This window comes from Megalops cyprinoides, chromosome 23 (genome assembly GCF_013368585.1).
Source record: "Megalops cyprinoides isolate fMegCyp1 chromosome 23, fMegCyp1.pri, whole genome shotgun sequence".
NCBI classification, from domain to species: domain Eukaryota; kingdom Metazoa; phylum Chordata; class Actinopteri; order Elopiformes; family Megalopidae; genus Megalops; species Megalops cyprinoides.
Genome location: NC_050605.1, coordinates 13,459,167 through 13,601,852, shown reverse-complemented (window position 1 = coordinate 13,601,852; position 142,686 = coordinate 13,459,167). Strand labels below are relative to the sequence as shown.

General features: G+C 41.3%; 2 protein-coding genes across 2 annotated transcripts; both read left to right on the top strand.

Moving 5' to 3' along the window:
- The first annotated feature begins 993 nt into the window (after window positions 1-993).
- Window positions 994-8,798, top strand: LOC118770314 (twinfilin-1-like). The gene is made up of 9 exons (XM_036517915.1): window positions 994-1,073; window positions 2,225-2,302; window positions 2,596-2,774; window positions 3,680-3,775; window positions 4,407-4,511; window positions 6,307-6,432; window positions 6,766-6,916; window positions 7,214-7,335; window positions 7,674-8,798. Exons 1-9 carry the CDS (start codon window positions 1,049-1,051, stop codon window positions 7,839-7,841), a joined length of 1,050 nt encoding a protein of 349 aa, XP_036373808.1. The 5' UTR covers window positions 994-1,048; the 3' UTR covers window positions 7,842-8,798.
- Window positions 8,799-43,488: 34,690 nt separating this feature from the next.
- Window positions 43,489-120,353, top strand: LOC118770247 (A disintegrin and metalloproteinase with thrombospondin motifs 20-like). The gene is made up of 39 exons (XM_036517797.1): window positions 43,489-43,579; window positions 43,901-44,259; window positions 48,375-48,540; window positions 60,203-60,456; window positions 62,836-62,919; window positions 63,015-63,139; window positions 63,390-63,430; window positions 63,687-63,792; window positions 67,262-67,408; window positions 70,682-70,823; window positions 71,529-71,633; window positions 80,704-80,849; window positions 81,706-81,887; window positions 82,969-83,105; window positions 83,356-83,473; window positions 85,706-85,801; window positions 87,066-87,232; window positions 87,560-87,689; window positions 88,534-88,660; window positions 88,760-88,970; window positions 89,557-89,721; window positions 90,077-90,241; window positions 90,888-91,007; window positions 91,432-91,539; window positions 92,557-92,721; window positions 92,848-93,126; window positions 93,450-93,611; window positions 94,173-94,349; window positions 109,524-109,691; window positions 113,060-113,233; window positions 115,064-115,234; window positions 115,971-116,171; window positions 116,319-116,448; window positions 117,585-117,679; window positions 117,779-117,873; window positions 118,002-118,135; window positions 119,421-119,512; window positions 119,716-119,820; window positions 120,178-120,353. The coding sequence occupies exons 1-39, from the start codon at window positions 43,489-43,491 to the stop codon at window positions 120,265-120,267; spliced, it is 5,730 nt and encodes a 1,909-aa protein (XP_036373690.1). The 3' UTR covers window positions 120,268-120,353.
- Window positions 120,354-142,686: the final 22,333 nt, after the last annotated feature.

Sequence of the window (142,686 nt, the reverse complement as noted above, 5' to 3'; positions counted from 1 at the left end):
ACTGATTTTCATAACGCTGTGATTTTTTCTCTCATAATGTACCACACAATGCTGCCACATTGTATTGAAACAAACACTTGAGTTCCTGTTGTAGCCAAGTTCCCCATCTTCCACTGCTGGCATTTTTTTTCCATTTTCAATATCAGGTGTCATCAGGTGTACAGGTGACATTACACAATACTGTGTAAATGCTGTGCAAATTCACAGATCTTCACAGTATGCAGATTGGTGGTGAGCAAGATGACCAATCCAGGTGAATAAAAGTAGGGTGACTATACGTCGTCTTTTAACCGGACATGTCCTCATTTTGGGACCTAAAACATGCGTCTCTAAACGGGGACATGACCGGGAAAAAGAGGATGTATGGTCACCCTAATAAAAAGATCAGTGGATTTATGCAGCAGTGATGTTGTAAAGGAAACAGCCTTACAAATAACAATTTAAAAATCCAATCACATTTAAAATGTGATTCCACCTTGGAATTTTGTAAAGCTAACTTGATTCAGCATCAGCACCACCAAATTCTATGTATTTTAATCATTTGAAGACCACTTAAAATAGCTATTGCTGATAAATGTGACAAACCTAGACATAACAGGTGTGGCCAAGGACCTAAACATTAAAAGTATTTTAATGAAATACGACCAACACTTCATAAATGTGACAATGTTGTCAAGAGCTATGAGGGGAAGAATAACAGATTGAAATGGGAACACATGACGGAAACGTTTAACTTTCAGGAATGAAAGCCTAAATATATTCACTTGAACAACACATGGCAGGTACGGGTAAAGATATTCACCCAATTCAACAATATTAGCTTTCATTGGCTGAGCGTATACACTCACTGCCATCCGGCGAGTAACACATTTCACCCTACTCGTGAACACAGACGTGCTCGTGACCGTGAGCTCGGCTACGTCACGTGATATGAGTGCTGCAGCGTGATGACGCTACACCAGAGTCAGGTCAAGTTACTGTAGTTCAGTTTGCTTCTTCCTTGTTCTTTTGCTTCCAAATAACCGGTCGACTTCAGGGAACAAGTACAATGTCCCATCAAACGGGAATACAAGGTAAATAATTTTATGTTTGTAGCCAGTGTTGTATCTCCGCTGAACACACCCGTTAAAGGAAATGGATGTTATTTTTTGATTCGATCGGCTTTTTGATAGAACACAAATATGCTGTTATGAAAAACCTGTTGTATCAGTCAGACTGCACTAACGTTATACAGTAACCTGTGCACTTCCAGATAAGGAAAAGATTTCAGTGTACGCGATTTATTGTTCTAATGTGATCATGCAAATCGGAGATTACTGGCACCACTGCATTAGTAGCTAGCCAACGTTACAAAGAGCTTATGCAAAGAGAAATATCAGATAGCTAGCTAGCTTGTGAGATTAGACGAAAGTAAGACAACGCCTAGGCTAGAAGCAGATACAAGGTCTAATTTTCGTAGAATGCAGGTAGCTAAATAACATTCAATCATGTAATTTAGCTAGTTAGGTAAGTGCCTGTAACTACGGATTATGATGATTGTCGGACAAAATGTCTGAGTCAAAATTGATTGGTCGTCCAGTGAGCTATCTTTGAATCCTGTGTGCTGCAAGACTGCACAATCGGGTCATCAAATTTAAGTTAATTAGCAACAATTGGTAGCTTGAAAGCTAGCAATAAATCAACCCGGCACAGTGTTTACGACACTTTCCATGTAGTTTTACACATCGTGGAAAAGAGTGTGTTGTGAGACATTGCTCTCGTAAAAGGATAGCTCTTGTTATCCATTTTTGTGCTAAAACCACCGCAAAGTTCTGAATTCATCCATTATGGCCATTTGGCCTTTCCGTCAGTGGGCAGTTGCACTGTCTCTAGTTAGCTACTGTGACTTAGCAACAGTAAATACTGCACGGAAGCCTTGTTTGTGCATGCTGCTCTTAATTGATAAACGTCGAAAGAATATGTCAGTGATGAAAATTGGCATTTGCGTTTGAGAAGACGTGACTAATAGCTTTTAAAAGCTCAAAATGTGTTACATTTTCTACTCGAATTAAGAATGGCACGATGAAAGAAACGTGAATTCGTGCTGTAATGAGCCATTCTAGCAATGCACGAATGGGTGACAGTCATGTTTACTCGAGTTATCTGAACATGTGGATACGTACATTTAAACCCTTTAACAGGTGATTTCCGTGCTGTAAAGTCATCCTAAGCAATGTCTTAACAGCTGCTGGGGAAGTGAAGGACATTTTTGCAAAGGCGAGGAATGGGGACTATCGACTCTTGAAGATTGTGATCAAGGATGGTAAGTAACGGAACTTTATATTCTACCAGAGGTTGTGAGGAATAAGACCTGATTTTTATCCGGAAGAGAAGCCTTTATGGTCATATTTTGCCGTGGAACTGAATGGAATTGTGGGTAGTCAAAATGTGCAGCAGTCATGTTTGAGACATTGTATATCTATTATGAAAGCCTGATTGTCCCTTTGTGGGGGGGATGGTTTGATGAGTGAGGTAAATGTGTACTGCTGAATGTGTAAAAAGCTGTTTTGAATTCTGTGACCTTGCAGTAAGGTGCAGCCTCTCTCTCTGTTCCAGAGCAACTAGTGGTGGGTGGTTCTAAGCATGCTGCAAAGACATGGGAGCAGGAGTATGACTCCTGTGTTCTTCCTGTACTGGAGGACGACCAGCCATCTTACATCCTGTACCGGCTGGACTCCACCAATAATCAGGGATATGAGTGGATCTTCCTGGCCTGGTCACCTGACCATTCGCCTGTAAGTTGTGTATCGTTAGTCAGATGTTACATGTTGTGATTCATCGAGCAGTCAGCAATGTCACCTTACTTGAAACTCAGCTTTGAGCATTAAGAATAAATGAATTAAGGGCGCTGTGAATATGCCACGTTGCCAACTTTGTCCTTGCTAAATTCATGGTTGTCAGCAAATTTATTTTATTTAATTGAGGGATCATTGAGGGATCAGGCACTGTAATGTGCTGTCTGCAGACACCTTCAGTTCGGTTCAGTTCATGTTATTGGGAAGCAAAAGAACACATAAACCCCGTTTCCCATGTGTGATCCCAAATGAATGACTCTTTAGAGAGATCTAAGAGGAATTCACATTCAGGGGCTTTGTAACAAATGGTGGCCTTGGCGAAATAGATCCATGCACTGGCGGTACATGACTTGTAAATGCCTGTGAATACGCAACCCACCACAGGAAAATCCCATGGTAATCAGTACACAGACAGGGCTGAACATTCCTGTCCACAATCCAGGCACGTGAGCAGATTTCTCTTTTGGAAAACTGGAAAATATAACAGTGAATATTGCTGATGATGTGAGTTTGGAATATTTAAAGCAATGTTTTGTTCTGATTTATAAAACATTATATAGGCAAAAAATGGAGAGTGGAAAAATGTTGTGCCCCTCTTAGAGAATTTGCAATGTACAGTTCAGTATTTCTAAATGCACTACTAACCCCCCCCCCCCCCCCCCCCAAGTCACTGCTAATGAGAAGTATAAAAATTACTTTAATTCCCCACTTCTCATTCAAATCTTCAGCCAAATATGTTTTACTGACCGCTTTTCTGTATTGGTTGCATGAAATTCATTTGAAAGAAATGTATCTACAATACAACTAGTTTTGCACACTAATTATTATTTTTTGACGTTGAACAGGTGCGACAGAAAATGCTATATGCTGCTACAAGAGCTACACTGAAAAAGGAATTCGGAGGAGGACACATTAAAGATGAGATTTTTGGCACCACAAAGGTTTGTTGTAAATTGAAGGAACAACAGCAACTAATAGTTAGACTGGTGTAAAAAAATATGCAGCTAAGATAACACCAAAGTAAGCCAAGGCACCAATGAATGAATTCAAATATTTAAAAAATGCATAACATGGGAGGAGGTGGATATAGTTAAATAAAGGGTTGTAAATACATCACATGAATGAATCAGCCTGCCTTCAGTGGAAAGAATGGAGGAAAAATGTGTGGCAGAGGCCAGGAATCCACATGCTGTTCACTCTAAGTCACTTTAAGTTGGCAGACAATACTTCCCCAGCAATATTTTTGTCAGCTGTAATCACTGTAGCTCAGGCTTGTGAGATGAGACATAGTCCAGCAAGTACAATACTTGAAGTAAACTGCACCGGATCTCTAGATGTAGCTAAAAGCTAAAAGCTAAACATAATGGAGACTGATCTGTGATGCTATACACAAACAGAAGTATGTATTCATTCATAATCAAATGGTGCAAAGGCAGTTTGGTTAGTGACTTGTTTTGTACAAGTGTAAGCCTCGGTTTTGGAGCTAATGAGATTGTATCAGGCCTCAACACATGTTGAGAATGGAATATTAGTGCACCAGTTTACCTCTGAAAACCTTTTGGCTCCTTCCAGGATGATGTGTCTCTAAGCGGGTATAAGAAGTACCTGACCTCCCAATCGGCTCCTCTCCCACTGACTGCCGCAGAAGAGGAGCTCAGACAGATCAAACTCAGTGAGGTAGTGCAGACAAGCGCACACACACACACACACACACACACACACACACACACACACACACACACACACACACACACACACACACACACACACACACCTACCTCCATGTTTCCTGCTTGTTCATGTTAATGATCTCTCTTCTGCTAGGCCCATTCAGCTGCAGTTGCAGTCTAGCTACATGTGTGGAGCATAGTTTCGTTTCTTTTCATTATATACCTGATTCAGAGAAAAAATGCCTTGTAAGTATGAAAGTAGTAAGAAAAGTAAGCATTACTATTTTTTTATGAAATACCCCCAAAAAATCATAAGGTTAAATACAAGTTTTAAAAACTATGGTATGGTATGGGGAGAGATGCTCACTGATTGCAGGACTTCTATAGTGCAACAGTTTCATTAAAGCAGGATCTCATAATCATTTAATGTTGGTTGTCTCACAACTACAAAACTTGTATTTTACTTAACTTTTTTTAATCTCATAGTTTTGACCATGGCAGCAAATCACAGCAATATATCTGGACACTTTTGTAATGTTTAGAATGTAATTAAGCTGTAAATGGAGACAGAAAAATATTAATCAAGTTTGTTCCAATGGGTTGGAGCTTTGCCTGCAAGCAAACACAAAGTCAGCATTACACTTCTGCATATGCTGGCATCACGTAATCAATCACTGTAAAAATGCTGAGGCTTGCAGAAGGAACACCAGGGCGGTGACAGAGATGAATACATGACATTGTTAGACCTGTGAGGAAAGAAGGAAATATAAACACCCAGTTTTGGTCCTGTAAACAATAAGGGCAGTGGGTTTAGACTGATATTTTAGAGGACTTTTTTTTTTTTCTCTCTGGACTGAGGAACCTAGAGGGAAGCGTTCCCCAAATCAGACACCCGATGGGGCACCTTTAAAAGTTGATGATGAATGATTATTCAATACAGTGTATTGATTCTGCTGAAGTCAACTGCAAGGTCGCTATCGCACAGTGGCAGACCTCAGTGGCTGTTGCTCATCTATTGTGTGTCAGACCTGTCTGTTTGGGTTAATTTGACCATTTAAGATCTTTGTCATTGATTGTGGGAGTTCTGTAAGATCTGTCTGTATATGTTGGCTAAATGGTTAATGGTGAAGGCAACTTCCCCAAGACAACCGCCAGACTTTTTTTTTTTTTTCTTGTTTTTGGTTTCCTTTAGAATAAAGCCAAACACACAAAATTGCTGTATGTACTGCTAGTAATAATAGTATGTATCTTATTTCATTCACACCATAAAAAGAGATACTATAGCAAAAGCTAACCACTGGTTCACTTCTAAAAGATGGCCTGCAAATGTTAAAAGAAGAAAAGAAAAAAAAAAAAACGAAGCCGTGTCACGTTTCTCCCCCCGATCAACAGCTGTAGAAGGAAGATAATACAGCATTAATCTGGATGTGCCAGTGGGAGAAAAGAGGCTTTGAAATATTTATTATTCATTTGCAGAGAGACGCTTTTGCTCAGCAGATGGATAAAACCATTATCCTTTTGCTACATGAAGGGGAAAAAAAAACAGCAGCGGCAACCACCCTCAATCATGTGTACATGTCGTGTCAGTGTTTGACGGAGGATGTACAAATGGATAACCTCCTGTCGTTGTCCTCCTCTGCCAGTCTTGCAAACACACAAAATGCTCATATTATATCATAAATATAAGCCTTGTGAAACTTACGACCCACTTACTTTCAGTCTCACAGTAGAATTCCAATACAGGGAGCACTGAGCTCTGTGGTAACCACAAGCTGAGACTCCTTGTGCTGTTGGCTCTTCAGGTGCAGACTGATATAAGTTTGAACACCCAGCATCAGACTCTCCAGGGTGTGGCCTTTCCCATGCACCGAGATGCCATCCAGGCCCTGGAACAGTTCAGGGAGAAGAAGATCAATTATGTTCAGCTCGTAAGTACACCTCACTGCAAAACAGGCATCCTTATGAAAAGGAACATTGGGAATGGGTTGCTCTCATTGCTCAATTTACGATACAGGAAATTAAAAAGTGATATAGATTTTAGCACTTCACAACTTGTAGTAATATTCCAGTTTAAGTAATTTTAGTTGATGTTCAGGCATGTTGTCAGCCATGTGGCTTTGAAAAAATTTGCAAATCATTAATCCCTTGCTGACAGAGGTGAGTTCATGCATGTGGGAATAATTTTAAGGTTCATCAGCATTTTGCATATACAAATGGCAGAATATGAAATTCATATTTATAAAATGTGTTTTCATCAACAGGAAATAGATTTTCAGAATGAGATTATTAAATTGTCCAGCACTGCTCCCACGGAAGTCAAAGATTTGCCAAAACGGATCCCGAAAGATGCTGCTCGTTACCACTTCTTTCTCTACAAGCACTCCCATGAGGGCGACTACCTGGAATCTACAGGTACATCTGAAAGCTAGAAACTATCAGGGTAGCCTGGTTAGACTGACTGTTTAGTGGGTGTCCAGTTAGACAGGCGGTGTTTAGTGGGGTCAGGTGTTAGTGTGCTTAGCATGTTTCCAGTTAGTCGCATACTGTTTAGAAGTTGTGAGGCTAGTCAGACTCAGAACCATCTCAGGTTACTCATTCGTAATGCTGCTGCTCATAGTTCATTCTGCTCTCCAGATGGGCTCGTCATGTGATTTATCTAGTCCAGTTTTAATGGATGCTTTTTTTTATTTTATTTTATTAAATGTACAGTCTTCATCTACTCTATGCCTGGATATAAATGCAGTATCCGGGAAAGAATGTTGTACTCCAGCTGCAAAAACCCCCTGATTGACACAGTTGAAAACCATCTTCACATTGACATTTTGAAAAAGGTAAGGGAACATTGGAATCTCTTATTTTACTAAAATAAGAAGGCTTCACCTTCACCATTCTAAAATACCTTTAATTCTAAAATAGCAGTGCATAGTAATGTACAATAGGATTCATGCTGGAATTTGTAATGGTTTTTGGAACAATTTAGAAATTATCAATAATTTAGCTTATAATTACTTAGCTTAATAATTACTTAGCTCAACACAGTGGAGGGTATTTTAGAAAATGTATCACTTAAGGCTTTGTTCTTCTCTTGGAATGATCTTGTTTATTGTACAGTGATATTTTCCTTCGTACATTGATGTGTGTAATTGGTAACCTCTGTTGTCATGCTCAGCTGGAGATTGACAATGGGGACGAGCTGACCAACGATTTCCTGTATGAAGAGGTCCACCCGAAGCAGCACGCGCACAAACAGGCATTCGCCAAACCGAAGGGTCCCGCAGGGAAGAGAGGGGGCCGCAGGATGATCCGAGCGCCTGGGGATGGCGAGGAGGATGATTAAATACCCCCCCTCCATTTTTGGTCTATAATGGAACATTCCACTTAGTAATAATCAGAAGCCAGCTTCCAAATGATTCCCGTAAACCCTTCTGAAACACGTTAAATCCCATCCACCCCTCACTGCCTAGAATGGACTGTTCACGTAGAGGAAACACTAAGCCAAGACCCGAACATGTAGAAATGCATTTGTAGCTTGCTGCACAGTATGCTCGTGAAGTTAGATACCCAAGAATGTATTTGCAAAGTGTCAGACATGTAAGATTTTTGCATAGTTAGTACAGAGACTAGAGGTTAAAACCTAAATGATGCATTCCTGGTTTTGAGGGTATAAGTGTAATGAGTGTGTCTGTGGTCAGTGCATTCAGAAGCATCCTAATTAGTTTTTGTTTGTCATGTTTTACAAATAAGACCAACCTAATTTTAACATAGATTTATTGAACATTATAATATGAAATACAGTGAAGTTCAGGATAATGCTCCTTGCAGTCTGTAATTTTACAAATTTTTTTATAATGAAAAGGACCCTGGTTTGCTATAACCGTGGTTAACAGGACATCTATTTGCAGAGAAACTATTTTTCTATGCATATGCTATACATAGGGTTTGTGTTCTGTTTTAAAAGGATTTGCACCGTGAATTGATTCTGATCATTTTGTTGACCGTAAGAAGGTTAGCTGGAGAGTGTCCACTTACACTCCTCCTCGTGCTGTGGATACACCTTGCATTTGCCATAAAATCGGAGAGCTGCCCTGCAGGCTTTCAGATGGTGTCACTGCCGTGTGTATGCTGCAGAGGAATGGGCACTGAATTCCAGAGTACGGTCTACCATTAAAAAAACGATTGTCTACTGATTTTTACGCAAGGCACACCACTGTTCAGCAGCTTTTACTGGTATGAGGGAATACCTTTTTCATTCAAATGGAACTGTAGTAAAATGAGTGAAATGAGGATGATCATGTCCAGGGTCTCAATGTTTTTCTATGAATTGTGTAAAAAAAAAGAAAATAAAATATTTAAATCTCTAAAATGTCACACAATGTATTCTGATTATCACAGCCAGATGCTTTCTTATTGTGGGATTCTATTCTCTCCTTACAGGATAAACATCTGGGTCTAGTTTCTCCTCTCTTGCAGAATTTTTGTATGTGTTTGCATTTCTGTGGTAATATGTTAGAAATGAGGGGCCATGAGACCAAAGCAGATGTTCAGCCGGGAACTTGATATATCTTGTAATTATCAAATTGAATGATGTCATCTAATTTGTCATTCCAGCTGTTGCTCATGAATTGACCTTGAAGAGGCAAGGGTGTATGTCACCTGAATGCTCATACTTAGTCACATTTCCTTTGGTGTTCTCCAGTTATACCATGGTTTTGAAGGAAGCAGTGCTTTGTTGGAACATGTTACTTGGTTCAGCCACCACAGCTGTAAAAAGAATTCAGTCAATATTGAGGCATTTACTGAAAGCATCTTTACGGTAAGAGTACACTTAATTCATTAGCAACCTCATACATCATTGATTTCTTGGGTGTCTCGAGTGAAGGGTTGCACAGAAAAAAAACCTTAAGTCCCATCCTTGTGTGTTATCATTTGCTCTCCTCATTCACTTGTTTCAGGGGAAGTTTTTGTGTCTCTTGTATCTCCCAGCTGGTTCAGTACCTGAGCACCGAGGATAGTAGCAATAGTACCATTGTCCATTTCTCAGCTGATAGAAAAATGAAAGAAAAAAGAAATAAAAAAAACTGTGTGTGTGTTTCTGGCTGGAACACAATGAATACCCAGTTGACGGACACTGAAAAGCACACGCCCCTTTCATCTCTTACTACCTGCTCTGTTTCCCCCTGATATGAAAGCACAGAATGTACCCAGGTGGATGATACTACACAGGGCTAGGGCTTCTGATTATTAGTGAAATTAGTGAAAAAGCATTTTTGCTTTTTTATGCTCCAAATATTAGCATCCTGAAAGTCAATCCCTTGAGACAGATTCCATGTCTGAATACCAATATTTTAGTTTACAGGCCTCCCCATGATATATAATGGAGAAATCAGGACTACCTGTGTACCTGCTGGCCAACTCTGCAGAACTAGATGGTTTGAATTGTTTGGACTGGGATCAATATGGAAAATGAAGATGATTCAGCAACTCATACTGGTTCTGCAGAAATGGTGATTGAGGTGCAATTATTCCAGCCCTTCTACCAATGCCTTACAGTAGAGAGGAGGACCCCACCCCCCCCCCCCCCCCTTTCCATCCTTTTCAGTCAGGCGTAGATTTTACATTGTGGTAGTGTCCAGCAGTGTCAAAGTTGTTAAGGGTATGTCCACATGACCAGTTTAGATTAGTTTATCCAAGTTGGAAGTCATTTGTTTCAACATGGCAGATTTTTTCAAACAATACTAGTTGCTCTGTTGGAGAGTGTTTTGATCCTCTGACCAGACGAGACAGTCCATCATTTCTGACACTTTACAACCATTACACATGGCATGGGCCAAGTAAGAATGATCCTTTTTAGAGGAAAAGCCAGCCATCTCTGTGAGGATTTGGTGGTTAAGCTGAAAAAAGCTGCCAAAGCATCACATCTAAAAGATAATTGGATGACCTAACCTTCGGTGAGTCTTCCTGCATTCTTACTGCCAATTCAGGGGAGACTATTGTGCAAACTGTACTGCAATAATTGCTTAATTAGAATCATTTTAATAGCACATTTTAATGGATTGTGGTCTGTTCTACATAGCTAAGATTTCTTGTCACACTGTTGATAATATTGCCAAGCAGGTAAAGTGAAAACACCTCTTAATCCTCAACAAAAAAAGTCGTTATTTAGGCACAAGTGTATGCACTCCCTGCCAAAAAGACACAACACTGAAACTGCAGCTTTTCTTGGAAAAGAACAAAATGGAGACATGCATACATTTCTAGCAATTGCATCTCCTGAGAGGTTTCATCTATTTAAGAGAAATTTAAAACTGAAGTTTTGCACTCCTTGATTGCTTGCAGGCCATCACAAAACAGTAACAATGAAAAAACATCTCTGAGATGAATATCATAGAGAAGATTGCTATTCACAGCTATGAATTAAATATGCTGTACATTGAAATGAGCCTCCTGACAGCCTTGTCTGTTTGATGCAACTTCAGAAAACAAATTTAAAAGCCCCCTTCATCTTTCCTCTCCACAAAATGGCTGCTTATCAGAGTTCCTAGCCATCTTGATCAGGCTGTGGACTGAAAGCCTGGCATGAACAGAAGGAATATAATTTCAGTAAAATAGCTGGCACGTGCCTGTGTTTTAGCCTACTGATATAATTTTATATTAAAAATGCTGCCATCTGCTGGTGGACTTGTGCATCAGCTACATGCGTAATGACAATTTGGAATCTGCATTTGGTTCATGTGGCAAAAACAGACTACTTATGCCTTGTTTCTAACACATAAGCTTGGAAATATTCTCATGTTATAACACAACAAGGCTCATTGCTTAAAATTACTGGCATTTACATTAATTGTCTTACACCCTATACCTACTTCATCAAAATAATAAGTAATTATGCAACCAATGAAGGGCTGCTTCACATTCACCTCAATTTATTTAAGCAGCAGCATTCTTTGCACACAGCTTACTGTAGTTATCACTGCATCTTAAACAAACCTAGTACATAAACAGATAGTGAGAAAACAAGATATAAAAAGTGTACCTAATCAGATGGATGCATTGAACAATTACAATTTTCCACACAGAATCAGATGCAAACTATGGTTTTGCCATAAACTCCTCTGCTCTAGCCATAGTTCTTTTATTATAATTTCATTCTAGTAAATAACTTTGCCTAGCAATTGTAGCTAGTTGCAGTGGAACCATGCCTGATGGTCACATTTCTGACACCTTCATCATTTTGATATTGCAAGAGGCATTGCAGGCACATTGCAGGAGCCAGGAACTAATTATCCAACAGGCACCAGCAAGAGCATAGGAATGTCACAGCCACCTGGCAGCATATTATCCATGCATTATTATTTATTTGCTAGGCAGATGATTTTGACCTGTCCAATACAATGTTATATACAATGCATATATGGCACATTTATGAATGTTATGCTGTTCATTTTACTCCACTGGCTGTATATCAGGTTGGCCTCCACCCCATGCACCTGTTGAACATTGAACATTTTTTGAACTATTTTTAAGATTTATTATCACACTTATTACCTTATTGGTTCCTAGAGGCCCTGGATCCATGAATATAACTTGGATTTCCCCCCTGTGATCTTGGCTGTTTCCACAGCAGCATCCAACACTCAACCAGGGGATTTGTAGTGATGGAAATTAATATCAACTGGCAGCTGGTGAGCAAAACAAATTCATTGTAGGTTGTTACCCACCAATCATTTGACAAACACTGACCATGTGGTCTACAACTAAAAAAAGGTCATTTAATAATTGACAGGAGGAGAAAACTGTTGGAGAGGAGAAACTGTTGACACCAGATGGGAACGGCCATGACGTGGCAGGCTGTCAGAATGCTGACATTGCCATTGCTTGTGATGAGGCTCCTGGTCTGGATTTCATTCGGGGACCATTCTGGGAAGCAAGAACTGGAACAGTTTGTCATCATAATTAGATTGTGCTCTGGGCCCAGACTGGGTGAGAGAGGCTGACCTGAACAGAATTATCACCGGGCGTGTGTCCAGACACTGGCCAAAGGGCCAGCATGCCCCACTCGGCCTACAACAACTCCCCCTCTGTGATGACTCTGATGAACAAAACTGAAATCACAGTGAAGGCCTGGGTAGAGGGATGGTAAGGCACACAGGTGAGATGATGCCTTCAACAGGTCATTTAATTATTATATACTATAATAAATAAATTGATATATAATGTCATACATAATGAGGAGTTCCTATTTTTGATTATTTTGTGGGTAACTGGGCTGAAAGCCATGCTGAGCTGAATGGGCTTCATGATCAGTTCCAAATGAGATATTTTACAGCAGTCACTATGTGGTCATGGCCGAAACGGCCAACATTTACTAGTCCAGTTAAATGAAGAGCAACTCCCCAGGATGGTTTTCCAAAAGGTTCCAAATCTTTTCTTATTTGTAACAACCTTTACCATTGACCAAGTAGTGATTGTGTGCAGAATATTGATGTGAGTGATTTCTGTACAGGATAAATGTGATTCATGATTACAGTGTTCAGTATTGGTGCACATTTTTTTCATCTGGGTAGATGCTGATTGCATTGTTGTGAGTGATGCGTTCATGGTATTGATGTGGGTTATGTGTATGCTAATGTGTATTGTATGTGTGTTCATTTCCACGCAATTTTTCTCACAAGCAAAGATGCTGTAAAATCAAGTGTTTTGATTGGCTGGCTTTGTTTTTGGTGAATGCCCGTGCCCTTCCAGGTGACGACTGCGTGACTGTTCACCTCAAAGGAAGGGGACAATCCCGTGGAACTGAACCAAGTGCCGCCTACCTCAGACCATTGAAAGCTGAACCTGTGAATCAGGGTTATGGATGTGCTCCAAACCTGGATCTCTTTATACAGCATTGTCCTGTCTCCTGTCTCCTGTTTCCTGCGGGCTCCCTGTGGTAAAAGAGAGTCCCTAACCCCCTCTGGATAAATATAGAGCCTTATCGATTCAGTGGGGACTTTTATTCCACCTCGGGTTGCATGCGGTATGCTCTCTGCAATTTATGCTGATCTGACTCAATTGAATTCTTTGTCTCTTGGTGTTACTGTCGGCATAAACCCTGTGTTTATTATTTAATCCCAGAGGATGCCAATATGTGTGATGTAAGTACTTTGAGAGGGATGGATGAGAGCGCTGCTCTGGTGAGCACTGCAGTACGAGGACTGCACCTATAGGTACATCAGCATCCGTCAAGGCACGTTGGTCTGTGACATTCATGGCTTTCTGCTGCAGGGTGCAGCAGGCTGTACAAGGCTGTGGCCTTCAAACTGCCACATCTGAGGGGCAGGTTGATGAATCTGGGCCTTATCCGAGCCAGACAGGCACAGGAGGAGTTTGGGAAATGGGTCCCCATCAAATAAGAGCACAGGCTTGTGAATATGTCTCCTTTAATAATGTGTGCCATTGTCAGGCAAATGCTTCCCCCCATTTTAAATCTTGAGAAGAAAGCTTAGCTCGAAAATATTTAAGGTTAAGCAGCTTGCGGCTAATGTGACTCCATAATTCATTATGATACGATGATAATAATGGGGATTCCTCTTGATTTGTGCCTAAAATTAATGTTTCATTGGCTTAAGATAGGCCAGATCATTTTTATAATCTTCATAATCTCTCCTTTGTCACTGTCAATCAGTACAGAAATGTGGTCATGATCTACATTTCATTCTACTCATGTGGGTGGTAGTCTCTTTTCAGGTTACTCTTTTGTTGCTCAGGAACAGTGAACATTGCCGTGAGAGTGTATGTCTTCTAATGCACTGTTGAATAACAGGAGTATACATTCCGATTTGAGCCACAGAAGCTCAATGTCACAGGGAGCTTCGTGTCCCCTGTCATTGTATATCCCCAAAACTTTATGTCTAAAGACATTCAGCTGATAGCGGTAAACAGAAAGAACGAGTCCTAATTAGACCCTCTGTTTGAATGTTTCATGCTAGGCCATCAATGTCACCCATAGTAGAGGCAATCCAAAACAACTTACATTAGTTCTAGTTGTAGTAGTTGTTATTTCTATTTCCAAGCATTATAATTCTGGTACAATAATTCAGTCTCAAACTTTGATGCAGAAGAATAAAAGTATAAGGATTTTGTAAGGGGTTCTCAGTACACATTTCTGCAGTTACATCCATGAAGTCAGAATGCTGTCCTCTTATGGTAGACAAAAGGGCAGACAAAACCCCCACTTGTTCTTTGGACTTGCTGACTTTTGTACATCTGCAAAGCTGTCCATTTCTCAGTGATGCATGAAATGTTACATTGATTGCTACATCTGAGACAACCCTTGCACATTGTGGTGCGTGCAAATTGAGTTCCCATTGTTCAAAAAAGCCTCTATTGTCGACAAAAGTCTGGCTGAAAACAGTCAGCAGGTTTAAGAAGCAGACCTGATTTTAAACAAGTGAGGATGTTGCGTGTGCTTTGGCAGTTGTGGACTAGTTGGTCCTTGGAAGTAAACTGAAACTAATTCATCATTTTCTTTCTTCATTAAAAATTGTTGTGCTTGTTGTGCTTGCTGCCTGCCAGATGCTATTTGTGTTTGGAGACGTGTCTGGGCCAGATCCATGTGCAGGTTTCGAGGAGTTGGGGGGCCGGGAGAGGGAGTTGACAGACTTACTCTGTGCAGCTGGAATTGATGAAGACCGTCTTGACTCTTTCAGGGACTCCTGGGATTCTGGTCATGAACTCTGGAGCTGACCACAGTGAATGCCTTTATTTGGGCCTTGAGCACATCCACAAGGCCACAGCATCATCCATAGGGACAGGAGAAATCATGGCACAAGCCAGACCACAGGAAAGCAATATGTACATGTGTTCCACCTAGTGGTGAAAGAACAGTATGACCTGGAGAGCGATACACTTCCATTTTCACATCCAGCTCCTCAAATGGTATTATATTTCTCCAGGGTATTTTGGAAAATATTTATTTTCCATTTGTATCTTATGAGCATTTTTAGAATTCTGGAAAATATAAGTAATGTGTCTATGGTTCTTTATTTTTTTTGCAAATAACAATATAATTAAAACCGTCCAGAGGAGGTGAACAGCCAACAGTGCAAGGCTCCTTGAGTTGTTGTCTCTCAAGAGAAACGAGTTAATGAATGCACAGCACTTATTCATGCTTTGCTCTATTTTTTGTGCCCCAGTAAAATTGCATTATTCATGAAAACTATTTGTAGCTGCGCATGCCCCAGGCTGTGATTGGGTAAGCGCAAAGTTTGTAACGTAAAGAAGTTGCATCGCGGTACCTAAACCCTTCAAAGGAGTTCCACGTTTGTTAGAGGTGAGATGATGACAAGGAACCCTCAGATCAGTTCTGTTTTCTAAGTCAGACAGCCCTCACACCTGCACAGGCGGCTCTTTGAAGTCACTAATTGTCCCTAAATTCCTCTAAACTGCACAGGGTGTGTGTCCTGCATCGGGCATAGCCATTGTGCATGCAGAGAGCTCAGTCAGTTATGAGTACATGGTGTTTTTTGTAGTAGTAGTCTGAGAATGGAATAGTCCATGCTATGAGGTGTTCTGTATGTGCTGTGGACAAAGATTTCAGATGATAATCGTGGATCCAGCAGAGCCAGAGGGAGCCCCCTGCTGGTTGGGACCAAAAACAGGGAGGGACCTTTCAGAGCAGCTTAAATCATTTCTGAAAAGCAGCCGGTCCAGGAAGTGGTCATAATCTGTCAGATGATGGCAGGACCTCCATGAAAAGCAAGCGGGATATGCATGTGCTGGGCACTGCTGGGTCCCCGGGGTTGCTTGGTAACCGCTAGCGAACACATTGTCATGTGCATAAGCCCTTTGATACTTGTCATTTTTGTCAGCCTTGGTTATGCTGTTCTATCTTGAAGGTTTTTCACCTCCGAAATTTTGGAAATATTGAATTGCAGTTAATGTCAGAAGGGGTAACTGCATTCTGGATGATTCCAGTTGGTATCTATTCATCGAAAAATCTTCTTTGGATCAAGAAACACAACAAAACAGCAGATGTATTGCTGAATCTGGTTACTTTTCACATTTTTAACTATAAATGTAGTGTAAAAATGGAAAATCATACATCATGCACTTGAAATAATTTTCCAGGTTTTTCCCAGCTTGCTCTGGGTTTTCTGGCTTTGCGGCTCTCTGGAAAACATACTCTGTGCCAGCAGTTTGTGAAAATTCAGCTGTAAAACTGCGCTGAAATAAAGACATTTTTATTGATTCATTGTGAGGGAGTGCTTGCCGGTCCACTGTTAGTCAGTGTTGTAACCTTGCCAAGAAGCCCCGCTCAAAGCGTGCAACAGAACCTGACCCCTCACAGGGGCTCCTGTCTCTGTTAGGTCCACCCCTTTCAGCCAGGGTTCCGCCCACACAGAGCAATCGTTTGTCTACCTCCAGCTCAGAACCACAAGAGTGGAAGGCCTGAGAATCAAATCCAGATCTGTTAGTAGGTCAACAGTAGGTTTTTTTTTTTTTTAACGTTGAACTCAGGCTGCATCTATGAAATCAATTTACTCCATTTCCACAGTTACTGAGCAGTGATTCAGAAAACATGTTCCTTTGTGCATGCGCACGTGTGACATCCAAACGATAAAGCTTTCATGAAGTGGCCCAGACATGAAGGTAAAGTAAGGTGTTTACACAAGATGACTTTGTGACATGCCACAGTGGGACACTGTTTGTGTTTTTCGTGTCTTGGTAAAAATGGCTTTATAATTTTTTTAAAATTCTGATTTAATATGCCACCCAGAGATAGAATAGACTTTACAACATGTTGCTTTGAAAAGCATGAACATATTGTATTAATTTGATTTTTTTCCCCGGATATGTAAAATCCCAAAAGAGTAAGTTTATGGAGACAGAAAAGTGCACCAACATATAATTAGCTTCATTTATGAAACACTGAATTGATAAAAATCTGGTTAGATTTGGGACTCCATACTGCATATTGCAGCTACACTTGCAACATATAGGTGGCAGCAGTGAACTGTATAAATTCTACGTTAGGCAGATGCCCAAAAAATTTTGGACTTTTAATGACATAAAAGTAAGGAATAAACAATGAGTAATGTCCACTTCTCTGATCATAACACATTGTCCTTAACAACTTTCCTAATATGTAGCAATCTAGAGCTTTCTTTCCATTTGGTACTAACCAAAAAAGTTTTTTTTTCCCCATTTTGGTATGTATTTATGATATACATATATAAAACGTATAAAATAGATATAAATTTACTATGTCTTCGTTCATGTCTGTATATTAGCAGAGGAAATGTTTTTATGCTTTTGTAGTTCTCCAGGGTTTAGCCTGTGATAATTGGGTGAAGAGTAGTGTTATCCTGGAGACATCCCCTCCTACCCTTTACTGCTGGAGTTTTTTTTTTTTTTGGTGAACTCTGTCCTGCTGCAGGACAAACTGCTAATGAATCACCTGCTCGGTTCAATCCGCTCTCCTGCCCTCTCACTCTCACGGTGCCTCACAAGCTCATGCGGCCAGGGCCACGATAACAAGATGAACCGCAAATCATTCCTGACACAGACACCCAGCACACTCGCCGGAGTGACAGGGATGCACACAGACCCTTTCGCGCTACTGTTGCCTTTGATACGGTTAGTGATCTCTTTTAGTCTTGGAGTCTCCTCTGCAGGATGATGACGGAAAAAAAGAGGCACAACCCTTTACTTCTAGAGTAAGACTTTCATGATCCAACTTTCAAGGATACACTTAAAATGAAGCTATACTTGTGTTTTGTTTATTAAGCACTTTCACAGTTTTTTGCCTCCTATAAGAGAAAATTCTCCTCAAAGATTAAACAGGCTTTCTCGTATCTTTTTTTTTATCAGCAAGTTTAATTAGCAAGTGTTTTAGAAGTCCAGTTTTCTGAATTCTAAGTCACTAATTGGAAAATTCTTTTTTGTTTTGATCTGTCAGAGAAGAGAGAGCAGTTATTATTGCCCCAACAGGGTCTGGCCGGTTATGCTTTTTGTTGAACATCGGCACATGAATCGTGTGAAGTTCAGAGCGGTTCCCTGAGGAGGGCAGAGATAGCGTGACACATCTGTCCGTTCTCTGTCCGTGCATTGTGGCGTATCCATGGGAACATCTGGACCAGCTGTTTCCTTGGATGTGCCTTTTTTTTTTAAACCTCCGTACCGTGTTGTGGAGATCTCCGAAGCAGTCGTGTTGGAGAGGAGAACGGCAGGCGACTGGGAAATGTCACAGAGGCCGTTAAGCTGTGATTGGGAGAGGTCGGCCTCCTCTACTTCCCCCTCAGCTCCTGGAGCAAATCTCAGATCATCTCTCCATCGGACTGGATCTCCTTGAAATACACCTGATTTCTATCGGTGCTTCAAAGTAACGATTTATGACCGGGGATCTGGTAAAGCAAGCGAACTGCACAACTGTGAAGACAAGGCATCTGTGGACCCCTGTTGGGTTGCCCCCCTGGACTAAATATGTTAATTGAACTTATCCGCCCACGTACACACATACTTTCCCACCCCCACTCATACATATATGAAATTGTGGAAATGGTTGGACTGCCTCATTATCTGTAGATGCGGTGCTGGTATGTTCACCCAATTGCCCTCTATGTGCCTGCATTAAATACTAAGACTGCAGACACAATGAATACAACAAGCTGCTCTATTGGTGAAAATCTTATTTGGAAATTCTATAATGCAATTTTGTTATGCTGTGCTATTCGTTTGCTTAGCACTCACCTTGGGCCGAGTGATATTTTAAATATTAATCCATTTAAAGTGCTATTTACTGAAGCAATTCGGATTAAGTGCCTTGCTCGTGGGTACAGAGCATGAATGTATAATTAATGTAGACCCTATATAAGCAGATCAATATGCAGCCCTGTTCAATAAATCTTTTAAATACAGCAAGGTAGCAGCTGTGATTCTTTAGTGCTGCTGTACTACCAGACTCATGAACGGCTTCTCCACAGCCCTGCAGTGTGTGCAGGGAGTAGACTCTATGTCAGTGCATTCTGACGGGCTGATTTGGATCAGGTACTTTTGTGAGGCTCCTCGTTAAAACCTGACAGGATATAAACTCAAGCCTAATCCACGGGACTGCAGGTCAATAGTGTTCCCAAACCATTCAAAGGGCCCCTGATCTTCTTAAGCAAATCACCGATGGCACGTAACCCCTGTGGGTGATGCTTTTCTCTGGAGAAGGCAGAGGTGAAAAGATCCTGCCTGGCGCTCTGACATCCCAGTGGGGACCCTGTAATCCCGGGTTCGTCACTTCTAATCCAGCGAAGGAATCCGCAACAAGTTGGCTCGCTCGATGTTCTCTCCTCGTCGACTCGGCTTCCGGAAAAGGCAGCTAAAGCGCCCCAAACGCTGTGTTTGGGGCTTGTTTGCCAAACAGAAGAGGGACAAAGGAATGTTTGCACTGTGAGCCTGAACGCATCCAAACCTATTCCGTTCCCAGAAGCCCGGGGGTGATTTTTTTTTTTGTGGTGGGAGGGGGTGGGGTGGGGGTTGTAGGTCAGTTCTGTGACATAGGGCGATACTAAATTAAAGCAGAAGCAAATATGAAATACCACATTGAAACTTATTTTGCTAAAGCAGATATCAAACATTATATTTGGTCAAAAAAGAAGGCACAAATACTTTATGCACATTCCATTGATCCATCTCACCAAAGTTCCTACCTAGCTCATGCGTTTTATGTATGTCAAAGCATTCATTTAAACTCCTTTTTCTGCAGGAGTATGTGCTCTGCTCTGTTGTCACGGAACCTAGGAGGGCTGAGAAACGGTGTTCAACGCTATCACTTCAAAGCCTGTTCTGAGCACTGTTGTGTTTGTTTTGAGTTGTAATAATAGTTTTGTTCTGTCCCAGGTGGGCCTGACAATGAATATGGAATCTGTGACTTCACTTGCATTATTATTTGGATTACACAGTTCTTTAGTCTTCAGAAAGGATAAACAGCTCAGATTTTGTTGATCTTTCTCTTTCTAATGATTTTTCCTGTGACAAGACCTCATGCTTTTCAATGTCATTTTGGAGGTGCCTTGCGGAAAACGAATGGACAGTCTTGGTTCTTCACCTGAGTTAAACAAATATCCTGGGAGTTGGACTCGTTCCATCCCAAGCCCACGTAGGATCTGTGAAAACTTCAAAGCAGCTTGAAAGCTCTTTAGAAAGTACAAACAATGTGATGGGTTCAGTATAGACACAATGACAAAGGCCAGGAGCAGGTGTTTTATTCTTCAAACAATACAACAATTCCCACCTTGATGATAACTCGCTTCCCCCCAAGAAAACTAGTGAGAACATGTACCCTGAATATGATGTAAGGTGATTTACCCCTAAAATAACAGTGTATTGCATGAAGTTATCCAGCCTCCCATTTCATTTGGCTCCATGAGTTGAGTTAAAAACTGTGATGCCAGCACAATTTGGCTAACAGGTCTAAAGTATATCACTGGAATACAGACAATCTCAGCATGTGCTTGCATTACTAATGACTGCCTTACTTGATTCATTTGACCACTGCAGACAGCTGAGAAAAAACAAGTGCTGTATTACCATGTGATCTTCCTGTTTGGCAAGGGATTGGGGCCCATTTTGATCACCATGTTAATGATCGTGCTTAAAGACTACGTAACTGGACTGGTGATGTAGTTCAATTGTGATGTCACAATTCGGAGAGACTTTCTAGTATTAATAGAGGCCGTGACAGAGTGCTGTCACTACAGTTGAGTATGCGCTCTGACTGCCATACCAATGAGCCTGGCTCTTTGGCATCGCGGTCAAAGTCGCATGGTTGGTACCCCATAGACCTGGGTTCGAGGCCGGGTGGGGTGACTGCTCTCGCCCTTCGCTACAAATGGTGTCAGAATGGGATGGCTTGCCGTGAGGCCATCGGAGGCGTGCCCGCTGTGTGAGCCGTATGAGGAACCCTCAGGTTCAGTTGACCCCGGTGTGTGAGGGACCCCAGAGATGGGTGAAGCACCAGTGAGTAGGGCACCCTGGGATGGGAGAAGTATAGTGGGGGATGTGTGAGGGACGCCTTGGTGCGTGAAGCGCATGGGTGTGCTTCCCGAAGGGGAGGGCAGTGTGACAGAGTGCTGTCACTACAGTTGAGTATGTGCTCTGACTGCCATACCAATGAGCCTGGCTCTTTGGCATCACGGTCAAAGTTGCATGTTTGGTACCCTGTAGACCTGGGTTCAAGGCTGGGCGGGGTGACTGCTCTCGCCCTTCGCTACAGAGGCCTTTCATTACAAGAGCACATAGAAGAGTTCATGATGAGTTAGGAAAAGCTGGTCTTTGTTTCTGTGCTGTGGTGTAGGTATAGTATGTGCTGTCTCTTGCACCTGTGTTCCTTTCAGCACAAGTGTACTCACCTTGGTAGTCTCAGTGCTCAGCCACGTGTTCCATCACGTTTGCATGTATGCTGTTGGCTGAAAGGGTAATGCTGTGCTATAGACTTGCAGAGATTTTGCAATTCCCGAAAGCAGTCCCCTCTCTTTCTGGTGTGCTAATCTCTATTCCAGGAAGGAATTACACAAGCAAACACCTATTTACAGCAATATGTCATAATGGCTTGATTAAGGCACTCTAAACTGGCTAAGCTGTGTTCTGTTGTTCCGGTTTTAAAGAGGGTTTTGACCAGGTGAGGTGCAGTGCAGTGGGCATGCTTTAGACAATCACAGAGCAATATGATTCACATGACTTAGATTTAATCAAAAATAAGCCACCTACTGAGTATGGCTTCCTTATATAGGGACCTGTGAATGTGTTCTCCACCATGTGGTACCTAAACCTCAGAACTGATTTTTTTTTTCATGAACCGAGTAATTACAATGGCGAATATGTTCCGCCTGTTCTCAGCAGTTTAATCATGGATTCTTTCTGCCCCTAAACAAGAAAGTGCTTTGTGTCGTATCATTCGCACCTCCACTACACATGCTTATAAGCATCTAAAACCTGAGTCAGACTAATCCCTGACTCTTATCCCCCCTCCGCAGAAAACACTGACTTAATACTGATGTGTGCTGGAGTGGAAAGAGGTAAAAATAGAGGCTGGAATTACAGTAAACCAGAGTGTTTCTTGCTATGGGGGAAGCTTAACTAATCCCTGCTGTGACGGAACTCAATAGAGTGCTGGCCTCTGTGGTCAAGCAGGCAGCGGTCAACATGTGAATAGGAAATTGTTCAAAGATTATCAAATACCGTCCTCACACCACACTCTTTTTTTCCAGAGTGGAAACTTTTAAATATCCACAGACTTAAAATCTGATCTGAAAACACACCTCAGTTGTACAGTCTACCTTTCCCTTTTGTCTAAGTGCTATTGGATTGGACGGTATTTTCTGTCATATTTAACTTTGTCATATTAGTGACAAATACACAAACCTGATTGATTTACAGTATACCGCAGTGTTTCTTTTTGAAATATGGCTTAAATAAAGTTATTCACATTTCATTCAGCATGACCAGACAACCCCTTTCCTAAAATTTGTTCCAAACAGCATCCCCCTAAAATTGCCTGAGATTGTTCAGTCTGAAGAATCACCTTCTATCAAAGCAGAGAACTTTTCTGAGAGAAGAATACTGAGGGACAGGATCTGGTCATCTATTTATCTGCAGCATCCAGCATACTGTCCACGGCAATACTTGACCCCTCTGTGGTGGTTGCAAGTGGGGGTCTCTGTTGTCTGGTTGAGTCAGAGTGAAAAAGGGGACGACTCTCCTCCAAGGTCCCTACATCATAAAATGGAGGGGATAGACTTCCAGTTTTGAGGGACACATGTTAAATAGATGTCTATCAAATATTATTCAACATTTAATGTTTATTTCTGCTCATACTGATTATAGTATAAACTTCACTGTTGCATTTCCCATTTGTCCAATAATAAGTCTTTATTTGTTGTGTAATCAACTTTAATTTCTCATGTCACATTTTGTCATTGCACATGTTTTATTTGTTTTAAGCAATTATTTGGGGGTGTCAGCTGATAACTGGCACTGATACTGAAGTGTATTATTTGTGGCACTGATATTTCTCTGACTGTGTTTGGGACCTTAGTGGTAGAATGTCATTCATTTCAATCATCACTACGTTAGCTTGTTAGATTGAAAGAGACAGATGGAAAAATAAAAATAGACGTTGCATTTAATAGATGTCTATCTTGGTCCTTGAAAAGTCCACAAGTGAAAAGCTTAAGGTGGCCGAAAACATTGCCAAATTATTAGGCCGAGTAACTTTTAACTTCAATTACTATCTGTGGAATAGAAGGAAGATTACTATGTTGTGTAATTAAAGAGAACATCAAACGCAACCTCGGCAGTGGTCCCTGAGGTGTTAGGCAGGCATTAAAACAGCCCTTCCAAAGTGGAGTGTGAGACTGCTGAACAGCTCGCTTTGGTTGCGGAGATTATAGGCCTAGGATTACTATTAGGAGAGTCTTTGAATGAAAAGCAATTGCTCCTCTACATGTAGCAGGAGTCTGCAGTTTGGGAAAAGCAAAACCATCTCTCCATCAAAACTTTTATCACATTTATTTTCACATGATTTCTGTATGTTTGAGGATCATGATTTAGCTGTTTCAAGAAAAACCTTTGCTCGCTTGCATGCTTGTCAGTTAAAAGACCGATATGAAATCTGAGCTAGATTTCTTGGGCAAAAAAACAGGCCATTTTTCAGCAGAGAAAGGAAAAAATGTCTTTTAGGTGAGTTAGATGGCAGGGTACATAAATTATTGTATGCTCTGACCTCACCCAGCCACACCTTAGGCCAGTCCCTTCGTTTTGGCCACATTGGTCCCTTCGTTTTGGCCTGTGCAGATCAGTGGACTGTGAGTCACTTTGCTCTGAACACCCCCCATGGTCATTTTGGCCATACCCTGGGGTGGGGTAGTGGTCAGGGCCAAGATAAAGGCAAACATTTGAGAGAACCTTTGTACCCCTTGAAATATCTTATCATCAAGCACTGAAGTTTGCCTTAGGACTGTAATTTGCTTCTAATATGACCAAAGACTGGCTTCCCATTTCCTGTGCACTTCAACATTGCAATTTCCAATGTTGAGATGAATTTGTTTGCAATTATAAAATAAGACACACATCATCATTTTCACTCATGAGGAGACAACTGCACTTAAATCAACAGTGGATCAAATCTCCACATCTTCACTGAAGATGTGGAGAGAGCACTTTCCTTCACAACCGGCAAGCCCCCAGGGGAGCATAGGCATTTGATGTTTCCACTTAGATTTCATTTGTACATATTATCACTTTTCCAGTCTTCCATAATGCTGTGGGAACAAGGGGTCAAATGTCCAGGGTGATGGATTGGTCTGTCTGCCGGTGTGTAGGTGCGTGTATGTTTGGGGTGGGGGTAGGGGGTTGTCTGCAGGGAACAGACCTGCTTCACTGGATGTCTGGAAAGGTGTTATTACCCTCCTGCCTCTGATGTCTTCTCAGACTCCATAGAGTTGGGTCAAAGGGCAGGTTTTACACTTTGTTCTGTCTGAACCAGACAGATAGAGAGATACACCATAGACAGGGCCTCAAAAAGGCAGATATGCACAAATCCATTACATGTGGACAGTTTTCAACTGAGAACACAAAAGCTGAGACTGTTAAAACATTCTTTAAATAACCGCTATGTACCATATCAAACCATAATTGTTTGATATTATTATCATAAAACTGTATTTGAAGCACTATATACTGTAAACATTTTTAAAGCAGGGTTCTGTTATTAAATTTATATGACAAATGTTATGTGTGTAATATTCTCTAAAACATATCCAATAGCATAGCATACTGGCTGCACCAGGTGTCCTCAGTTATATGCTGTGATAAATGTATTAAGCCAGTTGTTTTTTTAAGATGATGAAGTGTTATTATTATGTACCATACCATTCACTGTCCCCTATTCACCTCATTGTCCTCCAGGCTAACTGTGGTTAGAAACTCTGTACCTGTGGCCAACCTACTAATAACAAAGTGCTTAGCTGATTGTGCAGGTGTTGACAGGGAGGACAATACCAGCAATGGCATTGATGTATAAGATGATGAATTGGACTAGAAATGACACAAAGTCTGGTTCTCATGAAAAATAGGTAGGCATTGTATTTGTAAATTCATTGCATCTGTTAAAAACTGCTGACTCCTTAGAAGCATTTGATAGCTGACAGCCCACTTGCTCCTGATCATAAATATCAGAATGTTGCTTGAACTTTGATCTCTAGTTTTTGTGGGGTGAAATGAACAGTAATTCAGCACTGTGTCGAATACAAGAATGCAGCCACCTCACAAATAAAAATGATCTTTACACAGGACAGCTTAGTTAAGCCTGCTTTTCATCATTTTCGTTTTTGACAAATCATCTTGCTCCACGCTTGCACAAATGATCGTTCTTAAACCACATCGGATCCTTTGAATATTAAAAAAAAAAATTGTTCTATTAGTTTGGTGGCCATGGGTGTGATAAATTTCCAAGCACATAAATGATTTGAGATGTTTTTTTGTTTTTTTTTCTGATGATGAAGTTCAGTAAGGACAGCTGAAAAGGCCTTGTCTGTATTTTGAATGTGACAGAGGGACGTATTGGAGAGTGATTTAATTGCAGTTGTCAAACAACTTTCACACAGATTAGCCTTAAAGGGATAGCACTACTTTTTCCAGACCTCTGCATTAGAGCCATGAGCATCAAAAGGACCACACCACACTTTCATAGCATTATATACCTCAAGGTCCAGTGACTTTTTAAAGAAAAATAAAATAAATATAAACAAGCACCGATCTTATCCATCAACTGTTCTGTAATAGCATGCAACCTGCTGTTTTTTTTTTTTTTTTTTTTTATCTGGGGATGTATCTCAGCCAAAGGAAGCTAAAAGGCAAGGCTTCCTGGATTCAGAGAGTTCCCCAGTCAGGCCGAGGGGATCGGATGACAGCCCGGCTCCTGTGTGTTTCAGCAGACTTTATGCTCTATATAGTGGCCCCTGCTCTCATGCAGCAGGGGTTTGCATCAGGTCTTTGTGCAGAAGCTCTTTTGCGGCAGCGGCAGGAAGCCTGCAGGAATAAGGAGTTCATTGTGCTGCCAATGGCTGAAAGAACAGTGCACCAGCACACATTTCAGACGCAGAACCAGCATTGCTGGCAGATCACTGGGAAGGCTGATAATCAGGCTGCTTTCAATACGATAACCTGGGTTTCGATACTACACAGCAGTCACTTCAACATGTTGTGTGTAAACCACTGCTATTAGCCATTTATTTACAAGAAACAGCAGAATACCCTCCACTGCTAAATAAAAGTGTGGAAGCGATGCTTTTATTTGGGAAGGTAGTGAAGGTGAACTGAATGCCTTTGAAAAATGTATAAATGTGAGTATGGCATTTTTACAGTTTAATTAATTTTCAGTTTACAGAAATAATACAGAATAATACATAAATGGTTTGACAAACTGGTCTGAAAAAATATAATTTTTCCTTATGCTAATCAGCATGCTAATAGAAACCATCCAAACAGACAACATATCCATTAGTCAGCTCTTGTAGTTACATGCAATTGCTCCACCTCAATCAATAAAAAGTGGCTGAAATGAAAATTAGGATTTTTTTTAGGAAATACACAATGAATTGCAGCATGCCTACAAACATGTAAGCATGTAAACACATAAATGACTTTTTCATTTGCTGCTGCAAAAAGGAAAATCAGAAAGACTTTGTTTTCCATAGCTGTTTTGGACAAATTCAGTATAATTTAAACCATCTCAATGTTTTGCAGGTTGAATAAACTTAGTAGCTGGATTTTGTCTGATGTGACCAAAGTATAAAATGAAAAGATGTTTCATTTCACCAAAAGGAAGGAGAAATGGACTGATATCAAAATGAGCAATTTGCTCTTGTTTTCTGAACCATAAATAGCATATATCTAATTGCGATGCAGTTTCCCATTCTGGTAAGATTACAAGCCAAGGCACCAGGACTAATTTGTGTGATGTAACTTCCTGTTTAGCCCCCAATGCTACGCTTGGTACAGGAACAAGGTCATACGCTTGTATTTCCTACTTCTAATGGAATTCCATTCTAACCTAAATCCAATAATTAGTTGGACCTGGATGTCAAAACAGTTTCCATTCTCTTTGCTCACCCCTCCTTGAAGGCAATGGATTATATAAACATACTTTGAGGGCCTTTGTTACCTCATTTGACACACCAAAATTTATAACCAAACTGACTTAGACAGTCCCCGAACAATATTTGTATTGCTTAATTTTCTCATTTCTTTTTATTTTTAGTTTTGAAATATTATCATTGTACATACTTTTTAAAATTTTTGGGTGTGTTTACAAGTGGGGTGCAGTGTTTTTATGTTTTAATATGAGCATGAAAATAAACAGATCACTCTTTACTCGTTAAAGGATGCAGACTACAGTTTTTAGAGATAATGTAGGCCAATTTGATTAACTACTAATTCCTCATTGACTAGGATATGCTCTGACTATTGCACAAGATTTACATTTCCTCAGTAGTCAGACAGGAGATGCAAGAGATAATGTGATCTGTTGGATATCACACCTCTTGAATTAAAAAAACATTGAAAAGAGCCAGCCTGCCTCACGTATGCACCATGCTGTCATGGCATTAATTTAATTGGGCACACTGTACAATTTAAAATTTAGTAATAATTGTATGAAAAAATATGAAAAAAAGATTAGTGTGGAGTTATACAGCGAAGGTAAATTAAACATTTAAAGCTTTTGTTTGTGCCATTGTCCATCATTTCAGCAATACACATGAATGAACTGATTCTCCTAAAAACGTGGCTGTTTAGTTTGTATTAGCTGACAAAGCAACGATTCCTTGCATCAATAGGCTTCCACCAGATTTTAATGCCTATTAGTGCTAAACCATAATCCTCTGCTTTTTCCTTATGTAAAACAGCATTGTTATAGTATTTAGTGTCGTAGAAGCTTGGACTTCTACAGGCTTTGTTAGACCTCAGTACCAGATGATTCTTTCCTAGTTAACTCGAGTGTGTTGTGTTAGCCTGTTTCCATTTATGAAGAGAAACCCCTTTTGTCGCGACACAGTCTTTTGTTTCCATACCACAGCACCCTTGTTTATGGGTAGACCTGCATGGGTCACGTTTTAGGTGATAATTAAATGGGTTAGGGTGGGGGTTAAGCAGGGCAAAAAAAAACAAAAAAAAAAGCAAAACAAACAAACTGAGGCTTAAATCAGAAGGTTAAAGGGTGTCATCAGGTTTTCATCGCTCTCAAAGAGGCTTCGCACATTCCGAGAGATTCTTTTTTGGGGCAATTAAAACACACATTCTACACATGACATTCCGCAATGAGTGGGATGCGTTCATGAGGTAACACAGTCATCTGGTGGTAGCGCTGGAACAGTGCTCTACTGGGGCAGTGTGAAAACACCATCAAGTCTAACATAGGGAGCAAACCCAGAAAAAAAACATCTGTCAAGATTATGGAATAATTTGAATCAAAAATCTGAACCTGACCCATTGAACACATACAGTATATTTTCATTTGAAAATGAAGAAGATTCATTTTATTTCAGTTTTACGAAGAGTCACTGTTGGTTCCTTTTTCTTTTTTTTCCCACCACTACAAAAAAAAAAAAAACCGCAACAACAGATGGAGATCAGAGCAGACAAGCAGTGCTGGTATCCGCTCCTCCAGGGCCAACATATCTCTTTCCCCTCTGTTGTAAATGACTTCACTAAAGTCATTATTTGCTTAATTGGACCAATTTGCCATGTTTTCCCAAGGCCTTAAATACTTTACAATTTAAGGACACAAACACAGGGAACTGTTTTCCCCTGAGGGACTGGAGCTGCATGCCATCTGAGAGAGTCAATGAGACATATACCTGTGTCTTATTCACCACACCATGCATAACACAACATGACAGCACCATAACTCAGGCTTCCACACTATGCACAGCTACAGTCTAGCAAGATAATTTTCTATTCTCCTATAACAAAACCATGACTGCATGATACCTACTCATATCCACTACTATCCCTATGCATGGCGGAATAATACACCACACACAACCAAAACATGACTGCATCAAACCCCATTCACCCAAGTCACACACACAACCAAAATATGACCACATCATGTACTGTACAACAATGCAGAATAATACCTAATTCACCCCCACCACACACAACCACAACATGAGCACATTACACCCATTCTTGCATGCTACACACAGCCATAACATGACAGTATCATGCCACATTCACACACACCACACATAACCACAGCATGACCGCATCCTACGTGATTCTCCCACATAACACACAACCACAAGACAGCCTTAACGGTCATGTTTCCTGGGGCTTACTGAGGAAAGTGTAATGAGTAAAATGTGTTAAAGTAATGAAATAGGCTATTATCATGCATTCTATTCCCCTTTTCTCATAACAAAGTGCAAATTGAAGAGTGCAAAAGGCTTATTCAAGATGTAATCAATTTAAAACATGTTTTGTGGTTAAGTGAAGATGGTGCGGCTACTTTGCTTGAGGGAAGCATACATGAGAGCATGTTGGGAGGTACATGAATGCCATTTCAATCAGGAAACCATAAGTCGAGGATAACGCAATTATGTCTGTTTGGAGCAGACTTTTCTGTTAACTGCTACATTTCTATAATCCTGAATTGTGGAAAGAATGTCCATTAATTTATCCAGCTGTCTTTATACTATAATTTTGCTTCATTGGATTCTTCACTATTCAAGTATCCAAACAATTATTACAATGAATTATTGTCTATGCCTGTAATTCAGTCGTACTCAGCAAAGAACATATTTATCAATGGTGGTTGAAATATTCACCCACACATACTGTACTTTTCAGTGAAATACAATTAGATTTGTTATGTCGTTGAGCTGTTTGCCGTTGTGCTATGACTACTAGACCACTTCATATAACCTATCAGTGATGTCATCATATGGGTATGCCAATTAAACCACACCCAACAAGGATTTATTTATTTCCAGGAAATCTGGTGAAGGCATGGAGCTCTCCCTGGTCAAAGGAGGAGTTTTAAACTAAAGCTGGTACCAAGGGGATGAGGAGGACTGTGAGAAGGTGTGACTGGGCTGAACCTCTAAGCCTCGCTTCTTTCTTCAGAAAATCCAGCAGGACTGAATGGGCCTCCCACTCTGACATCACCGGGTCTGCGTTGCACAGCCTGGGAAGTTGAGCATGTGAGCTTCCCCAAGTCATTAAGGAAAGGCTTGAAAAGACTGTCACCAGGAAGGAGATAAGCTGCGAGGAGCAGAGTAATAAGAGTGGAATAATAGCTCTTCTGTGGAGAGCCACCAAGGACATAGATGGAGGGATTAAAGTGGGCTGAAAGGAGAAAGTCAATGGATCTCCTGAAAATATGAACTGTGGTGAATGGTGAACTTATCAGCATTCTGGGGTGCTTTTTCCATCCACAGAGCTCCAGAAGATGGACGTAGCATTGCTAGTTCTCCTGCACAGCTCCTGGGAAGGGAGGCAGTATAGGGAATGTATTGTAACATGGATTATAGGGTCTGTAAGCATGTCCCCGATATACCACATTGTTTCAAAACACTTATTCAGAATAGGGAACTTGTACTGAATGAATAATACTCAAATCTGAATGTTACCAAGCCTGCTCCACAACAAACTGCTTTGCTAAGGGATGCTTTGCTCAGGGACGCCTATAGTGACGTCTTGAACTGCTAAGGACATTAGGGTTTCTTTCATCATGTCTGAAAACCTGATTTATCACCATAGCACTTTAGCTTTAAAGCAGTGTATGTTTAAGTTAATGGTAAAAGCTATAACGCTAGGCAGTTACGCAAGACTGGGCTCCTTCCTGTAGAGTATTTCAGATAAGATCTAACTGAGATGGCAACCTTTTGTACACTGATTGCAAAGCCTTCCTTCAGGGCAGGGATCTGTTAGGTGAGCCACCTTAAGTTAACAAGCAGACATAAGAGACATTTCTTTAAAACAATGTCAGACGGTAAAAATTCAATGCAACACAGTGGTAGATTCTCAGCATTATGTCTCATTTTGAATGAAAATGCACCAACATTCACCCAACTTGGTCATTGTATCTCATGAGACTAATGGAAAGGATAGGGACATTCTGTTGTCTTTTCATATTCCACATTTGAATAATGCTCCATCATTGGGGTTTCTGTATTCTAACGTTTTTAATCATACAATCTAGCGCTTGGTTTGAGAGCTGCTATCCTGGCTACTGCTGATGGCTTCATTCATGCAATATCATGTTTCACAGAGCTGGCTCACTGCTTGCAATTGATTCCTAAACTGTTAATTCAATGTGTTTTCTAGCCATGTGATGTGCACATGTAGGCTTTAAAGGATTTTTTTTACTACGCCTTGCCAGTCCCCAGGATGGTAACGATCTCAACTCGCTCTCAACTACTCTGTGTAGCAATCCACAAATATTGAGCACAGGTGACACATAAAGCTGATCCCACAGTCAGTGTGGTAACTTTAAGTCTGCCATTAGTCAGGGCTCCAGGAGATCTTGCAGAAACAGGAAGTCATCAATATGGCAACTCTCCCCTGAGGATCTGGGTAATTGGTACATGTGTTTCATTGGCATTGTGGCTCTCTCACAGCAAGAATACAGCCCAGGCACAAATTGTAAAAAAAATAGGCTCTTAAATATAATATAACTACATTAGGACAAATGTTTTCACAAATGAATTGGTCATGTGGTATTTAAATAAGGTTTTGACATTCTTCTTCACGTGGTCAGTAAAAGTTTCTAAAATGTGCTACAATTATGTGTTCTGCAAATGATAAAAATTTTAATTTATGTTAATTTGTGCTCAGTAAAACTTTTCACGCAGAAATGTTAAAGCCTTCATCAGGGAGTCATTTTGTTCTTACTAAGAATAACTCTAGGATTTATTTGACCTAGTGCTTCGGAGACAGGCCTCAGGCCTAATGTGGACTGCCTGTAATTATTTATTTTATTGTTGTTTAGTCTTGTCAGGCCTTTTTTATGATTCAGATACTTACACTTTTATTGTGACTGTATCGTCACTGCAGGAATAATGAGTGAAAGTGAGTGATAAGAATTAACAGTATAGTGTATTTATGTTACACGTTTCTCATTTGTATTTAGGGCTCTGAGTAAATGCCCTTGGTGGGGCTATGATTGGATAAAACATCACAAAGGCCTTTAATCTGATGAAGGAAATTAGATTCTTGGAGGACAACCCATTAAACGTATAAAGAACCCCTTTTTTATAATGTAGGGAGGGAGGGGATAAACTGGGTTTGTCGCAGATAAATTGTTAAGTAACTAGGTCATACCCTTCAATGCACACTGAATCAATTTCCGATCTCGACTGCAGTGCTGCTAGCCTTAACATGAAGCACATTCGCATTAATGCGAAGCAGACATGTAAAGATCCACTCAGGTGGGCTCGTCTGCGTTGGCCATGGCGTGCCGTAGCCTGCAGCCACTGTGCCACCACTCTGGCGCGGCCCTCTCTCCGCACTGTCCCCGTGTGTCATCACCCTGCCACGTTGAGTGTAGATATGCCAATCCTGTCATGGCCTTCTCTCGCGGAAACAAGCTTGGAGTTCATTTGGAGCTTTTGTTGTGGCCGAGTCGATTGTTCTGCTACATGGGGTCCGGGGTGGTGTGCTGGGCCAGAACCCTGCTCTCTCACCATGGGAGTCCCCCAGCTTCGGCCCGCCTGGGACTGAAAGCAGCCCGCCGCGGACATCGCTCACGTCTCAGAAGAAAACGGGTACAATAAGCTTCCCCTGCACAGAGAAAAAGACTGACAGGTCTCTGAATGGGGCGTGAAGTCTGAATAGGCAACACATAAAAAAGGGTAATGGGTGGTCCCCGTGTGTCCCTGATTGTACAGTAGGGGCAAAAAAAACACAGCCCAAGAAACATTCATGCTCTGTCACCCTCCACAATGACCTGCGAAAATGACATTTTGTGAACTTCCTGGACGTTCTGGACACTTCCTGTGAACACCTTTGGTGAAAATCTTTTTATTCTGTGGCTGTTTTTATCTGTCTGTCAGCTGTGTTTGAGGGCTTTTTTGTGTCTGTGCATAAACTGGTAGACTGTTTCAGTTTTATCCCAAAACATCTACTTCTACTCTGACCCTCTAAAATCTGATGCCTGTATGAATCATAAATCTATATTTATGTATCGTATTTGTAAATCTTTAAATATTGGGTACTGATTCTAATACTGTATGACTGTGCTTAGTTACACATAACTTTGATTTCATTCCTTTGAGTGGGGCAACTGAATATGGTGTCACCAGTGCAGGTGGATTCTGATTAGGTGTTCTAACACAAGCCCTTTTTTGTTCCTTTGGCGCCTCTCATCCATATGAGACTGGTTCAGATCAGTCTGGTCGGTTTCAGCCCTTGGATAGAGTTTGCATTTGGTTCCCAACATGCTTCAGTCTCCCAGTCACACCCACATGAGTGCTATGTGTTGTGCCCTCCATTCATTGTGTATGGCCAAGGGAAAAAAAAAAAACAAACCCCTGTGAGATGTTAGGGTGTTGGGGATCATCTGTCAGCCTTCTGCTTAATGCCATTGTTTTCGCAGGCTGCTCTTCCCTATATTGTTCTATCAGTTGTATCCTCAGCTCAGCATCCTTTCAGTTACCTGCTATCCTGAGGGGCAGGATGTGGAATCTGCTACAGATTTTACAGATATTACTATTAAGACAGGGGAGATAAAATGAATCTACTTTCCCTAATCTGCTTCACTCTCTACTGTTCATGCCAAAAAAATTAATTCATGTTCTGCATGTGGGGAAATCTCTGGTCGGCAAGAGGACTCACCCAACATTTCAGATACCAGGAATAATAGAGTTTAGAAGTGAATTTATGGGCCGTGAGGCAAGGAGGTGGGAAATGCAGAAGCAAATGAAGACAAGGTGCTGGGAGAGACCTGCGTAGCTTTGCAGTACAGGAGGAGCTGGGGCACTGCAACATGGACGGTCCAGCTGGGGGTGGTAATGCAGACCACCTGGCCTGAGGATAATCCCTTGACAATCGTCCTCTGAAATACCTCATGGAGCCATGCCATTGGACTTAGACAGTGTGGGATTTAAAGCAGGCCTGGGAACTGTTTTTTGCATTCAAAAGGGTCCCACAGACTTCAGTGCTGTGAATCTGGGTTAGACTACGATTACCAGCACATTCCACTAGGGTAAAGATTGGGAGACAAGATGACCAATCATTAATACGTTTTAGGACTTTCAGATTTTGCAAAGAAATGTTTATAAAGCGTCACTTATGTGCCGATGACACCATCTGACAAGCCACTCCTTATATACACATACACGTAGAAAGTTAAACAAATGTTGACTGAAAAAAAAATCACTTACTGGTAGTCAAGAATGTGACCAAGTTAAAAAAAATGGTACAGTACATTGATGCTTTAATTTCATGATTAAGGAGCTTATCTTTTTCCCATGTGCAATGGCAGTTACTTTAACTTCATACAGATGGTTCTTTTCCAGAATGCTCACATACATTGTATACCATAGGGCCCCTTGTAATAAGATATGTCTGGTCTCTTGTTAATTGCATTTATATTGAAAAAATATGAAACTGCTGACATTGTTTTATCTGAAGCAATTGGAGTGAATGAATACCTCAGCTGGGCTAAAGGAAAATGGAAGTAATCCATTTTTATTTACTTTTATTTCAGCAACTTTAAATCACACACACATGTGCACACACAGAGATAATGTGATCAAATAAACCGCACAGACTGGCTGTCCACATTTCGTCAGATATGAGAACTGGACACAGTATAAAGAGGCTATGCACCGGTTTCCATTAGCTAAAGGCAATTCAGGTATTGGAGCAGAAAAATAACCAGTGCACAGCATGCCCATGGCCCATGACAGCACTTTATTCCAAGTGCAGAAAATTGATTTTCTCTGCTAAGGTTCTGGGAGTCCAAATGGAAACCTTGTTTTAATTATGTCTTACATTAATACAACACAGGTAAAATTCCCTATCAGCTCCGGCTAGTCAAAGAGATACGCAAAGTGTAGCAGCTGAACAAATATGGCAAAAGTATTTGAGCAATCTTATCTTAAACATTCGAAAAACTTAACACTTAGGACCAAGCTTTGCAGGACAATAGTACCGCTGGTGCTGTCCCATTTCAAAGGTAAAGTTCTGAGAAATGGCGTGTTTGCTGGAGGGTCCAGGTTTGCATCAGGGAACACCCTGGCAGCGGTGGCCCAGACATGGCAGAAGCTGAGGGGAAGAGGCAGCCGCTCTGATGTTAAGCGTGCTCCACACTTATCAGGGGCTTAAACAATAATCCTTCGGCCAGAAAAGGGTCAGTTAGTGGCTGGCAGAGCCGGCTGTGGGAATTCTGGTGTCTCTCACCCTTCTTCAAGCCCACATCAGCATAAATTGCAGTGTCATCTGACATCAGACACACATAGCACGTATAAGGTCAGATGTGTCAGTAAACACTCACACAGATAAATGTGTTTGACACGCTGAAGTGTGTGGCATAGTAGTAATGAACCCAGTGGTTGCCAGTTTGATTCTTTAGTGGGGCACTGATGCACCCTTGGACAAGGTGTGTGATAGGAGGCTATTTCTTTACATGACCTCTTTGGTGACCTAAGACACAATAGGCAATGTGTCATCCTTTAATGTAGTCTTTTGTCAAACTGTGCCTTAATTATTACCTTATTTTACAGAGTCTGGGCAGTGCAAACTGACCTCAATTACCACTGAAATATGGTTTGAATATGGTTTGCATTAAATACTTGCAATTTCCATCAATACCAGTTAAAGGCAGAACAGTACAAGCGTACTTTTTTACCTTCAAGGTAGCGTGTTTCATGTCAGTGTTACCCAAGCAGTCAGTATGTTTTCTAGAGAGGTTACAGAGTTATTCTTAGCATAGCAGCTGTACCTCCCCTCTCACTATCGTCTCTGATAATATTTAAAGTTATGTTTGATTCGTGATTTACACTACATGCTCCTAAATGTTCAGTGAACCTGTATGTCAGCCTGCAAGCAGACACACCTATTTTACTGGCAGCCATTCGAATATTTATGGCAAGAAGAGATTCCCTCAGCCAGCTGTACGCTATTATATCCAATTATGAAGGAGGCCTGAAAACCTGCTTATACTCAGCGGACGAGGCATTGCCTAAGATGGGCCATGAATTCTGGGATACGGGACACTTGGTCCAAGTTCTCATTGGGTGCTCTGTTTCTATTTTGGTGCACACATAGAGTGGCAGTTGTCTTGCCAGTGAACCTCGCCACGTTAACAAGCTGAAACAACACTGTGAACGGCAAAGATTAAATGCAGTATTATGGCAACCAATCCTGACTGGTTATCATTACAGCCTAATAAAACAATATGTGCTTTAGGAAACTCGCCCGCTCTTACCCCTACAAAGCCCAAATAAACAGTGTTGAAAACATACAGTAACATCTACAAAGGCAGCAGGCGATGCTAATAAAGTTGTTGCAGTCAGAGTTAACATCTCCATAGACAGAGAGGGGTTTGTAGCAGGAGTAATTTCTCCATAGGCAACAGGGGATGGAAATGAAGGTGCAGTAGCAGGTATGCTCTGTGATCCATGAGAAGGGGCCTTATTTAAAGCCACTGACCCTGTCAAAGTGACCCCTCAGGGGCACGTGTTTCACTGGAGGCCATGGGGGAAATTAAAGAGCTATTGCCCGCGAATCAGGCAGCTGCTGCCTCAAACCTTATGTCTCGCAATGAAACCCGATAAGACACACAGATCCTCGGCTGGATCGTATGGCAGGCAGCTTGCTGGATGTATGAGAACCCACCGTGTATGTTTCTCATTTGGGTATAGGCATCCTGAATGAGAGAATAGCCAGTATGTCCATAGGCTGCATGAAAATGTACTGTGCTGTAAGACAAAGTAATTTGCTAAAAAGATGAACACTTGGAACATAAGTACTAAGCATATTTTTTCTGTCTGTTCCAACTCTGGAGGAGCCCCACAGCCTCGGTGTAACAGTGTAATAAATCCTAATCCTAATAAATCAGACGCTACAGCCGGAGCATTTTACCCCATCAACTGCATTAACACAGCAAACGTATGCAGAAAGCCGCACTGGCAGGTGGATCTGGGTATGTTTTCACAGAGTGGAATGGCAGCCAAGAGAAGAATTTCAGCTTCAGGAAGGGTTTGTGACATTGCATATTTAGACAGGAAAACCTGAACTTAACTTTTCTTTGTAGGCCACACCCCCTATAGGTGGACCCATGAGATGATTGCTTGTTAGGGGAGTAATATAAAACAGTTAAGCAGTGAGAATTAAGCAGAGAGAATAGGACAATACTAGTATTTTATTCTACAAAAATGTTTTAAAAATGAGCCATGATGTTGGTTATTTTGTCATAAAATGTAGACTTTCAATCCTTGGCTTTCTTTAACCAAGCATGCGTTGTATATTTTATCATGTCAGAGGGCTAAGGAAACACCCCCAGACCTGTCCAAAAACAGTAACTTTTGATGGGCAATCAGGTGGCTTGCTCTGGGAAGCTCCTACACTGGTATCCAGCTCTATGAAATTTTCCTTAATTTGTTCACAGACAAAATAAATTATATATAAGAGTAACTCATATACCTGGGATTATGTAAACATGTTTGCTGTAATGGTAGTCTGTAATTTATTTACTCGTGGGGATACATATTTTTTTACTTTCCTTACAGCTGTTCAACACACACACATATACACACACACACACACACACACACACACACACACACACACACACACACACAATCACACACATACACACACACACACACACACACACACACACACACACACACACACACAGTGCCCTCCCTGGGCAAAGGGATTAATATGTCAATAAGACAGGTGGATGTGCCTTTGTAATGTGTTTTTTTTATTGTGAGCATATACAACTTTTAACATAAACATTATTTCCTGCTATCAGAACGCTAGCTGTCAAGCCATTCCTCTCTTGGAAAGAGGAAAAAAAAAGATAATAGCGGGTTTTTTTTCCCCTCTTTTTGTGGGTCAACCATGACATCATGAATCAGAGCAGTGACAATACGTGGTGACAGGTGTGAGAGCTGTTTTGACAGCATTTTAAAGCCGTCCTCTGGCAATGCTGTCTCCAGGGCCGGGGCTAACAATGGTCCTCAATAAGCAGGAAAAGAGATGACAGAGTAGTGTGTTTAAACGCTTTGGAATTCGCGGCTGATGAAGCACAGCGCGAAGCTGAGTGGAAGCTTCCGGGGACTAATCTGGAGACACAAGCTAGCACAGGTGGATGGGCTCAGGAACAGGTCACAGGAACACGCTACTGGACAGCTGAGTTCGGTCACCGTATTAGTCGCATATAACACAACTGGAGCTCTCCCTCACCATTGCTTCTGATTCATGTGCTTCTCAAAAGACGCCAACAGTTACCTCAACAATTTAGAAGTCTACCGGTACCATGGTTCCCTGAATAAAGGTTACGCATAAGAGCTTGATATTTTAAGCTTCATTTCCTCATAAATTATCATGTTTTCATTCAGAACAAATAATAATTACAATAATTATTATAATCAAATAATTAGTTTCTCTGTAGCTCAAACATGAAAACATACACATATCTCCACTGAGTCATTTAATAACCTTAATGTATTATATTTAGGACATGAGGCTTATTTAATGTAAATAATATTCTCATATACTTCTCCTGTTTCCACAAGACATCACTCAACCATTCACACAGTTCCTTTTCATGTCAGTAGTAACATTGTTGCTACTGTATACCTAGGCAAAGGATGCCAGATTTTTTAAGTAGACAGAATATGAATGAGGAAAAAATACACACACCCTGTAGTTGCAACAGAGTAAGGTATGAAAAGGTTATGATACACTGATCTACACAATATTGTCAGACACAATGATATCACTGCTATAATCTCAGTTTAAACCCAATGAACCTAAGAGGCTCTATGGCTGTTTAAACTCAAGGACAGACTTTGCTCCTGTTATGATATTAGGGAGGGGGAAGCCTAACAACACTCTCTATATGCTAATTAAAAATGAAGAATACTTTTATGTTTCAGTTAACATGCAATGGTAGACCTTTTATATAAGATATTCTGAGCATAATGTATCTACATTTTGTTCATTCCCATAAATATCTTCAGCAGTCACATACAGTATTAGGAATTTAAATAAACAATATGTCTTCAGAAAAAAAAAATTCACTGGACTCCACTCTCTTTCAGGATTTCATATTTATTGGGTTTTCCTTGCTGAAGACTAAAAAATGGTCCCTCTCTTGAAAAAGAAATATGAATGAACTATGGACCATTTTCTGAGGACAAACTGAAGCTGTTTGGTAGAAAGTATACATGGTACAATCCAGTTCTGGATGTATCTTGCAACACATATTTACAAAGGCTATATTTACACTAACATGGATCATTCTCCCTTTTCAAAATGTGCTGCTTTCCCACACAGTGAGCACAAGTCTATGAATAGTGTAAATGTTTCTTCTTCTACCTTAGATTCTCTTAAGATGGGAGGGATATTCACTCAAATACATTGTTCATAATGCTTTATTCCTCTATAAATGAAATGTTTTCCATTGTTTCATACACACACAATATCCATATGATCACAACTAAACAAGAGCAATTTAAGAACAAGAGAAACGCAAAATCCTCACTCATTTCCTGCTTTGGTAGGTTGAAAAAATGATACTGTATATAATATGTATAATAATGTATAATAATATTATAATTACATATATGCGGTGTTCTGTGGTTGAAGGTGGTGAACAGTAGAGTTTCTGTGGTTCTGAAGCTGTTAGTGGCTATTTGGAGATGTCATCACCAAGCTACAGTCCAGTGGCTAGAATTCTGTCCTCTCTCGTGCATGCAGCTTTGCATCCGGTGGCCTTGCAGAGGGATGCCCTCTGGGTCACCCAGGCCAAGGGGCAGGAGAAGGGCACTCAAGGGTGTTCCATCATTACACAACAAGGTTTTCAACATGTGGAACTCATCAACACAAAACAGTAGTTTGTGAACGTCATTGTTATTTGATCTGTAAAGAAATGACCTCCATATGCTGATAATTTAGAGGCTGTTTAGAGGCATGACTTTGCCATAGTGCTTGTCCCAGATGTCACAGAAACAAAGGATTATCAGCACACCAAACTTTTAATGACAATGAGTAAATAGCAAGGCAGATCTAACTAGTGAGCATTGACATGATTAGTTCCATTACATTTACCACCTTTGTTACTGCGCATGGTGGTCGTAGACTTGTTGTCAATGCTCAGCTTAGGTTCTGGTCTATTTCAGATTGAACCTCTGGGACCCATATTTGAAGAAAAATATCATTAAGTTCAAAGGATAATATGAATTCGCCCTGGATAAGAGTGTCTGCTAAAATAACAATGAATTACACATTGACAAATGGCTTTACCACAACAGAAGAGGAGAAAGGATTTACCTCATTTGCTTTCAGAGTTGAAGAACTATAATTAAATACATAAATTAAATACAGGGTAAAAACAAGGGGAAGACTAATTACAAATTAATTGTTGCAACTCCTGAGAGTTAAAATGTTAATACATCGATATACGGTAACATGTATGACCCAGGTGGATACCTGCACAGAGGATGGTGCTATAGAGATTCATGAGATTTAGGGGGAATCTCATGAAAAGTAAGCCAGGGTATGGCACCAAGGGTGAGCAGTCACCCAACACTATTACTTGGAACAAGCAGAATAGTCTTTTTGGATTCCGAGGCTAATTTAGCCACTGAGATCCGGCTTTTGCTGATTTAACACAATCTTTCACACAAATGTGAGGGACGTTGGACTGGGGAAAGCACTGGCTCGGCTCCCAGGTGGTCAGGAGGAGGCAGTGGGCAGTGCCAACCCAAGGCTTCCCCCCACACAGCTACGCTTACCCAAGACACAGTAATGCCAACAGTGACCGATAACTGAAACGGTCAAAGACCATTTTTGGGGATCAGACTGGATGACATCAAAATCTGTAGTTAAAATGGCCACGAGACTGCTTAAACTAATTTGAAAATGTCATGACAACATCTGTATAGTCAGAAAGGTTTCCTTTTGATCAGGGGCCAAACAATAACATCCATCAAATGGCAGTGTGCATGTGGGTTAAGTGTGTGTGTGTGTGTGTGTGTGCGTGTGTGTGTGTGTGTGTGTGTGTGTGTGTGAGTGTGAGTGTGCGAAAGTGCATGTGTGTCTCTGTGTAATACATTTTAAACAACATAGACCAACATAGAAAAGAACACAGAAGTTTGGGTTAGGGGTTTAAATTTAGTTTAACAGGTTAACTTTGGCTTCTTTTTCTGCTCCTGAAAGCTGATCTGACCACATTGATATAAAGGTGTTTTGATCAAATCCAAAAAGACCTCCAGAGACGGCATAATTCAATGGCCCTGCTAAAGGATTAAATGGGTGAATAACACACCAGGGAAGCACTGCAGTGGGATGAACATAGAGAGAATTTTCATATGAAAAAAGATCATATCAACACTTGCTGGCTTATTCAGCTTACTACAATATATTCATTTATAGATGTGAAGCACTCCTCAGGTGTGCACGGTTTAAATGCTTCAGCCTCCGCTGAAAAATGCATAGCCAATATCTCTCGTGCATGTAACTAGATTGCCCAAATCCATTCCATTAATTTACCTGTTAGATGTATCATTTAAATATAAAGCACAGTATACATTTTACACATTTCAATTTTAGGAAACATATTTGTGTAATACGCTGAATGAAAGGCAACCACCTTTGTATTAAAACAGTGATACATGTGATACATGTGAACGTCTAATGCTGCCGGTGCTTGGGTTCTGCAGGTCAGATATCTAAGGGAAAACACTAATGCAACAATAATGAAGGCTTCCGGAGATGTAACGCACAAAGGACACCGAATCGAATTAGGCACAATACCCCGACACTGGTGCGCGCTCAGATGAAAAGACCATAGTCTCTCAATCGTCCATTTGATCGGCGCGAGGCCGTACGTGCACAATGGGCACGCGGTTATGAACTCGCTTCACGGGACAATTAACTGAGCTATTGACTCACACTCATTTATCAGTCATTATAATAAACTTGTTTTTGTTTGTTTTATCCAGCGATAGTATCTTGGCATGAAACACGAGGATTAGCAAATGCAGTATTACTAACTTGCATAGATTATATTGAGAAACTTTGTTAGCAAACATTTATTTAGAATGCTGCCAGAAGTCGCTGTATTGGCAGGCATTGGCAGGTCCAGTGCACAGCGCAATAGAGTATAGCCGCGTTCCAATGCGACACTTTAAAACATTCATCGGATGCACTTTTATAGTATAACCCTTCCGCTGTCATAAGTGGTGATGAGCGTGCAACCTTCAACAAGGACATCGCAAAGTAGATGTAGCGCGTGCCAGAAAGTATTTCACGCTAAAGCAACAATAATTTTGATTTCAGTTTTTCCTCTTTCCAGGAGTCTAACTCGGCAGACCAAATCTGTCCAAGTTTTTATGTTGGAAGCTAACTCGTGATTGGTTTACAAGGCCGGAGGCGTTCCTACGTTTGATGTTGGCTGCAGTCAGGGGAGCCGGGGGTGTTCTATGGATGGCTAAGGAAAAGTGTAGCTGGCACAGATCGCGTCTTTGCGTAGACATAGACTACATATGCCCAATAGTTTGGAATGTATTGTTAATTGTACGTGTTTACAAAAGATTGTGGACGCCTTCTTAGTAATGCAATGAGGACAATGCACTTTGCGAGAGTTGTGCTGCACAGAGGCTCCATAGATCCCACGACCTGTTGCTGACAATCCGGGGAGAAGGAGGGGGGAGAGCCGCTTGAAAAGGTACTGCCCTGGAGACGAAAGCCGTGGTTTCTTCATTGAGGAAATCATGCAGTTTGCAATCTGGCTGGTTGGACTAATGTGTCATCTCTCAGCACTCGTCTGGAATTCACTGGAATATCGATTGCACCCCAAGCAAGGTACGTGCCTTTTCTGAGTGAGCGAGGAAATATTCCAATACTACACTGTCTGAGGGGAAAAAAATGAACAGGTGGTAATGGCGCTGTCGGGTCAACTCAGTTTGTAAAATTAAAGTAGGCTACGAATGCTTCAATGTAGTGTATAACTTGCCAGCCGGATACTAAATAACGTAGTGAAACAGCGTTGTTTTACAGTCCTGACATGAACCTTGGATTTGATGAAAATTTGCTAAGTAGAGTTGCAGTGTAATTGGACAGAAAGCTGCAGTTAGCGTGTTTGTGTTTACTTAAACTGTTTTAATGTTTGTGTTTGTCTTTTAGAACGCTTCATCAAACAGTTGTCATCGTACGAAATTATCACGCCGCTACGTATAAATGACTTTGGAGAAACTTTTCCACACACTCTGCACTACAAGAGAAAACGGAGGAGCGTGGATGCTGATTTTTCGGGTTTACGGGCGCACTACAGAATTGATGCTTTTGGACAGCGCTTTCACCTCAATTTAACCGCTGATTCCGGGTTCATTGCCCCAACCTACACAGTAACACACTTAGGAGCAGCATACAGCAACGCAACGGACTCTCAGCAAGACGGCACTGATATGAGGCACTGCTTTTTCAGTGGTCATGTCAACGCTAAAAGTGAATTTCCGGCAGTCTTCAGTCTATGCACTGGCCTTGTGAGTATTACTCCTATATTCACCTAGACGTTCAATGTTCTTACAACATTGCAGAAATATCTTTCAGTTATCAACGTTTCTGAGCATTCCGTTGATGTCCATCATTATCGTCTGAGCAAGTGAGGTTCATTTCAGTGCAACGCATGCATGTGTCGCTCTATATTTTTCATTCACCGGAGAGTGCACGAGCCAACAGAGACCCGGTAGTACAGTCCACATCTTATGCAGTTCCCAAGTGTCATTCTGAAGTTGTTGCGCTGATATGATGAAATATATCTGACAGATCCCCGCAGTCCATACATCGCTGAGGACATTTTTTTTTTCACACAAAATTGTGTAAATGAATTGCCTTTATACGCGCTGAGAGTACATTTCAGTGCACCAAGAATAGTCGATGGACATGGATGGCATAGCCCTCCATCCCCCTCTTTACCAATGAATTACCCAGCTCGGTGCATGTTCAATATATTTTGTTACATTTTCCAGATGTTGCCGTGATATATATTCTATATGAATATCCAATGGGGAAGTGCACAAAATTATTTCAGTAAGTCCTACAATAATATGTATGTTACGATTAATATACATTTACCTGATTCTGTTGAAATAGCTGACAGCTCAGGGGGAATTGATAGTGGCATGCGTAAGTAGGCATTTGGTTTTTATGAATGGAAACATGTGGCTTCTTGTTGTTTAAGCTAGGAAAACATATCTGTTTTTCCAACAGAAGTGAAAGGTCAAATGATGAACCAGTCTACCTCACTTTATGATGTCATTTATTTTGGTTGTCACTCACTGCTGAATCTGGCTGGCTGTTTTTCTTACTGTGGCAGTAGTGCTATCGCGTCCTGTCCAACAGAGCAGTAAAAGGTTTTGAAAGTCATTATTGCAGAGTGTTTGCATTGTATTTTATATTGTCTTAAATGGCCTGAAAGATGCAGTCTGTAATACACAGTACATACATTTCTGACTTTTTGGGCTATCAGAATTGTAGGCTGCATACTTTCCTTCAAACTATGCCACAGATTTGCTTAGGTTCCATGTCAACATATTGCATTGAATTCTGTGTGAAAGCACGAATGAGATTGTGTTTTTCTAAGGATGATGTCATGGGTCAGATGAGGTTATAGGAGCAGGGAAAGGGCAAGTTAACCTTGCCTTCATGGTCTTCTTCTGATCACATGTGTGCTTTGCAGTGGAATAGACCCTTGCCTTGGTGGGTGGTGCATCAATGCCCTCCCTCTCATTTCAGGTATGCAGTTTGTTGGGCCCAGGGTGGTGACAATATCACCACACCGTGAGATTGTATGTGTTTTATGTAAGCATCACTTGAGTCAGCTTTATTGAATGTTTTTTTATTTTTTTTTTTAAACAAATTTCTGATAAAATGCCATTTTTGCATATGTTGTTTTCTTTGAGAATACGTTTTTCTCTCCTTCACTATATATTCATTTGAGCACACTAATTGTACTCATCACATGCTTACATCTTACAGTCCAATCGGCATGGTCCCACTGATAAATTATAAGACAACAGAAAAAGAATGGATTCATGTTGCACAGTGGTATTTGGTGCAATGTATGGTTACACCCTGAATAATAATGGGCGTTTTAAATCCTCCCAGAATTAATTTCTGGAACACTTGAACTTTAAACACTGGAGCCTACTTGCCAAGTCTGAGTGTTCATGTGATGAGGTCATTATGCACTTATGACAGAGGCCCAAAACAAGAGGTCATTTTGGGAACCCAATTCCCAAATGAGATAAAAAAAAAAAAAAACATCAACAATGAACAATCTCATGTCAATGTAACAATAACAGTGGGAGATTAAACTGTGATGCATAGAAAACACCATGTCTTCTTTCCCCTTCTTTTTAACAGTCATGTGACAGCCACGTGAGGGTTAAAAGATGAGACATACAGCCTTTTGTCCTTTTGACAGAGGTCGTTCAGTGTTGTCAAGGTCTACGAAGAGTTCCCTAGGCTCTAGTGAGTGTACTGTACGAATAGGGAAATGCCTCCACAAGGTCTGTTGGGAAGATGTCGAGGAATCACGATTTCTCGTGTGGGAAAGTTTTTGTTCTGCCAGGGCTGGTACCCTTGGTTCACACGACAGCAGAGCCATATGAAGCTTCTGGGTTCAGGCAAGACAGAAGGTTCATAGTGTGATGCAGTCCAGCAAACACAGCCAAGTGATGAATGCCTGTGCAAAGATCAGGCGTTGGACTCTTTTATACTTTGTTTGACTTGAGAGATTTATACACGCTTTGCCAAAAGCCCGAGTCGGTTTCCTCACTCCCTAGACAAAGGCAAAGTTGTTAATGGTCTCAATCTTGCTTTGAGTGGAAGTCAAATCTCAAGGTGTATTTCAGCACCCAAATGTGAACAGCAGCCATTGTGTTCTCTGTTCGTGCAAGGGTGAGGCTTTGATCGCTTTTGCCAATCTTAGAAATTAGGGTTGGGCTGTTGCTTCCTGGATCTCGTTTGCTGTCCCACTGTATGATCCTGAGTTTACAGTCCAGCAGAGTGTAAGAAGAATGGCAAGACATGAAAAGACATGTAACATCTGCAGGAAATGTGTGATGGATCCCTTACTTTATAAATATTATCTGCAACTCTAAAGGTTTACTGATAACGAACAGGGCTTGTAAGATAAGACTTGAGCTGAGTACCTAACTTGGATTGTTTCTGTAAATATCCAGCTTTATAAATGGATGATGTGTACATTGTCCTGGAGAATGGCATCTGATAAGCAAATAATGTAAAATGAAATAGAATATCCTGCAAAGGATCTCCTGAAGAAAGAACATCAACCACTCCAAGAAACCCCAAGACAAGTCATCCCAGCTGTGTCACTGCTGACATTTTGTCCCTGATTCAACAATTCATTGGTGTTTGACAACTGTAGGTTACACCTCAGGACGTGATCCTTTTTTGTTTTGGAAAAATGGCCGTTTATAAAGGGGAGGATTGTGATGTGATTTCTCCCCTTACATGGTTCCCCACTTGCTGAGATGGTAATGGAAATACTGTGCCTAGAATGAATTGCCTTCCAGGCTGCTTATATCCTGTGTCCATATGAAATTACCACATACACAGCCCTGTCTGCAGTGTTGAGTGAGGGCTTGTTAACATAAGCAGCTTAGCAAAGGCTTCAATTGGCAGATCGATATTTGGATTTTGCTGACAGCAGTCACAGCCTGTCATGATATCAGCCATCACGTCTAAAGGAAGCCTAGCAGAACACCAAGGCAGCACATATAATTCTATGACGAGCGTACTAGAGATATTCAGTAATAGTTATACACATTTTTGTAAATAGTGAAAAAACACACAAATTAAACCGAGAGCTTTAATTATCTTCATCTGTAATGCCTGATGAATTCCAATGCAATGATGCTATGACTTGTGAATGACATAGAGCCTTGTGGTTGTTTTTTTCCACCATAAACGTTCCATAAGCATACCCCTTTTGACTTTGTTAATAACTTAAGCTCTATGAATAATTCCTTGAAATATTCCTCGACCACAGGACAAATGGAGAGGAACTATTGTCTTACAAATGTATATGTGATATTTATTAATACAAATCAATGTGTGGCTTCTGTTTGCCCTCTCCCATTGACAGGAGGCCTGTAAATTGCCTGTTGTGAAAGAAATAAGAAAACCACCTTCCATATTGCTGAACAGCGGCCAGAAAGGAAGTTATCCTGATACAAAGAGAACTTTTTTCAAGTGGTTCACTGATTACCTGACAAGAGACCTGCATCCATTACATAACACAATGATTTCACAAGAAGTGAATATTTTCAGTATCATTGTTTCTCTCTTGTCATTTATTTGTAGAATTAGACAATATAATGCACAGTGAATAACAATATAATATTGACACAAGTCTTCTGCCCCAGATGACTCTCTACCTCATCAGAAATGCATTACGGAATTCAAGATCGTAGTGGGCTAACACTGTCCATTTCATCAACAGTGAGATCACAGAGATGCCATTTTCAGGTGTTGTGACTGGTATTGGTATGTACTGTTGCTGTTACTCTTAAGAGAATTTCCTTTCATACTGATTTGTTGATTTGTTTATGCTTCCCTTTGTCTATTTCAGATTGGAACATTTAAGACCCACAGCGGCGAATATTTTTTAGAGCCGCTGATGAAGTCAGACGGCGAGGAGTATGAGGACGAACACAGCAAACCTCACCTAATGTACCGGCACGAGAGGAAGGAGCACAGTCCTCCAGGCAACCACACTGAGCCCTGTGCAGCCACAGGTGGGAGCAGATGACTGCCTTCTGCTGGGCTGGCTTTTAACACCAGTCGTGCTTTGTCTCAATGTTTATATTGTTTCCACAGTCTTTGTGCAGCTGCCATGATTGCATGCGCACGATATGCAGCTGCAGTCATTGGCAATATGGTTAACATCGAAACTGAGGTCTTGATTTTTGAACCGGGTTGAAATCTTTTAATGAAAATATAGCTGCTAATGAAGTCCAGGATTGCTTCTGGCATGCTTTCATTGATATTTTTCAAGCGTTTGCTCCCAGAATTGAAAAATCGTTCCTTCTAAGTCTGTGTGAAAAAAAATTGAGGCCCTGTGTTGAATTGGGTATTTGAATTCCTTTTCATTTGAATTTTTATAGCCCTTGCCTCTTGGCTGAGGGGCAGACCACAAAAAGAATCTTTAGCCCTCAGAGATCACCATGGCACGGAGCTCAAAAGATCACTAGAGGCCATCTTTGTGGGCGGCCTTTGTGCTGACGTGATAAATCTTTTATCTGCAGGGCGCTTGATTTGCTTGTTGTCTGAACTTGTCATCTTGCATTGTTAGCTAGCAGTATCAATGGTGTGCGCTAAGGGTTGGAGTAGTTTGGGTGACCTTTTGGTCTTGGCTGATATCCTTGTTAACATGCTCTCTTTTCATGTATAGAGTCTGTGTGGGGCAAAAACGGCTTCCCACAAGGCATTGTCACTTTCCCCATAATTAACTAAATCTTGATAGTCTCAGCTATGCTCTTTAAGTGTTTGAACGATCCTGTTCTTGTATTATACCGGGGTGGGGTCTATAAAATAACCAACCTTGGGTGTTCTTTGGTGAGACTGTCTCTGGGTAAAGATGGGGGTCACTTTAATTTTCCCTTGTGAGTTACCATATTGTGTAGGTCTATGAGAGGTTGTAGGTGCAGTGTTTTGAAAGTATCTCTGAAATGAATGGCACTGAAATAGGAAATGCCTCCATAGGTTCCAAGTCATTGTAGTAAGGATAAGATCGTGAGGGCAGGAGAGGACACCTGCAGCCATCATCAAAGTGTACCATCTACACAATGAAGGGGGATTAAAAGAGATTTAACTAGGGTAGTAGGTGTCCCCAAACAGTGGTTCCAAACTCCATCAGATACCACCCTCTTCAGATGCACTGATAAAACAGACTCTTTGAAGGGTAGGTCTGCATCATGCTCCTTTAGACAGAGCTATGCAAGCGGTGTCACTATCTTGTCTTTGACCTTTTTATGTTTTTCCTGCTTTTCAAAGACGGATGACAACTTCCGTTTATCAATTGAGGTTGCATTGTAAAAATGGAAGAAATTAAGATGTCAAATTGCAAAGATGCTGTCCTCTTCTAGAGGTTAAGTGGTCAGAGGAAACCATAAAGCTGTCCGTTTCCCTCCCTCCAGCACAGTGTAATTAGTGGTTTGTGTGGTTTTGAATCCCACAGCTGACATGGCTGGTGTTGCTGTTTTGAAACCAACGTGCAATAACTGGGTCATGAAGAACATACAATGCAAAGTTATACTTGCTTACCTCTTCAAAGTGTCCTAACATAGGCGGTTCTGATCTACTCACTTTTTTTACTGTCACTGGGTAGTAGCAGGAACTGTATTAAAACAACACATGCCATTGGAAGTCCAGCTTGCCTTTAGGCTCCTTTGATTTTTGCACTTGGAGATGTGCTGCCAGGGGGCTTGCTTGCTTTGCATCTGTGATCATCGCTCCCCTCCCCCCCTTCCTTTGTCTCTGCGCCCCGAACCAGACGTTTCAGACCATGACTTCAGTCAAACAGCGGACAAGCACCAGTGAGATTCGGTGTCTTTGACCAGTGAGCTGCACAGAGGATCAGCACGCTATCGGCATGCCTGGCCTGGTTGGCCCCACTGAAATATGGAACCGTTTGGTGCAGCTTTAATTGCTTAAAATCAAAACGGCTTGTACAACACTTGCCCGCTGTCAGAACACCACGACAGGAAGCGGAACGTTGTGCATCGGGAAGTTTTGTTCACTTTTGCAAAGGTTTAAAAAAAAAAAGATCAAAGTTAAAGATGATTGCCAGGCATTGGTCTAGACTGGAGCTACCTCAGCTATTTTTTAGGTAGTTCAGAGAGAGCTTCTGCCCAAAAAGTCTCACTTCCTTGACCTTCCCTGCCTTTCTACACCTCTCTGTGGAGTGGGGACCACCTGAGCAGATAAGAGGGTTATAAACTGTAGGCCTTCATTCAGACCATGGTGCATTTACTTAAATGCTCTTAGAGACAGGGACTCGCGCCAAGGAGTGAGAGTGTTTTTTCGTGTGGACCACAGTCCATAAAGGACCACCAAGCTCTCTGCTGTGCAGGCAATTTTAGGAAATCAATTAGTGCAATTTAGTTTTCATTCGAAGTCTCATAAGGACTCACACAACTCATTATGAAAGGATAAAGAACCTGAGACTGTGACAAGTGGATTTCTCTCCTCGTATCCTGCCAGTCCCCTTCCTGAAGAGGTATAAAGCTTTCTTTGTGAGGGTCAATGATCTCATGGTCCTTCCTCTCCACTCTTTATGTCGTCCTGAAAGAGGAGTCTTGTCTTAAATCGAAGTTGGTTGCCGGAATTTGATTGCTGAGGGGGCCGAAAGAGACAGGCACGACCTGCCAACTGTCCGAAGTGCTTCAGATCTCATGAAAATGCCTGAATGCCCACAACTGCCAAGCAGACACGCTCTGTACATTTAAAAAGATACTTGTTTTGCTGATCTGTTCAGTCAAAAGCATTTCTTAACTGTGAACTTCAGGGGAACAAATGGTCTGCATTATGAAGCTAGCACTCAAGCTTAATTCATATCACCAAAAAGACATATGCTCCAGGATAAGATTTGGATTATGTCCGCTCAAGTTCCAGTATATGATTGAATGCAATGCTTGGCAGTTACACAGAATAAGAACAGCCCTATATGTTTGACAGTGTACTTACCTAGTTTTGCTTGTTGTTCTACATTATGTTGCCTAAATTTGAGGGACAATCCTCCAAAATTTATTTGTACATTACACTGGGCTTCACATCTAAGCCATGCATGTTTCCCAAAATTTGAATGAAACTGTCTTAGTGTTTGCACATTCGGGCTCAGATCCAGTTAATGTGTTCTAGTCTGAGTAACGAATTTAAAGAAACATCTTATTTTTTCATTTCTTGATGTGTTTCACTGACTGCTGAGCTCATGACAATGTGTAACATTGTAACACTTGTATTAGTCATACATGAATACAGTTTTTGGATGGATTTTTTAATGGGGTTCTTAGTAACAAGTGAACAAAAACCAAAGTGTAAAGACCCTTTCATTGTATGGTATCTTAGTGGCACATTTTATGGTGTATAACCTTTCCCACAGAGGAGATATCTTTCAGCAGCATTCTCAAATGTTGTGTTACTGAACACCCCATCTCTAGGGGGTGTTGAAAGCAAGGTCCCACACTAAACACATTTAAAGAGAGTGCTTCAGTTTTTCTTCAGTTCTTCTTGACCTTTCTTTGCAGTTTTATTGCTGTTGGTCTTTAAAATGCCGTATGCACCATTAGAAAACAATAAATCAAGCATAAGCTGCTTTCCTGTCCATAAACCAAGTGTGACGTATTTTTACAAGGATCTGATGTAGTCTCCTCTTGAAAACTCTGGTAACACTGGATTGCATATTTGTGTGGAATAAATGTTGAATAAATTATTTTAACAGTGTTTTTGATGCTTTAACTGTGAGCGATCGTTAAAGGGTCGATTAATGTACAGGATTGCTGTCTGTATTGTTGCAGGATTAGTTAAAGCCCTCTGAATATGCAGGTCAGGCTTGAATCAGAGCATAGCGGCACTTACTGAAGATTCCCGGTGTTATCTTTCGGCTCGCATTTTGATCTCAGTGTTATACTGTATTGTTGAGAGCCGAAGGGATGGGGGCGCCCCTGAATGGGGGCAGATTCTTCCCAGCTCAGTGCATCAGTACTTTCATATGAGAACATTAAAGAGAGATGTGTGGAGTTCCCTTTCTACCTGAAATCCTCCATATAAGTGAATCTTAGGACAGAGGTCATTGAAACTGGATGCATGATAGTGTCATGCATATCGTGATGCAGCCACCTCCTCTCTGCCTTGTAGTACTTTCACACCTGATGGGGAAAAAGGTGCTAGCGCTCTGTTATGGGAAGCTTGGACAGTGCTGGAGCTAGCGCCAGGAAGGTATCCGTCAGTACACCTGCAGAGTGTTCATTGATACTGTTGCTCTGTTCACCCTTGTGAATCTTAACTGAATGAACATTATGTCTTATGTTTTGGTCCCTGACAGTTGTTTTCTGTCTCTTCCTGATAGCAAAAATCTTGTTTCTTCTTGTCAAAAATATGATGAAGATAAATAATGTGAAGAAAACAAGAAAGAAATAGGGTGGCTGATGAATGGGAGGTAATTTAGCAGACAGTGCTTGCTGCTCTTTTTCTGGCAAGGTGCAATGTAATGGGGCTCGGCTACACAGGGCTGTGACCACTCCACCGAACTTTGGATCTGCTATTTTGGCTCACCCTTTGCTCCAATTTAATGTACCAGCCTTTACCGCTTGCATTGTGCCTTTGAACTCTCCTGTCATTCCTTCTTCTTATCTGTTGTCTGAGTGCTTGTCATCTCTGTGGTTGGATCTGTGATTTAAACAAGCGCTTGAGAGTGAAAGAGTCATGAAGGGCTCCTTTTTCATCTGTTTCAGCCCGTTCTGTCTAGTGTGGTATGGTGAGTGTTGCATGTCTCCGTCCAGCCCTGTTCCTGTAGGCAGCCCCAACATCATCGCTTCTGCTCGTCCACCGTGATAGTGTTCCCTCCCCTGCCCCTGCTGACTAATGCACTGGTTTTCTGGTCTTGTTTGGTCTCGGGTGGCAGTGTAACATAAAGGTAAGGAGCAGGGCTTGTAACCAAAAGGTTACCAGTTCAATTCCCCACTGAGGCATTGCTGCTGTTCCTTTGGGCAAGGTACTTACTCCACAATTCCCTCAGTAAATATCCAGCTGTATAAAAGGATAACCTGTAAAAAATGTAACCTATGTAAGTCTGGATATGAGTGTTTGCTAAATGACAGTAATGTAATGGTCTCACATTTTCCCATGACAGTACATGGGGAATTCAGGGTTACGTCTAGCTAATGAGACGTGGCACTGAGAGGAATATTCTTGACAGCAGTATTTTTTTGGTGGAGTGGGCTGTGGCCAGCAGAGACCCAAACCCCCTGGCATGAAGTCGGTTGAATTGTTTTATCCAAGCCTTTTCAATGGGAAAGCAGGCATCCCGTGTTTGGTTGTGCCAAGTGCCGAGCGCGGAGCTATGAATAGTCAGCGGCTCTCACGCACACATAGGCTGAGACAGTGACTGAAGTTTGAGTTTCAGTAGGATTCGCTACAAGCTTAACAAATGGGTCACCTGGCCACAAATAACTCCTTTGCAGGCTGTGCTTGTCCAAGAGACACTTGTACAAGAGGCACCGGACACTTCTGAAGCGGCCGCCTTCATTATCTCTCACCGAGTGCTTGCCAGAGTTATACAGAATGATAACTACATGATCTTTTACTGTTTCAGTTTATCATCTCAGCATTAGGTTAAGGACTGTACTTTTCATACTAAATGGCCAGTGGAGTGAAATGTACTGTTTGTTCACACAGACATTAAATCTACTGTGTTGTCTGTGAGTTATTTTTAGTTGTTGTTTGTTGTTGTCTGTTGGGTGCTTTGAACAGAAACGACTCCGTTATAACAGTATTTGGGTATGAAAGGTGGTGACAGGTGATGGACTGGTACCTGTAACCCAACCTAGAATGTCTGTGACCTTTTAGTGAACTGGTTTGTGACCCGTCAGTGGTATTAAGGGTCACCATCTGTGGTCATTTGAGTCTCTCTCAGACTACGTTCATGGAACAAGTTAATGAAGCCGTTGTGATGGGAGTCTTCATTGGCCTGTATAGGGTTTCCTGTAGATTAGACGCTGTGCTATTTGTTGACTAATTATCTGTGAGGATGGAGCAGAAGGGCGAGTTGGACCCATCAAGGGAAGAAGCAAGACATTAGACAGGTGTACTCTTGTCTTCACTGAAGGTGGAAAGCAGGAGCCCGGTTCTCTTGGGTTTATAGCCACATATATTTGTTCCTTGTGTCTGGCTGTATATCTCCAAAAAACCTTTACCTCAAGGGCCAATCAGAAGGAGCCCTCATTTCACAGCTGTCCCGCTTTTTTCGCTGTCAGATAAAAATACGAAAGGGTTTGGACACTGAGTGTCGTTAGTAATAACTGTGTATTATGAGGCTCTTGGATCTTTGTCTTTTAAAATGGAACAAAGAAAGATCAATCAGCTGAGAAGGCTTGGCATATTTGAGGGAAATGTCTGTCTTGGACAGTGTGTGTAAGAACTGCAGTCTCCCAAAGCCCCAGCACTGTGCCTGACAGTACTGGCAGCCATGTCAATCAAAGTCAGTTCTGTCTGTCTGTTTTGGTCTATCTTTCCCAGAATCCACTTCATATCACGGTCTGGAGATTTTCCTGTCAGTATGCTGTACCATCAGTGAAACTATCATATGAGTCTGACCCTTTCCTGGGGCAGGAAATGTACCTATGCATGATGTAAAGAACACTGCCAGCTTAATTGGCACCCAAGTGGCAGACCCCTTTTTTCTCAGTAGGCTATTGTAAAAGAATGTTAATTAATTCAGTGATTAAATAAATGTTGCCGGGTGTTCTCGTTTGTCATAGAGACCTAAAGATGTTATAAGAAGATGGTAGGACACAGGTTTCAGGCTGAAACAGTACAGATAACCTTTGTTGGTATTCTAAAAGGTCAATATTACATACACACACACACACACACACACACACACACACTTTCTCTTTCCCTCTCACACACAAAATTAGTCTTGGCACTCCTGCCATTCTCACGGTATAAGTAGCAGCTTAGTCCTCTGTGAGAAGGGATTTGAATGTAAGTAGATTTTTAGAAGGGTTTGTGTGGTTAATCTGACATGATTTAATCAGTATCATTATTGTGCCAAAACAACTTTTTTCTCTCAAAGTTACCAAACCTACACTACATATACTTTTGACCTTTGGGACAGTGAGAGTTCAAGTATAGGTAGACTATGTTACAATATGTAGCATAAGTGAACCTGACATATAAAATCAGATTATTTATGGAGATGTGTTAGTCATTCCATTGAATACTGTTGAATGACATATCCTTATCTTGCAGTGGGTAATATTTGATTGTAGTGCTCAGTGCCTTTTCAGAGAGATAGACTAGTACCTCAAATACATATTAGAATCATTTATAACAGCTATTCAAATGTATACAGATGTAAATGTCATGTTATGTATAAAGTAATATTCCATGATCAAAAAAAGAATCACAGCCTTCAAGCACTAATGAGCTGAAAACATTTGTTTATAAATCCTGTAAACATCTTTCTCTGTGGGATCCCCATAATTGGGAAGGTGTCTGAAATCCAGCACGCATGTAAATTCTGCCTATCTTTATTGTCCTCCTGCTTGAATTGTAGCCTTATTAATATCACTATTCGTTAATGTAGAGCAGGGCTTTACACACTCAGCACTGGTGCCTTCCTGTGTATTATGTTTTTTGTTCCATCCAAGCTCTTAATCAATTAAGAGATTGCTTTGTTGAAAACATGCCTTGACCTGCTTCTATAGGTTTGCACTGAAACAGATTTAAAAAAGCAGGTTTGGTTTGCCTTGTTTCAGAACTCTTAGTTTTCCATAATGTGGGACTCCATAGTGATTGACCCTGCCCATCGATCGAGCAACCAGTGAAGTTGTACACAATATTCCACTTCAGAGGAGTCACCACAGATTGCATTATAGAGCATGGCTGCCTTAGTTGTCAAAGAAACAACATCTGACTTAAAAGCAAGCCAGTTGGTGCTGGATGTTTGCTCTTCATGGTACAAACATCTATCTCACACTTGACATGGCCTTAGAGGGCTGAGCATTGGTAAATTAGTAGTTCAGACTAGAGAGGAATTAGGCATTGCGGTTTTAGCTGGAACAGAGACCATCACATGGGGCTCCAGGACCGGGTTTGTTAAGTATGACTACAGAGGATGTCTGACATATACTGACCACCCACCAATCCGAGGTTTATGGTGGCTGGGGTGAGGAGTGTCCTACAAGGGAAGAAAGTCAGTGGGTTGTTATGACAGAATTCAGCATTGTGAGAATGGTTTCAACACCGTGTGTGCACTGTGCAAGATAAACCTCTGAAGGGCTCTCAATTCTTCAGTAAGACTTTACATTAAGTTTACTTTAGTTGACATGAACTGATATGTTAATGATCATTCACACCTTTACCAAAGACTGACTAATGAGTATTGACAGTTTATTAAGCATTAACTCAAGGTACTTCATCATGAATTCATATAGCCCATTGCCTGTGGGTAAGTGGCAACCATTCACACCTCTATTAATGTGTAATGTATAATTAATGTGTAATTGACACCAATGTGTAATGAATGTGCCATGGCAACTTGAAATCTATTATAATGGTGCAAAGCATAAACCTAGTTTTGGAACATTTTGCATCGAGTGCACAGTATTCATGTTTATGTATTATTAACTATTTGTTAAGTCTGCATAAGCCCTATCTATGCTTTCTAGGCTTATCAGTTAATCATTTACTTGTGATTACAAATAAATTAGCTCAAGATAACTGGTGCAACCTTACCTTTACTTATGTAAAGTGTAAATTCTTCTGTCACCTTCATATAAATGTTATGGAAAATTGGTGGAGAATTGTTCCATGGAAAATGACCATTCTCGCTCATGGCCTTTGCAGTACTGTGGGAGTTTGATTAAACCACTGAGGTGGGAACACAAAAATGCTGTTTGGGTCTAAAGCTGGTGTGGAAGAGGGTCGGGGTTAGCCGGTGTCATTTGCTGCTGTGCCAGGGCTTCACGCTCCATCGTTTGTGCCCGCAGTGGGTGAGCAAGCTGTGGGCATTGCTCGAATGATCATGGAGAAGCCTGGCTTGTCTTCCTCCACAGGCCATGACTGTGACTGAGTGCACACTATGTCACACTGTGTTGAACTCTGCCCTGTGTTGCAGCAGCCCATTGTCATTCACAGAGGACACGTTTTAGAGATTTCTGTGAGTGAGAAAATCTACCATTACTGTAGTGTGCTATCCTGTACAGTACTGATGCCAAAGGCTTTTGTGCAAATGGTTGAAGGGGGGACACACAAAAAAATTGAACATTCTGAGTTTTTCAAACAAAGTAATAATTCAGTAAAAAGGCATTGATTTTTTTTATGTGATAATACAACAAAGAAGAGCTGAATACATGCGACGTCTACCTTGTACTGCCAGCATAGAGTTTATTGAGCAAACATTTTAGAGCACTTCAGCTAGGTTTAAGTCATTGCTCTGACTCGTAAAGTGCTTTGAGGGGACAGATTCTTCCTGCATGACAGGGTTAGTAAAGGTAAGGGTGTAGAATAGGAAATGGCCCCTGGGCTATGGAGGTAAGAGGGGGAAGTAATTACAAGAGTTTATATTGTCTGTGGTTAGGAGGGCTTAGCACTGCTTTGACAGGGTGTATTTTCCACCACACTGAATCCAGTGTGTAACTTTAGATTTTCACCTCTCAAATGGAGCAGTTTTAGTCCTTGCTGGGCAGCTGCTTTAGGCTTTCAGTTTAAAGAGAACTAATGGTACCTCTGTTGTACCCTGTAAATGGTGTGGTGGCTTGTGTGATCTTCCAACAGTTGGTCTGTGTAGCGCGTCATGTTGCCAGCCACAGTGGCTGCCGATGATGCCCTTTCCCTGGCGATGATCATAGCAGTAGATATCTGTCTTCTCTCAGCTGCGAGTAGAACAATTACACACCCTTTTTCTGACAGATCAGCACATGTGGCCGTATATCACTGTACTGCTACTTCTGTTTTGGCCCCATGTGTTATTTTTCACTGATCTTAGAAAGATATTACTGTATGTATCCTGGAGAGGAGGGTCGGCGATTAGTGTCTACAAGAGGAAATATTATACACACTCACACATTTATAGTGTGTCTCTGTGTGTCAATGTGTATGTGTTCTATATATATAGTCTCTCTTGAGGACTGTGTGCTCAGGTTATCAGACTCAACTTTCATTTTACAAGGTGGGGGAAGCCGGTAGACTGTGCAGCTGTGTTATAAAGAGTTACAAACAAGGATGTTTGGGCTAACTTAAATCAAACTGGATTCCCGATCTTTTTTTTTTCCTAGAGCAGTGAAAGTTATCTCTTGCCCTTCACTTTGGCTTTATTAGTGCGGTGGAAAATATGCAGTAAGATCTCTGTGAGATGGTCCTAACCACAAACAACTTAAACACAGGTAATAAAGTCTTCCTACAACCTTTGCTGCCCCTGGGGTAATTTCCTCTCTTCTTCTATCTCTGCCTTGACTTTCCAAGTCATGGGGAAGGAATCTGCCCCTCACAGTGTTGAGCATTGTGCCATAAACATTCTTTTATCTCTCAGACTTTCCTATGGCTAATTCGGAGACAATTATGTCAAAGCTTTGTGTTGAGAATGGGCTGAATGTTCATATTTCAACTGTGCCGTGTGTTTTTGCCCCATCCTGCTAAAACAGTTTTGTGATTGAAATGATGTTGTTCACATGCCTTAGACAATGTCAGGAGTGACAATAGGCGGATGTATGTATAAGAATGCAAAAGATGATGGTTACCGAATTGTGCTACTGCTAAACCAGCTTGTATCACTTGATTTTCAAGATGTGGTGTCCACAGCATGATCAACAAGTACAGTGAAATGTCATCTGTAATTGTCAGACACTTGATTGGATTGATGAACAATATTTGAAGATTATATCCTTAAGGAACAGAAAAAAAAGACAAGCGTTAGATTGTCAATAGAACTGGCAGAAGGCTTGGGTGGTATTGTCTGTCCATCAGCAATATAAATATAATTGTTGAAATCAGGAATGAAAGGATGCATCACAGTAAAAACTTAACATATACACAATGTTTTGTTTCCTCATGCTTTACAGTATATGAATGCAAAAATATCTACAGTTTTTGCACAAGTGTACTCCATACTAATGTAAGGTGGATTTGTATTTTTGTTTTTCTTTTCCCAAGGCTGAACTGTGAACTGTATGCAAACTGCACTTACTGCTTACACAATATTTCATTCATTGTGATACCGTAACAGTATCACAGTGCTGTAAATACACATTTGGCATTGGTGTGCCCGTCTTGTGTACATACCCTGACACGCACTCAGTGGATTAGACATTTTAGGAGGGGCAGATTTTGGTGTGTTTGTGTACATTGCAGTCAGGCATCTATGGGTGTACAGCTAACATGACTTCACAGTTCTCATGGTTTTGGAAGAGATCAAAACCCTGCATAAGCTTTTTGGCAGTTGACTGAGTTTTTCAAAGTCCTATACCTTGTTTCACAGAGTACTATCTTTGAGAGCTATTTTCAAGGTAAAAATCAATCCCATTCACAACAGTGGCTTTCAGATGTTGGATATATTAACACAAATTAGGACATTTTATTATATAAATGTTTCTGTCAGTAGTTGTACCTTCCGGTCTTAGTTCACGGAACTTCACATAATGTATTTTTTTCCTTTTCTTTGATTCTTTTTGTTCACAGATAAGCATTTCAAAAATCAAATAATTCTTCAGAGCAATAGAAGTATCGAAGAAGAACTGAATTCCATACGGGAAACAATGGATTTTCACCACGCAGGAGGGTATTCTTCAGATCTTCATAACAAATCCCACTCACGACAGAAGAGGTTTCTGTCTTATCCGCGGTTCGTGGAACTGATGGTGACCGCAGACGCCAAGATGGTCAGGCACCATGGACGCAATCTAGAGCACTACATCCTAACAATCATGTCAGTAGTAAGTAAAATATTGTTTTTAAAAATTATTCAAAATCTCTCAATGTTTTGAGCTATGCTCATAATGTTTTATGCTGATGTGGATGTTACAAGGCCAGTTATTATGACTATCACAGCATAAAGCCTAACTGCTAATTGAAACTGTATGACTTGCATTTGTCTCTGGATAGTTATTTTGGATGCCACATGCTGGTGTATTTAATAGAGGCTGAAAGCTTGTACATGGATAATGGTTACCTTCCCTCAAGTAAATGTACATTCAGTGTAGCAATAACTAACTGTTATCAGTGTAGTGTTGTAAATGTCAAGCAGTGAGTTATTTAATGCAGACCAATTATTTTCACTCAATGTGAATCGATTTTTATAAACCATAGCTTGCTTTTCAAAAGTAATAATTTGGTACCATTATTCTTCCAAACTCTGGATGCCAATATTGAATGAGTTATGTGACTAATTTGTCACATAACTCATTAAGAGTCATCCCCTTCAAAGAGTTAGAGTAAAATACTTTCATTTCAAGTTACAAGTTATCTGCGTAACTGTCTGTAAAAAGTAGTTAACTAAAACAAGCAAAAAAATGAAAAACCCATTAGTAGAGGAGCAGGCTCTTTCAATGACTGATAACTTGTTTGCTAAGAACTATGTGAATGATTCAGGTTTTCTCAACCTGCTCCCAGTTTTCTTTGTAAGGCTTCCAAGCCAGGCTAATCATATTGACCATGCGTCACCATGTATTTGAGTGTTTTCTTCAGTGTGTTTAAATGGTGTTTAGATGCACTGGTCCGCAGTATTTAAGAGGTGTAAACGACATGCTGTTTCAGAACAGGTGAAATTTAATATGACAGATAGTTTTACAGTATACAAGATTTATTCTCATTCTAAATCGTAGCCATGCTCTTAAGTGAAGGTAAATTTGAAATTAATTTTATTTTCCCTCCTATTTTTGAACAGGTTTAGTAAATTGTAACACATTAATAATGTGATGAATTTATCTGTCTTGGATATTTGAGACCTTGTGTGCGGTTGTCCATGCTTCATCTTATTGATAATACTGTTTTGTTTATCTATCAGGTGGTATTGTCTTTGAATGAAGCTGAACTGAAATTCAAGGTTGAATTTCAGTTTTAGTTTTGGTTGTGGAGCTTTTCTATTTTTTTTTAACAATTGTTTTAGTTACGCTTGGCTTTAAATTTCGGAAAGCTACAATGAGTGAAACCACAGGTATTAGACTCACTCCTCCAAAGTAAATACTGAGATACATCTGGCCACAGTTGCTGAAAATACATACATTTTGAATGAAGCTGAACTGGTTTCAAGCTATATTGGTGTCAATACAGTCATTGAATTCTAATGATAAATGGGTGCACTGGCTGAAGTCAGGATTTCATTAATTTACTACCTTATTTTTGTGGCTAGTGACGCTTATGTGGGGTCATCTGTAGGTTTACAACCAAAATACAGCGCAAGTTGTTAGAAACATATGGTCCTGTGTTTGAGGCCTGCAATATGACAGATTTCATGACCTCAAGACACTTATGACCAAAAAAAATGCAGAAAGCATGCTGTAAATCATTCATCCCTTGTTTCCAATAAAGACCCTTCCCACTGAAGAAATCATTTAATCTGTATCACTCATTTTCAGTGGGTAGGTGGTGGGGTAGCTTGCCTACCTTTGTGGATGAATCAACTTGATGGGTGGCTGTTGAAACAATGACGCAATAGAAGCTTGTTTACAGCGACTGTGGTCCAGCACGAGTTGGAATTCTTGAGCGTATTAGGGGTCCATTATGGTCATTTCCAGCAGTGACACTATGATTTATACTAGCTCAGTCCCTCGCTGCACTGTCTCTCAGAGGGCCCTCTGTTTGGCTTTTCCCTGCAGGGAATGACAAGCTAAATGTTTATAGTGGGCTAATGGGTTCCTGTGAGACAGACCTGAAAGGCCTCAGGCTCTGGGTGACCCTGGAGCTCTTGGTTAAAAATGGAGGCTGTGTTGTATCCCAGCTGAGGGGTGTCGAGTTCGTCTGTGGAAGCTTCCTGAAAAGTTTCGGCCAGCAAAGAAAGGAGGCGACTGTATTTAGAAGTATTTTTTCCTGAGGGAGCTTACTTTAGAGTGACCACCAAGTATGGAGAATCCATGATATATTTAAGAATTATTATTCTGAGATTCAAAAGGTTGTCATGGTGTTAAGATGGACTAATTTCCTTCTCATTTATAAATGTGTTTGGAGTAACTGAACAGTTGAAGAGTTCTCTTTCATTTTTGGGGTGTTTTAACCACTGCAGTCATAATTTATTCTTGTTTGCAGGTCACTGAAATGTGCTGTTGAATGCTTGGTATAGGTCAGCATTTCTTTTCTTTGTGTTCATCTTGTTACAGGTGGCTGCTGTCTACAGAGACCCCAGTGTAGGGAACCTGATCAATATTGTGATTGTTAAATTAGTTATTATCCACAATGAACAGGTAAGAGAACGATATGTTTTCTAAATCTTTCCCAAAATCGTATCAAATTGAAAATTGAATAATTACCATTCATTGCTTTTCGTCCTCCATTATAGGATGGACCGTCCATCAGTTTTAATGCTGCTACTACCCTCCACAACTTCTGTGTGTGGCAACAGAGTCAGAATGTCCAGGACGACAGTCACCCATCCCACCACGACACAGCACTCCTCATAACCAGGTATTCCCTATTCACCTTTGGCACTGGGAGACATTCATTTAGCGCTTTCTTCCACAGTATGTGTCATATCTTGTAATGGCGTGACCGTATGTGGTCATAATAACATGGACAAATGTTGTAGTAATATCATTGCAGCATTCCATATTTTTTGCGTTTCCATTAAATACAGCATCTATTGTAACAATCTCACTTGAACAATTAGATATAATAATTAGAAATAATAATTGCGCTTGCATTTGTTTTCACACAGGGAAGATATCTGCAGGGCTAAAGACAAGTGTGATACATTGGGTAAGCTTTTTCACTGCGAAGAAAGTTTTATACCAACCTTATGGTCATCTTTCAGCCTCTGCTATTAAACCATTGCTGATTGTCCTTGGTAACAGTTGTTTCAATGAGCTGGGTGTATTAGTCACCTGCACCTGATGATATGGCAGTGGTTTTAAAATGAGTGTAAATGACCGGTGATGTCAAGAGAAGTTGTCAAATAGAAGTTAAAGCTTCATTTCCTTCAGCTTTAAAATGCCGTGTGTTGGTGACATTCCAGGTCTGGCGGAGCTGGGAACAATGTGTGACCCATACCGGAGCTGCTCCATCAGCGAGGAGAACGGCCTGAGTGCCTCCTTCACCATCGCTCATGAGCTGGGTCATGTGTGAGTACTCCCAACCCCCTCCCAAACCCGGCACCTAAACTCCTCACACAAAAGGCTTCTTATTCAGGAGTGAACGCAGGTGCAAAACATAATAAAGGAAAATTGAACAACAAGTCAGCCTTAATACCAGATTGCACTTGGGAGTTAACCCTATAGTTTTGGATCTTAATATTTTATGGTCTGTAGTTAGGGAACTTATGGTTATTATTGTAGAATGCTTGCTTGAGCTACAATGCTCAAATACCCATAAGTAGTTTTTATAGTTTTTACAGCAGTTTTTGCAGTTTCTACAGCAAATGGTATAAAGGGGGTAAGTATTTCCTTTTAGATATATATATGGTTTATATTTTCAACATTGCCATGCATTTGGTGATTAAATACTTAGCATTCTTTTAGTCATGTAAGCAGGGCCAGAGTTTCATAGCTGACACAGCTGTTTTGGCAGGTGACCTGCCCTCCCATACCAAAATCCCCTTAGTTATCCGTCTTATTCAACAAACATGGTTTGTCGTGCGGTCAAGTCCAGCCAAAGTACTGTATTACAAGCATGCATTAGTGTGTAATTACGGCGTAATAGCACTGTTATCATTTTACAGCAATCCATTTAGGACTGTTTCCAAAATACGCTCAAACTACCACATGTCGGGGGGGAGGGGGGAGGGGGGGGGCAGAAAGAAAAAGCTGTCTGAATGTGAACTTTGTTGATAGAGAACCAGATTTCCAACTTGGGGTGAAAGGGTTTGGAGGGGGGAAACAATCCTCTCTCTCATCGAACGTGACTCTGACAGCCTCGCACTCGAAGCACTTGTCACAGTTGTGCCGTGCTGTGTACAGAGTGTGTGTTTGAAGCAGGGGGACAAGAATGAGAGCTATTCTCTTCCCCCTCAGAGCGCTGACACATTCCTCCCGCACTCTATCTGCAAGGCGAGCCCAGCCGTGGGATCTGCCTCTCTTCTGTGGACTGGTGGTGTGGAAGCCCAGGCTGGAGTTCTGGAAAGAAACCCATCAGTTGCAGACGTGGCTACCCTTTACTTATGGCTGCTTTTCAGAAATGCACGATGGGAATGTGGAATGTTTGCGGAATGTTTGTCCGCAATTCTCTCATATCTCAAGCCATAAAGAGAGCAAAAAGAAAATGACCTCCATAGCTGGGAGAACCTTACCCAGACTGCTTTGAATATCTGTCTGCCTTTGCGACAGACAGCTAAGATCATTACCTTGTATTCCTTGAAAACTATTCTTTTCAGTGCAAAACTGGATTTAATTGTCTTGCTGCAGATGGTCCTTGTGCATTTGCAAATGACATCATGGTGAGGTTTAAAAAAGACGAGATTTAAGGGCAATAGATTTTAACATTTGAGATGGTTAATCCCTCTGTTGATGTAACAATCCATCAATAGGACTTAACTTCATTCACTTCCCCTCAGTCTGCAGGGTGAAAACAAATATGCTGTTTAGCGGCTCCCTTGGCTGACTAATGACAAAGCATTGACATCCTTGGAGTCTGAACTGTTCTGCTGACAAAAGCTGGTCTGTGTCCCATAAATCTGCACAAGTGTAGAACACCAAGCAGATCGTCTCCGTCAGCTGAAACATGGCCTCATCATAGTGCGCAAGTGTGACTGAAGCACTGAAGCATATCCGAGTCTGAACGGCATTCTGACATGTGGGATCATTATGACAGTGCGTCATAGATAGATAGATAGATAGATTCCACCGCTTTCCTCATAGAACTGCCCCCTTAATCCTGAGAAGAGACAGCCATTAAACAGTGATGGAGTTACTATTGTGACTTTGTAGGTAATAGATAGAACTTGACAGATTGTGGAGCTAGGAGGTAGGGGGATGGGTGGTGGATAATGGTATACAGTAAGAAAGCAGCATATTTCTTTTACTGGGGATGACAATTTGCCAGAACCACATGACCCTAAAACTGGAATCTGATCCACCCTGTTGCAACTGACCCCACAGGAAAAAAAGGCAAAAATGTGGAATAATGGGAAGAAATTTTCACAGGATTCTGCAGCAAGATTCTCAGCCCACAGGATAAAAGTTATGCATATGTTTTGTTTTGCATTATATAAATCTTTATGTATTCACACATACAACTATGAAAACATTTATACAGTTTACTCAGTTATTGCAGGGAATACTAGATATTATACATCACCTCCACAAAATCATATCACAAAAAAACCTTTGAGACAAATGGAAAAGGTTCAGTTTTAAAGTAATTAACTCACTTGGAATGTGCATAGCTTTTTTACCGATAGCTATTAGGATATACAACTGTATTATTTCCTCAGGACGATAAATCACTGTCGAACGTGTTTGAAGCTACAGAATTTAATACTGTGTGTGTTTAATTGGCTGACATGGTTCCTTGCTTTTGGCAAAAAGAAATCTTTAGAGGACATCAATTCATTATGAATAACACCTGGTATTGTTTGTCATATGTGTCATGACATATATATAAAACCACGGTTTTAGTAAAACAGCTGCGTTGAGCCTCTGTTTACTCTAAGCGAGTGAGCTCTGCCCGTAGTGAATAGAGTGAAGTGCATCAGGGCCTGGGTTCTCCGTGGCTTGTCCTAGCTGTGTCTCAGGCTCATTACAGCCCCTGGAAACCCTGGCTGTGGCCTGTCAATTAGGCCTCGTCCCCCTGTAAGGCAGGCCCCATGCCAGGAGTTGGCTTGTTTGTGTCCCTCCCCTGCCGCCGTTTCACTGGAGAGCTGTGTTCTCTCCCAGCAGTGAGTGCCGTGCAGCTGTGGAGCCGCAGTCACACATCACCCTCTCCCAACGTTTTCATCAGGACACAACATCCGCCCATTTTCTATTCCGGACTTCAAAAGGATGCATGCCTTGCCAGCTTGTGTTTTTTTTTTTTTTTTCAACTGGATAAGGGACAAAAAATTCTGCTGCAATTCACATTTTTCTTTAATTTTGTAGGCTGATCTGCTTTAATACATCTTTAAAGCAATTCTGCACTAACATGCAGTAATTTCAGTAACTAGGTTTGCAACAGTACTGTAATTTGCCATTTTCAATGGCTAATTGCATGTTTAAACCCTGTAGCATTCATGTCATTTTATATTTTATTCAGGTTTTTCTGGTAGCTTTGAACAGAATTGATATTGGTTTTCTGTAACACCTCAGAGAGTATTGAAACATTTCCAGTGAGAAAATTTTCCTGTCACATATGCCTCATGAACCTTAGGCAGTGACTCTGACATGTTTATGAAGCCTTTAAATTTTCTACCTAGATGTTGATTTATTGAAAAGGATTTAGGCATAAAAACAGCTGGGGGAATATGATATGGAAGTAGTTGGTTCATGACATTTCTTGTAAGGTTAAGGTAATCTGGGCAGGAAAAAAAACACAAATTTTAAATCTAATAACATTTATTGTTTGTGAATTTCAATCCTTTTCCAGCCCTTGCTAATGGTAGCATGTGTGTTCCTTCTACAGGTTCAACATGCCACACGATGACAACCTCAAGTGCAAGGAGTCCGGGATGAAGCACCAGTACCACGTCATGGCACCCACGCTCAACTATGACACCAGCCCCTGGTCATGGTCCAAGTGCAGCCGCAAGTACATCACTGAATTTCTTGAGTAGGTACCTTTGCATAATATACCGCTTTGACACTAGCTGAACCGTATGAGTCATATTCAGTCTTTAGTAAACAAAGCCACCGGAATGACCCACTCTAGCGAATTTGAAAGGTCAAAAACAAATCAAAATAAAACAACCTTCAACAAAATTTTAGTTTTTCACTTTTTGTGAAACTTGATTGCTGTGGTCTTTTGGCCAAATGTCAGCTATGAAATTGTGTGTTCTTTCCTCAGTTTGGAAATTCCTGGTGTGTCTTTGTTTTCAGCAAACACTGCAGTGCCGTTATTGCCTTGTTTGAAGGCGGTTCCTGTTTTAAGAGATGTCCTCCTTTGATGACTGCACCAGTTTGATTTTCCTCCTCTCTCTTCCTCTGCGGCTACATTCAGTAGGATGACTCTCGAGATGCTGGACAAACAGTCATTTAGCCACCAGCATGCTTCCCTTGTTAAAATGGTAACTTGGGGCAACCGGTCTTTCACTTGTTCTAAAGCCAAGCAGTGACCACCAGCCTTCTGAAGGGTTTCTATTTAAGATGGGAAATGTCAGTTATAATTAGATTTTCCCTGGACGTGACCCTTTGATCTTTTCTCCCGCTTTGTTGATTGTGAACCTCGACAAAAGGCTGCCTTGTTGATGAGTTGCATCTTGGGATCATTCGTTCCGAACGCCTCGTATGGGCTGTAAGGTTACGCAGCGCTGCGCATATTTTCCACCGCCATATCGGCCCCAGCTCGATTGGCCGGATTCAAAACTCACTTCTCTGTGGAGATAATCCCTGAGCCGCTTATTTTGTGCGCTTAATTCACGGACGTGTGAACTCTGAGGAAATGTCAATTGTAGTGAGCTAACCTTCCATGCTACTTTTTGACAGAGAACTGATTTGCTTAACAATGGTAATATTTATAAACATTTGGTTGGTGAGGGCTGTCCATTGCAGCACAGAATTGCGCTGGTGGGAAACGCTTCTGAAAGAGCTGCCCACAGCTTTTGAAGTCTGTTTGTCTAACAATGAGGTGCATTGATTAAAACTACACTTCCACTCTCCACAGAGGTTATTTGGTCAAGTACATCAGTGTTTTGACTGGCTTTTCTTCAAGAAGAGCTCTCTGATTTAACACTGTTTAACACTTTCTTGTCAGATTCAAAATGGAAAGAGCTTGCATGCAGACACAATTTAGCCTAACAGTTTGTTGACAGTTTTTTCCCTGCAGTAAGGAAAGTTAACAACACCATGCTGCTATTTAACATATGTAAAACTCTATCTGTTCAAAGTTCCTTGCAAAGAAATTTAGGTAGACCTCAACCGTTGCTCTCTGCTACCATTAGTTTTATCTCGTCCATAGAAATACAGATATCTTGTGAATTCAGTTTATTCAGCCATTATGTAGATGGATGAGAAGCAAATCACTTTCTGACCTTCTCAGTACTGCACATAATCAGTAATTTTCCACACTAACATGCATTCTGTGCATTTTGCAAATTTAGAGATCTACAGTTGTTTCCATATGTCAGAGTCTTTTGCAGCTTTTGGATCTTAGTTGAGAGTTTCTTGTTTAACGCTAACTTTTCTGTTTTGCTGCAATTAATGCAATATAATCATGCTCTATGGATGTAGTGGAGGATCTACTTTTTACATATGAATGTGGAGCTGTATCTCAGAGTTTGGCAGTGTCAAATAACATTGTACCATTTCAAGCAGATGATCATAATATTCCTTATTTTAGTCAATGCAAAATTGCTTCTTTTGACAAAAACAGACAAGACTTCCCAATGAGAGCCAGGTGTGTGTTTGTTCTGTGGCCAGAGGCATAGAATTGTGTATACTTAGCCACATTTAACTGAAAAAGCTATGGAAAAAAAGACAAGACAGAACTACAGCGTGGCTTCTTTTTTGTCATATCTGCTCTGTTTTTAATAATAGACCTATAATGTATGGCCTGCTTTTGATTAGCTGATGACAGTGTGCTGAAAGATGTTCCGTATGTGGTGCATCTCTGATTTTTCTCTGCTGTGACAGACTGTTTCATACCTTTCAACATTTGTCCTTTTCCCCTTCTTATTAGATGGGAAAAATCTGCAAAAGGTACGTCTTTGTGGAAACAAAGGGTTTCTTACAATTTTGTCAGAAATGAAAGAAAACCGCTTTAATAACCCAAGTTAAGCCATGGTAATTACTGGGCTTGTTGGCTAAGCTGGTATAAAACAGGTGGTTTGCCTCGACACATGGACAAATTGGTAAAAGCAGCAGCAACATGTCACATAATTACATATTATAGAGTGCTTTGTGTGTTTTTCATATTGCACTGTGAACAGGAAGAAAGGCCTTTTGAAACAGTGGTTCCTTGTTTATGTAGGTGAATGGTGGCGTGCTGTTTTTGTGACACTGGGTTTAGAAGGTTTGAAACCTGGGGTTTATGTTGTTAATAAATGCATTATTGTGAAAAGCTTTGCTTTTTTGTGCTTAAGGTCGGGTGTGGTCGAGACACAATTGCAGATTGGAAGTCAGACAGGGCTGACGTATTGATATAATTTACCTCCATCATTTTGGCAGATCCATTCATGTCCCAAATCCCCTTTTTGCTGTTCGCGGGGCGCAGGGTTACCTCCTGTGCACTGCAATGTTTCATAACGGAGGTCTAGGCTGTTTTGTTGTAGGGCAGCAGGCTCTGATTTCATGGCAACTACAGCGTTCCCTAATTCTGACCTTTCCAGCTCACAGTGAAAAGATAATGCAGACCACCCACATGAAAGAACGAACATGTTCCTTTAGATATTGTTTTATTCTACCCTATGAAGAGAAAAAAAAAACACAGACCTCAAAGCTAAGGGAGGCCACAAGGAGAAGTTAATTCATGTTACAAAAACTGAAATGATAATATATGGTGATCAAAAATAATGACGGTCTTTTGTACTCCCGTCAGTCAGAGTTGAGACAAGAAGAAGTAGACTTCTTCGAAGGCAGTTGTAAATCTTGATTAAGCCAATCTGATTTAAAAGAGATTATAAAGAAGCCAAAGTTGTCATAACAGTAAAACGTATGCAGACATAACATATATGTGTCCTGGACCTAGTTAGAGTAAAACCCAAACTTCTACTAAACCATTTCTTTTCAAAAAGGGAAAATTATATTCTCTCGCAAAACACACATTTCCGTGGTGTACTGGGTTAAACTAGTTGTGGAAGGTGAGTGACAGTGAATATTTATTATGCGTTGGGGGTCACAGGGTCATGCATTCATCAATGGCACTGACTGTGTGTGTGTTGACTTTCAGCACTGGGTATGGGGAGTGCCTCCTGGATGAGCCTGTCAGCAGGACCTACGACCTCCCTGTCCAGCTCCCTGGCCAGCTCTACAACGCCAACAGGCAGTGTGAGCTCATGTTCGGACCTGGGTCCCAGGTCTGCCCATACATGGTGAGGTTTGTCTCTGTTGCCCTGCAACATATCCGATTAGAAAATAAGGCATAGCTCTCCTGGCATGCCTATGGTGTAGTTGGTCGATGTTCGTTCATATGACCTTGTAAGTGACTCACACACCACACCTTCTAAGAGTTGGGTGTGTGTTTTGAACTTTGTGAAGTTTTACTATAGCGAGGTATAGTCATGTCTGTGATTATACATCATCCCCTGTCTTGTTTTCTACCCAAGGACAGTAATAGCTTTTACTGAATCAATACAAACAACAGCATAGTGCCTTTTTGCTCAGGTAAAATGCCTTAAAAATCCAGTTTTTATTGAGAACTGCCTAATGCACCATGTGCCTGATCGATGGGGCCCGAAGGAGTTTCCAAGCCTACAGAGTGGCTCCCTGCCCCTCAGCTGGTCCGCTCTGAAGCTGGCTCCTGGAATTAAGTGATTACAGTGCGGGGACGGCTGCCAAGTTGGCAGTGAAACGTTTGTATGTGGTTTCTGGAGAGCTTACTGTCCAACTCTGTAATTTATTTTTGCTGCTCCAGTCCAGAGGGGATTAATCGAGTGCAGTGTCCATTCAGTGAGCGGGATTGTACTTGTGTTGAACGCTGCTCTGTAAGGCTCTTGAATCTGGGCAAATGGGCATCCTCTCTCTCTCTCTCTCTCTCTCTCTCTCTCTCTTCATCATCCTCCTCCTCCTCCTCACAGAAACAGTGCAAGCGCCTGTGGTGCACAAGTGCAGAGGGGGACCACAAAGGCTGTCGCACGCAGCACATGCCTCTTGCCGATGGGACCGACTGCGGGCATGGAATGGTAGGATATAATAGTTAAACAGGCCTCCTAACTGCTTTGCGCTGAATGCTAATACGTTAATACAATTAAAGACAATGCAATGCCAAATAATTCATCAGTGAGCCTTGTGGTGAATTTTGTTGTTTGCCGGTATCCCCTTTTACACTCTGGTACTATAGTGAATGTGTTGAAATGCATCATTTTTTGACATTGTTCTGAGATCAACGCTTACATTCTGTCAGCTCGATTCCTCAGCCATAGCAGTTGAGAGAACCTTTGAAACGGACTAAATTTCACCATGTGGGTATGGGAGTAAGTTACTCAAGCATACTTATTAGTACTATCATATGGGGGGGGAAATACTGTTGTGTACTTTTGTTCTCATGGTGATTGTGAGTTAAATAGGTCTGTGTAGTAACAAACTGTATCCTTAAGGTTGTAAGATTTTTTTTTTACAGGGATTTATTTCAAGTTGTGCACACTCTCATACTTAAACCTAAATGGGAGGCTTGTTAATGCCATTTGTTGAGTCCTGAGCTGAGGATGCAGTTGGTGAATCAGATGAGGAGTGAGGTTTGAAAGGGGATCCTGCCAGCCCTTCACAGTCCAGTCACCTTGTTCTGAACCCGTGACCTAAAACCTCTTTAAAATGCGGGTGAGTGGGTCAGTGGGCAGAGAGTAATGGAGCTGAAGGCTGAGACTCCTACTCACACAAAGACCCACCCCAATGATTCAGGCGCTTAACCCTTTCCCTCCTGGAGTCCCACCCGGAATAACACACTGAACACTGCGTGTGATCACACCGTGGTGAGTCCTTTCGTGTCCCTTCAGGGTTTTGATTGCCGAAGTTATTACTGCGGTCCCGTTGCATGGGTACCTCATTAATCCAACCAGAACAGCCACAGAGGCTGGCAAGGTGATTGCCGTTCCACGGTGTGTGACATACTGTGCTGTGTCCCATCAACAGTAAGGCTTCATTATGTTATCAGAGCATTTTCCGTGAAAGTAAGGCATTCGTTTTTGGTCTTTCCTGCCATGTTGCCATGGGGACCATCTAGTGCTTAATGAAAACCATAGATCCAAAACATTAAGACCTCTATTAAATTGCAGTGCACTTTTCCCTTCTTATCAAGTTACACATTTGAGCAAGTTATCATTTCTTATGAAATATTATGAGGGTGGCAGTTGCTGAAATCCGCAAAAAATGTGCACAAAACAAAGATGTGTACAACCTACTTAAATTCCTTACCCAGCATGAGTTTACTGGTGGACATGAATGATCACAGACCTCAAAGGCAAGAGTCCCAAGATGGTATCTTCCCTTAATCACTAACATACACCATATATGAAAGCAATAAAAAGCCTTCAAAAAAACATATATATGTTGCAGCGGCAACCGTCACCATGAGAAATGGTGATCTGAGCCTTATTTTAGATAACATTTTGACCCCTTTTCTAAATAGACATCTTAAAGGTTGAAGCCCTCCATACCCATGTTATGGAAATAAAGAAACATTTCAGAAACAATATCCAGTTGCAGCTGTCATCGTTCTCCAAAAGGAGCAACGGTCAGAAGGCCCCCAGTCGGAGACGTATAGTGTTACACTGTTTGGGCCCGGTCTCTCTGTGCTGAAAAATACATAGCTGCTATTTTTTTTTTCTTCCTTCAGCCACCTTTGTTTTTAGTGCTGAGCATTTTGTGTCATCTCAACACGGGCCTTTGAAGTGTAGAAAGCTGAAAAGCAAAGGGGGCCCGCAGGTTCGTCTCACCTGCCTCAGCAGGCCCCTTTTATGTGGGGAGACTATGAGCGTACTACTTTAATTGGGATCTTAGGAGCTACTCAGAGATTTTGTGTGTGTGTGTTTGTTTGTTTCATTATTAAACTGAATTCAATTCTTGAGCAAAGCGACTTAGCTTGCGTCTTGAGTCATGAGGCCTTGGGGGCCTGGTCTCAGGGGTACAGGTGTCCGTTTAGGGCCCTGAGAACGACTAGTCATTGGCTGATTAAACTGTGTCCGTGCAGCGGTTTCCCCCAAGGGAGCTCTGTTTGGGAAGTGCAGCAGGCATTGTCTTTAGCTGCCCTCTTTAACTGCCCTCTCTGAACCTCTCATTAGGCTCTGCCTGCTGTGTAATTTCAGGCCATTAAGAGCAAACATCATCTCTTGTAAATATTTGCCTCAGTGTGCTCCAAGAAAAAAAAAAAAAAAAACCTAAAGAATTCCTGAATGATTGTTGGCCTTTCCTAGCCATTTGATCTTCTCTTTCTTTGCCAGGGCATTTTAGGACTCGTTAAACCGGGGAAGAATCATTTGGAATACAATAAGTGTGCTCTCTCAGAAATAATAGTTGGGAGTATGAATCCCCACAAAATAAAAATGACTTTATATGACAATGTGGATGAGCGAGTGTTGATCCACGTTGTGGTGCATGGAACTGTTCAGTTCGTGGGTATTTGATTGGTTGGGCTCCCTTCATGTTAATCGGTCCTCTCGTGGGGCGCTTGAATGAGTAACCCTGTCACATGACCACAGCGGTTTGCCTGTCATCTGGTTCGCTGAGCCGTGCTCTAATGAGGGCAGCCCATCACTTGTTGTCTATAAATACCGCCACCGCCCTCCTCCTCTGCTCTTCAAAAGCTTTGTGATGGTTTGGGAACGCCAAGCTTGATGAATCTTGCCTCTTTCATCCCATGCTCACTATAGTCCTCAAAAAAGACCGCCTGTTTAGCATCCATAGGTTTCTCAGAATGCAGTTTTATGTATGAGTGTCATCATGAAAGCCTGTGCTGGTAGCGCCAAGCACAGTGCATGAAAAGACAATTATAATAGAGCTGTAGAAAAAACAGGAAAACTGATCTTTTGTAATAAAACATAAAAGCTTATATTTGTGACAGCAGCTGTGTGCAGAAACCGGGGCAAAAAACCTTCAAATTTCAGTTTTTCCATTTTCTTTGAACTTAATTAAATGTGTGTTTTGTTACTGCTTTTCAGTTCAGGAGTTTTTTTTTTATTCATGCAAAATATTTTAACTTATAAAACCATTTTTTGCTCAAGTGGAAATAACATGTTGAGAAAATATTGAGAATGGACCCTCTCAAGTTTAAAATGCTTTTTTTTGACAGCTGCAAAAAAAGTTTCTGGAAGGACACATACTTATGAAGGTACATTGTGCCTCCTTAAAGTCAGACCTGAACACTGTCCAGAGAATTCAGCAGTATAATGTAACCTGCAATTGTCTGGTTTCAGACAATTAGAGATATGGGGGCCTTGAAATTTAGAAAAAAAAAAAAAGAGAATAATTTTCTGGCTGAAAAGCATTCCAGGCCCGGTGTCTGCTGCAGTCCATTTGGCTATAGTTCATTCCAGGTCAGGCTGATCCTGCAGTCTGTTTGCCTGTAGTTTATTCCAGGCTGGGCTGCTGCCGTGGTCTGTTTGTGTGAGGCTCCTGGTGGGCTTGCAGTGAAGCTCCGGGCATGGGAGCGCTGTGGTTGATATCGGTTTCAAATTCTGCTCAGCTTTCCTGGGGTCCGCTGCATGGTGCCGTCAGTGTGCTTTGGATTCTGATTAACTAATTAATTGTTGTTTGTGTTGCTTTCCTGTTTACTTTGCCAAGCGGTCAAGTCTTGTTATAACTGTCCAGTCTGTTGGGGAGTCTAAAGGTGCGTCACATGTCATGGTTTGATTCTGAGACTGTGGCTGTAGCTAGGCGTTACACAAGCTGCTTAGCAAAGTGCTATTATCACTGGAGGGGGGGTCATGTTGATGCTCATGCAGGTTGAAACCTGTGAGGACCTCAAAGATGCATTCAGGAAAAAGGTGTAAAAAGGTAGAAAAAGTTCTGTCGGACTATTGCGGAAATACATTGTTTTCCAATGATGGAAATCACAGAGCTCCCGTCTGTATTTATGAATGGATTTGATTCATAGTTTCGGATGACTGACTCTCAGTAATGTGTATAGCCACATGGTGGAATGCCCTCCTGAGGAATTCTTGAGTTGTTCCTTGTTGATTCATAATTTGTGGATTCGCTGTGCAAAGGTTTCTGTCTCCTTGAGGGAAGTGGAGAGAGCAGGGTGATGCAATGTTAAACTCATCCCTCTCTGTCTTAGGCGTGAAGTTGTCATTAGTGTGAAATTAATGGGTAGGATGTTCAGCTGTGCCTTTTTTCTTATATTTCCCACCTTTGGCCTTGGTCTGTAGTCAAACTCTATTAAAATAAGCAAAATAATTTTATGTACATTTTCCCATCTGAGTCAGATATTCAAAAATAAATAATTATAATGATATTATATATTTTGTTTGGTTCTGTTTATCACAAAGAACACAACTATCTTGGTATCAGTACAAGGATCTTATGTGGTATGATTTGCAAAGCTTATATTTTGCATATTATTCACTTCTATAGCTGGTTATTTTCTGAAGCAATCCAGGTTAGGTGGTATTGTCACTGGTGCAAGAGCAATGCTGCATCGGAGTTTTGAGCCTACAACCTTTTGGTTACGGGAGCTTGATTACAGTAATGTCTGTCAAATGTCACTGTGCAGATGCCATTGATGGTCGGACATGCTTAAGTTAAAAACGTGGGTTCAACCGCGGTCTGTTCATCCTAGTTGGTATTGAACATGTACTTTGGTATCCAAGCCTGTCTGTATTTGTTGAGCGGTGATGGGGGTGAAGTTGCCAGAGTCGGACACTGCTGTGAGGTGAGAGCTCTGTGAGCAAAGAAACATGAAAGGTGATGCGTGGTGGATGGCGTTCATGTTAAAATGAAAGGCTGCGAGGCCTTTAAAGCGATCCCCGTGCCCTCTCATTTTTTGTTGATGTTTGACTTTGAGAGATGAGGGACGCGTTCTCGCAATTATAGAGCACCACGAAGGTGGGCTCAGCATTGCAGGTGGTGACAACGTTTTGAACAGGTATGCATTTGCTTACCTCTTTTTTTTCTGCTTTGCTTTTTTTCTCTTCTGATATGTGATAGAGGATTGAGATTTCTCGCTTGTACATGTTTTGCCTTTTTGAGTCTTATACAATTTACAAATATGAAGTATGCATAGATTTGTGTCTGTGTGTGTTTTGTAAGTGTGTATGTGATGTATGTGTGTGGTGTGTATGTGTGAATGCAAGTGCATGCCTGTGTGTGTGTGTGTGAGTCAGTCAGTGAGTGTTTGTCTGTGTGTTTTTGTGTGTGTTAGAAAAAAAAGTCCTAATGCAGAACACATGTTGCAACAGCTGGGGGCTTTTTCTCACATGGCCTTCAAATGTCTCACTGCATTCTCAATGATGGGTCATCCTGGGCCTTTCTAAGAAAAGGGCCGTTTCAGTCTTTAACAAATCACTCTGCTTTGCGCACAGCGTTTCAAACCAGCCTTTTTTAAGGGCTATATCTATGAGCTCTGAGGTAGAATTGAGATTGAGCACAGCCCCGGATTACTCCATCACAGTACAAATTCACCGCACACACAGATGTTTCTTGTTGTTTTTTTTTTCACCTCACCTTTTAAAGCTGAACAGAGATGTTGCTAACATGAGCTACCAGCAGGGAGTGGAATGTGTGTGTAAGGTTTACATCCTGCTTAATACATTCACCGGTACCCTCTGGGAGAAGGAGATTGAAACAGGCCTTGGCTCTGACTGACAGTGGGTCTCCTCTGTCCTGCTGCGTTTTGGGTCCCGTGGAGCAGTACCATGGTGGTCTGGCACACGGGACCACCGGTGTAGCAGTGTGGGGCGACTCTCCTCTCTGCCCTCCTGCAGTATGCTAACTGCTGATCCTGCTGGGACCTGCTGCTTTGTTTTATTGTCCTCACTCTTCAATGCTGGTGACAGGGTTTGGTAATCCATAAAGGAGGGCAGCGAGTGTAAAACAGAAAGGGAGAGGCTTTCCATACATCTCATTAATTAGCGTGGGATGTGAGCAAATCCCCAGGAGTGGGTATCAAAGCTAGGGCAGCCATAAGTGTGTTTGTCCAGATATGCATACAGTCCATTCATGATGCTATTCAGGAATGTATGATGGTGAAGGTTTTTTTTTTTCTTGTTTCTTTTAGACAAGGCCCAAATCCTAGTTAGCACGTAATGTGGCTGAGAGGCTCGTTAGCATTCTGGAGAGGCTGCAGTCATTGAGGGGATAAAATTAAGCCAAAGTGGAGAAGATTGGTGGATTCACAGAGAAGGGAAGGGCTTTCAAGAAAAGAGAAGCTTGAACTACTGCCCAGGCTTGCTCCCACGAGGAGAAGGTGTTTCAAGGCCATTAACACCTGTGTCTCATTAATAACGGGCCTCTCGGGCTCTCTCAGTCCGCACCGTGTCGCACCGACTGAGGAACAACTCCGCTGCTCTTTATGCTGTGTGTGAACCGGAGTCCCACAGGTGTTCACCCGAGGTTACAGTCTTCAAAAGGCATTAGTGCACCAGCCTATACCAGCCCATCTGACATTCTCCAGGGAAAGCTTTGATTAATAATCCCTGTCTTATTAATGTAATTATGAGAATCCCGGGGAGGGTAAAGGTGTCTGCATGGCGTCGTACCCTTGAGCAAAGTTCTTCAATTTAAATTGCCTCGGTAAACATGTCCAGCTGTGTACATCTATAATGCGCAGAAACGCAGGCTATGTAAGCCTTCATGGATAAAGGTGTGTGCCAAGCAAATCGTTTAATGGTAATTACTGTAAAACATGCTCTTGCAGTTGTAATAGGCACTTTGGTAAATTTAGGCCTGAATGGGTTTTGAAGTTTTAGCCTTCTTGCAGTGGGAGAGGCTATTTAATTTGAACTCTCAATCTCCTGTGATTAAAGAAAACAAAGACAAATGATGTTTCAAAGAGAATTGTCATCGCAGGGAGTGTATTACAGAACCATTGCCAGGGCATGAAGCCCTTGAAAATCCCTCAGGAATGTGATTTATATTCCACAGATCTTCCCCGAACCTCCTGAGATGCAGTTGTCCAGAGCTGTCTGGCTTGAGTAGTGTCTCTACTATAGATAAAAAGAACAGAAAGAATAGGGTCCAACATGAAGCTCATATTATTTGATTAATTTGACAAATATGTTCAGCAAATCTACTCAGCTGCAACATTTCAGTCTCATTGGACCTCGTTCGGTTCATCCTATCTTCAGCAAAGAGCCAGCAGCCCCAAAGTGGTCTGGAACCTGCAGTGCAATATGGTAAGTGGATTGCTGAAAGAGTTAATCCACAATGTTCCTTCTGTATGCTGGGAAGAATTTAAGGTTTTCTGGGGTCATTTTGGAAAACAAGAAATCGCAACCTCTCAGTGGTCTTTGAGAACAGTCTGTTCAGCTCAGTCTCGCAGTACACGTGAAACCCTTTGCTAAACTGCAGTATTTACATCACAGAAGTGCCGAAGCGGTGGAAGGCTGCTCGTTAGTGGTGCCATTACCTTGAAGACTCTGCCGTCATGCCACTGTCAGAATGAGCTCAAGTTAACTGCAGAAAGATATTTGAGCAGAATATGTGAGTGTTTTTCACTCCATTATCCATTACATTTGGCAGATGCTCTTACCCAGAGCGACTTACATAGGTTACAGTTTCATTCATTTCATTTATACAGCTGGACATTTACTGGGGAAATTCTAGATTAAGTACCTTGCCCGAGGGCACAGCAGCAGTGGCCCAGTGAGGAATCAAACTGGCAACCTGTCAGTTACGAGTTATGCTCCTTACTACTATGCTACACTGCCACTCATATCATGGCCTGTTTTTTTTTGCCCTGTAGCGTCTTGAAGATTTGCGTCTGTGCAGCTGTCTTTATGTAGACTTAATATGTTAAGTTGTAGTGTTAGTGAAATGGCTGGAATGCTTTTGCTCTGTTTGATGGGGGAATGCGTTCAGAGCATTTATTAATGAGCTGCTTAGTAATGGATTACAGCTGTGGTGTTTTTTTTTTAATGCTGTTGGAGGAAGAGGAAACCCAGCCTAAGCAGGAATTTGGTATTTGGGGACTGATGTCACTGAAACCGGAGAGCCTGTCCGCCAGTGAGCGTGACTCGGTGTGGTTCTGTGAGTGACACCTTGTGAAACGCGGGTCGCTGGCCACCAGGGAAACCCACACGTAGCCAGTGACGGTCCGCTGCACTGGTATCCCGGCACGCTGTTCGCACGGTCCCGGTCTGCAGCGAGAGACCCTCATGCCATTCCTGCCGTCACTTCTTGTTATCTGAACCCTTGTGTTTCCTTATCGCCGTGCCGCAGCCCCCCTGAGTCTGTGTGCCAGGGCTAAAGGGCTGCAGAGAAAGACAGAGGCCGTTTTGTCCCGCATTCCATTCTGAGACGACTCTGCGGCACCTAACGTGGAGCAGAGGATTTGGTTACAGATGGCCATACTCACGGAGCCACTTATACAATCGGGAGGTGATGTATGATGTCTCTGCTTTATCTTACAGGAGGAACAGTTTTAATCTGAGAGATTGAGCACAGAAAAACAAATGTGAAAGGCGTTGAACGGGCGTCACGTTGTTGTAGGCAGCAAAGCGTGACTTCGTCATTTATCGCACGCGCTGTGTTCTGCATGAGTGAACCTAGCAATAGAGAAACCACTGTGGCCCCTTTCAGCCGAAATACAGGTGGTTCTGAAGAGCAGTTCATTATGAACTGAGAGGCAGGCGTATGCTGCCGGGAGAAGAATGCAACAGCGCACATGGCTTTGCTCATTGACAAATTCACATGCGTTCTGAGATTTTACTGCCTGCCCTCTTGGTCTGCGTGTAATGCTACACGCTCTTATGGCGTGGCAGCGCCGCAGTTTGCAGAATGTGGGCCCTGGCTCATTTTGCTGACACCGTTGCTCCCTTTCATTGCTGGGTGAGCAAGTGGCAACTGGAAACTGTGAACATTCAGCTGGGTAAATAAGTGTGGGATTTACCTCTATATATTTGTTTGAAGGTATGATTTCATATACTGTGTGCACTGGGGATCGGAGACAGAAAGGCAGCTTACAGTAGAGTGACTCTACAGGGTGGTTGGCAGCCAGAATCCAAACATTGTGACACCATTGGTTGTTTGTATGAGTGTGCGTGTGTGTGCATGTTTGTGTATCTATTTGCAAAGCGCCCTTGTGTTTTATTTCTCCCCCAGCACTGCAGGCATGGGATGTGTGTGAACAAGGAGGCGGAGATGAAACCAGTCCATGGAGAGTGGGGCCCCTGGGGGCCCTACAGCGCCTGCTCCAGATCCTGTGGAGGAGGCACCAGAAGCACAGCCAGAGACTGCAACAAACCTGAGTAAGTCAGCAGAATCTCTCTGGATATGTTAGTAAGACTCCTGAATCTCTTTGACTCTCTGAGTAAGGCAAGTGAATCCCTCTGAGTCTTAAGACTCACAGGTTCTGCTAATTCTGATTAAGACTCACAAATCTCTGACTCTTTGAGCCTCTCAGAAAAGAAATCCACAGTGTCACTGAATACATAATGTGATTTCTCTGTTCATATTGTTACTCTGAAAGACTTACAGTTAGCCTATAAGATATGTGGCAATTAGCTATGAACTGAAGAAATCAAAATTTAATTGTATTTGTCTGTGGGAAGTTTGACCTGACTGAGGTGAATTGATGTGAGTTCATAATGTAAAGTTAGGACATATGATGCAAAAGTTGTAGACAGATGGTAATCATTTCAGTAACACTTCGCATTAAGGTAAAGTGAACTGACATATTAGCTATCAACCATACCTTTACCAAGGTGACTGATTAATTAGTGATGTCAATAGTCTTGATTCATGGTACTTCATCATGAATTTATCCTCTTTGGGCACCTGTAGTAAAGTTCACACCAATTACCATTCACCATTCACACCTTTATGTCTAATTAATGTCTAATTCACATCAATAGTAAATTAATGTGCCATGATTGCTTCTTATAATGATTTACAGCATCAGTCTAAATATGGAACATTTGGTGTCAGTCACATATTCAAGTGTATGTATTGTTAACTATTTCCTCAGTCTACATAAATACATGTCTATGCTTTGTAAATGCATCAATTAATGCAATATTCATGATTACAAATGCATTATTTCATGTGCAACTCACTGTGCTTCTTGTGACTCATGCTGATGTGACCATTGTCCCTGTCTTGCAGGCCGACAAATGGAGGGAGATTTTGTGTGGGTCGGAGAATGAAGTTCAGATCGTGCAACACGGAGCCGTGTCCGCGGGGTCGGCGAGACTTCCGGGAGGAGCAGTGCTCTCAGTTTGATGGAAAACATTTCAACATCAACGGTCTACCTCCCACTGTCCGATGGGTTCCCAAGTACAGTGGAAGTGAGTATAATTACAGAGAAAGAGAGATCATTATTGCAGAGGGCATTACTGAGAGCTGTGAACCCTTTGATGTAGATCGCCACATGGATATGTCCATTATTCACCAATCCCCAGGGAGGGCTGGTGTGCAATGGTGTGTCACTGTGTTTATTTGGACTGTAATGATCACTTACACACTGCTGAGTCATCCCTCCTTCATGTTACTGTTTTATTGGATAAATGTATAATGTGTTTTAAAATGACAAACAAGTCAATGACGGGTATTAATCAAAGGAAAAAAGAGCTAGCTACACAATTTAGTGCTACTAGTTAGCTATTTTGCTAGCCCACTAGATGTAAGTGTGCAAGAACAGACAGCCACAGCTGGCCAGTTGGCTGACCACTGTTCTTAGAGGATGCTGTCCTCTTTTTCTGTGGCTCCAGCTATATCTCTTTCTGGTCTCAGTTGTGGGGCCCTGTGGTCTGAAGAATATAAACAACTAGCTAGCCAGCGGTCACTGACCATTACCTAATTAGCTGGCTAATTAGCTAGAAGTCACATGTCAAAGGCCTAGGGCACCCTACAGTCCAAACTCCCGTATCACTTAAAAGCCTGTGATTGATCATTTCATGGGGCTTGAAACTTGCAACTTTATTCACAGAAGTAACCTACACATGGTTTCAGGGGCTTTTCAATCCAGATAAGACTGAAGTTTGGCTACAAAGATGACACATTTGAGGTGTTCATAAGAAATTTCAGCCTAAAGTGATCACAATGAGCTGTGTAATCAAGCCAGAATTGCCTCAGAACGGTGCAATTTCTGTAAGCAGGAAAACACTTTCAAAGAAAGCACACTGCTTTTACGAAATGTATAAAAGAGTGTATGTGATTATGATGAAGAAAATAATTTGGCTGACCTTGATCTTTCATGGTCAGAGAACATTGATTTGATTTCATCATACTGAATACTGTGTGAAGATTGATGGAAGATGCTGGAGGTGAGCGTTTTTTGGCTGATAGCCTGAAGTGGGCGTTTTTTGGCTGATAGCCCGAAGTGGGCTTTTCCATTGATGGGCGTTGCTGCTTTGCTTCTCCTTGTAGTTCTGATGAAGGATCGGTGCAAGCTTTTCTGCAGAGTCGCCGGGACGACGGCGTACTATCAGCTGAAGGACCGCGTCATTGACGGCACGCAGTGTGGCCCGGACACTGACGACATCTGTGTTCAAGGCCTGTGCAGGGTACTGTTTTAAAAACGCCTAATCTGTCCACCCCTCATGCTGTGTTTGAATGTAGATAGGAATGCTTGAACACATGCGTGATTGATAATGTTAAACAGAATATCATGTAGAGCCTCGCTGGACGTGACCTTGCCCCTGAAAGCAGGGGGAAGGCGAAGGGAACTGCTGTTCAGAATGTGGCAAACATGACACCTCTCAGGTTCAATCAAGTCTCACTTCTTCTGCTGTGTCCCTCTTCTTGTTCTTCTAGCAAGCGGGGTGTGACCACGTGCTGAACTCCAAGGCGAGGAACGACAAGTGTGGAGTCTGTGGCGGGGACAACTCCTCCTGCAAAACTCTCGCTGGGACCTTCAATAACGCTCAGTATGGTAAGCCTGTCTCATGCTTTGAGTCAGGGCAGTGAAAACCTCTCTCACCTTCTCTTCTCGCCAGTCCAGCACTGGTATACAAAACTGATCCCGCAACACCACTGAGTACTAAACATAAATAAAACTCAGAACACGTCTGAACGTAATGTTAGCATTTTTAGAAACTGAGCCCAATAGTTGATTTGTCGGATTAATACGGGATAAAATGGGATGAAACAGCAGTAGACCATCATTGTATGCTGGGAGCAGGGTTTTTCTGTGTCATCCTTCTGTGTTCATGCTCTGAAGCATGGCAGATCCTGCAAATAATAATAACCTTAATTTTTGTAGTGTCAGAAGCTGCGGTTTCCCAAAACCAGTCCTTCACTGATAGCAGCAGGGAATGCTATCTCTGTGTCATGTATTTCCCTGGCTGGGCCCAGACCATCGTTACCTGGGGGTTTGTTTTATTTTTCAGTCTCGGTCGGATCGTTTTTTTTTTCGTCTGGGAGAATATGTGCTGAATGTGTGTTCATCCCCAGCTCTGTCCTAGCTGGAGCCCCGGCAAGGCCTGGGATAACTGTACGGAAACCAGAGCGGATACAGCTGCGGTCTGCAAGCAGCGCCGCACATCTGATCCGAGACATTTTGGGTTCTCTCCAGCTGCTGGGACCTGCAAACAGCGCTGGGACACCCATGGGGCTTGTTGTGATTGGACCACTAATTAGGCGACAAAGTCGTCAGCGCTTTCTAGGCCTCTTTGAATGTAGTGCTGCTGCCACATGTACAAATAGGCCGCTTGCAATTTCACTCTGCTCTCATCAGTCCAAAGCAGTTTAGCAAAATGTCTTTTGGCCTTTCATGGTTTAGAGAGAGCCCACCGCATCTATGGAAGGGGAACCAGCAGAGCCCATACATCATGTTTTCCCTGCCACATTAATTAGCGGGGACACCCATCTGATTACGAGCATGTCTGCTGCTATGAGAGGCACAATAAATTTCTCCAGTGATCTGGCTGGTTCTTCCTGCCAAGGGGAGAATACAGTGTCTCCGCTCATCGTATGTGGTAACCACAAAAATCCCGGAGTGTTCGGATGGAGAGAAACAAGATCAGTGGCCTCAATTTAGAGCATACTCTCTGAGATCGTTGTGTTTGCATTCTGTGGTTGAGTTAAATTGTGTGTATGGTCATTGGGCCAGTACTGGGGTTTCACATAAGTGCAGGGTCTGGGGTTTACTCTGTGGGGGATTATTGCAGTGGCTTTTAAGTTCACTCATTACAAGTACTTATGCTCTTATGCTGTCCACACCAGTTGGTGAGTGGATTTGACGAAAAGAAAACACATTTCACTTTATTTGGCAACTGACGTTAACTATTATATCAAAATTTGTAGTGAGTGACCTTGCCAAATTGGCTTTTTTTAAGGAAATGTTGATTGAATAATGCCTATTATTAAAGATATTTTACAGCTGGGATATTTTTTAGACAAAGGGATTGGCTTTTCCATTGAGCTTTTTCCGGATAGGGCTCAGCTCTCTTGCTTCTTCACTCTTACTCGGGGTGATCTGTCTCTCTCTACTGCTGTGCTGCATCTCAGGCTCAATTTTATCATAACATGTGTGCAGGTCTGTTATTTTAATCCTTCGGGACACACTCCTTGAGTTGCTTTGATAGATTTCATGGTTTCAAACACATGACTTATAAACATCTTTACATTTTTGATTGCAGGATTGTTGCAAAGGTAGCCTCACAGAAACCATTGTTATGATTGATTGTTATGAATGGTTATTTCCCAGCAGCAGATGGAACACACAGATATAGATTTATCCATTTTTCAATGAGAAAATTGATTGTTTTTTTATGTTAAATTAATGTTTTTTGATGGACATGACTGTGTAAGCTTTACAAGTGCTGCCCCCTAGTGGTTCAACCTGTTACAACGACCTGTGTTGTATACCTTTCTGTCAGGAGGATATGACAGGGAAATTACAGAGCAACTCAAGAGCTCTCTTGTAATTAGTTATCATTCTATCAGAGAGTAAAATGACCTCTGGAGATTGTTTTAACCCAGTTTGTTTGTAAGTGTGACATTAATCTTGAAGATTGAATTGTTTCCTGCCTGGAGCCTGATCATTAGTGGAGCCATTTCATCAGTGTGGGCCTGTTTAACACTGCCTCCTGACTGCTACATTATGAAACTTGAAATGCCAGCTTTCCTGTTGATCTCCCTAACTCCATTATTTTTCTTGCAGGTTACAATGTTGTTGTAAGAATCCCTGCAGGAGCGACCAACATCGACATTAAACAAGTGAGCTACTCTGGAAAACCAGAGGACGACAACTACCTCGGTGAGTGTTTCCAGCAAAGGTCAGGAATGCCGTTCATTCAACACTTGATTGTGTGACACTGCAAGTATCACATATTGTGCAGTGAGCAGCGTTGTTTTTAACAGCACTACAAATGCAACTCAATGATGTATTTCTCGAAGCATGATTCCCAAGATGAACTAACTCTGTCATCAGAAGTACAGCTATTTCCAAAATATGCAATGCACACCTGACAGAATACATTACATTACATTAGTGGCATGTAGCAGACGCTCTTATCCAGTGAAACTTAAATAGGTTACAGTTTTTTTTACATGTTACCCATTTATACAGCTGGATATTTACTGAGGCAATTTTGGGTTAAGTGCCTTGCCCAAGTGCACGACAGCAGTGCCCCAGCAGGGACTCGAACCGGCAACCTTTCAGTCTCCTGTTCCTTACCACTATGCTACACCGCTGCCCTGAATCCGCGTGTCGCGAAAAGAGCCTGTCTCTGGCTTGCCTGCGCCTGTGAGTGATCACTGTGAAACGGGCCTTCCTTCCGAGGTACACGCAGTTGAGATGGAAATGGCGCGGATCTTTTGCAGTTCTTTCGAGGGAGAAACAGGGAGGGAGGGAGAGAGAGAGAGAGAGAGAGAGAGAAAGAGAGAGAGAGAGAGATGAATGAGTGTGGAAGAGGTGGTAATTAGAGACATGTGTAAGCCGGCGCAGATGAAAGCAGATAGGGGCTCCGTGCGATGGGCGGCGATAAACACCCCTATGCGGAAATTTGCTCGCGACGTCGCGGGGGTTGCAGAACGTTTGCTTTCGTCTGCACTCGCGCTACGGGAGACCCCTGGCTCCGAGACTCAGGAGAGAGTTTTCTTTGAAGAAGCTAGCCATCTCCACCGTCGCAGCTCAGATTTAGTTGAAGAGGAAACTTAAAACCAGCCGTATATAGGCTTGAATGGAAACAGAATTATTTGCAAGCCAACACACAGTGTTATACAGTTGTTTCCAACATTAGAATAACTGCATATTTTTGCAAATATGCAGTAAATATACATTTTGTGAAGGGATAATAAACGGAATTTTGATTGCTTGTGTGTGCGTGTGTGAGGGAGTGTGTATTTGAATTGGTGGTGGAACTTTCACTACAGCTCTTAAGTGAACTGAGGAATACTTTAAAAGCATGGTTCTTTTGACTGCAGCTCATGAAAAAAGAAATGTTTAATCAAGATATCCGAAGTTCCCGTGTTCTTTCTTCTTAGAGATTGCATTTTTTGGTATTTGCTTTTTCCTCCAGCATTGTCCGATAGCCAGTCTAATTTTCTCCTGAATGGGAACTTTGTGGTGGCCATGTTCAAAAGGGAAATCACTTTCAAGGGAACGGTCATTGAATACAGTGGGTCAGACACCAAAGAAGAGCGCATCAATTGCACTGAGAGGATCGATGGCGAGCTTGTTGTTCAGGTCAGTCTTGCTCTGTGAATCATTCCACTCAGATAGTGTAAATGCTCTATAAGCAGAGTTCAATACAAAGGCAGTGGATCAAAATTTAACTACGCATGTATGGTTCTACACTCTCTATGGTCCATATATTAACAGCTCTTCCTTAATTTGATACTCACATGTCATCCCTAGTTTGGCTTTCAGTGATATTAATGAAAAATATTGTATAACAGTGAAAAAAGTAATACTTGCTTGTATGTATTGCTCAGAGATAGTGTAGGTACAAAGCACCATTGTGATTCATTGTGAGCTGTGCAGTGGACAAGTCCTCCTTTCTCCTTGCTCTAGGTCTTATGTGTAGGCAACCTGTACAACCCTGACGTGCGCTACTCCTTCAACATCCCCATCGAGGAGCACAAGGAGCAGTTTGTCTGGGACCCCTCTGGGGCCTGGCTGGAGTGCAGCAGAATGTGTCAAGGTACAGTGGCAGTAATCACTGTCAATGTTGTTCACAGCTCACGGACAGAGACAGGAGATTGCTATGTGCTGACTGTCTGTTCGCCATATTAATACACAACATGTCTGTGCTACCCCTAATAGGTGCACATGGTCCAGTTGTGCTGCTAAGTGACAAACTGCAGTGTAAAATAACATGCTTGAATCGCGATGCCAGAAGTTGTTTATAGACAGTGCAGCACAGTGGCAGTACAGCCTGTAGGGTTCCCAGGCTCACACAAACAGCAGGCCAGTGGGAACAGGGTGGAAGACAGAAACCAGATCCTTAGTGGGTACATGGGAATGTGGCAAGTGTCCTTGCGTGCCACACCTTGTTATCTGCTCGACACAGTGGGACAGTGTGAGGGGCTCTGCTGTAGACATTTGTCACCTACACCGAGGCCCAGTCTGCAGCTGGCTGCACAGATGTCCAATCACATGGCAGTATATCACCGTGATCCAGTCAGAGTTACTGACACGGGCGGTTTGTGTGCTGCCCCGGCACCTCCCTCCAGGGCCTCCTGGGGGCCTCCCTAGGGCATTCCCTGTTCAGCTCAGTGAGACCTTTATGGAGATGAGGGTGTAATACTCTGTCACCTCAGGAAGGGCTGGTATTAACAGTACATATTTTAACATTCTGTTCACATGGACAGGGAATAAAAAACTCTGGGGAAAAAAGCATGTGAAAGGGGACAGCATGTCAAAGTTTAGATCAAACTATTTTGGGGAAAAATAGTTTCTGGCAGTTGACCAAATTTCCAGATGTGAATTTTTTTTTTTCCTTCTCTTGTGTCGTCTAATTCAAACCGTATGGTCTGGCCTCGTAGGTGAGCGAAGGCGCAAGGCCGTGTGCGTGCGGAAGAGCGACCACCTGGTGGTGTCCGACCAGCGCTGCGAGCACCTTCTGCGTCCCAGCGGGGCCTCCGAGCCGTGCAACGGCGACTGCGAGCTGAGGTGAATGACCGCACATGACGTGACGCGCTTGGTGCCGTGCGGAGGGGCCTAGCTCTGAGCACACGCTGCGGAGTTTGAACGTGGTTTGGCCGTTTGCAGGTGGCACGTGGCTGGGAAGAGTGAGTGCTCGGCGAAGTGCGGGCCGGGCTACAGGACCCAGGACGTCCAGTGCATGAAGTACAGCCTGGCGAAGAGGCAGAGTGAGCGCGTGGACAGCCGGTCTTGCAGCGACCTGCCTAAGCCGCCGGTCCGAGAGCCCTGCCATGGAGACTGCCTGTTGAAAAGCTGGCACTACAGTGCCTGGTCCCAGGTTAGTGAAGGGTTGCCATTACAATGCCTGATCCCTGGTAAGTGGAAAAAAACTGGCACAGTAGCACCTGAAGCCAGTGCCTGAACACTGTAGAAATGGCCCCACAGAAACTAGACTAAGGTGGCTAAAGACCTTGCACTACATTGCCTGGTCCCACAAATCCAGGTTAATTAGGAGCGAGCATTTCAGCACCTGTTCTGAGGTTAATGAAGAGCTGGCACAAGGGTGTCAGGTCCCAGGAGGCTGTGGGAGCTCATACTGGTAGACCCCCTAGGCCACACATTTTGAATACTAGGGTGCTCTGTGTTCAACATGTCAGAATAAAGATTGCTTGTTGAATATGAAGATTATTTTAGGGGTTTCTTTTTCTGCTTTCTGTTTATTTGGTGTTTGCTGTTTGGAGTCTTTCTGGCGCTGCTTTGGGATTGTGCATAGTTCACAAAAGTGTGTGGTTTTACACAGCATGAGAGTTCTATACAGTAGATGTTCCCATTGTAACTTTCATATCCAGTTCCCTCAAAAATCCCCAAAGCCATGAGCCGGGACCGTGTTGCATTTCCATTGAGGTAGTGCTGGTGACTTTCAGTGCTCCAAGACTTGTGGCCGGGGTGCCAGGACCAGAGAAGCCTACTGCATGAACAACCTGGGCCGTCGGCTGGCAGACCGAGAGTGTGCTGAGTACCAGCGAGTGGTGACCGAGAGCTGCAATAACGTAGCTTGTCCAGACTGGTCAGCCAGCGAGTGGAGCGAGGTAAAATCAATCAATCAAGCAAACATTCATTCATTCATACTCATTCATTCATTCATTCCTTCATTCACTCAATGAAATATGTACAGAGTGCAAAGTGTAACTGGTAACATTCAATGAAATGGACGAAGGAGCTATAATACTATGCTAAACAGAGAACAAATTACCTGCATTGTATTGAAGCTAATGTTGGTTTGTAAACATAGATGTTGTAATTCAGTACTGTCCTTATGTAAATATACAGCAGTAATGTACTGTATGTGAACAAACTGCATTCTAGCCCTAAGCCTCATATGGACTTGTCTCTCTCTCTCGCCCTTTCTCTCTCTCTCTCTGTGTCTGTCTCTACCTGCCGCAGTGCCTGGTGACTTGTGGGAAGGGTGTGCGACACCGCCAGGTGTTCTGTCACCTGAACCAAGAGAAGCTGAGCGAGCATTTCTGTGACCCCGACAGCAAGCCACCAGCAGTGGAGAGCTGCCAGCTTCCGGAGTGCGCCTCGTGGCAGGTCGGGGTCTGGGGGATGGTGAGTACATTACAGCCCAAGCAGACGAGGTCACTAGGGGGCTCTTGTGGTGCGTGACATATGGCCCACCAGGTGACCCTGCCTGGATTTACACCCACAGGATATGAGGGCAGACCATAAGCACACACCAGGAAATGGGTACTCCAGCACAAGTATAACACAGCTCCATAACTCAAGCTATCACACTCTCATAAATGTTGCCCAACATCTTCCCATAAATCTTATCCACACATAAACAAGTTTACATCGCTAATAAAATAGAAGCACATCAAATAAATATCTTTCTCTGTAGTGTATCAGGAGGTCTAACATGCTAATTGTTTCAAGTTTACTATTAGAATTTATTATATTCACAAATATGGAAAATATTTGATTCATTATTGCCTGTGTAAGTCTTTACTTGAATGGTGAATTAAGCAGAGGTTTCCCACGGTCTTTTAACGCCCCGTGTGTTGTAATTTACTCAGATGTTAACATTGCTCTGGGGAAAGCATTCGGAGCCTGAGACAGCACGCGAGTGGGGAGGAGGCTAATGCAGGTTTCAAAGGGACTGTTTGCCAGGCAGTTTGCCTGTTTGAGGTCCCACGCACTTCAAAGGCGGGGTAATGACAGGCCTTTACCAGACGCTCTGTGCCGGACTTTGCAGTGTGCTGTGACCTGTGGCCATGGCTACCGGATGCGCGCTGTGAGGTGTGTGTCCGGAGCGTATGGGGAGACCCTAGACGACCGGGAGTGCAACGCAGCTGCCAGGCCCAGGGACAGCCAGGTAAAAAAAAAAAGAAACACAAAAAAAACATTTGTCACAGTCATTTTTCATCATAGCCGTGGAGGCCCATGATGCCTGCGGGGTTTACCTACTAAGCTCTTGAGCATCTAATTCAAATAATCATTGTCTAGATTGAACTTTCCTCCACACTTTGTCGTGTCACTGGTTTGCAAGGTGCTGGGGAACTTTGGGGACCACATTCTTCCTGACCTGGAATTGAGTCGACTGTAGATGAAGGTGTTTTTAATAACCCTATTTGTCTTCTGAACAGGACTATGAGTTGAGTTGTGTCTGTTCCAGTACATTATATTGCATTGCATTACATTACATTCATTTAGCACTCACTCTTATCCAGAGCGACTTCCAGCACAAAGTATATGCTGATTTAGATGTAATTAGTGACAATGTGTTTTTTGGAAAACAGGAGTGTGAGCTGCCCGCCTGCCCCCGGGCACCCCCCGCCCACAGCACTGCCAAACCCGATGTCCAGGGCCAGTTCATCACTCAGTGGCGATTCGGCTCCTGGACGACGGTGAGTCCCCGCCCCGCGACCGCATTGGCCCTGAGCTGGAGGCCTCTCTCATACCTCACATTGTTCTTCTCCCCCCTGCAAATGAAAACCAGATTATTTCTAAACACAGGGTCTGATTTCAAAGATGTGGCAGTTATGTCAACCCAAGATGCTGTATAAACTTGCTTGTCCAAATACTTGTGCGAGTGTGGTCCCTGTGGAAGAATGCATCACTCATGAAAAGCCACTGAAGCCTTGGTCTGCTTGTGTGAAAATATGCAAGACGGGCTGTGGAATCTAAATGATATTATTGTGAGCGTGTCCATTCCTGCGGAATCTCCGTGATTACACAAGTTTATGAATATGAATATACAGTATGATTGTGATTATATTTGCTCTTTGGCAGTGGTTGCAGTGGCAATGGACTTGTGTCCATAGTCAACTGTAGAAATACTTGAGAAATACAGCTGCCTTAAGAGAAGCTGATGTCTGGAGAGGACTTTATTGCAGGTAAAAGCTAAAGTGCCGGAAAGGACCTCTGAAATGACCTGTGACTGAACAGTGGCTGCTTTATTGCGCAATACAGAGCTGCAAAATCAATCCGTGTTTCCACTACTGTGGCCACAAAACGCTCTTCTTATGATGATGTAAGACACACAAGTAAAATTGTACTGCTGGTTCTCCGTGTTTCGGTGCTAGCGCAGTCCCTCATGTTTTGGTGTAATATTTGAAAAAATTCAAGAAAAGGTAGTGATAAAATCAGCAAATTGGTACAGCTTGACTTTTCATTGAGTGCAACATTAAATAGATAGCTTACTAAATCACAGTCTGCCTTCAGTCAATCCCCTGATAAAGTTATTTCAAAGAATGAGCAAACCCCATCGAGAGTCAACACAAAGGGAGCTATGACATCTGATGAAACAGATGAGCATATCCAAGGTCAAAGGTGTTTCTCTTCGGCTCTGATGTCCCCCTGTTGAGGTGGTGTGAATATTGTGACAGAAACCCTGTCATGACTATGCTGGGTGTGTGTCTCAGTGCTCCGTGTCCTGCGGGAAGGGGAAGAGGGCTCGCTATGTCAGCTGCCGGGACTCCCAGGGAGGGGTGGCGGACGAGTCCTACTGCGCGCACCTCCCCCGTCCCCCAGAATCCTCAGCGTGCTTCAGTCCCTGCGGACAGTGGCGTGCAGGGGAGTGGTCTCCCGTAAGTGGCCTTGTCTAAGTCTCTGCCTCCTTCAAGCTCTGGGGCTAAGCTTCCGTTCTGTTGTTTATAAACACCAATTTGACTAATAGGTCTGTTTAAAGTGCTCCGCTGTTTTGATTCGGGCAGTGCTCGGCAACCTGTGGTCTGGGGAGGTCGACCAGGCAGGTAGCGTGCAGTAACTACCACCACCAGGTGGAGGAGGGCTTCTGCGACCCAGACGAGCGGCCCACCACCGAGCAAGAGTGCAGCGCCCCGCCCTGCCCCTCTGTGTACCACCTTAGGCCCAACGATCACCCCCGCGTCGCCCACGCGGACTACCCCCACAACCCCAGCTCCCACCCCGGCCACAGCACCTGGAACGTCCCGTCCGCAGACAACCAGTGGAGGACGGGGCCCTGGGGAGCAGTATGTTCAGCACGCTGTCCGAGCGAACCTTCAGGAGGCACAAGGACACATTCAGTCTAACTGCAGTGCGCTTTGTGATTTGGAAATCTAAGCACATACATTTTCACTAGTTCTCTACATATATATGTGGGTAAAATTATACACACACACAAAGTTAATACTTTAAACCAGCCTTTATTTTCTCAGCTTTTCAGTGCATAGAAATCACAATCAAGGCATTTACCAGATTTTGTAGACCTCTCTTATGGGATGTTTCAGTTCTGAGCTGGATTTGCAGCACAGTAATACCCAGAGGTGAATGGCTTTGCCCTGTTGCCCCGCAGTGCTCCAGCACCTGTGCAGGGGGCTTCCAGCGCAGAGTGGTGGTGTGCCAGGACACCGAGGGCCGCACCACCAACCACTGCGAGGAGAGGCTGAAGCCGGCCGAGTCCAAGAGCTGCGACTCGGGGCCGTGTCCACACTGGAACTACGGGATCTGGGGAGAGGTGAGAGCACCAAGAATCCACATCATGACCAATAGGAGCCATGTTTCATGAACTGAGGGTGAAGAGTAGAATATTCTGGGGAAAAAAATGTATACTGTATGTAGCGCTCATGGGATACCGTTCTTGGTTATTAAGTCAGATACCTCAGTACGGAAAGACTCCGTTTTTTGGTCCTGTGGAGAACATGGGTGTTTGTATTAATGACTGATGTACTGTCGTGTACTGTCGTGGTTTCCGTTGCCTAAGTAGGTTGCACAAATTAACTTGTGGTAGAGCTTGAATGGTGTTATGCTCATACTCACCGGTCTGGGAGTGTTGTTAGCCTGGTCTGACACTGTTGCTCATTTAACTTGAATGGATACACTTCTATTGTTCGATTGTGCTGGAAGTCGCTCTGATTAAGAGTGTCTGCTAAATGCATGTAATGTAATTTATCTGAAGTGCTGTGGTGTCCTTGTCAGTAGTGGAGTGCTTGGTTGCTCTCCTGAGCTACAATGGGGTTCATAGAAAGAGAGACATTTTCCAGGACACTGCCGATTTAAATTGCCTCTTGTGTTGCAGTGCACCCAGACGTGTGGTGGTGGGAGGAGAACCAGGCTTGTCGTTTGCCAGCGGTCAAACGGCCAAAGATTAAATGACCACAACTGTGACATTTTGGACAAGCCGCTGGACATGGAGCAATGTAACATGCAGCCCTGTCCAGGTAGTGTTTCATGGCACAGACGACCATGGAAACCGGTACGATAGTATTCCTTTTTTTCCCCCTTCCTTTCATTGTTGTATTGTTACAAGTAAATATCGGTTGTGCTTAATTACAGGGAGTGTATTTCTGGCCAAGCCGGTAACTATGTTTTAGCAGATCTCTGGGATAATGAACTGAGAGCTTGGATGGGTACTCTGGCTGCAGCCCACCCAGGCTACACTCTCAGTGACAGTGCTGGTTATAAAAGCACTCCCTATTGGGAATTATTAGACACACATGCTCTAAGTCAAGCCTAAAAATTAGTATGGTGTTTGTGTCTGCTAGTATTGCTCACATTTTAGAAAGCAAACTCAAATTATATTTATTTTGATATGTGAAGCGTGAATTATACTTTTTGTGATTGATGTCTTACCCTGTAATCCAAGTACACAAGTGTATATTTGTGTATAAGAGTTTTTAATATCATTGCCATTATGAAACAGCAACAAATGATTGTTTTTGTATATTGTATATGTATCTTTGTACAGTATTATTTTATTTTTTAGTTGTCAGGACAATAATTATTATATTTAATTTTTACTGGTGCTCACGGTCAAGCCTCTCGCTTGTCATCATAATTAATTTCAGTTTGTACAGAGGAAAATATTAGGCAACTGGTATAACAGCAAGTTTTTTTTTATTTTTTAAATTTTCATCATTTTAAGATAGAAAATGATGTTTAAAAAATTAAGTAAAGGTGAAATGCAGTCATGTGGTATTCTAGCAGTTTCTGCTGTCTCTCAGAATGTAATGTAAGATCAGACTTGCCACAAAATGCCAATTATGTAGCAATATCTGATTTGGAATCCATTGGTGCCAGAAAATAATTTAGACTATTTTAATATGAATGAATTTAGCTGTATAACACTGTAGATTCGATACTACACATTAGTTTCAGTTTAATTTACTGACTGCCATAGCTGAAGTTGTTAGAGTATTTAAACTCTTAAAAATCTGAATTGTTTAAACAAACCAAAAAATATTCATACACACAGAATGTGGTTCAGTATCTCCTTTCCTGGCAAAACCCTCAGTTTGGCTGCCATTGTATTCATAGATCATCATCTTCATAGCAGGGATATCCCAGATGTGAATTCACCTGTATGGGGTCACACTCATCAGCATTTTCAACCACGTGTTTCTGTCATTGATAGGTAGGGCTGTATGCCAAAGGTGACATCATCTTTTATTATTGGGGTTTCCACGTGGCCAGGGTAGAAAGCATAGAAAGCACAGCATTGCCAGTCTAAAACTGCACTAGCGCAGAAGCTTACACCTGCAGGCGATTTATGGGTATTACTTTATACCAGTGAGGTCATAATTTGTACTCCAGCCAGTCTGAACCATCTGTCCTTTACTGTAAGAAGAGTTAGCCTTAAGTGTAGTAAATACACTACAGCAGACAGACCAATCAAATCCCATTTGGTGCTATTCTGAAGAGAAGTAGTCCTGTAGGTTACCTCATTTTGACAAGTTATACAGAATTAAGCAGTTTGTTTTATGTGGAAAGGAATGCTTCTGTTCAGTCAAACTGCATTGTGATCTGCCATTGACTTTATCCAACTTAAGTGTCCCATTTTTGTCAATTTCATTGGCAAGCTCATAATGATGTGTATTAAAAAGCAGCACTTCTATAAAGAAAGGACAAAGAACATTGCAGCTGAATAAGTTGAATTGTTTGTCAAATTAAATACACAGGTATACCTATTAATGCAGTCAGACTAGACATTGTGTAGACAGTGATTTCTGGAAAAAGCAGCATGGTAGTACTAGTGGGGAAAAAACATTTTTTAACTCCTTTTAACAAAATTTAAAAGGGCAGTTGCAAATGTTATGTCTTCTGCCTAGTTGACTGAAATATACAAATACCTCTTTCACATGACATTGCAGTCATTTTTTGCTGTTCAACATTTTAACAAGTGTTGTAATGGGTCATCTTTTTATATTTCTGAAGGAGTTTTCAAATGAAAATTATTTATTTGTTTATAGAAGCCGATTGGAAAAAAGCCACTCTGTTGTGTTACTTTTGTTTTTTTTTTTTTCCTTTTGCTCTGGTCACAGCTCTCCTGTCTTCTGTCACCATGTTGTGTAACGCTGAGTTTGTGAAATACTCTCTGGCTCCTGTATTTCTATGTTTCCACAGTGCTTTTCTGTTTGTCTTTCTGTCAGTCTGCTTGTCTGTCTGCCTATCTGTGATGTTGCGGGAAACTAAGACCATTAAACCCTCCTTGGCTTCGCTGGTTACCATTACAGCCTTTCAGTTTTACCCATGATGCTCAGTAACCATGGGGGGAACAGAGCTTTTTTTGTCAAATGTATTTATTTTCCTCTCATTTTAGTGGTTTTATATATTTATTTCATGCACATACAAAAACACTCAAACATGTTGAAATAGCCTTTTTTTCCACTGTAAAATATTAAAGAAAATATAATGGTTGTATCATTTGTGGTGTTTTTCATGTGGTATCACAATGTGATACTTGGCACAAGCCACTTGCTCAGCATGTGGTTTTATTCTGTTACTTTCAAATAAGAACATTCAGCATGAAATTTGTGCACATAAAATATAGGGCATCATGAACCTGCCTTTTTGCTAGTTTTTCATTTTTATTTAGTGCCTTGGGGGAAAGCTTTGGGGCAAAAAGATTTACATTGTAGAAACCAAATGAATTTCAACCAAATCAGTAACATTCAAAGAGTCCGTGTTTTGTGACACATCAACAAAGATAGTAGTTATAGCTTTATGTTTGTGGTTGTTCAATTTGTGAATAAATCATACAATGAAAACCTACATTTAAAGAGTCTGCCAGAGAAACCTGACATTTATTGACTCTTAAAAAGGAATTCAGGAGAAGTGTGTTTCTTCTCAAAAAGAAAAATAGATTGTGATATATTTACCCTTCAACTCTGTATATGTCTCACTGAAACCTCTGATTTGAGGAATGCATGGATAATAAAAGTATAAATTTTTATGAAATACGTTAAACAGTATAAATTAGAACCATACTAAGGGTTATGTGTTTCATATCACATTGCTTATGTGGTGATTTATACAGATCACAAAGATTAGAAAAAAACCGAAGCGGTGATCTAATTAGAACCGAGAAAGGTACATTTACCTAATCAGGAAGCTGGATTCAAGAGAGTAATAGTTTAAGTTGGAAGCCTGAGATGAAAACCACACGATAAGATCCAGAAGTTGACATTTGGGCCATCTTGTCTGACCCCCCTTTGTGCTCCCCCCCCCCCCCCCCAAATGCATTTAATTAACTGTTTACATTGAGAGGTTGAAAATTGTCCTCCAACATAGTGGTGAAAACAATTTAGCTCTGTACAGGATACAAAGTAGACATAATTAATTCACGTTAGTGGTATGCATTTTGATATTTTATTGTAAATGACGGGTCCTTGAGGATTGCCTTTAGTATTTATGAAATATCAACACTTAACTATATAGTTCTACTGCAATACTGTGCTGGGAATAAATACATGGAATAAACAGAATAATAACATAATGAACATGATAATAGTAGTAATGAAAATCTAAGGAAAGCCTTCTATGCTTTTTTTATTTTACTCTGGAAATATCTATGATAAGACAACTTTTGTAGTCCTAATGTGGCATTTGCTGGGGCGCATCTGTTTACAATTTTAGCAATATGCCTCACTTTGATGCACTTGGAAGGCAACTTGAAAGCACTGCCTTAACAGCAGCTGTAATTGAATTAATCTTTGAATGAAGAATATCTGTCTTATCTTTGAGGAAGAATAAATGTGAGTTGACCTCATAGAGAAAATGTCGCTCATATTGCCCTACTTAAAGACATGAAACATTATTTTATACCTGAACGTCTTTTAATCTATATGCATGACTTCACTCAGTGCTTTCTAATATTACCAATGTTAACTTTACATAGTTTTACCCATACATTTAACCAGTGCAATATCCCACATTGGTGTATCAAGAGTTTTGTTTTCCTGTGCAGCTGTGACACTGGTTTTGACAAAATGATTGCTGTCATATGCTTTGTATGAGCATAATACTATGCTGAGTGAGTTTTTGCCAGTTTTGTCTTTTGCAGTATTGAAAGTGCTTTATATTATGAATTTAAGCCATACCAGAGGCATACCATTTAAAATGATGAAGCACACAGATACTATATTTAGTATTTTCCCAGAGTCTGTTACTTTTGAGAGTACAGCAGGTATGAGAGGATTATTTCCATGTTTTAGGTCTCTTGCTTTGTGCAAGATTGCCTTTTTTTTCCACATCCTTTACCAAGAGGTAAAATAAATATAAACCTCCTGTGTGTAAGCTTTTACCCTTTGAATTTCTAATTGAACTATTGCACAGAATGAAGCAGCTTTTTTAAATAAACCTTTTTCATTTTTGCCTCTGTATTTGATGACATGCATGGCTTTACTAAACATTGCTTTTTTTCTCCATAAAAATGACTCATAATTAGTCATGGTTTGAGCGTTGACCATATTCTTTATCTGGCCCCTTCTCCAATCCCTCTGTCTAAGCCATTTTAATAAAACTGCTGTTGCATTGCAGTTTTCTGTAGTGAAAAAATGGTAGCCATGTGAAGCACACACTTTCTCTAAACATCAATGGTTCCCATTTTATTTTCATTCTCCAGCATTTCTGTGTAGGAGTTCATTGAGTTCGGTGTAGCTTTGTCACATCCTGTTGCCTAAGGGGCTTTATTATGGAACTTTGTAACTGAATTTCCTAACAAATACTTGAAGCTTATCAGATTGTGAGTGGCTTTTATTTGTCTAGTTTGTTCTCTGGTGTCATATCTCTTCCCTGTGCTCATTGAAGTCTGGCTGTTTGGCGCTGTATGCCACACAGTTGATATTAGATTGGTGACTGTGAGACTAACAGCCGCTGCTTATCAGTTAAACGTGCCATTTGTTTTGAGAGCTTACAAGGCCATGTCCTATTGAAACAGATAGAATCCTGGGAAGGCCTGTATCTGGCAGATGGATTAGTTCAGATTTCGCTCAGATTTCACACAGTAAAATGTCAGCTTGAAAGAAGGATCACATTTGAAGTCACTGTGTCTTTTAGGACATGTGGTGATTTATGAATTCATGGAGGCTTTGTGGTCTGTGTGGGGAAAAAGGGAAAAAAACCATGTCAGTTTTATATGTATAAAACCATGGAATTGTTTCCCTCCTCTTATTAATTATGGTTTACCAGAAAGGATGACTGATGGAGATGTTTTATTGCCTTTCCTCTGTTGACAAAAGTCCTGAAGTCTAGATACAGTATTTCATTCAACACTCTTTTTTGAAATGTTTCATTATATTTATGTCAATTGCATTGGAAGTTGTTAATATATATGTATTGTCACAGAAAATGTTAACTTAATTTTATAGTGCTATTCTTTTCTCTGTCTTCTCAGTATAGGGATTTAGGGAATAAGTGTGTGTTTGTGTGTGCGTGTGTGTGTGTGTGTGTGTGTGTGATATACTATTTGCTTTAAACAAGGAGTGTGTACAAGGTGTAGACATACCTGGTTGATGGTTGATGCAGTCATTGCAGTGACGTTAGATGTTGTCCAGAGAGCAAGGCCAGGTGAATCTGAAGTTTTGTCACCTCTCACTACATGAGAACGCTGACACGTAGAGTCCACTCAATCCCAGTATCAGCAATGCAATAGCAGATATGAGTTGGCAGGGCATACCACTAAGTTTCGCTGCTGCAAATTAGCTGTGACATGCTCTGATGGAATACAGTAACAATAGTCTAAAATATAACTGCATCTGTCCATGCGTGCACATGTGATTGGTGTAATGAAAGTACAGGGAATTCTCTCTCTGTATAAGGTTTTCATGCTGCAAAGTGCTACACATATGTTACCTATTTGTAAAACAGTTTCCCCGTTATTTTAAGTGCAAAATGAATGATGGTTCACATTTTGCTATAGTGACAGTGCGTACACATTTTCAATCATGACAAATGTGTTATTTTGTTGAAAAGTACATGGAGTTAATGATAAAACTTGCATGGATATTCTGTCAGTTGTTCTTGTTTGTAAAAAATGAATAAATAAATAAATAATACGAACACACCATTTCCTGTGAACGGGCTCCATGCTAAGAAAGATGGATGTCTGACATGTTCCGTAGCTTCGCAATTTTGCTAAAATCACATCCACATGCGCACATCTATAGACATGCTAGAAATGAGCCTTGGGTTTGCCTGCAGCCATTCGGGATAAAATTTCCAATGTCACCTGGGGGTCAGATGGTCGTGACATCACTGGGCCAGTTCTTCCTGATCCATGCCCTTGTGTCTGCTCATTGCAGCCTCTGCAGTCTGCTCTACAGAGACCTTTCTCACAATCATCAGCTATTCTTAGGGCCGTGTTTCTTGTTGGAGTGATGTGACACAAGGGTCGGACTGTCAGCATACCTTTGGGTTTTTTTTTTAATTAATTTTGGGTGAAGAAAATAGTATAATTGTTAGGGAAATGCTTGATGGCAGGTGGTTAATGCCCTTTGTTGTGCTTAGTTATGTAGGAACCCTTGGACCATTGTGTTTGAGAGGCTTTATGGAAAAATTCAGATGGAAATGATATTGCTCACATGAAAACAATTTGCATTAATGTGAAAATCCGTGTGAAACAGTCCACCTTTAGAAAACAGTTAAATTCCTATCTGTTGTATTATAAATTGAAAAGATGTGTTTTTGGTCTCAGATTCACTTCCTGGAAAATCGATGTGACCTTGCACTGTTCAGATTTATGTCTTGTAGCTTTTGTTTTCTTTATTGTAATCTAGAGACCCATTTTAAAACTGGCTTAAAAATATAATGCGCCCTAGGTTCTCAAAAAAATTATTCTGTCATTGTGTAAATTATGAAAAAATTTTGCAAGGACAAGTACCACTTTTAGTCTCTTAAACAGCACATATCTGAAATATGTAAACATGACTAGTTTTCTTTGAAATGGGAAAACTAGCACATGCATTACAGCATTACATGCATTATGTAAATATCAATCTTCAGCAACAGAGAACTTTTCTTTACCTAATTGACCTTCCCAGCTTGATAGACATCTACAAATTGAGCTATTGGCTACACATCGATTTTGAAACACTCTAATGCTTTCCAAGAAGATTAACATGTAAATTCTGACGCCAGAGAGAATACTAAATAAGTTTATTCATCATTCCCAGAGTGAATTCCTCAGATGTACTCTCTGCGCAGAACAGAGTCAGGGAAAAAGCAGGTTTAGAGAGATATTGGGTGACAGGAGATCCAGCTGTGAGTGGATGCCCTGGCTGGAATGAGCGGAGACACTGAGGGCAATCTGGAAGCGTTTAGCTGGGCTTTCCCTGACTGGCTGCATGATCAGAAACAGGGCGCGTTGTGGAGTGCCCGAGCTCCTGCTTTTCCTAAACTCATGCTCGTCTGCAAGAGTTTAAAGCCTTGGAGCAAGGTCCTTTTATTTGTATGTTTTAACCCATTTAAGTACGTGACTTGATGTGGCTTTTGAGTGAGAGGCTGAATGTTTATTCGTATAACGATATATCAGTTTGTCAGGTTATTGGCAGATACGTTCACCCTGAAGCCATGAGTTTCCCAACAGTCTCCTTTTAACATATGTTTTAGTGTGGAGGGAATTATGGATGTGAAGGAGTGTCCAGAAAAACTTAACAACCCACACATACATGATTTTGGAGGTGGGTGGATGTGTAATTAAGTCCTGTGAGGAAAGAGGGTTATAACCTTTTCAGTTGTGCCATCTTTAAGTTACTGTGAAAGGAAATGTGGAAAGAAAAACACCTCAAGATGACTGCTAGTTAATCAAATTGGATTAAATAAAATAATGAAAATGTTACCCACTGCGATCTTTCCAAAGCGTACAGCATTCATTTCAAATGCGAAATAATTTTAATTTGTCATTTTATTAGATTAAGTAAAGTTTGTGTGCTCAAGAGCATGCAGTGAGGTAGCATATTTGATTCATCAGTCAATCAGCCAGAGGGGCAGAGAAAGTAGAGCAGATCAGAACATGCTTTCCTCTGCTCCTCACCCTGCATTACTGCTCTTCAGACAGAGTAAATATTTTTGGTGCATTTGCATGATTTAGTGGATCTCTGTTGAACATTTGGCTAAAATTGACATAGCAGGTTAATGCATGGCTAGATTTGGTTGTAATGTTAGCTGGAATTGTTTCTGGCTCAGCTGAAAGGAAAACATCTCACCCGCTTTAGGTGTGGCAAAAAATTCTTTAAAGTTATGTCAAAATACTAAAACCACACGTGGAGAGAACTCTTGCACAAAGGAAGAAAAAAACTAGATCAAGCGGGTGATTTGATTTTTGTAATTTGGTGATTGAAAAATGCCAAAATGTTCTACGAAATATAGTTTTACAGCCTAAGCTCAGTAACCTAGGTAACCTGAAGCCCTAAGGGTCAAGTGAGATCTGTAAACAGGCTGTCTTGTGTTGCAGTGCAGACCCGCATCGCCCCTGTGATGCCCCCATAAACCGGAGCCGTGTAAACAGAGTTCTCAGCTTAGAGGAATGTGTTAATGAAAGACATACAGAGCAGGTGCCTTGCTTCAACAGCCCCCATAAAAAGGCACGGAAACCGAACTCTCATGTACTCCCAGGGCTACAGGCTTAATGTACATTGGATTTGATCAAATGCGTAGTTGTGGCAGACTAACACAGCACATGATGATGAAATGGTGGACTTGCACAGTTGATGTCTACTGCAGGACTCATATTAGTCTTGGTCAAATAATCTTTTTTTTTTTTTCCAAGTATGTACAGTTCACTGCACTGCTTTTACGGTGGTGTTGATCGCCCAGTCGGACTGATTCATATAGTACCAGCATCTGATGTGGGTTTGTGTTGACTGACAGCCTGAGACTGTAGATCACCATTGTTCAAGCAGCCCACGTTGCTACAGAATAGAATGAGGGAAAGACTTGGAACGTGCGAGGTTCAGTCCTGACGGAGGCCTTCCACGAAGTCTCAGTCATGACAGAGACCTCCCATGCAGGGCATTAAATTGTCAGTGCAAGAGAGTGACAGGGCAGACTGGGGTTTGTCACTCAAGTATTTCTGCTGTCAAAAACCACCCCAGCTGCCTGGGCCTACAGTGGAGGGCTTCCCTGAATAAAGGTTGATTATTCCTAGCTGGTATATGAACATAAGTGGAAATGTGTGCCAACTGGAAGACTATGGCCAGGCATTTTCCATAAAGGGGAACTTTTTGTCCCTCTGTGTTGATTTATGATATCTTGGTTTATTTTTTCTGAATGATGTTGACTTAGAGGTGGAGAAACTCAGTACCACCCATCTTGTGCCTTAAGCATTGTGGACTTAAGCCTCTTAGCTTCCTAGATGAGGGAAATGGATAAATTATTGTTTTATCTTCATGTCAAAATACACTTTTTGGCATTGTGGGCTATGCACCTTCTTCGTAGGATATGTATATATTCATTCTGTGGTCAAACCTACTTGAAATTATCTGAATTGTTTATTTTTTCTTTACCCTCACCTATAAAGCAGATATCAGTATGTCATATTAGTGGTCATTATGTTTAATGCCCCAGTTTTTCCTCCTCTAGTTATTCATCAGATTGTGTTTACTACTTATAAATATTACAGAAAACTTGTCTTCTGCTACACTGCAGTTTTTGTGTTGTCATGGGATCCAGACTCATTCACATTTGTATACATTACGTCTGGTTTTTGTAATAAGTTGTGAAGATCAAGTCATTGCGGTTATTTTCTCCTGGAAGATCTATGACTCCTTGCTTGACATTCAGCCCCGCCTCTAAGACACCACACTTACCAGCTGTTCCCGCGCCGACAGCACATGTTGTTTTGACTTCTATGTCTTTGGAAGTTGCTTCGAAACAGGACCTTGAATACCAAAGAGGCCTGCAATAAAATTTCTAGAGCCTTCTCTCGTTTGGCTTTGTGAACCTTTTGTTTTATCTTCTCTTGACACCAAAGATCACCGTGACATAATGGAGTAATCCTGTTGGTATGATTACTGGTTATACCTAATCTTCAGTTCATTAAAGCCACATGCTCTTACATGATGGTTATATAAGAACTAGATCAATTTGAATGTGTATTCCAAAATGCCTCCTTATTTACCTACATAAGAACAAAGTTTTGAGCAGATGATTGTTCTGAAAGGATTATCAGAAGATGACTGCATGTGTGTCTGTTTACTCAATTGAGGTTGTAAATTTCTGGAAGACCTTCACAAAGCTCTGAATTGTGATACTGTGAGCGTTCCAGATATGCTCCGGTTCCCTTTGAAGAGACAATGTAACCGAGGTTACCATATGCTTGGTATTAGCATCACTCCTCTCTGCCTGTGCTGTGTAATGGGATTGGAATTCATGCTTGGCTGCTTGCACAAGCGATATGGTGTCGGTTAGAATGTAAATATCAGATACACTTTAAAGCTAATTGTTGAAATCTCTGCCCTTTATGAGATGCTGAAATGATAAAGCATAAATTCTGTTTTTTTCCTACTAAATATCGTAACATTATCCTCTTCAAATCCAGCACAGGAAGAGATTTTAAAAAGTTATATTTCATGTAGTAGCAGTCCAAAATTTGTGCCAAGGGGATAGTAATTGATAGCAATTAGCAACAGTAGGAGACCACATGAGCCTGCTAATAATTTTCTTGTAATGTCTTAAGCTTTATTGGTTAGAGGGTTTGCAGACCTAACATTCGCCAAAATGCAGTCAGTTTCAATTAATATCAATCAATCAATGGTGTATGTTGAGAGCTTTAATAGTATGTTGTATCTGAATGTTTTCCTCAAAGGGTACCCAGTGTATGTTTTCAAGTGTTCATTTTCAAAACAGTCAATATGTGTTAGAAAACCATCAGATCACCCTCCATTAGAGTAATTATAAGTCATTGTTTGTGATTGAAAACAGGCAGCTCTGATTGGTTGATTGTGACACACCTGATCTGTGTTAAATTAGCCACAGTATAAAGCTGGTTGTGGGGCGCTTCACAGATTCTCTAAGAGGAAGCTGTTGTAGAGATGCAGTATAGTCCTGTGTTGCCTTTTGTTTTTTTTTTTTTTGTTTTGTAACAATGTATGCCAGTCATGGTAACTTGTTTTCTATTCTATATTTTTTTAGAGAGAAATTCATACGCTGTTTTCAAACTTTTTTAATATGAGAAGCATTAGGCAGCTTCACCCCAGTATCATTTTTCTGCCTTGGTTACATTCAGATTTCTGTGAAACGGCATTAAAATAAAAGTATTTATCCTTATGCTTATGGTAAGAACTGAATATATTAAGGAATTTGGACTGTCTGTGTGGTAGAGGGGTGTTAAGCCTTATACAACCAGCTTAATTCCATGCCATACTTTTAGTACTCTCTTTATTTTCTTTTGACTTACCTCTCCCCAATGAATGAGCGGGACCAAACTGGAACATGTCATGGTGTCAGACCTTCCCCTGGCCATGCTTTCTAGCATCGTGTTTCACAAGGCATTTGTGCACTGAACACAAAAATAACCTGTGTTAATACAAGAGCTAAAATCTTTTTTTTTTTTTTGGCTGTTGCTAAAAGCTTTTATGGTTTCAGTTGTGTTTCTTAGGAAGGCGTCAGCATACTGTGCTATTACTGAATGGCACTATGTAGTTCAAAGTTTGGAAGTAAACTCGGGGGGCTTGCAATGATATTTGTTGCTGATGTCTCAGGGGTATCTGTGAGAGATCAATGAAATGCGCTTAACAACCAAACATTTTTCAGTTGCTGAAATACAGTAAACAGACCACGATTGAGACTGGCACACAATTAAGTAGGCTGTGCAGGAACAATAAAATACAGCCACGCCTGGTTTGTAGGCAGTAGTGAGCTGCAAGCTGTGGCAGATTGTATCTTTGTTTGAGCTTTGCTCAGCGAAACTGAAAATGTGTTGAATGTGGGTTTAAACTGTTGGTAAAACTATGCTGATGTTATAATTCCGTCAGTCATCCCTATATAACACATTATTTCCAGATGAGTGTCTGCAGCTTATACTGGGCTTCACTCGCCCGGTCATGTGGAATTAATCGATGCAACAACTTGGGAGGGTGGCACTCCCAGGGCTGAACAGATTCAAGTCCTCTTTCCCTCTGTATTTTGAAAAGTGATATGGCACAGCGTCTGTGCCAAAATGCGGCAATGCTCTACACTATATCGGTTTACTTTTCTCTTTTTGAAACCTGTTGTGTAAATTCAGTTAGAAACATCAGAGTTTCATTCATGATTTAGTTTGTGTGGAATTTGAATTTCAAAAACACACTTCTGTGATTGGCCTGTATTCATGTGCACATGGCTTATTATTTAAAATAAAAAACAATAAAGAACTAAATCAGGTATTTTACATTTGTCTTGCTGTTAAAATATTTAATACATACTGACCTTATCATGCATCCAAAGAAACATTATTAGATCATAGCATAAATATGTATGCTTAACATCAAACTGTTAACTGCTATGCTCTTTTACAGCTACAAGTGCATGCCGCTATAATCTCCTATAATCTCTTTCACACCCCACCCACAGGCACAGTAATCATTTTTGCATATGCTCTTATGAATTAAATAATACGCCAACAGTAAAGTATTTCGGCCTTTCTCCAACAGAATTTTAGAAGCATTGCGGTTTTGTCCTAGTCAGAATTTGGGTGCTCTGGCTTACCTTGAGCCGTGGGAGACGCAGGTCTCGGGGAGCGGAGCCTGAGGTCGCTGCCTCCCTGCCCTCTCCGCCCGGAGGTTGCCGAGGCTGTCGTCTATTCCCGTTCCCCCTCTGCCGGTTCCCTGCGCTGCGCTCTACCAGCTCTGATTAACTAATGGCAGACAGATGAGGATTTTCGGGGAGAACGGGGAGGAGCACGGTCCCCCTGTAATGTCCTCTCCCACTGTTTAACGGCAGATGTAGTTCAGGGGAAGGAGCAGGGCTCGTATAGCTGCGGTTTTTCCCCCCTTTTCCCTCCCTTCTTTTTCTCTCTGGCAGTAAAGGAGGAGCTTCTCGTCCCCAGACTTGTTTGCCCGCTTCATTTTGTCTGAAGCGCCGGGAGAGGAGCGTTGCCGTTTTGAGCACCTTGGTATCTGTGCCATTTAGGATCAATTGCCATTGCAGAACAGCTTTGAAGTTCTCAGTCAGCTGACCCAACCTTGTGTTTAAAATGCCTCCATAATTACAACGTGTATTAAGTGTGCGAATGCAGTGTCAAACAGCCATGCCTGTAGCCCACAAGAAAATGAAAACTGCAAACAAGTTTTTGTTTTTCTTTTTCAAAATGTTCATGTTTGTTCAAAAAGTTACTATGGAGGAATATTTATCACAAAATTAAGCACAAAGCTGGGTTTCAGTTCATCGCTGAGCATGTTGATAATTTCTTTTGTTTCTTGTGAAAGAAAATGAACAGAATATCTAGTTTGGCATGACTTTGTGTCTACTCATAGTTTTATTCTACTGGACCACCAAAGAACTAGCTGATTGGCTTGAAGTGGCATGTTATTACCTCAAGCTTGACCTCTCTTGAAAAATGATAATCTGCAAGGAGTTAAATCCAACGCTGATCTCCTGCCAGAGCATAGAGTGCACTATACAGTGAGAGCAGCAACGCCAGGGCTTGGTGTTATATAATATTGTGAGATCATAATGAAGAAACAATGCAATATTATGCTTATTTTCTGGGCTGGAAAATATGCTTAAACAAAATGGCTTTACACATCTTGTATATTTTATGCAAATACCTCATTCTGAAGCTGTGATAGGCTCTCTGGAAGAGCAGTTTGCAATCAGTGAATGAGAGAGTCTTTCATTGCTGGCTAGAATCTCATGAATTAACTCAGTGAAACCAGTGGAATTTTCATTTTATGTCCTGGGGAAGATACCAGAGTCTATCTTTTTGTTCATTACGGTTTTCATGTTAACCTTTTTTGAAAGCTTTTCAGCCATCTTATTGAAACCAGATGAGTGCCTGTCTATTTGAATTAATGGAATGGACGCTCTCCCTTAGTTTCTCTTTCTCCTTGTATCTCTCAATGCTATGCACAGGGGCAATGATGGCACTGAAGCCTTGTTGTATGTATGCTGGTGTACTCTGAAAAATGAAGAAAGAAATCTGAAAGCTATTTTAGTGGTAGATTAGCTGGCGTTGGTTATTCTGAATAACAGATTTAGAAAATGCTGTAAAAATTCTTGACCTGATAGGGTCCTTGCAACATGCGACTCAATCCAACTGCAGTGTGTTTCCACCAGCACAGTTTAGCGCGTGTTAGTTTCGTTTTAACATTTGCGTTTGTTTTTAACTTCATTCTTAAACCTTTTTTAGTTACTTTAATCAGCTGCCAGACACATTACTGGTGGTTTATTGAGGAAGCGTGTCAGATGCTCGGATGATATGCTGCTTCTCTTAACTCTGAGGACGGTCTGTGGTGATGTGCTTTAAAGCTGTGGTTGACTTTAAGAGACTCTGATGTGGCCAAAGGAAATCCCTCGCAATGATCTGCTGCTCACACTGTGTGTGTGTGAGAGAGAGAGAGAGAGACAGAAAAACAACAGAACTTAAACCAGGAGACCAATGGACAGGTTTGATATGATAGGCTGAGTTTGTCATATTCAAAACCTAAATCATTTCCTCTCAAGTTATACACAGTTTTATAGTTTGCATTACAATACCTCTCCATTCTGCTTTTATGACTCATTATTAAATGGTTATTAATTTCCATATGTCTCTATTCATTTCATTTTAAAACCATAACTGAACTAATGTAACCCAGTTAAATATGGATGCACTGTTCATGTTGAACTCCAGCTGTCCCCACAATGTTCTACGGAAAAAAAGATTACATAGAATGTTGTGCTTGCATAGTAATATGTTCACATAAAATTTGAACCTTTGAACATTGATATGGACTTGGAGGCTCAAACAGCATTTCTACACAGAATTGTTGGGATGCAGGTATGACTTTGTGTAGAAGATTATGGGGACATAGGCATGAAGCTCATAGCATTTGTGTGAAAGATTATGGGAACGTGGGTGTGAAGCTCACACAGAGTTTGTGTAGATTATGGAAACATAGACGTGAAAGCATTTGTGTAGAAGGTTATGGGAACATGGGCGTGAGTCTCACACAGGCTTTGTGTTCCTGTGCAGTGTTCCGTGAGCTGTGGGAAGGGAACGAAGCAACGTGACATCGTCTGCGTGGACGAAAACCAAACCCAAATAGAGGAGGAGCGCTGCAGGCTTCTGTCAAGGCCCCGGACGCAGAAGGCCTGCAGGGCCAAGAGGTGCCCCAGCTGGAAGGCCAACAGGTGGAGGGAGGTATGTGTCGGGGGAGCGCCGAGTTCCGTGGGGACACAGTCTCAGTAACAGCTGGGCTTTTTCTAAACTCGCTGTCAGCCATGACCAGCGCACAGATGCACAGTGTATACTTTGAAGTCAAATAAAACTGCTCGCTATTTGCTTTTTGTGCAGAAATTAACATTGCAGACAGGATTTATATTGCCGGTTCCACAAAATGGTCAGCTTGTATATCTTAAAGACAAAGGAGTGCCCATATTGCACTGCATGTTGGGCCGCCTTAATGCAGCTGCATCTGAGTGTTGACAACTGCCTAACGGCCTTTAGAACTTTGCAGCATGGACACTTTGTCTGGGAAGGAGACACAGTGAAGTGTTTTCCTGGTGTTGGTACAGTAATATGTGATTGGGCCTCTGAGACTGAATGATCCTAATGGACTTCTCAAATGTGGAGGAAAAACTCACCAGGCCACAGTAGCAGCTCTCTTTCACAGGAGATTTAATCCCTCTGACTTGTTCCAAGGGGTGACGTCTGCACTGCATTCAAATGAGCCAGCGCTTTCATTAGTGACTAATCTATCCACAATGTGCTTTGTGCTTAAATATGAGTAAAGAATTGAAGTGTTACGTTTTTTTTCAGAGCTTACACAACTTTTCATTCATTTCTATGACTGCCAGACTGATGATGTTGTGTAAGAATAATAAGAGGAGGTCTTTACAAATTTGAGGGTAAAGCCCAGAGGAGTTGATTGCATAGAGGCCTATGCGCGATGTAAAGGCTTTTGGTTTTTAGCTGGCTTTGCTGTTGGTGAGGGGGAGGGAGCTGCACCAATGCACATGATTTTGCACAGTGGAGTTCAGAAGTAGAAGAACAAACACAAGTCTTTTTCAACCTCGATGTCTTAGCGGTACACTTAAAAAAGCACTTTGTCTGATACAAGCATGTCTGATACAAGCATGTTTTAATGTCACCACAATCAAGACAGCTGTGCACTTAGGACATAGTCCCGATAAGGACCAAGGAGATGAGAGCAGCACTTCCACAGGCAGACCCGGGCGGGCTAAGCCGCACAGTCACAATCACAATCAGACAACAGCAGTCCAGACTCGGAACAACCAGAAGGGAAGGTCGCAGCCTCACCGGAGCCACCCAGACACCCTCAGCGTCAGCTTTCAGCTAGGCACCACGCGGAGAGAGGGTGGGAGTTGGGGGGGAGGGGGGGTGACAAGCTAATGGCACAGTCATGTTGGGACAGACACGGCTGGGGCCAGTTCAGGGAAGGCCAGAGCTACATGGAGCGAGTGGAGGTGTCTTTGTCATGTGCGGACAGCTCCTTAGTGTAATGAGTGGGACAGAGAGCACATGCTGGAGAAGGATGCTCAGAGAGTTTGCATCAGTATTATTCCACCACAGAGAGACACACATCTTGCGTACGGCGTACTTGCACCATTTGAAAACTAAAAAGAATGAATTGATGTCACTGGAGGTTATTTTTCATTGTAGTCACTTCAAGGAGCTCCTGGCTGTATCCACTCTTAGAATGATACCCCTTACATAAGCACGGACTGACGCCCACACTGGACAGAGGCGTAAGGAATACAACACTGAGCGTCCATCTCAGCTTTCTCCTGAACACACCTTGGCTCCTCAACCCGGGAGCCTGGAAGCAATCATCTGCTACTGCATACCATCATAAACCATGAAATCCATTGCTGGAGCATGAAGACATGCTTTTTATCTCAACATCCTTGCCAGTGATAACTTTAGAAACATCCGCACCCCCGGTTTTAGCCTTCCAGCGGCCCCTCCGTCACCCCGCGGCATGGGGAGCGTGAGGGGCCGTGGGGGGTCAAAGGTTAGCGCCACTCCCCCAGTGCAATGATGAGTTTATGACAGCTGCAGCTCGTGTGTTTCTTTTCTTACTACAGCTCAGTGGTTTAAAATTTAAGGTACATAACACAAGTCCCACAGAGATCCGTGTGTACTGTCCATTTTGTCTTTCCATAGTCAGCCATATGGGCATGGTCTTAAAATACTCTAGGTATGAATGATAAAAAATGGAAAATCCTACTTTTGATTCTGGACTTGAAGCACATGTTGTCAGCCTCAGTAAAGGAATCTGAACTGCCGTTTAAAAAAAGTTCAGAAACAGTATCAGAGATCTTAAGCTTTTAACAGCTATCATGGCTGATACTGCAGGCTCCATTCTGTCTCTGGAACACAGGAAGATAAAAAAATTGATGTGTGCTCAGCCTATTTCCTGTGTTTAGACTTTCTGATTAGGTCGGGTTTCACCTGACGCCTTTCACAGGACTTCCATACCAAAGACTTGAACAGACTCAACTGCAAAAGGAAACCTACAAAGCAGACAGTCAGGGAAACTGGATGAGCGCTAACTTCAATGCACACACACAGAATCTAAGGGTGTATCACACAGGTGGTTTGGTTCACGTAAGGAACAGTTGGAGAGTCACAATAAAGTCCCTGTGTTTGATCATTTTGTAGGAGACTGTTCAGTATGCAGGTAAGATTAAAAGGGCTTTCAAAGAGATGGAAGACCTGATAAACATGTGCATGCGTCATAAAGGAAATCAAATTAGTTTTAAAGAAGGAATATCTTGGTTTCCATTGTTTCAGCACATCAAAGCACATAATGTTTGTGTTGGAGACAAAGGGTGCTGTCGTGGCTTGTTGACAGCAAATGAACGAGCAATCACAGTTAGATTTGGGAGGGAGAAAACATCTGAAGATGATCGCATGCACTGTTTTGCATAAATTTGTGTGAGCTGATGTCCGCAATTGGAAAGGCTATGTATTACTTTCATAATTAAATTTTCATCTGAATAACAGCGCCAGCTGATTATCTGTAAGCAGGGGAGGCAGTAAACCTAGTAACAACCCTCAGCCTTTTTTTTTGGTGTTGCACAATATTGCCCATTCACCTCTTGCTTAATGCTACCACATTAGGTACACTTTATTTTTAAACACTTCAGTTAATAAATGTAGGTATGAGATATTGGGTCGCTTTCATTCTGATTGTGGAAACCGGAGCAATGTTTGATTTGTAAATTTAAGCCTTTTTAATGAATTGAATCAAATAAAAAGGGATGGGGTTTTTATATAAGGGATGATTCTTGGCAGTCTATGTCCCTGGCACCAATGAGATCAGCTAGAATAATGCCAGAGTGGGTCAAATATTCACCTTTAGTGAACTTCAAGAGTCTGTTTTTCTAAAGAAGCCCCTATGATTGAATTGTGTCCATTGTGTCACAGATACATGGCAGAGAATAGGGCGTGAATGTCAGCCAATGAAAATGCAGCGTTCTCTTCGCATTTGCCGCACAGTGACTCCTCGCTGAGCCTTCCCCTTGCTGGTGGTGTATTCACAGTGCTCGGTGACCTGCGGGATTGGGGTACAGGAGAGAGAGGTATACTGCAGGCTGAATGGGGCGGGACGGATCAGCCAGGAGCTGTGCAACCCCCTCACGCGTCCCGCCAGCACCCAGCCGTGCCTCTTCCCCACCTGCCGTCATCATGTGTGGGTCGCAGATGAGTGGCAAGACGTGAGTACCGCCTGGCATGGCCTAATGATTGCATCTGTGTTTAATTGCAACCAGTCTTTTGTTGGGGCTTCTCCTTTTGGACTTCTGAAAGCAGCAGACCCACCACACAGTTCACCCCATCAGCAGGGGTTTTTTCCCGGACCAATATCTATCTATGTATCTATCTATCTATCTATCTATCTATCTATCTATATAGTCATGTTATACAAAGGGTTAAATAAAACTGTACATGGACTTATTTAATTTTATTTTATCATGCATTTACCATTTAACAATCATTGAAGCATTAGCTGACATACCATGTTCAAGACCTCACATTGAGTGAAATTCTGACCACCATGGTAATCTTAATCAGCCAGGCCACAGGAGCTTCTGTGTGTCATTAATTAACGTCAAGCATGGTGTTTGTAGAGGTTTTAATGGTCTTATTAGTGTGGTTAATGAGTGTTCTCTTCAGAAAGAAACAGCTGCATGTTGAGATGTGTTTCTTTGGTTAACTGAGGTAGCAGAGTTTTCCATGCAATCAGCAATGTGTGATAATTCATGCAGATACTCTAAGAGATTCCTATTTATCTTGATGTGTCTGGAATGGAGTGAGCCATCCATGTGATTCAGTTCACCCTCTTCCTATGGTGGCTTTAGACCTGTGGTTGTCTACCAAAGTACAACACCAGTCAAAAAGTGCATTACCAGTCAAAAGTTTGGACCAACCTGATTAAGATAATGGGAAACATGCATTCAAAGACATTTTGATGTAAATCTTTATACTTAAATGCTTGAAATTTGTTTCTTAGACAAATATAAATAGAGAAGTTGATGTCTATATATGAATTTCTTTCCCCAAAAAAAGTAATTAAAAAAATATTTTTTAGCTGCTTTGAAAAATCTAAAATATAAGATAGTTTTGATTGTTTTGGTCTTTTTTTTTTGGTCACTACATGATTCCATTTGTGTTATTTCATAGTTTTGATTTCTTTACTATTATTCTAAAATGTGGAAAATAGTAAAAATGAAAAGAGAAGCCCTTCTATTAGTAGGTGTTTTCAAAGGTTTCACTGGTACTGTATGTGCAAGGCACTTATAGTGTGGTGACTCTTCCAAACTTATTCCTGGATTGTGAGTGTAGAATACTGGCATAGATCAGTAACAGGATGTGTGACCCTCCAATGGGACCTCTAGTTCCAGTTTGTGGAAATACAGGGTGTAGGTAGTTTTTATCTCTACAACAGCTGATCCTGAGCAGAATTAACATTTTACGCTAAATGGTTGTGGTTACAATTAGAGGTTGGTGTGCTGATCTTAGATCTTTTGTCAAGGTCAGAAAGTACAGGCAGTGAAACAGGCAGGGCTGGGATGGATGTGAGAGGCCTCTGCAAAGGATCCTCTTCTTGTGGCACAACACTGCCCCCTCTGGCATGCTGGTCATACTGCACACCACTTCTGTCTGTTTGGCTGTGTAGTGTTGACATTTGGATTCTGTCTATGGACAAGTTTGCATTCTCTAAGCATTGCTAATGGAGATCGTATCCACAGAGGTTGAGCAAGCATGAAACAGGGAACAGCCCTTTCATCATTTGGACCCGACACACACAAACATGCTTATTTGATGGCATGAGGCCACTTTGGATTTGCATTGATTGTCTTTGAAACTTGCCATTTGGATAATCTATTCTTCCCCTTTTCTTAGCTATTTGGCCCCTTTTATCCTCATTTTACACGCTTTTTGGCTACTCTGAGTGCGTTCTTTTAGTTCTCTGTACAGTGCCTGAATGTGAGAGGCTGACTCTACACATGCCTGTTTTCTGTGTTTTTGTCTGCCTGGTTTCCCAGTGCAATGCCACCTGTGGGGATGGAGTGAGGAACAGATGGGTGATGTGTGCCGATGAGGCCATGAGCCCAGCCCAGGAGAGCCTCTGCGACCCGTCCTCCAGACCTGTGCAATCCCAGCCTTGCAGACGCGCTCCCTGCCAGTATGTGTGGATGACTGGGGACTGGTCACAGGTGTGCCATGCTACATTACATTATTGTAATTTAGCAGGTGCTCTTATCCAGAGCGATTTACAGGGGTTACAGTTTTACCTGATAACCATTTATACAGCTAGCTACTGCTATTTACTGAGGCAGTTCTAGGTTAAGTACCTTGTCCAAGGGAACAGCAGCAGTATCCCAGTAGGGAATCAAACCTGCAACCATTTGGGTATGACCCCTTCTCCTTACCATTACACCACACTGCTGCCCCATGTATTTTGTCTTCCAGCTTTGTCTGTTTCCTTTACTTCTAATTCAGCCACTCATAGTGAGCAACACCCTACATATTAGCTGTAGATCTGTTTTTCTCTGTTTCTATGCCATAAAAACAGTGTGAACACAATTTTACCAGAAGGGGATTTTTTGGGGGATTTATTTAAAATACCAACAACAGGGTTGTGAATAAATGTGACAGTCATGTTTTGTGGAATAACATTACGTGTGAACAATACTATAGAGTAGAAAATATGTCCAAAATGTACATTTTTAGTTGTGTCTTGTGTTTGTTACTGTTTAATCTAGGGTACGGATATATATGGGGGACACTGTATGTACAGGAAGTTGCATAGCTAATGCTAAAGTTTCATTCAGCTCACTCAGATTATCCTGGTTTGGATGTTAGTATGTTTCCTGCATGCCTTTGAGAGCTTGCTGTCCGTCAGAGAGTGGTTGTTTGATAGTGACCTAATGTGGGGCTCTACTCTCGCAGTGTTCAGCGAGCTGTGGTCCAGGCTACCAGCAGCGTATGATCTACTGCTCTGAGGTACACTCCTCTCAGGACCCCAGGTCCTACAGCCCCCAGGCTTCGCCCCACGCTGACTGTCCCAAACCACACCCTCCAGACACCAGGCAGTGCTGGCTCAGGGAGTGCCCACCCACGGCCTACTGGAAGGTTGGCCCATGGAGCAAGGTGTGTGTGTGTGTGTGGCCTGCCAGGTTGAAACATGTGCATCTGTGATTATACTGTATATGCTTGCATTTCCATTTTTAATTACTGTCCAAAGCCATCACATGGATGATTGACATATAGTACTGGTGTGTCTTCTCTGTGTGTCAGTGCTCTCAGACGTGCGGTGCTGGTGTGATGGAGAGAAGAGTGGAGTGTCTCACCTCTAAGGACCTGCCCTCCAAGAGTTGCCGTCCAATCGACAGGCCAGAATCCAGGGCTGCCTGCCGAGAGAGGGAGTGTAAGGCCTTTCATCATGTTTCCCACTTCACCAGCATTAGTTAGGATAAAAACATGTTCATTATTTCTCGGATGTGCATTTTGTAGGGCCCTGTTTGCCAGAAGCTGCTGCCAAAGCTTTAATAAATGTGCAACTTGATGTTGGCAATAATACTGGGTGGTTGTTGTTGCCAGTTTTTTAAATTCCTTGCGCAATCCCGTATTGCAATTTGTTCAGTGATAATTTCAAATTGGCTTGTTTGCACATTGTAAATAACAGCCAACTACATTTGTGTTCTTGTTTGTAAAAGGTCAGTTTATTTCATGAATTCAAAATTTAAGGTAACCTAAGCTCAATAACTAAAGTATGCCAGTTCATTAACTGGAGAATTGGCATATTTATAATTTCAAGAATGTTCTTGAAACAATAATTATTAACGGAGAACCCAAAGCTTCTCAAAGCAGTGACATTTTTTTTTCAGTTGGAATAGGGGAGACCTTCACTTTTGACCTGAATTGCATGACTGCTTTAGACTGAGGTTAGCAGGTTTCTTTTCCAGATTAGAGCTCAGATGTTTAGACAGGCTGTTTTATTCTTTGTTCTGTGTGAGCATTTTGCTGTACTTTTCTTTGCCAAACCTGCAGTTGGGAAATTAATATGATATGCATAAATTGCTATGGGATCACCAGTGAAGTATTATGACTAATCAGAAGATCACAGCAGTCTTTCCTTGAACCGCAGCTAAAGAACAGTTGAGTCAAAGTAAATAAGAGAGACTTCATTGCTTTCAGTTGGAGAAAGAGCACAATACAGACTCTGATTGTTATTAAACTGTCTGTGCATTGTACTCTTTCCATCCACAATATTTTCTGGTGTGTGTGGCAAAGTTGAAGCATTTATGAACACCTGAATGTTCAGACAAAAATATTGGCACACTTGATAAGATCATTAGCTGGTGTTTTGAAGAAACCTCTTTGTTATAACTTCAAGAACTGCACACAGCTTCCTGCAAAATATCACCTCACTGATAAATGTCTAACACTGTGGTCTCAAGACATTTGTCAGCGCAGGTGTGTTAACATGAACACTCAACAAAGATATTGACCCACTAAACAAGTTGGGATATGCGATTATAACATTTTGCATCTAAATTCCAGGTGAATTGTTCTCTACCTGTAGAGAGATTCAAGTGAAAGAAGGTGTGAGAAAAGATGGCGAATACTATCTCAGAATAAAATCCAGAATTCTTCAGGTGGGTGCACTGAGCAGATAGCTTTGTTAAACTGGAGTCCAAAACAGTAATCACTATTACTGTTTCACAGTTGTCACAACAAATTGTTTTGCCTTCCAGATATACTGTGCTGAAATGCAGTCTGATTATCCAAAGGAGTATGTGACCTTGCGAAGTGGTCAAATAGACAACTTCTCTGAGGTTTATGGATACAGGTATGGATTTTAGACTTGTTGAAGAGGGATATGGTTATAAATAAAAGGGAATATTGTGATATAGGCCCCTACAGAGCAGCTGCTTTTGGGTTAACTTTATGCAGTGTCTGATACCACTTTGTCTTAAGGCTACAGAACCCATTTGAATGTCCCTTCAATGGGAGCAGAAGACAGGACTGTGTCTGCAGAGATGACTATCCAGCCGCTGGATACACACTCTTCCATAAAATTCGGCTGGATGTCAGTTCCATGCGAATAATCAGTGAGTACTCATCAAAATGTTGCCTTACAACAGAGCTTCAAGTAGACCGCTGTTTTAGTTGCCCCTGCTGTGGCTCTTGTGGTAAATTGCTCATCGTGAAAATGAGCTGAGCTGTTGAGCAAATTAAACTCCCGCTGCTCTTTGCCACAGCCTTGTGCTGAAAATCAAGTTAATCACATTTGAAGAGGGGTAGGGCTTGCGTCATTCAGAAAATGGTCGTCTTCACATTTTCTGCCAGTTCCACTAGAATTTCTTACCTATCCTCTCACTTTCCAGTATGGTTCACTCAGATTTATGCCTGTGCGGAGAGGTTAGTGATAATTATAGCTACATGAAGATGTAGCATCTAATGGGTCTGACCCTGGTAACACCACCGACCTGCTCCACAAGAGGTGAATTGTGCCTCTATGGGATGTAGTGGACGAGTCGCCCTGTGCCTGGTGCTGAGAGAGCACTGGAGCTCAGTCTGCATGCTACTCGTTTGATTTATATGGTTAAAAGAAAATAATGAGTTCAAGATGAGCTGAAGATTATGCAGCAGAGCTTTTCCAAGAAAATGGCTGAGTGTTCCAGTTCACATGAGCTGTAGTTATATTTGAGAATGAGGGTTTTGTGGGAGACGGCCCTGTGTTTAATCGGACCACAGTGCACTGATTTCTTGACTTCAAGACATTTAACCAAGTGTTACTTTTCGCAATCAAAGGCAGTGCCCATCGTGGTCGGCTTGACTCTAGGCCCATGTTTACATCAAAATATCAGTCTGTCTAATTACAACCATTCATGCATAAAATTCAAATCACATTTGTAACAAGTTACTAACGTGCAGAACTGTGCTGTTATTGAGAAAACACAGACATACAGTTGCTGCTATGTAAAGTCAATTAAAATTCAGAATGCACATACATTCAGAATGTGCAGAAATTGTTTTCTTTGTGGATAAATAGGACACGCAGAGAAGGTTGAAGCTAACCTAATGAATGAATCAGATTCAGAATCAGAATTTATTGGCCAAATGTGCTTCAGCACATGCAAGGAATTTGACACCAGTTTCGGTGTCCCTCATAGTATCTGCACAGAGCGTCAAAACTAACAACAACAAACACCAAACAACAGTAACGCAGCACACATACATGGGAAAAGTATGGAATTAATGAGGTATATATGAACAGCTATTGCACAATGAATGTGAGTATGTGGTTCTTTAATGCAGATTCAACAGGCAGGCAGTATGCACTGTAGGGTACAGCAGCAGTAAGCATGTTCTCTCCTCCTGTCCTCTTTGCAGCCACAGACCTGCTGTTCACCCAGACGCTGCTGGGCCGGGCTGTGCCATTCGCCACTGCGGGAGACTGCTACAGCACAGCCAAGTGCCCTCAGGTAGAGAACTGAAACCGGGCCCACAGAAGGAGCTGCTCCGGCTCTTTCTCGCTAAGAACAAAGAGGCGCCACGGGTTGTTCTTTGAGATAACAGAATTCAGGGAAAGCTTTTGAACAGTCTTGTTAGAGGCATCAATTTTTTTGACTGACATGGAAAAAGCACAATGCTCTGTCGAGGTTTAATTCAAGGCTAATCCCAACAGGGCCAGTTCAGCATCAACCTCACAGGGACCGGACTGAAGGTCGCAGAGTCCACTAAATGGATCTCACAGGGTAACTACGTCACTGTCAAAGTGCACAGATCAGAGGTGAGGAAACCAATACCGTGCAACGTATTTACTGTTTTGGCAATCAGACTGTAAGACTGGAGATTATGTATTAAACATGACAAAATCTCTGACTTATAAATCACCCCAGAAAGGCAAAATAATGTCTGAGAATCTTACGCTAAATTAAATGAAGTTTCTTAAATTGTTACTCAGTATTATAGAGTATATTTGACATCAGTGAGAATTGTTATACACTGAATGGTCTGATCATAGCTGTGAGGGTGAAACCTCACAAAGCGTTTCAGCTCTTGGCTGTTGTCTGTATATCTGTCTGGTATGCTGAGAATCAGTATAGGCGTTTTTTCTTCAGTTCTGCTTCATTCTTTCACCACACAGGATGGGACCAGAATTTATGGGCGCTGTGGCGGCTTCTGTGGAAAGTGTAGTCCACAGTCTAACTCTGGGCTGCTTGTCCAAGTACAGTGAATAGGAGGGCCAGGAGAGCCAAACCCAACCACAAACAACGGAATAATTCTATCGAGGAGCCAATACAATGCACCCACAAAGACTCATCCACGCCCAGTCATATGGTGCCACCAATCCCTCTGGCAGCTATATAACTTAATACACAGGTTGTCTCAAAATAATGAACTATGGAGATGGGCAGACTTTATCTGAATTTTTTTTTAATGACTACCAAATGTGTTGGAATATGGAAAGCAGACATGGTTTCAATTAAATGTATCTGAGTGTAGCTTTTTCTTAGTTAAAGGGACACATTCAGGTGCTCATATGCAAAGCTGAGGGAAACAAACCTCTCATGTTTTGAAAAATTTTCTCATCAATGAAAAGTATGTTATGTTAATTATCAGAAACCTATCCAGCAATCATAGGCAAGAGCTGAACCAGAGGTATGTTCCTTCAAGCCTGTAGGATTAATTGGTCACACTCTATATTAAGCTGATGTTTTTCAATGATAGTACACTGGACACTGGCAAATATGTAAGTATGATGTAATTGTGCTCTGAGTGCTCTATAACTGCAATGCAGTTTTATATTATGTAAGTTGTGTGATAACATAATGGTTAGGGTTGATTTGTGCTTCAGTTTCGGGTTGAGGTAAGGTTAAGGGTGTGGCGTAGTATGACGATTAAAGCTGAGATTGAGTACCAGTCACACCTGGGACGGTAAAATGACTGTCATCATAAAAGTGTAGATTGGACAAATTAGTGACCTTGATTGATAGCAGTACCACTGTCCGCAATCATTTGAATGAGGTGCAGCTTCAGTGCACCTTTAGTGAAATATTAATGATGGGATGTGTTAAAAAAAAATAAAAATACAGTGAAGGTGAAAAAAAACCATGCTGTTATGGGAAAACTTGCCCAGTTATAAGGAGGGAAGGGTGTCCAGTAATAGGGAATGCCCTGGGAATGGGTATTTGGCCACATAGCTAGTGAGTAAGTAATTTGTGTTAAATTGTAATAAGTATGCTGGCTTCTCACATAAAGGGAGCTGACAGAGGGGTGTTAAAACATTGTTTGGTGTGACTGTAATAAACAGTTTACAGCCAGCATTATTTGTGTAGTTATCGTCATGGTAATGTTGTTACACTGATTAGAAGGTCAGCTTAATGTAAAATGTGACCATTTAGTCAGTCTGAAGTGTGTTTCAATCATCAAAACAAAAAAAAAAATGAATGTAGACCATAACTCTCTTAAATATTGCACTCAATTGATTGATGGTTCCCTGTAGTGATTACAGTTTGTTTGGAAGCTCAATGGGCGCAGCTCCATTTTTACAGGTGGTGGTATGTTGAATATTCACCTACCTGTAATGACATACCTGTATTTGTCAAAAGTTTGTTTCCAGAATCATCTGGGTTTGAGATCCTAAATGTGCCTTTGTCCTACAATCTGACAATTTAGTAACAGTCACTGAGCCGTAGAGGGGAGAATCCAACCTGCCATCCTTTACAAATGATAATGTGCATAACCAACATTAGAACAGCATTACAAAACAACATTGTGTGACCAGAAGGGTTTATGGTTGTCCCATGTTTGTATCTTTTTACTAACTGCTAAACAGACTTGCCTCATGTCAAAGGTCAAATGTGCTGAGAGCGCCAAATATTGTGTTACTGAGTTGTAGTCTAGGACACTGTTGTTAAATACTACTGAAGATGAACCCCACATTGAATGACACGATGTGATCAGGTAGATTAATGTAGTAATAAGTAGACAGAGGTTCAGGAAACTCTAAAACATTTCAATGGTGCCCTGGAAAAAAAAAACTTGATAACCCACATACTTGTTTTTTGGGAATGCTTTTGTTTCAGTTTTAAACATGTGGCTTAGCATTTGTAATTTTTGACTTCTCCTTGTCAGTTATAGAATGAACACCCAAGATTATCATTCTGTGATACTGAACTAAAACACAGGCAAAAAAATATGGCTTATCAAGTTTCTCCAGGATGCTTCTCCTGTCAAAGGACTTGGCCCCAGGAGCACGAAAACCCTACCTCTTGCAAGCATGTATAAACATGGGATGCATTTTATTATGGTGTAAAATATTTATGTTTGAATATATTTATTCTGTAATGTCATGTAGAAACATTCAATATTGACCACTGCCAGCTGTGAAAGCCATTATTTTATTGTATGTTCCTCAAAAAGTGTTACATTTTTCAGATTAACAGTAACCACTAACCTGAAAGAGTAGGTTTTTATGGTGCTTTTGCTACTGAAATTACCTCTAATTGAGAAGAAAACTTCTAGAATTAGAACTGGAGACTGCTTCACAGAGTCACATCACTTTAAGCTGGTATTTGACTTTGTGCATCTTGTCATTCCATGTACCCAAGATGCCTCACAATACTTGTAATGCTCTCCATGGATGGAGTTTTTAGCTTTAACCAAAGTTTCGTTGTTGCAGATTAGAACATTCATGTGTGACGATGCAGCTATTTCTAATTAAGGTATACAACATCCCTGATTAAATTCAGTGAGCAGCTAGATTAACTTTGGCTATCATCATTGATTGATAGACAATTCTACTATGAGGTCTGTATCAGAAATGAAAATACTTGATGCACTGTGTGCCATAAATTTTGTAGAAAATTTAACTTGGAATATCTGCTACCTTTTGCTTTTTCATTAACAGTTAGATTTTGCTACTTATAAATATTTGTAATTGTATTAATAATTCATACTTGAACCATGTAAACTTGTGTTAAATATAAAATGGGCATTGTGGCTGGATGAAAAGGTGCTTTTTGCTATGTATTATCCAAAGATTTTTTTTATATTTTATTTTTGTTTTTAATGAGTCATGTGTCCTTATGTAGTTTGTATGAAAATGAATTATTATTCTGGTGCTATGGTCATGATTACTGTGAGGAAACCTTTAATGATATTATAGGTCTGGCTACTATACTAACATCGATTGGGGGGGAGAAAGAATAAAATATTTTAATGCTCATCTATAGTCTGACTTTTTTTAACTCCTGTGTATTTTTTTGTTTTTACATGTATATTTTCCATATTTTACCTGTGATATCCAATGAGAAAGGCAAAACAGATGAGTTTCTCTCATGTTGCCAGTTGTGTTTTTACCTGTTTCTCAGTTGAATCTTATGGACAATTTATTCACCTGTCTGTGCTTCTCTATATTCATTAATAATATGAATCTATTGGTTTATGCAAGGTTTATTATTGATTGCTGCTTTCTTATATGCATAGGAATATATATTTATATATATATAAATATATATAAAAACTAAATTATCCAGACATCATCATCTGACAAAAGTAAAATTTTACACTAATCAAAAAAGCCAGTAACAACTCACATGCCAATTTATAAATCAGTGCTGTAAGATCCATAAATCATTGCACAAAAATGCAAGATTATTTAGCGGAGCCAAAATAGTCTGAAGAGTTTCTCAGTTTCAGTCTCAGTTTGTGCCATAAGATGGTCAGGAACTCTGCTGTCCTGACTGCTGTGGGAAGCTGACTCCACCACGTGGGAACCGGGTGCACTGAAGTTGCAGATCTGAGTGGTCTGGCTGGTATGCATTGTCTGATATCTGCTTGCAGATACAGAGAAGCCATTCCCCTGGGTTTCAGGTATGTTAGAACCAATGTTATGCAATGGGTGCAAGCCATTACTGGTAGCCAGTGGAAGGAGAACAACAAAGGCTAGACGTAAATGGATCTCTTGGGTTTTATGAGTGATCTCAGGTCCCCAATCAGACACACAAACACCTCATTATCCCAATGCAACGCTCATTACTTAAGACTTTTCTAATTCAATTAACAGCTGGGGCAATGATACCTGCATTTGAGTTACCAACATTCACATTACATTCAATCATTCAGCAGATGTTCTTTGCAAGAGTGACTTACAAAACTGCATACAAGAAGGTTAGGCTAAGAGCAGAGATGATGCTAAATCATAGGTGTCATGATGCAGCAGTAGTAATTACCTAACACATCACATTCCGTTTAACTGCCATAGTAGGTGCAACAGGAACCAACACATTATATGGTGCCTATGATTAATAAGCTTGGTCCCATTCCCTGAGAAGTTCTTCAGGATCCTTGATCTGTGTCTGATTTATTAATCCACTGATACCAGATCATATTATACATTATTACTTCAAGGAGCTTATATCTTCACATGGATGAACAGTAAGCAAACAGGAAAAGGACTTGGCCTTGATCACAATCCCAGTCTGAAAGCATTTTAATGATTGTTGCAGCTGCCTGATTAAGTTTTTAAATCGTGCACAGCAAGACTACTGATGCTGTGATAGTTGTCCAAGAGAGCTGGTGTGTATTGACATATGGGTACTCAGGTGTGATGGTCATGGTGAACTTAAATAGTGAAATAAAACCCAACAAAATCTGAATAAATCAAACACAACGATTGCAATGTACAATTCTGAATCTGTCTGAGCATATTAAAGGAAACTAAGCTTTGATGCTCTAATCCTCTAATAAGCTCACGGAGGGATTTGACTCCAAAAGCTGTTTTGTAAAGAAAGTGCATTCACTCGGACCAATTTCACTTGCTGTTCTCGATGCATTAGCATTTCTTCCCGACATGGAGCTTTCTGCTGTGAGAAAGCAGATGTGTAAGCATCCTTAATGACTGCGATGAAAAGCACTGACCTGCACAGATGATCCTTGTAAAAACAGCTAATGACTGATATTAACCATGAAAACACTGCTCACGGCAATCAGCAAGCTCCAGGTTTATTGGGCATTCCGTAGCACCAGGATGGTTTCAGAGGAGTCTGTGGCTCTGCTCTATGTTTCTGCTTTTCTCCTGCTTATTGAAAGCTGGTCATCTTTTTTGCTTGATTCTGTTATTTGCAGTTTAAGTATTTTAGTCCCTGAGAATCCGTAGTAAGAGTAAAATTATGTATTTTGAGAAAAACAACTCTCTTCTATTATGATTCATCTTGTTCCATGTCTTGGATGAATATATACATTTCCAGTAACATTTAAGTATACTTTACAGTATGCAGTATATTTACTATGGGGCCAGTGAACACGATCACCACAGTGGATTATCATCATTTTATAAACCTACTGTGATAAAATAACATTATACATAAATGCAGCATGTTTTTTTTTCTCTGTCAGATGGACCCATGGACAAAACAGTGCAGAACACTACTATTTTTGAGAATGTCTACATAAGAACAAACTGAAAAATTAAAATCCCAGGAATGAACTTTTTTGATCTTAATGTTGGAAGGTGACACGACTTGAACATTGCGAGCACTGAAGTCACAGGGACGTTGCACTGGCACATTGCAGCTGTTGGGTTTTCATGAATGCTCAGGGTTATCCTGCCCTGATTTCATCTACAGGAGGGAAGTGAAGTGAGCAAGAAGTCTGGCGTACACGTGTGTGTGATTAGTGGTTCGTGCCCTCAGCCTCACCCTCTTATAGCAATTGCCAGTTCCAATGGCATGTCAAGAGCTTTGAATTTCTTTGAATGCGTTCTCTATTTGGAAGTGCTCTGGACATTTGAGATGAATTCATTTTCCATGTGGTGCAGTTGTTGCTGAGTACATAAAAGATATCCTGGAGTATCCCATGTCTGTGTGCTGAATTTTTCATTCAGCTCTTTGATGTGTGTGCCCTGCTCATGCATTCAGGTAATCGTGCATCTTGCTGAGGACTTGACCAGGAGGGGCATGGTTTATGGTTGCCTCCCACCAGCTCCCAGGTGTACTCATAAGGGTGGATTCTGTTGTCTGTGGATTCTGGGACGGCGCCAAGACACCACTCTTTGTTTCTCTGCCAATCCATGCTGTGAACGTGTCCCCCCTGAGTTTGTTGTTTCATCGCTAAACTTAACGGCCGTTTTCGAGATCTACTCACGATTCTTTAATTAGAGACATAAAACCGTACTTTAAGAGCCTTAATGCAAGACATGAATGGATTGATCATCCAATTATTCTCCAGACAGTAAAAACGCTCCACGTTTTCACAATGCAGTAAAAGCATTAGTAGTGTAAATAAAGTAATCGGAAACACAGGGTGAAATAGGCTCGACCTTCTGAGTTGAAGTTACCATTGTAACTGAAGGACAGACTGGACTGCTTCAGGGAGATCAGTCCCTTTTACACAATTTAACTATGGGCCTGCTGTTTGAAGCTGCTTAATACCTGAAAACAATATTCAGCCAAAAGAGGATAATCTTTATCTTTTCCCATTTCCCAGCATTTTTTTTTCTTAGCTCATTCTTTTTTGATCATATGAACATGTGATTTGTTGAAATGGAAGTGCAATTTTGTGTTTGTCCAGCTTAGGGAGTTTAAAATACTTAACCAAGACTACGGTACATACTGCCCTCTGCTGGGTACAAATGTACAGCATTCATTTTTTAACAAAAGTATTCTTTTTTTTCTTGTTTGTCTTCAGAAGGAATGTATGGTGATCATGATGTAATGGTAGGTAATGATGGGTGTTGATGCTAATATGTAATATAATATTAAGCTGGAAGTTGTCATCTGATGGCATCTTTATTATGCAGCAACAACCCTGTCATTTTTAAAAATTTTAATCTGTGGTTAAATATGTCAATTACTTTATTGTGTATAATGACACATGCCATACCTGAGATATTTACATAATCAGGGTGAGTCTTAGGTTACATTAAATTGGATATCACCAAACCAATTTGTTCCTCTCCTCAATGAAATATCAACAAGCATCAAGGTCTTCTGTATACCACCAGATGGCGATGATGCACCAGGTAACACATAGACCACAGCAGCGTGAGGATGATGACAATTCTCACAGGCTGGGATCCCAGCAACCTTGCTGACAGGATGATTTCTACAGTTTGTGAACTCATGGTTATGCACAGAACAGAATGTATGTGTAATTTATCTGCAAGTTTCCAACTTTTCATGACTTTGGCAAGCTAACTATGCTCAGAAAATGTCGAAAAAAAAATTGAAACCACAATGTCATATTCTAGGAAAATTGTTCCTGTAAATCATCTAATCAACAAGCTTGCTGGGTGCCCGGACTGTGTGAATTGGCATCCATTTTAGAGATACTTCACACAGTGAGTGTATGTATCCATGTTGCTCACTGAGTTTCTAAACTACTGAGTAGAATCCTAGCATTGATAAGTTTTGTTCAGTGAGGGGTCCTGTGAATAAACCCAGATTTGGCAGCACAGACTTTTAGCAATCGGGATTACCTGCATATCAGTAAACACAAATCATCAATTAGTTTGTATACCCCTTGGTACAGAGGTCACAGTTCAAATCTCTGATCACCTTTCATTGCAATCATTTTGTGCCTCAGTAAATGTTGAGCATGTGAAAAAAAAAATCTATTACCATAGCAGTCGTCAAATAAATATATATAAATGATACTGGGTATAGCAGACCATATGGAGCCAAAACGAGTTAAATATGGCAAAAAACAGAAGAAAAGCGACTAATTTCTCATTAAGATTATATTATTAATATTCATGCCCTGGGGATTATGCTGTAATTTAAGATAACTAAAGTTCATGCAGTTTGTTCCTGTAGAAACCCATATGGGTAATGCAGTCATTTGGGTTGGGGAAAATGTGAAGCAGAACCAAAGCAAATTGCACTTATGAATAATTTTATTGGATGTTGCACTGACTTCCTCTATTTTTAGCGAGTGCTATCATTTGTAATCTGCAAGCTTGCATTTAATATAATTTTTTCCAATGCTGAAGCTCTCGGTTCTTAATTCAGTCCCCACACATATTCAGGGCAAATCACACAGCTTCCATTTTACAAATTATTTATTAGTACAGCTTGATCTTTAATGAGTACTTTGCACAAAGCTGTAACAGCAGTTTCCCTATGAGGGTTCAAACTGGTTGAGAGTCAAGAACTTTAAACTCTACCCCACAAACAATAATATTTTCATCAAGACAACAAAAAAATGTATAAATGAACCATACATTGATAAGATCTTGGATAAATCAGAAAAGCTTATCTTTGTCTTAGTCGATTCTAATCTGATGTAAGAACTCAGCCTAACTTACATGGTGCTTTTTCCCTTAAATCTATATAATTCATTCAAACAAATATTGCACTTCTTCTATTTCTATACATCATCAGCATTAGGGATTAGGCAGTTCTTGAAGTTCTGCAAAAATTTGACAGAACTGAAACAAATACACTTAAGTCACTTTCTTAAGTTATTTCTTAAACTTTTAGTTAGAGATGTATAGTAATTTGGAGAGACTGCTCCCATTTGTTACTGTGTTGACACGTGGTTATAGTATAAATCCGATGTTCAGAGGCTCTCTGTTTAGCCACAGCGTTACATTTACTCATTTAGCAGACGCTTTTACCCAAAGCGAATTACATAGGTTACAGTTCTTTACAATGTTATCCATTTATACAGCTGGATATTTACTGAGGCAATTGTGGGTTAAGTACCTTGCCCAAGGGTACAGCAGCAGTGTCCCAGCGGGGATCGAACCGGCAACCTTTCGGTTACGAGCCCTGCTCCTTAACCACTATGCTACACTGCCGCCATTACCCTAGTCAGTCTGAACAGCCCATCTTTCTAGGTTCTCTCCTGACCTCTTCATTGATTGGTTTGTGCTTTGCCGTTAAACGGCCCTCTTTTAATGAACAGGGACATGCGGTTTCTCTTTCCTGTGTAATAATGAGATAAAACATGGCATGCCACTCAGCCAGTTCTTTTCCAGCTCGGTCAGTGAGTTTTGATCGTTGATGAAGTGCACCCTGTCAAACTGTCTGTGCAGATACTCCACTGGAAGTATCTGCAAAGAATGCCCAGGAGGGGTGGAGGGGACAAAACCACAGGGCTATTTACACTCTGGCAAGTTAAACAGATATGCAGTACACTGTATGAAAGAAATTACATTTGCTGTCAGACAGTCTACAGATAAAAGTGAAGGAGAACAGACCTGTCCTGCTCATATTGTGTCTTTCATTTTAGGCTGATCCACTTTATCATTATGAAAAGCCCTCAGTATGGTTAGTTGCGTTAAGACCCATGTCGTATCGTGAACAAGAAATTCAAGTTAGAAACATTCTGAGCAAGCATCATGGAAAGTGACATTTTCCACATGAATGCATCTTGTGGCCCTTAAACTATGTCTTGGAGCCATGTTAGCCCCAAGTCATTCATACATTTAACCTAAAGCAACAGTCCTGCCCCTGGAGCAAAGGAGAAGACCGTAATGTCGGCAAACACTAATTTGGAAGAACAGTATATCACAGAGGAATGTAGGGGAGAAGCTGTGAGTGCAGTTATAGAATCCTACAATTGCACAGATCTTTTAAATTGCAAAATCTTCAAAACAATTCACGCTCATTGAGTGACTCTTCCCCAATGAAAGTTTGGGCACAGGATTTTGACGCCAGCCAAAAGTGTAAAGCATCACTAGTCTATCATTTAAAGTGACGGGTCTTGGTTGAATTAAGGTCAAGTTCATATGCTGCTCTGAGGAGTGTGTCTTCTGTGTGCTGTATGAAACATGGTATTGTAGCGCTTTCCATTTGATATTGTCTAAAGATTACAGTTTGTGTGTACTTCATTATCAACAATGGTTGCAAAAGGTTGGAAAAACACCAGTTTTGGGCAGAAAAAGTAACATGTATGTTCTGCCAATATAAAAAAGCAGAGATCACACAGCCATGAAATGCCACGTATTGCTAGTTTTTTTGGCTGCACATCCATTTTGAGCTGTGTTTCAGAGACTCTCCAGTAAGCTCTGTGAGTAGCTCTCCAGTAAGCTCTGTGAAAATCAGGCACAGCTGAACCTTTTTTATTCTTCCTTTCCGAATTTTACAGTCATATATTTGCCCTTAACTGTTGTTAAATTTTCTGGTGTTCAGTTCAAAATTCCAAATACCTTGTAGCTGAGTATGGGTGTCATCAAACGCAAACTGTAAACAGTACATTACAACCGCATCAATAGAATTTGTTATAAGAGAAATTTGTGGGGAAATTATTCAAATCAGGTACTTGATATTCCTTGTGATATAATGTAGTCATGGCAATATGTGGATCAAACTGTGATGTCAGCTCATGAACATGGCTTTGTAAGCCCATCTGAAGTTGTATTAGGCGATTGTATGGCGTGACTGAAGTGTCTTTCTGAAATCAACAGCTGCAAATGGCATGTGTGGAGTCCTTCTGTCTCCGGAGACCCTACTGGGGCTCCATACATTTCTGTGGCATGGTGATAACCTGACAAACTGTTATCAGCTAAAAAGAAACAGGGAATGAGGGAGGTTTCATATTGGACCCAGGAAATTAGTCAAATACAGGGATTTGGAAAACATAACAGAGCCCACATAACAGAGAGTCTGTTCTGTATCTTTGTTTTTTTTTGTTGTTCATCAATGTAAGAGAGTTGGTTTGAATCGCACTTTGGCCCAGATTCAATCTAATCACAATCATGCTATGTCTTGAGTCTAAATTTGAGTAAAGTGCTATATGTTTCGTTGAGGTAGAATCAAACAGGTCTGTCAGGATCACATACAGCATAATGGGACTGCCCTGTCTGCACTGAGATGCTGACACAGCCTGACTCCCACTGCTGAAAATGACTTGGCACTTGTTGGCATTTAACATTGCTAAGCATTTTAAAACAAAAGAAAGAACATGGCAGGGGTTACTGCTTTCTGCTGGAAAATGTTCTCGTTCAGTAAAACTTACAGCAACCAAAAAAACTCCGCCGGGAAATTAATGTCTAGCTCAGTGAGTAAGAACGGGTTGTGAGAGGTTCAGACACATCTCTGACCAGCCCTCCGTGCTACCGGAGGAGCAAAGGCACCCGGCGCAAAGAGGGTAGCAATGTAATAATGAGGGCGGTCCCAGAAAAGGAAGCTCATTATTTTTAATGGCTTTACTTTCCAAAAGAGACCGTATCCGAAGACTTTTTACACGCCATTTTACGTCACTTGGGCATGGTGAATTAGAGCCCGCGGCAGAATGATGCCTTTGTTCCGCAGCCACGAAGCTAACAAGAGGCCCACAGCCTTGTTCCACTCCCACTCATAATCACAAGCCCAGAGCCGACGTGATGACACAAAGAACTTACCACGCTGTCTGTGAGCAAAACTGACACAATGGCACTTCTTTTAAGTGTCTTGCAAATACTTTATCCATGGGGAAAGCAATTTAAAGCTTGGGGTGATTGAAGGCAAGGGTTTATGTTTTATGATTTTAACCATTTTAACTAATTGCATCCACAGGGAATGAAAGCCTTAAGATGAGGACTTGATACATTTTGTTTTAAAGATATCATTGTCTTTATAACATCACATAATGTTTCAATACTGCAGTAATATATTGTGTAGTATCATTGCAGTCTTGACCTTTTGTAAAGTACATTTGTAGAGATTATATAGATACTTCAAAGTGTATTCTATTTTAATAAGTATATAAATGACAGTAATTGTCCAGACATGCTTAAGATCTCCATTCATTGATATAAGAGTTCCTGCATGCACCCATTTATCAGAATGGAAAAAGAATGGAAGCTTTTCTTAGCTCTCTTTGCAATAATTGTGATCTCTTCAAAGAGTTAATCGAGACCACAAAAGCATTTCAGGAAACATGACAGAATGTAGTTTCTGTCAACACTGCTCAGTGAGGAGGAACACCACCTCAAAGAGGTGAGCAAATATCTCTCTCCCTGGGATTGAAAGGCTATTTGCTCACTGTTGATGAAAGAGCCAGTTACTGGCCTTGATGGTAAACCCAGACTGCATTGGCTCTCTGTAAGACATTGTGGCAGAAAATGTTACAGCATCTTTAACTGGATACACTACAGAAGCCTGTTAAAAATATGTCCTCCCAACACACACACACACACACACACACACACACACCCACCTGTGGGACCCCTGGCAGAATAGAGGACTCTCAGAGATTCAGTCCAACAAGTCACTGCGGACAAATCATACCTTTTCAGCTCCTACCTCTTGTATCTGAGCCCAGCTTTGCAGTTTCAAAGGGAAGTGACTCAGGAATCTGGGACATGGAAACAAGTAAACACAGGCATTGTAGGCTGTGGGGCAGCAGTGTAGCATAATGGTAGGGAGCAGGACTCATTACCGAAAGGTTGCCAGTTTGATTCCCTGCTGGAGCGCTGCTGTTGCCCCCTTGGGCAAGATACTTGACCCACAACTGCCTCAGTAAATAACCAGCTGTATAAATGGGTAACGTAAAAAAAATTGTAACCTATGTATGTAATGTCACATAATGTTTCCCTGAAACAAAACCTTCAGCATAGGACAATTTGTGTGCAGTGAAATGAATTATCCGTGATGAAAATACATGGACCTCTGCACAGAGGTGTCTTGCTTGCTCACATACTGTCGCCCCCTGTGTTCATTTTAACACAGACTGGACAAAGGAGGGCAGTGTTGTCTTTGCCTGTATCAGAGACTGACACGCAATATACTGAGCACAATTAGTCCAGTAAGCTGCTCTGTAATGACCTTTTTCTATGTTGTCTGGATCGTTGTCTGATATGCGGATGCAGGATAGATGGGAACAGGGAGAAAACAGCCAGATGTATCATTCACATCTGAGAGCTTTTTTTTTTTCACAGCATCAGGAAATAATTTCTGTCCCTCAGCACCGATCCGTAACCCCCGGCTTTGACAGGAAGCTGTATCATCAATCACTCGCCTGACTGGGGCCGAGAGAGCCTCCGCTCTCTGACTCCACTCTGTCTGTTTCAGTTTCACAGAATGACGGATTATAGCGGCTAATGTCTGCATACCTCTGGAGCTGCCTTTCCAATCAAACTTTGAAATAATTCTGGCATGTCAGCGTCCACTCCATTGTGAAAGCCTGAAGTGTTATTTGAGAAGATTCAAACGGCATGGTTTTACTTCAGTCTGAGGATAATGTGACTGACAAGTACAGTATAAATGTGAGACAGAACTGATTACTGTGCAGATAATAGAGGTGAGCAAATAAAATATATGTTGACAGTGGTAGTTTTTCTATTGTTTAAAGGGTTGACATTACACTTGATAATATACGCATTTATGGTGAATATCACATATTTAGGTAATGTCATCAAAAATTTATACAAAGCCAAAATGGATACGTGACAGTGATCACGTTTTTGGTTTAATAATGTTTATTTACATATTTGTATATATTCCATGTCATTTGCTGTGCTTGCTCCAATGGACTGCAAGTACATTCACATTACGTGATGTGTATGTGTATGAACATTCATTCTGGCCCAGGAAGAGCTGTTTCCCGTAACACAGTAAACTTGTGCCCTGAATATCGCTGTCTCACATTCTAATTTGAAGGGTATAATTGTAGGCATACCCTTCTTGACTGTAAACCAAGCCATTTAAACTAGCATCATAATTGCATGGTTCCACCCTTTGAAGAGTGACATCTACTATGACCCTGCTTTTGAATTCACTTCCGGTGTTTAGAGCCGTGGTTTGGATGCACTCAGTAATAAGTACTTTTTGGGAATTTAGTGGTAATTAAGTAATGCACTAAAATGTGCACCCCAAGGAAAACGCAAATGATCAGTCATTCTTTGGAAGAAGGACAGACCATGTTAGAGCAACGCTTTGAGAGCGGAACATTAGGTTCTTGTGCCATTTACCATTAGTGATGCCCATGGGGAACAGGATCCAAGCATATTTTCCTGCTTGATCAGGTGCAGGAGGCTAGTTCTGTGTTCCATTACAGGACTAATTTCTGCTGATAAGGATGTTTTCTCCCCCTCTCTCAGAGCTTGCTGCCCAGTTTATGTGGAGCTGTAAATGTTCTGCAAATTCAAAGTGAGCGAGAGAACAAAGGGATGAAATTAGCCTGTTCAGCCATCACATCATGCGTTCATGAACGTGTCAAAAACAAGTGGTGAGAAAGACTGGTAAACATGCCATCTGTTTGCATTTGGCAACAAAATAAAGGTGTTTTCAAAAATGATACAGCTCCAAAGCCCAATGTCTTCTGCAAGGTTTCTCCAAAGGTTCTTTCGCCTAAAATAGTGAATAATAAACACTATGCCTGTCTGTCTCTCTCTCTCTCTCTCTCTCTCTCTCTCCCACACACACACACACACACACACACACTCACACACATAAACACGCACACACACACGCACACGTGCATGCACCCACATACATACAATATTACTGGACGGGAAATAAAGGAAATAGTAATTTAATCATGAACAGGGATATTAAAAACCAAGACAATTTTTCTGGATTACAGTCCCTAACAATCCACATGCAGCATCTGTACTTTTTATGACATTTTCTTCAAGATGGCAGAAATTTGTAGTATCCCTTCCCCCTGTTATTTTGCCAGTTGTTGTCCTGCCTCAGCCGATACTCACAATATTGGCAAACTGTCTGAACCAATGATCCAATGTAACACAACAGAATAGAATGATGTCAGTATTATTTTTCAGTGAGGGTGTTTAGTCATATGATGTCTTCATAATGTCTTTACAAAATGAATCTTGTCGTGGCAACAGTGTTATTTATGAGTTCTAAAATCAAACAACATGTAAGTTATGTCAATAGTGTTTGTGGTTTTGCTCATTTTGTTCCACTGTGTTAAATGTCTTGTCCTTTACCTGAATATAGCGTGCACATAACATTTTTAGATGCATTAATTTCACTAAGAAAAAATACTTATTCATCAAGAATAGAATAATTTAATTTAAAATATTTTTATGCATTCCTTATTGTGACTGATTTTACAGACCGACAATTAAATGAAGGGAAAGAGGATGCATAACAGCAGTAAGTGAAAACTGAGCCCTCACAGGGAGAGGCATTTTATTCCCATCGCTGATGTTTTTGGAGATACCAGCACCATAGCCATAGCAATACACTGTGTGCCTCCATTTCACCTGCCCCTTTACACCTTTCTCATCTAGCTCTATTGTTAACTGCACTATCAGTGACATGCTGTAATTCCACCTTGAATGGGCGCACACAATGAACTTCAAGCTCCTTTTCACTCAAAAGAGATAGGCCTTTGGTTTTCCAATAGCCCTTAAACTAGCTAAATTATCTCTACTGCCTGTTCCTCAAAGGATACTTTATCTATATGGGAAATTATCTTAAATGTTGTTTGTTCCTACGTCAAAACACAGTCCTTGTCATAAATGAAATCGCATTATGAGTTAAACATAGGGTGGCATGTTTAACTTTATCAAATATTTAATTCTGCATTGGCACGCATGTAGATGTTAAAAGGAATGTAGGACAAATGTTTGATGTGTGTATACTGCGGGGTGGAAGAAGAGTAAAATACTTATTATAGCTTGAGCTGGAATTTTTTTTCTCATCTGATTTATATCAGGTGCAAAGATATAAATAGGTAATTTAATGCCTGTAACTCTTTATTAAAGAGTACTGGTGTTCTGAAAATAACAGCTCTGGTTATTTGTTTGCTGAAGTCTGCCTTCCCTTTGTCTAGATCGTGCTGGAGGAATGTTTATTTAGGCTTTGCCCGAGAACAGAGTTTTCACCTGGAATTCGAGAGCGAGAGCCCAAATTAAAATGCCTGCAGATGTGCGCCTGGAAAGTGATCACAGAGCTGAAAAACGAGGAAGGAATGACCTCCTCTTGTTCCTCCTCATCTGCCTCAGTCCAGGCCAAGGCTGGAATGATGATTACTTGGGAGAAAAAAAGACAAAAGGGGGTTACAGAAATGTGCTGGGAATCAGAGGGTTGCTGGCTTGAACCCTGGGTGGGCTACAGCTGTTGAATCCGTTCAGTACGTTTAACATGAATTGCTTATCCTGCTGTTAAACAGAATAACGCATACAATGTTAAGTATGGGGTGTGGTGTCTGTTTAGTAAAGACTTGATTCAAATTCATGAAAAAACACAGAAAATTGACAAATATTTTTAGTCTGAGCATGCCTGTAGTAATTCCAAAGCCCCCGAGTGACATTCTGTAGTAAAAAACTTTCCCTCAAATTTGATTCCTTTTTGAACCCCTCATTTTCAATTCCTACAAGTTAGTAGCTCTTCAATGTCACATTTAATACTGTTTTCAAAATCAGGTAACATTACATTACATTCATTTAGCAGATGCTCTTATCCAGAGCGACTTACAGCACAATAGATCATAAGTGAATCATAAGTTGAATGAGCAGCAGAGTCTAGGCTAACAACACTCCCAGACCAGTGAGTGTGAGCATAACACTATTCAACCCCTACCCTAAGTAAATGGACTAAAATGGACTGCATTTATATAGTGCTTTTCTACTCATTTGAGTACTCAAAGCACTTTACAGTTATATGCCTCACATCTACCTACCAGTGGCAGAGGCTGCTATACAGGCTTACCTACTGGCCACTGGGAGCTGTTGGGGGTTCAGTGTCTTGCTCAAGGACACTTCGACACTCTGCCAGATGAGCCAGATTCAAACCAGGGACCTTCCAATCCCCAGTCGACTGCTCTATCTCCTGAGCCACTGTCGCCCCCGCCATAAGTTAGCTTATGTAACCTGACTAGACAAGGGAAGCCAAGTATACTACCATATATCAGTAACTACATCACAGACTCCAAAACATATCACTATACTACACATAAAATAAACAGCAAGTACAGGTCACAGATGTTAGGGGGCAGGGAATGAGCTGGAACCAAGATGCAGTGTGAAGAGGTGAGTCTTCAGTCTGTTTTGGAAGATCTCCAGTGATTCCACTGTACTGACCCCCGTGGGGAGTTCATTCCACCACTGAGTGGAATGGCACCTCAGTGGTGGAATATACCTTACATAAAGTAGTATGTCTTTATGGGAGTGACATCATTTGTAACTGGCGTAGATGGCCCCTTTTATATACATGGAGTGAACATTCCTCCAGAATCGTACGTTTGGTTTGTGTATCTCTGTTGTAATAATAATCTAACAATGCTTGGTACTACAATGCATGAAATATGAACAGCTAGAATGGAACAAATGGAGATAGCTAGTATTAAACAGGTAGAAAACTGAGCCATGTTATTCTGAATGTCAATGAAACTTACATAGCTAAGCAACATCAGCTCAGCTTCTGCAAATGGGCTTACCTCAGGAAATAATGAAATCAATGTACCTCAGCCAAGGCACCTTACCCATATGAAGCTTGTGTTAATGAGAAGTATTATTTGGGGAGAAATGCATAATTAATACTAAATTTCTTGTTTGAGCAGCCCGGTCCAGTCAGTACAGGAGAGCGTTGCTTGGCAGGCAGGATGAGAGCAGGAGAGGAGAAAGCATGATAACTGAAGGGTCGCTGAAAGGGGTGGTTCCGTTCAGGAACAGCCACAAGGGAAACGAAATATATTTCTCCATCTGTCCGAGCCAAAATATCTCTGCGTCATGCAGCCCTTGGAAGTTTTTGCATGTCTCGAGAGGATCACCTTACCGTGATGAAAAGGGTTCTCATAGGAGGGGCCGCATCCTCTGGGCTCATCTCTCACGACGGTGATAGGTTAACGGCCTCTCGTCAGAGGTGAGTTATGAAGAAGGCCCCTGATTATGTGACTGAGAGAGGACGCCCTCTAGATCACATCCGTGTCCAAGATCTATCACCAGACTGAGATGCTGAACACTGTACAGAACAGTCTATACAAAAGTACAGTGTTATCTAAAATCTGCAGTACAATGTGTTCAGTTCAGTCAACTGAACGCTTCCTGAAACCACCTCGACATTCCATTGTTAATACTATAAGCAATGTAGCAGGGGATGGGAAAGGTCCTTTGTTGAACTCACAATCAAGGAAGTCAAGGATTTTCCCAACAGTATCAAAACAGATCTGCTAGCACTCAAACAAATTTAGAATTGTCTTTTAGGGCATATTGTGTAATCAATAGTGAATTTTTTATGAATGCATCTCAAAATGGATTTCAGATATCCATGCAGACATGGATATGCACAGACACCTGGAAAGAGTGCTGGGGAACTCTTCTCTCACACCTTTCAGAAGTGAGGGATTGTTTTGTTCTATTCTTCAAAAGTCCTTAAAGCTGTCAGATTCTAGGCCGGGTTCTTCTTCTGTCTCAGACAAAAAACAGCAGTTTTTCATTGTTCCTCTTTTTCAGGTGCCAAATCTATAGCTCACCACATCCCCATAATATATAATTCATATTAGAGTTGAACCATGGGAGTATTTGTTCGGTGTGCTCTCAGTGTGGTCTGAACATTGATCACATCCACTCTTTCGTTGCACTGTATCCTCTGATTTTAATTACCATGATGCAACATACCAAAATAATTTAAACTTGCATTCCTATCCACAATGCTGGCACATTTCAAACACGACCACTGACATCTATCTGACAAGAAGAACGCTAACCGGAAATCTTTCCTCAGTGAGATCAAAGCTGGCTCATGTTTGCCAAGTGTTCCACACCTTGAGTCATAGCCCTCTCTGTTGTAGCGTCAACTTTATTTTTCAGTGAAGAGCTGTTGCTGACATCAGGGGCCTTGCACAAAACTCCATTGTGTGAACGTTTGCCTTTCTGATTCACAGCTATGAAGAACATTACAATATTGCCAGAAAAGAGGGCCAAGAAGAAAATTCACACAATGGACAAGTCATAATTGCCATGTTTTTAAGACAGCAGAAGAGAGCTTGAACACAATGCAGATGCAAGTGGGAACTTTAACAATATTTAAATGAGGAGAGCAGGGAACATGCTGTCCAAAGCCAGTACCAGGACTTGAAAGGTAAATTTCTTTGATCAGTCTGCTTCAGAGAATAGTGGGCCACAGGTGTACTGTCTTCAAAATTTTCATTCTTTTAGGAGTCAGTTTAAAAAACATCAAAGGAGAAGTAATCATAAGTGTAAATATGTACATGCTGTGTCCTGCATGTGTGCTGTCTGTTATTGCCTGTATGCCATTCACCAGTTGTAAACTTGTAATAAGTCATCCATAAGACAGCAGAAAAACATAACTAGCAACCCAGCTAGCTACACACAAACACAAGACTGGGTTTGAGTCAGTCATTTTGTTTATTGTAGTTTCAAATTAATTTCTGCTCACTGCTGAATTAAATTCAAGAAACAGTGCATACTAACAGTGACTACAAATGCCTATAGAGTATAAACACAAACGGCTCACCAACAGCTAAGAATGATAACAATAAATTAGCATGTTAGTGAAGAACTTTACCTACCAGTATTGCAAAATTAATGAACATTATGCTGGTTAGCCAACACATTACTTTTGGAAAACCTAACAAACTTTGTGAACAAAGGGGAATCACATAATTCATTAGGAAAAAAAAGACTAATTTACCGATTAACTGACAAATGGGAAAATATATAATCGTCTGTTTTGATCAACTGACATGCAACAGCGTTACACAGGGCTAAACTAAGAATGCTAACTTGGAAAAGGATAGTGTTCTTTTAGATATTTGACCTACTTTTATTCAACTACTAGAAAAGATTTTTTTACTGTGGTTATACAGGCTGAGTTAGAAAGATATCTCAGTGCTGCTCATGAGAAAAATACCCTGGTTTGTGTCCTAGATGGAGTGATCTTAAAAATAAATGTCCCATGATTCAGTTTGTCCTGTAGGAATAGGTAACGTTAGAAATGGCGCGTCACTTCTTAAGAATACAGTCAAAAAGAAGCAGTGAGAATTTCATCTTTGAATGTTCACAGCATTTTGAATTGAACCTAACATGTGGGTTGACAGGTTATTTCTGAAAATATGTTAAATTTCACTTTTGTTTCTGAATGTCTATACTCTGATGGAAAAGGGCAATTTCCCCAAGGTTTACATTTTGACTTGCTGATTCCCTGTTTTGAATATCTCACCCTTGACAGTTGCAGAAAGCAAGAAATGGAATGGGAATAAGGAGTCCTTCTTGCTTCAGCATATTTAACATCTGAGATGCTGTTCCTGAGCATGTGTTTGGGAGCATTAAAAGCATATGCAGTGTCTTCACAGAGTGTGCTTATTAAACAGATTTCAAAGATTTTGCTTTGCTTTCTCGACATACTTGAGAACTCCAGTTTTAAGCATTTCATTGATGCACAATAGCCAGATTCCACAGCAAAGGCCTTGTGCAAGCGAAGCAGCTTGTTGCCAAATGATTCTTGGTCTTTCAAGGCAAACACATGGCTTTGTTCCAGAACCAGATACCGGCTTTGCTCTCAAATCCCCGTAGCCTGCTCTGAAATTCTAGCAGTGTATGGAGAATCGGAGCAGAGCGGGATTTGACAAAAGATGACATTGGCTTGAAAGTTTTGGGCGATGACACTCAGGGGAATCCATTATGTGGCTGTCACACCGCGTTAGCCGAGACACCAAGCACTTTCATGTGTGGATTAACTTTTGCTCATCGCAGATAATAGATCATCGCTTTCTCTAATCCATTCTCCCTATTGATTTTTTCCTTTAATTACTTTATGCAAGTAAGCAAATTTTAATAACGACAAGAATGCTGACATCCAAGGAAAGGAAACAATGGGTTTTAACAAGGCTAATCAGCTTAATGTATTTTTCTAAATGCTGATATAATCACAAAGATATGTATTTTTTAAAATGAATGCACGACCGGAATGTGTAAATATCTTGACTGACGAATGTGATGTTTCAGTTTTCAAAACATTAAAGCATGTGTTCAAAACAATGTCACTCGATTATAGATAAGTGAACGTGCTGCATGTTATCAGTTGCACAATTTGTTTTACCCATAATACATTTCAATGTTACGAACCGAGCACACAAACAAATAATTACCATTAACTCAACCAAACACTATTAACTGCAGTCATGGCTTAATTTCACTTATTGATTATGTCAGACACACAGATGCTGCACTCTCCCCTTGGGAATCTTCCTTGGGTCAACATGGAAAAAGGGGTGCTTTTCAATCCTGTAATATTAAAGGAATGTCAGCACTCTTACCCTGGCAATGTTTAACAGTAAGTCTGTTTTGGAAGAACCACAACTTCATTGTATGAATAAATACATAAATAAATATAGTGCAGCATGAATATGCTGCATACAGATGATAAGAAACAGCTCGCATCTTGACTGAAGAGCTGGCGATGGGCCTCCCTCTGCGTACTGTTTTGCTGGGTCAGCACACTGAATAATATGATTTTTTTTTTTTTTTCTTGAGAGATGGAGCTTAAGAAATACAATTAATATCCGGGTTTTAATACCATGGCATGTCTTTATTTCCCTGTTGTTCTTCAAAACAAGTACATAGCCCAGAAACGTATCTCTTCCCATAAACTTAAAATTCTGCAGGTGACTAAATCCTTTCACTGTGGAACAAAAGTGCACGACTGGTTATCCGACAAACGTGCATTGCAGTATCCAGTTAAAGGTTTTTAACTGTTTCACCAGCTATCCTTGATGGCACAAGTTCCAAAGGATATTAGAAGATGTCAGTGTCACTATTCATCATTCTGATATGGAATGGAGATATACCACATTTAATCATATGGGAAGTCCGCCCCCAGTTGGTGACATTATTGGTTTGAAAGATGTTCTCTGGTGTGGCGTTAGATATCTGGGAGGAACGTATGAATCCATGCGTGGAGACTGTAAGCCTGCCAATTGTGTCAGAAATGACCCACACCTTCTATCGGAAGAGCTGTCTTGAAATAGCAATTTGTACCATCACAGTGTCTGTGTATCTGTCCATTCTTCATTATATTGGTTGAGATCACTGTTGTCCTCAGGGGCTTTGCTGTAAATCTGTTTCTTGCAGAATACAGAAAAGCAGCCTTCCGTTGGGAATCTACTGTATGTCTGAAACAGCTTCGTGAACAGAATATTCACACAGGAACCGAGCACAAGCTCATGTTCCCATTGCCATCTGTGGTTTTCTCACTAACTGAACACATAAATGGATTTAGGTCTCACAATCCACCTTTTTTTTCTGTCGTCTTATTGACTTAATTAACTTTGGGTAACTAAATACAAATACCATTAAGGGGTTATTTTGACGCAGATCAATAAGCATGTGACAATCAGGCGGGAAGCACCGCAGCTAAGTCTGTCTCTGAAGTCTGTCTGAAGCACGGTGTTATTTTCATGGGTTCAACAGGATTAGAAATGCAAAGATTTCACTGAAGGCTGAGAAAGAGCTGCCTGTGGTGAATTAATGACACCAGAAGAGGTTTGAAGGGTTCTCATTCTTGAAAAAAAAGGTGTTTACACGACTCTGTATTTCATTGACTGGAGGAATATTCCATGTCTTATTCAGGTTTCTCACAACGATAATACTGTACTTATTGTGGTTGTGGTCACAATAAGGTGTTTACATGGCTCATGTCATAGTCAGGATATTTGAATATCTGGGTTAACATCAGAATATTAATATGAATGGAAAAACAGTAAATAATAGCAGAGTTGTTGCACAAACAAGCAA

Excerpts from the sequence above, each read along its gene's own strand:
- LOC118770314 (XM_036517915.1), top strand. The coding sequence starts at position 1,049 with ATGTCCCATCAAACGGGAATACAAG. Across the intron at positions 1,074-2,224 it reads CCATCAAACGGGAATACAAG|CTGCTGGGGAAGTGAAGGAC; the intron begins GTAAATAATTTT and ends ATGTCTTAACAG. Across the intron at positions 3,776-4,406 it reads AGATTTTTGGCACCACAAAG|GATGATGTGTCTCTAAGCGG; the intron begins GTTTGTTGTAAA and ends GGCTCCTTCCAG.
- LOC118770247 (XM_036517797.1), top strand. The coding sequence starts at position 43,489 with ATGCAGTTTGCAATCTGGCTGGTTGGACTAATGTGTCATCTCTCAGCA. Across the intron at positions 48,541-60,202 it reads TGAGCCCTGTGCAGCCACAG|ATAAGCATTTCAAAAATCAA; the intron begins GTGGGAGCAGAT and ends TTTTGTTCACAG. Across the intron at positions 85,802-87,065 it reads AGAGGACGACAACTACCTCG|CATTGTCCGATAGCCAGTCT; the intron begins GTGAGTGTTTCC and ends TTTTTCCTCCAG.